The following is a 110,551-nucleotide window of genomic DNA, read 5'->3' on the forward strand; positions in this document are numbered from 1 at the left end:
AGGTATTATTGAGTTTCATGAGAAAAATTGCATTATGAGGCATTGTTTATAAAAGGCTTAGTTCCACACCACGTAGTAGAGAACTTGTTTTGCTAGGTACCTCAATAAACATAGCTCTGTATTTGGAAGTTCACTTATGAGGTCAACCCCTCCACAGAAATCCTTTGATGGAGCAATCTGAAACTTATTATTTTAGAAACTAGATTCCGTGATCATGGTGGGGCTTATGTCCAAGAAGGCATTATCAGATTTCACAGTTAATCATGTGTTGGGTTACATTCCTGTGAGCTGTACTTCTCAAACCTGTGTTCAAAGTTTTAAAAAAACACAGTAGTAAGGTAGTGGAGCTGAATCAGCTTCTTCATGCTTTCCTGTGCGAACAACATTTTCACATGACACAAAAAGTGAGAAACACTCAAATGTGCTTTTAAGGTCCCACATAAAAGCGTGAATTTTGACATTCTCTGTATGAACATATATCAGCACTGATCAATGTATGATGTTTTGGAGTTTGCAGCCTTAGTCCAGAATGTATTGTTGAAGGCTACCATGCAGCTGTGGACAAGTCTACATAGGGACCACCAAACGCAGCATTGCCCAAACACGAATCAAGGAACATGAAAGGCACTGCTGACTACTTCAGCCTGAGAAGTCAGCCATAGCAGAGCACCTGATGAACCAACCTAGGCACAGCAGTTATACTTATTTGAGAACACAGAAATGCTGGACCACTCTAACAACCACCATGTCAGACTACACAGAGAGGCCTTTGAAATCCATAAGCACATGAACAATTTCAACAGAAAGGAGGAAACCATGAAAATGAACAAAATCTGGCTACCAGTATTTTAAAACACTAAAATTACAAGAGCAAAATAACAGACAGGAAACAATCAGGGACAGCTAATCACCTCTCAACAAAAGATTCCCCCAAGCACTAACAAACCACACCAAAAACTGCCAGAACATCATATGCTAATCAAGGTGGTTAATTGAAATATTCACATCTAGCTCCACCAGACAAGAGTTCTTTGTTCCACCCTGGTCATTCCACAGATATATAAACCCAATTTTCCTAGTTCCAACAGACCTCACTACCTCTGAGGATGCTTGCCATAGATGCAGGTGAAATGTCAGGAGAGAATGCCTCTAGAACATGGCCATATAGCCCGAAAAAACCTACAACTTAGTACAGAATATTAAATTATTTCAGTGAGGTTTGAGTGGTTTAATGTTATGTCCCTGTTAAGATATGGTTCCATTATTTAAGCATTTAAAATCATAAGGCACATGACGTCCAACCTTACCATTGCTAAAATCAGTGTTCAAAACAACTTTATTAAGATACTATATTATCTATTTTAAAGGTGTTAAATAAAAATCCACGTCCAGTTTTACTGCTGTATATAAAAGGCAGTTGGAAAGGGAGGCCAGAGCTTTGCTTTGGGCAGCATAGTGTCTTGATCTTATTTTGTTAGTGAGGCTGCAGAACACAAGCTCTCCATCAAATCTTAATAAGTGCAGTTTACCTCAATTTCCATGGGGAATACATTCCTGGATTTCGCAAGGATACACGAAACCACAGATAATAGTAAATCCTACTATTTTCAATGGGACAATTATGGAGGTGCCAAGAAGAGGATTTGGCTGGTACATTAAGCCCTAAGTGAATAAGTAAAATTGTGATCAAGTGAAACCACGTATATTGCTTCTATGGACACAGGGGGGTCATATTCTACCAGCTCTTTGAATTATTATAGGAAGCAAATTAGCATCATAATTAATGCACAGGTCCACCCACCACATACAATTTACATGCACAGAGAGAAAACATATATGTGATAGTACATATGTGAGCCTTTGGTGATGGTCACTGTCACACAATATTCTCATTGCTGGTCAGACACTCCCTGTGATTCCTCTGTCCCTAGCTATTAAAGCAATAGCTCCCAATCCTTCAACATTTCCATCTCCCACCTTTGTGCAATGGGATCTTTCCACTTCTGTGCTAGCATGCCACCAATAAAGTAACTTTGGGAGCAATGATTCTCTTCTTCTCCCCTCTCTCCTTCCTTCCTCTCACTATTCACAAGCTAACCAGGCTTAGCACAGCAGGTTAAATCTCTAAGATGCAGAAAAACCTGCTGATCAAAAGGTTGGCAGTTCAAGCCCGGGTTGGGGTGAGCACCCCAGCTTCCTACACACCTAGCAGATCAAAAATAGAAATGTGGGTAAATAAATAGGTACTGCTTTAAGCGGGGAGGTAATAAAAGGTACCCATAAGGACATGCCAGCGATTTGATCAAGACGACATCGAAGGATGACAAAGCTCCTTTGCATGGAAGATGGAGTGACAGCACGCACACACGCAAACATGAACACCCCATGGCCGGAGTCAAGCACATCCTCCAGACACCAGAAATGGAAAAGTTGGGAAAAGACTTTATTTCTGTTTATGTGTTGTCTGTCCTTATTCATTGTATAATGGCATTGAATGTCGTATATGTGTTCCGTAATCTGCCATGAGTCCCCTCAAGGAGATACAGTGGAATATAAAAAAAGCATATTAGTATGTATTATCTGTCCGTATAGTATAGTATAGTATAGTATAGTATAGTATATTTGCCATTTTTGTTTTTGTTTTTCAATGCTGGAATTATGCAATTGCACTAAAAATTAAAATTAAGGAACAGCAGTAGTGCAAGAAGGCAGGGTTATGAGTGTGTGCAGAAATAAGATCATGGGACCACAGATTGGTAAATTGTCGTAACTGTAGTGATGAAGAAATATGCAATATTTAAGGTGCTCACCACAATATGTATCCACTATCAATGATCATGCAACAATAGTGGGATAGTGCGTACATGTGATAAAGTCTAAACTGATTTTATTGTGATCTGATCTATCAAGGTATGAGTCCTTCAAATTTCACTTCTCAAAATTATGAAATATAGGTTTTGGTTCAAAATGTACCAAAATATATAACAAAGTGTGTATTCTGGGATAAAATAGGTTTAGAAATTGTAGTTTGACAAATAAAGTGTGATTACAAATGCATATTTTCGTCATAAAATACATTACTTCTAAGGACTTTTTCTCTCAAATATGTTCTTATAAGGACATTTTCTCTTATGTCAAACAATATGACCAAATATGTCAAACAAAAATTCATGAAGGCCTTTAAAAACAGAAATCATATGTTAATGTAAAACCACAATAAACAGACTTCCTAATCATGAAAAAAAATATATGAAACAAACACTAGAAATATCCCTGATATTTCATGGCTGAACTACGATCCTATTAGATTTTGGATTTTGTGCAATCCTCTTTAATTTGATGGTTGATTGATTTTTGCAGTAATTCACCTTATTATCGTAACATCCTTCCAGAGCGATTGTCTTCAAAGGCCCTGGTTTCAAGGAGAAGGGGGTCCAGCAAAATATTTGACCAAGAAGCTCAGCTGATGGTTTAGCTATAATCTTCCTTTGACATTTCACATTCTACGTCAAGCGTGTCCAATTACTAATCATTTTTGTTCCAGCTGTCTGTGGACATACCATGATATGTGGGTAAATAATATATACAAAAGATGTGCCTATTATACTAAAGTGAACAGAGAACAGCTTATAGCTTTTCTGAATCTTGTCTGCATTTGCATCGGGTTTTCCTCCCACATTGAAAAGCACAAGAGATGTGTCATTATTTATGAATTAGATTAAGTTGTATGGAAACATTATATTTGCAAATAACTCTTTGTAGTAATTTTTTTCAAATATCTGTTCCCTTGTTCATGAGCTGGATTTTTTTCTCAATATGGTAGATCTTATTTCTAAGAGATAAGGGATTAATATTGTCTGTTGACATCATTCTGCTCTTTTCCTGTATTAAAGAAACTTTATATAGAAAAGGGAGGGGGAGGGGGGAAATCAAACCATTGGGCTATATAACACGGACATATATATACATCGAGCAACACATTGCCTCTCTCCTTCTTCCTGCAGAATTGTCCAGTAGACCAAGAAGGTAAGCTAAACACATCTTTGAAGGCAATAGTCTAATGCTCAGTTGCCTGATAGTAAGTCCCATGAAAAGCAATCAAAGTGATATTAATTGGATTGCATTCTAGACATGGACTTAAACTTGTTAAATTTACTCACTTTGTAGTGAGCATGCTGAACTCAGATATTTTTGTAGGTTTTATTTACTGCTTTATTATTATGTTTCATTAAGATTATTTCTTTTATTGAAAAGGAAGAAAAGAAATATAGAATATGTGGGACAAATGAAGCAATCAGTAATTTACTTCTGAATGGAATTGCATAAAGTTGAACTATTATATTCGTATCTTCATCCAACTGTTGTTTCTTGGTTTGGTTTGTTTTGTTTTTTTTTTTACTATTAATTCCAATAACATTTTATGGGGACACCATAATTTCCAAGCATATAAGAAATTTGTTCAGAAGGGGCAAATAACGGAGACCAGAAGAGTAAAATCATCTTTAAGGGGGGAAAATAAATGCAATTTTTGCTTACTTGCAATACCTATAAGGAGTGCCATCATCATACCTTCTTTAAAAGATGTATTAATTATGTTCAACTTAAAATAAAAGAAAGCAAGTGTCATATTTACTCAGACTAGTCAACTTTTCACTTGTTAAGGTGCTAGAGTTTTGGTCTTTTTCTCCCTCCATATGATCCTAAATATTGCATTCTGCCCTGAATTGGCAATACTTTAAGTGCATTTCTTCTTATTCCCCACTACCAACTAATGGTAGTAAATGGCTAATAGAGATGTCTTCTTAGAAGCCTCTAGAGCTACCTATGGTGTAATCACCTTTCAAAAAAAGGAAGAGGGGCAATGGTAGAAGTGACTACTATGATTTATTTATGTACCATTTGTACTTTCATTGGAAGTATATAACACTTTGGTAATATAGTACAACTCTCATATCCATAGGAAATGGGTTCCTGGGCCTCTCATGGATATGCAAATAATGGCAAACCTAATTGAATTACATGGTTTTCAGCACAAGATTAGCATAGAGTTGAATACATATTCCATGAATATGGGAGTCATACCATAATTCCATTTCCAATTTATTACACAGCCCAACAAAAAAATCTTGGCTTTTTGGCATATTCCTGGTATTGTTTGGGGCACTGATTCAAAAAATTGCCTTGGATAGACCACATCAGCTCTAGTTTCTTGGGTATTGTTATCATGATTTTCTATGGGTGAGAAGATGACAACTAGCAGATGGCATATGTTCTGTATCTCAAAAACTAGAGGTGATAGGGGGAAACAAGTGCCATTTTTTGAATCAGCAGGTCAAATATACCCAGAAACAAAGCTAACATTAGAGACACGAAAATGTGTGTTGGCCAATAATTTGCTGTGATCTTAAATTTATCTGACTGCTTTTTCTACCATAGGGGACTACTAACTCTACAATTATTTCATATGTTTTTAATTGTCTATTAATTGTATGGGAGCCTCCCTCGGTATATTGTATATTTATGAGGGAAAATGTGAAAAAAATACAATGAAATCATACAGATCTAATATAAATATATTTTTCTTTGTTCAGTTGATTGAAAACAATGCTGTCGTCACAGCTGGTTCATATCCTTGCAGTAGGAGTTGCCTTACTGGTCTCATGCCATGCTCTAGAACCCTGTCCAGGTAAGTTGGGGGTGAATCAACTAGGGCATCTACAAAAAGAGTTACCTTTTACCATTGCTAGTTTATGGGGAAAGGGGGTAACTTCATCCTGCCTACTGTTGATTGACCAACCTTTTCAATCCCAGGTAGCATGTGCATTTCCACAGTTGAATGTCACAGTAAAGCTTTTCAAAGAAAGTTATATCCAATTTTTATATTTGTTGGCAATTCAATAATGGAAAACTGAAAAGGTATGCAATAAAAATATGGGCAAAATATAGTAATAACAACATACTCGGGGTGGCTAAAATTGTACTAGATGGCTGCTGATAATGCACATGTGCATTAGGTCTACAACATATGAGATTATGGTGCCTTTTGTTGTATCTAAACAGGCACCAGGTTGGGAAAAGGGTCCTTTCTACCATTTCGACCAATTGCTTCCCTAGATTTAAAAAAAAATCAGTTTAACACAAACACGCACATATTTAAAATCATGATAAGAGCACATTACTACGCAGATCTAAATTCTCACTCACTTAAAATGATAGATTACAGATTGATAGATAGATATGTGGAGACACAAAATGTAGTCAAATATATGTACAGTACGTATATAAGGTCAGTTTTTTGTGTTTCCACATTATAGGGTCTGGCTGGTCAAAGGACAAGGGACAGGGAATTGTGGATGCATGGCCAGACCATACACTACAACATAGAAGTGAAGAAAGAAATTGTTTGCTTATAGTTTTGCAGAATTTCTCACAATCAGCAATTAATAACTAAACATTCTTTGGATAAATTGATGGTCTTGACTAAAAATCCAGAAAGACATTAGGTTCTAATGATTTTACACAATCTTTGAAGATCAGAATAAAGAGAGGGGCCATGAAGGCAGTTCCATCTTGCCTCCAGTATCATCAGTTGGGAGCCCCCCCCCCCTCGCCCTGCTTCCAGCACCAACCGCTGCTCTGAGATCAGCACTGTGCTTATAATATAATATAATATAATATAATATAATATAATATAATATAATATAATATAATATAATATATTGTATATACATATAATATTGATAATATCATAATGCAGTACAATATAATATTACTACGAGGCCATAAAAAAATCTCCAGCAAAAGCATGTGGGGAATGCGGAAAGTACTTCATCAGTGTAGCAGATGAATGGTGACAGCTCCCCTGGTGGTCAGAAAATTGGAATGTTAAATAGCCTCTGACTATCTGTCTATATGTGTTGTATGTCTATGGCACTGAATTTTTGCCATGTATGTGTACATTGTAATCCGCCCTGAGTCCCCTGCGGGGTGAGAAGGGTGGAATATAAATGCTGTAAATAATAATAAATAGTATATATATATATATATATATATATATATATATATATATATAATATTAATAATAATATTACAGTATAATGTTATAGTACAATGTAATATATAATATTAATATTGTGCTATGGTAATAATATAATATATTGTATTTACTTTTTACTTGTAAGCTGCTCTTAGTCCCCTTTGGGGTGAGAAGGGCAGCATATAAATGTCATAAATAAATAAATAAATAAAATTCTGCAGTGCACTTTTTAAGAAAATCAGAGGCATATTGCTTCTTTGCTGCATTTCTTAAAATTCTAATTTGTTGTTGTGTGCCTTCGAGACACTTTCAATTTATGTCAACCCCACGACCATCCTATCTTGGAGTTTTCATGTGTTTTCTTTATGTTTGTCCACAAATCACCAGACTGAAGGCACAAAGCATCATCCTCACTATGTCATTGTTTCAAATGTAATCAAATAACAAGACCTGCTGCCTGGCCTTGTCAGGGAAACTGAATCAGAATGAAGTAAAAAAAAATTGCTTGAGACTCTTACTTTCATCATATGGTTAAAGACATAACGGTAACAAACTGCATGAGAAACAGCAGCACTGTGGGGCCTTTTTTGCAAACCAGAAGCAAAACAAGTTAATTTTAGTAGGAAGGTTTCACCTTAGCTTTACCACTGTGTGCAACTTTTAGAAGAATTATGTCTACTCAAGAAATTTTGATTTAATTTTGATGAACATACACTTTTTTGAACTACAGCCCGGACACTAGGATAGCATTGGAGAAAAAGTGTTTCCTGAATTAAAGGGAAATACTTCTTTTGATAACATTTGAAAAAGGATTCTTATGACCCTTTGTTCAGGTTTTTTCATATGCATTTTGGTCAGTATGAAGTTTTCTTTTATGTGTGTTGCTGTCGTTATTGTTCACTCTCGCCCACATACTATTAAGAACCTCATAATATTAAGACCGGGATTTGCAACGGATTATGGTAAATCCAGCAGGGCCTGGAGGAGGGCATGAGGGACCCCATGCCCCACATCACCTGGCTTCCCCCCTCACCCCATCCCACAGGGGGAAGCATCTGCCACCCAGCTTCCCCCCGTTTTTGCCTATGCAACACAGGAAGCCTCACGTGTTTTCATCATGGTGGCTTATGATGCACCCTCATTTGCAACATGGCCAGAAGTAGATCTATGTCATGGAATGAGAGTCGGAGGGCTCCATGCCACAAGTAAAGAGGGAGCATCATACGATGGGCAATTCTGACTGTCTGCTGAAGTAATAAGTGACAAGGTGGTGCTCATAGCATTCCCTATTTTCTGAAGAAAATATTATTGCTGTCCCTCGAACAGCAGTATCACACCAGACTAAACAACCCTGGTGGCGCAGTGGGTTAAACCCCTGTGCCAGCAGGACTGAAGACTGACAGATCACAGGTTCGAATCCGGGGAGAGGCGGATGAGCTCCCTCTATCAGCTCCAGCTCCTCATGTGGGGACATGAGAGAAGCCTCCCACAAGGATGATAAAAAACATCAAATCATCCAGGCATCCCCTGGGCAACGTCCTTGCAGACGGCCAATTCTCTCATAACAGAAGTGACGCTCCTGACACGAGAAAAAAAAACCCAAACTAAACCATTCTGGAGCAAGATTTATTGGATATCATTCTATGTTTTCCCTGTGATAGACTTCAACCCAGGAGTTGATTGACTGATTATCTATTTATTGGATGTATATGCCTTTTTGAGGGGAAAAATGGAATGGGATTTTAAATAACCCTAAAAACATCATTTGAGTGGGGCAAGCATTAAAGTATCACTATTTGAGCTCATCAGTTAAGGATACTACTGGCAACAATACAAAAGTATGGGGCATTTGTGCCCTTCTAGATGCTCTTGAACTGCAACTTCCAAAAGTTCTAACCAGCATAGTCAATGAAAAAGGATGATGGAAGCTGCAGTTCAAAATTTGTAGGGACAAGAGTTCTTGCCAATGTATTGCATACCTTTGAGTCTCCTTTGGGAGAGATAAAGCAAGATATAAATAAATATAACAATAATAAATATAATAATAATACCTGTGATTATTCTTCTAATAGAAAATCCCCTTGAAATTTAAAAGCTCTTCTAGAATGTGTTTTCTAGTTTATCAAACGTGTGTTTCCCTTCAATAGACCCCAGAGGACCTCCTGGAAGAGACGGACATCCTGGTCCACAAGGTCCAAGGGGCAGACAAGGTGAGAAAGGAGATCCTGGAACACCGGGTAAGAGAACAATGTCTTGACCATTCTCTCTCTCTCTCTCTCTCTCTCTCTCTCTCATACACACACACACTCACAGAAAACATCTATCCATTTGGTGGAATGTTTCTGAAACATTTGTGCAGATACAGCTCTAATATGATTGGTAACTCAGATCATGTAGGTTTCCTGCTCATAGTAAGGTCTCTTTTCAAATGTTCAAAGGATGGAGGCAATGGAGCATATATAATTGGGGCAGTGCCCAGAGGTGTAGTGTTCACCACCCTACCATTTATGTAATATTTGCATATTTATAAATGTCAACAGAGTTTATTTATTTAGCTAATTTTGAAATACCTACTTCTTCCATTTCTAAAGAACACTGTGCATTTAGGTTTGTTATCCAACCCAATGGTGGGTGATTGGGTTCAGCTACAAAACTTGCACAAGCTACTATGGCATATACTAATTAGGTATGAGACTGCATATCAAAAACCAACATGGTGTCATTGTTTGGACTAGGACTCTAGAAGAGTAGAGTTGACATCACCACTTACTGCAAAAACCTACTGGTTGATCTTGAACATATATCCCCCAGCCTCTATGGAATTACTATTATTATTATTATTATTATTACACAACAAGATGAGTCCACAGCAGACACTCTGCTGGCTGTTGTATTGCATCACATGTCGGACACTTCCCAAGTGTCTAGGACTGTGTGATGTATCAGCGAATAATGTGTGCAGATCCCAGTAAGGTGGCATTATTATTATTATTATTATTATTATTATTATTATTATTACCTCGCTTTTTTCATTATAGTAATCTAAATAGGATGTAACTAAGGTGTGTACCAATGTGGCCAGATCTGGCATCTCAAGAAACAAGCGCAGTTGGCACACAAGTTTATAACGTGCATAGGCACTCCTAGCCGTCGTAGAAACCTGGGAGTCGAGGTTCAGTTCTGAGTTGAGGAGTGCCTCTAAACTGTGGGCCAGTGTCTTCCAGGAAGCATCACCCCATTCAGAACAGGCTGAACCCCTATTCCCCAATCTGCCTTCCGACTGACCAGGAGCACCCTGTCTTGTCTGGATTAAGTTTCAATTTGTTTGCTTTCATCCGGTCCATTACTGATTATGTACTCTGGTTTACGGTCAGGATAGTTTCCTTTGCATTAAGTGGAAAGAAGCAGTAGAGTGTCATCTGCATATGGATAACATCACACTCCAAAATTCCAGATAGCCTCTCCCAATGATGCAGCTCCTAACCCTCTCCTGAATAACTGCCTCATCACACTACAGCATGGATTCACTTTAAATCCGGTTCCTGCCTCCTGCAGAATTCTGGGGTTTGTAGTTGAGGCCCAATGAGGCCCAGAACCCAGGCCTGTAGCTGAGGGGGGTGTTAGGGGTTCAACCCCCCTCGACATCTTTCAGGTTTAAAAAACCCCTAGTTTACTCATGAATTTTAACTGGTTAACCAAATCCCCATGCTAAGTCTATGAGACGCAAAAAATTAAGAGTCCCTCCAGAACTGCAAGCACTATCTCAAGCAAATATTGACAATTTATTCACTGTCATTACTTGCAGCCAGGCCCATAGCCAGGATTTTGTTTGGGGGGGGGGGGTGAATTTTTTTCAGGGGGGTTGGGGGGAGCTGAGTTTCGAGGGGGGGGCTGAGTCTGAGTGAAAGAGGGTCTAGCCTAGCAAACCTTTTGTATCATTACCCCAATACCCCCATGCATATGGGATATATTGAGTATGGTGATCAGATCATGATATGAATAAACATAACAGTTTAAATAATGCACCAGTAAGGCCTTTTCGCGAACCACCATGAGAATTTGGGGGGGGGGGGGCTGAAGCCCCCTGAGCCCCCCCCCCCCCGGCTACATGCCTGCTTGCAGCAATAGCCGATGTAGTGAAGCAACCAAGTTTGGGGGGGGGGGGTTGAATGCTCTCATTAAGGAGGCCAGACTTGGTGGAGGTGGTTGACAGGGGCAGAGCTGAAGGCTATTGAAGGTTGCTCTGCCCCCTGCTGTGCTCTTTGCTTCAGTGTGAGCTAAGAGGCAGGTTTCAACCCCCACCCGCCCCACCCAAATTTCAACACCCACCCCCACCCCCCCCACCCCGGAATTTTCAACCCTTCCTGAATTTTTTTCTGGCTATGGCCCTGCCTTAACCTCTCTGTCTGAGGAGTTTAAAGCCCCCTTCCCTAAACTGGAGATCACCTGGAAGGCCGAAATTTACTCAGGTCTGCTCTAGTGTGATGAGGTCCTGAGTCTTGACAAGAACCGTCTCTAATACAGCAAAGTTGGTGCTGACTAGTAGGAACAGAGCAACAACAAATGAAGTGTCAAAGACAAAAAAAGAAAGCTGAGGAAGGTTTGTACTTTCCAAAATACCTTCTCAAAAGGAAAGTTAGACAATAGTATTTGTCTTTCTGGAGCACCAGGTATTATTAAAAAGGTGTAGCAAAAGTGTAATTAATAGGTCCTGTGCTGCTTTTACATTAATAAAGTTAATTTAATGACATGGAATTAGTGCCTGCAGGGAGTAGGATGCTGTCCCATATCTTTTCAGATGTACCTATAACTATCCTGCTTCTTTTCAGACCAACATTAATTGTCTGGTGAAACCATCCCATTTTCTTTCTTCTTGCACATTAAAGCCAATTATTTTCCCCTCAACTTTTAACACTCCATAATAAATACTTTAAATCTTTCAAAAGTCTTATTTTCTGGCCACACACATGAGTGGATGGAATCTGACTGAATATATAGTAATTGGTTCCCAAGTGAAGCATAAGGTGAACAAATACTCTATTTGCTTAGATCCTATACTTGTCACTCATGGGATTGGGCTGTAACACTGTTTCTTCTACAATAGCAGTTCAATGCTAGTAAACCCAGAAAGATTTTGTAGTAAAATTCCTAATGGGGTTTGCTTCCAGCTACTATGTTATGAAGACTTGTCTTTGGTACTTCCTCCAAGTCAATCGATTATGAAGCATTGAACTCTTTAGGCAGGCATGGCTTTTGAACACAGGGACCAGCCACTGGATACTCTCCTAGGTGTGGGTTCTGCTACTCTGGTGAATTGGGTGTGTAAAATTTCAGCCTTTCCTAAAATAGCTTCTGACAATTGCCTAGAGCACTGTCATATAGGAATGTTATATGAACGTATATGCTATCTTTCTCACATAAAATCCTCAAAAGTAGCTTCTCCTTCAAGTGAAACTGGGTCTTTTGTTTTTTTAAAACCGCAGCCGCAATTCTGTTTTGAAAGACCTTTCATAGCTGTGATAGCCTTCCAATTTTTTTTCCTTTTCCATCCACTCTGACTCACCCATTTTTTCTCTCAGCAACTGGCATCTACATGGTTTTCCAATGGTCCCCCAGAGGTCCCTGCAAATAACACTATGCAACAAAATTTGAAAAAAAAATGTTCCTGGTTTTAAAGTATTATTTCCTGTTTAATTGTATGGTACATATTTCGAAAGTAGTTGTTATACTCTAGAACAGGGGTCCTCAAACTTTTTACACAGAGGGCCAGGCCACAGTCCCTCAAACTGTTGGAGGGCCAGATTATAATTTGAAAAAGAAATTGAATGAATTCCTATGCACACTGCAGATATCTTATTTGTAGTGCAAAAAACACTTAAAACAATACAATAATTAAATGAGGAGCAATTTTAACAAATATAAACTTATTAGTATTTCAATGGGAAGTGTGGGCCTGCTTTTGGCTGATGAGATAGGATTGTTGTTGTTGTTGTGTGCTTTCAAGTCATTTCAGACTTAGGTTGACCCTGAACGAGAACCGGGTAAATTACCTTGGAGGACCGTATCTGGGCACCGGGTCTTAGTTTGAGGACCCCTGCTCTAGAAACTTCACTTTTGTCGCTGTCACAAACCATGTTGAATTGGTTGTGACTTGATGAGATTTTCATTGAATAACTATAGCAAAAAGTGCTGCAAGATGTCCCACAAAAAAACAAAGTTTTCACAGTTTAATTAACCTTTTCCATATTTTTTTGATAGAACCAATGAGGAAATTGCAGTTATATCCCAGGAACAAAAATGTGTTACATAGTGTAATATATTGTTGAAGGCTTTCATGGCCGGAATCACTGGATTGTTGTAGGTTTTTCCGGGTTATATGGCCATGTTCTAGAGGCATTTTTTCCTGACATTTCGCCTGCATCTATGGCAAGCATCCTCAGAGGTAGCGAGGTCTGTTAGAACTAGGAAAAAAAGGGTTTATATATCTGTGGAATGACCAGGGTGAGACAAAGGACTCTTGTCTGCTGGAGCTCGGTGTGAGTGTTTCAACTGACCACCTTAATTAGTATTTGATGGCATAGTGCAATGTAATTGCTCTACAACCAAGTATATTTATTTATTTTATTTATTTATTTTTTGCATTTATTGACCGCCCCTCTCAGCCCGAAGGCGACTCGGGGCGGTGAACAACAACAAAGAAGACAATGTACAATGATCCGAGACACACTAATCAGACAGATACAACATAACACACACCTATACTAAAAATCCGCTTCGTCAGGTCCTGGGGTCGTAAGCAAAATCGTAGTCCTGGTTCATTCCGTTTTCATTCACTACACTCAACTGAAGGCCTGTTCAAAGAGCCATGTTTTCAGGCTCCTACGAAAGGCCATCAAGGAGGGCGCCTGTCTAACTTCAGCAGGGAGGGCGTTCCATAGCCGAGGGGCCACCACCGAGAAGGCCCGGTCCCTCGTCCCCGCCAGACGTGCCTGTGAGGCAGGCGGGACCGAGAGAAGGGCCTCCCCGGATGATCTCAAGGCCCTCGTGGGCTCATAGGCCGAGATGCGGTCTGCAAGGTATTTTGGGCCGGAACCGTTTAGGGCTTTGTAGGAGAGCACCAGCACCTTGAATTGGGCCCGGTAGCAGATCGGCAGCCAGTGGAGCTGGGACAGCAGGGGCGTTGTATGCTCTCTGCGTCCAGCTCCCGTTAACAACATGGCTGCCGCGCGCTGGACTAGCTGGAGCTTCCGGACCATCTTCAAGGGCAGCCCCACGTAGAGAGCGTTGCAGTAGTCGAGGCGGGATGTGACCAAAGCATGTACCACCGTGGCCAAGTCAGACTTCCCAAGATACGGGCGCAGCTGGCGCACGAGCCGAAGCTGTGCAAATGCTCCCCTGGTCACCGCCGAAACCTGGGGCTCCAGGCTCAGCGATGAGTCCAGGGTCACACCCAAGCTGCGAACCTGCGCCTTCAAGGGGAGTGCGACCCCGTCCAGCACAGGCTGTAACCCTATACCCTGTTCGGCCTTGCGACTGACCAGGAGTACCTCTGTCTTGTCTGGATTTAATTTCAGTTTGTTCGCCCTCATCCAGACCATTACAGCGGCCAGGCACCGGTTCAGGACTTCGACGGCCTCCTTAGTAGCAGGTGGGAAGGAGTGACAGAGTTGGACGTCATCTGCGTACAGGTGACACCGTACCCCGAAACTCCGGATGATCTCACCCAGCGGCTTCATGTAGATGTTGAACAACAAGGGGGACAAGATGGAACCCTGAGGAACGCCACAGGTCAACGGCTGTGGCGCTGAACAGGAGTCCCCCAGTAACACCTTCTGAGTGCGACCCTCCAGAAATGACCGGAGCCACTGCAGGGCAGTGCCCCCGAGACCCATCTCTGCAAGGCGCCCCAGAAGAATACCGTGGTCGACGGTATCGAAGGCCGCTGAGAGGTCCAGGAGCACCAACAGGGACACACTCCCCCTGTCTAGCTCCCGGCGCAGATCATCCACTAAGGCGACCAAGACCGTCTCGGTACCATGTCCCGGTCTGAAACCAGACTGTGCCGGATCCAGATAATCCGTGTCTCTCAAGAATACCTGGAGTTGTGAGGCCACCACGCTTTCCATGACTTTGCCCAAGAAGGGAAGATTGGAAACAGGCCGAAAGTTGTCCAATTTAGTGGGGTCAAGTGATGGTTTCTTCAACAGCGGCTTTATCACAGCCTGTTTGAGGCTCGCTGGAATTTTGCCTTCCCGAAGGGAGGCGTTAACCACCACCGTTACCCACTCGGCCAATCCCCCTCTGGCCTCCTTAAGAAGCCAGGATGGGCAGGGGTCTAGGATGGACGTGGTGGGTCTCATTCCTCCAAGTACCTTGTCCACATCCTCGGGTTTCACAAACTGAAAGGAATCCAATAACATCTGACAAGCAGGTGCTTCTGTCACATCCACGGAGACTGCATCTAATGTGGCGTCCAGCCCAGAACGGATCAAAGCGACTTTGTCTGCAAAGAACCGAGCAAATGCTTCACAGCGCGTTGCCGAGTTGTCAGGGCTCCCACCGGAGGGGGGAGTTAAAAGACCTCTGACAACCCGGAACAACTCCGCCGGACGGTTCTTTGCGGACGCAATAGTGGCCGCAAAGAAAGTTTTCTTAGCGGCTTTTATTGCCACGGCGTATGCCCTCAGAAAGGACACAAACCGTGCTCGGTTTGACTCGCTTGGGTCCGATCGCCACACGCTCTCTAGAACCCTCTTCTTTCGCTTCATCGCTGCCAGCTCCTCGGTGAACCAAGGGGCTGGTTTAGCTCGGTTACTCGAGAGGGGACGTTCCGGAGCGATCATGTCAATAGCCCTGGTCATCTCCCCATTCCAGAGAGCGACCAAGGCCTCGACATTGTCGCCTACCGCGGTGGCGGGAAACTCCCCAAGAGCCGTCAGGAATCCATTCGGATCCATTAGCCTCCTGGGGCGGACCATCTTAATGGGTCCTCCACCCTTGCGGAGGTTAGGGGGCGCAGTGAGCCTAAATCTAATCAGGAAGTGGTCGGTCCACGGCAACGGAGAGATGGACAACTCCTCCACACCGCCACCCTGCTCCCATCCCTGGCAGAAAACCAAGTCCAATGTGTGTCCAGCACAGTGGGTGGGGCCAGTTATTTGTTGGGACAGCCCCATGGTTGCCATGGCGGACATGAAGTCCTGAGCCGCACCTGTGAGGGTTGCCTCGGCGTGGATGTTGAAGTCCCCCAGCACAAGAAGCCGTTGGGACTCCACCGCCAGGCCCGAGACCACCCCCGCTAGCTCAGGTAGGGAGACTGTAGTGCAGCGAGGTGGACGGTACACTAACAGAATCCCTATTCTGTCCCGGTCACCCACCCTCAGGTGGACGCATTCAAAATTTGTGGTCTGCGGGATGGGGCTCCTGGTTAGATGGATGGTATCTCTATAGACCACTGCGACCCCGCCTCCCCGTCCTCCGGCTCTTGGTTGGTGTTGCACGGAGAAACCTGGAGGACAAAGCTGGGAGAGATTTACGCCCCCCGCTTCATCCAGCCAGGTCTCCGTGATGCACGCCAGGTCTGCCCGCTCTTCCAGGATTAAGTCCTGGATCCAAGATGTTTTCCCGTTGACAGACCTGGCGTTCAACAACACCACCTTCAAGCCAGAGGGCCCGCTCACCTGGTTACACCAATTTACCTTAGGAGACCTATTGGGAATAATTAATTTAGAAAAGCGGTCCGAATCAGGCCGAATTCGTGGTCTCCTTCTCCCGCATCTCCTCCTTCCCACCACGACCTCTATGGGGGCCCCCCGGCTCATGGAACACCTCCCCCCCTCCATGCCGCAGTTCTGAGCCATAGGATAGCTACCTCCTATGTTTGGTGTTAAATTTATTGATTCTTGCCAGCATCCCTTCTCTCCCCCCTCCCCCCTCCCCACCACCCATCCATTTACAGGTTCCAACCCACCTTCTCCTCTGCCCCTTCCGCTACACAACAGCAATAGAGACAGAACAAAGAGAGGGGCGAGGGACCACATGGGTAGTAGCGGCGCAGATGGTAGTTGATGTTCCGGTTGCTCCAATGAGCTAGTTCTTAAAGTGCAAATATAGTTCTTGAAGTGCAAGATTTAAGCGCACCCCTCAAAATCGTATTCAATCAACAGCAACACATACTTAAGGCACAACATAAAGTGCTGGATCTAAAGTGCTCTATATAGGGATATTAAAGTGCGGCACAGAGGGGCGGGGGCGGGGCGAAAGTGCTGGTGCAATCTAGCAGCAAGAGGAAGGCGCCTAGTGCTCTATCTCGTTCTTATCCTATTGGCAACAATAACCACAAATGGCAGCCAGGAGTGAACTAGTTGTTAAAAACGATTGCTATGACCCCAGTAAGACTCTGGACGGTTGAGATACCAGCGGATGGGCTTCCGGAGGTGGTGACTCGGGGGTGGGGCAGCAAGATGGTTAGTTACCCTCTTGCTCAGTAGAAATCAATGTAACAAGCCAACTTAGGATATTTTACAGAATTTACAGGAGAGGCCAGAATAAGATCTATATGCAACGGTCTACACAAGGAAAGTCAGTTTCAGCTCTTTATACCCAAGAGGGTCGGTTACAGCTTTCCCCACCTCCGCGGCGAGCAACAGCAGCGGCGGGGGTTGACGACCGCGGTCCAATGGCGGCCGGCAGTTCCTTCAGTGGCCGCTGGTGTTGATGATCTGGCGGCGGCGGCGGCCCAATGGCGGCCCAGCGGCAGCCGGGCAGCACTCAGCTGCTCCCTTCGGCTGCGGCCTGGCGGCGGCAGCACTAGGCCTCTCCCCCCCAGCCGCCAGAGGTGAGGTGGTTCGACAGTGGCGATGGTCCGGCGGGGCCAGGCCGCGCTCGGTCTCTCCCTCAGCTGACGGCGATGGGGTGGTTCGGCAGCGCTGATGATGACTCAGCAGCCAGGCAGCGCTTGGCCCCTCCTTCTGGATGCCAGCGGCGGCAGTGGCCAGCGGCGGCGGCGGTTTGGCGGTGGTAGGCCGCGCCGGGCCTCTCCCCTCGGCTGCCGGCGGTGGGGGTTTCGGTGGTAGCGGCGATGATCCGGCGGCGTCCAAGTCGCGCCCAGCCGCGCCCGGCCTCCCCTCTCGGCTGCCGGCGGTGATTTGGCCGGCGATGCTTCGGCCGGCGATGATTTGGGAACGGTCCGGCGGGTCCGGTCGGGTCCGGCCTCCCCCCCCGGCTGCCGGTGATGAGTTGGCGGCGGCAGCGGTCCGGCGGGGCCAGGCCGCGCCCGGCCTCTCCCTCGGCTGCCGGTGGTGGGGGGTTTCGGTGGTAGCGGCGATGATCCGGCGGCGTCCAAGTCGCGCCCAGCCGCGCCCGGCCTCCCCTCTCGGCTGCCGGCGGTGATTTGGCCGGCGATGCTTCGGCCGGCGATGATTTGGGAGCGGTCCGGCGGGTCCGGTCGCGTCCGGCCTCCCCCCCCGACTGCCGGTGATGAGTTGGCGGCGGCAGCGGTCCGGCGGGGCCAGGCCGCGCCCGGCCTCTCCCTCGGCTGCCGGTGGTGGGGCGTTCGGCGGCGGCGACAATGATCCGGCGGCTCGGCGGCGGCCGAGCCGCGCCCAGCTGCGCCCGGCCTCCCCCCCCGGCTGCCGGCGGTGACTCGGCGGCTGCGGTCTGGTTTCAAGCAGCCCCTGCTCACCCTTCTGCGGCAACAGGACGGCAACGGGGACGGGGTTTGCGCCGGCGCCCGCGGCAGCGTCGGTCTATTTACCAGGCCCGGGAACCAAGCGGCGTCGGCGGTGCAAATTAAGCCGAGGTGCTGGGTAGGCCGCAGGTAGGCCGTGGAAGATGGTGGCGACGGCGGGAGTTACCCTCTCCCTTCCTCCTCTCCGCTTTTCCGGCTTTTCGAAGCTCTTTCTCAGCTTTCCTCCCCTCTGTCGGGGGGTCCAGGGCTTGGGATTCCTCTCCCCCACGATTTGTGGGTGGTGGGCGTGGGGGGGCTCAGGATTCCTCCAGATTAAGGAATTGGCTGAGCAGCACAGCGTTTTTGCTGCCAGCCACCAAGTATAGGAAGATAACTGATTATTTCTCGGCTGTTCTCCCTATTGTCACCAACTAGTAAATGATTGGATGCAAGAGGAAGGTAAAGTGAGAAAAGGTAGGCTTGGCAGGGGGAGTTTAGGCATTAGTGTGACTGGTAGAGAATTCCAATGTCCTCAATGACTAAAAGAAATGTGTCGCAATGGCAAGAATCTGACCAACAGAATGTGGGCCAAATTTTTGATTGAAATTTGATAGGAGAGCAGATATTTACGAGTTGTGTGGAAGCTCTGCAGCAGGGCAGAGAAATGTGGTGTGCTCCAGATGTTGGATAGACTATGGTTCCCATCCATCATTAAATAGCCAATCGTCAGGGAAATTATTGGCTCCCTTTTCTTGCTGTATGTCAGTCACATGAAGAGAGGTTCCTAGATGTTGAAAAAACAGGTGTTGAAGAACAACAGAAGTGGAGTTGTTGGCATGACACTAGTCAAACATTGACAGCATGTGTGTCAGTATTTTCCTAAACTGGGTAAGAGATTGTGGGTTCTTCTTAGGGTTTTGCCTGCGTGTTTGAAACAGAATTCAAAAAGTGGATTTTATGCATTGTCTGTTATTTGTTGTGCCTATAGGTCTCACCATTCCCTTCACCTCATTCCATTTTACACTTTCCAATAGATGCAGTTTTTAACTACCTTTCAATACCAATATGTTTAATGAAATAATCCCAAACAGGCTTTTATTACAAAATATCTAATTGTAGATATTTCCTCTCTATTGAAGTACATCATAACCAAGTTTAAGAAAAAAAATTCAATTCCCCTCGTTTTTTGTAACACATTATTAACATTTTATTGTCAATTTTATTTTTTAAAAATAAACACTACAATGGCCCAAATGCCCATCACCTGTTATCAGGCATGTAGCCGGGGGGGGGGGGGGCTTGGGGGGCTTGGGGGGCTTAACCCCCCCCCCCAAAATTCTCATGGTGGTCCATGAGAAGGTCTTACTGGTACATTATTTAAACTGTTATGTTTATTCATATCATGATCTGATCACCATACTCAATATATCCCATATGCATGGGGGTATTGGGGTAACGATACAAAAGGTCTGCTAGGCTAGACCCTCTTTTACTCAGACTCAGCCCCCCCCCCCCCCCCGAATCAAACTCAGCTCCCCCCGAAACAAAATCCTGGCTACAGGCCTGCCTGTTATGTAAAATGTTTGAAAGTTACATTGATGTTGATTAGCCAAAAAAGTAAGTGTTTTGAGTATTGATGGCACTCCCAACAAATTTTTCCAAGGTCCACTCTTTATTAATACTTTGCAAATATCACAAATGCTTGCAAAAAAGTAATCCCAAACAGCATATCCAAAAATGAGTTTGAAAAACGCCACACACCCCAAGCTGAATTATCTAACTCAAATTGGTAGTGGGCTGTAATTTTTAAAAGGAAGGTCTCTGTTACGAATGTGAAAATCCATATAATCCTGGACTGAACAAGGCCATAAATTTAAAACTATGAGCATGCTGTTAAATACATAGTCCTGATCCAGGAAACATCTACAGAATATTAATTACTTTTTTCATTACGCCTGAAGAAATGCTTGTGAGTTAAGAAGATAATTCTCACTCAGTTTTTTAGTCATGCATGAAATGTGTATTCTCAGCATCACACTCCACAGGCTTCTGTGATATAGTCAAACCACTAGAGGGGAGCATAGCCCTTTAAATTGCATTATGCTTGTTTCTTTCCAATACAGCCTTGAGAGTTTTGCTATTTATAACACTTAAGGAAAATGAAGTTTTCTGCCAAAATCAAATGAGCCCTGCAGGATCTACACACCAGAGTAATAGAGTGTCCTTTAATTTTAAAATCTTAGCACCCTATGGATGTCTCAACCAGTCTTCCCTCCAAGCAGGGAACTGATAAAACAGATATGAAGTTCTTGAACTTTCTCCTCTTACAAAAAAACTCCCCTTTTTTCTCTTTTCTACCATCAATTGTTCTCTCTTACCAAAGCCAATGAACATGTGCAGAATATTCCTTTGTGGTATTGAAACCAGTCAGTCAACTTGGCTTTCTTTTGAGATACCCCATTCCATTCCTTCCTGCTTGTCTTTCATTCTTTCTACTTCAACAGACATTCAGTATTATAGTACTAATCTTGCTCAGTTCTTGCTGGGCTGGTTGGGAGAGTTGTATCCTGTTCTCTAAACATTTCCCCCTTTGGAAAAGCTGTGTTTACCCAGCCACACCTTCACATGCATCTTGTTTCTCAGGGACCCTCTTTTGACTCTACAGATTTTCTAAATGGCACCTGAGTTCATTATTAGAAGATAAACTGGTTCTTGATAATATTGGTCTTGAGTTTATAATGTGCCTTCAACTTGATTCTGACTCACAGGAGTCCTGTCCTGGGTTTCACTTGGAAATATTTGTTTAGGGCATGATTCCCATTGCCTTTCTCTAATGACTTCATCACGTGGGCTTTCTTATCCATCGTAGGGTGCTTCCAGCACAGTTCAGGGATGGAGCCCACCAGATCTCATTAAAAAAACACATAGCTACTTCTGGTGGGACTTTCTACCTGAACTGTGCTGGAAGCCTTCTATGATGGAGCAAGGAGAACATAGTTGCCTTTTGTGTTCTTGTTGCAAGCAACAGGGACAATGCGGGGGGGGGGGGGGGGAGTTAGGCAGTGATGCTTTCCTCTGTGTGATGGAGAAGATAGCAATGTGGGGCACAGGGCAGCAGATTCCCCCACTGCCCCACAAAATTACTGCAATGCCTGGTGAATCCACTGTTGCCCGTGTTAGAGCACTTAATGTGATGAGGTCCTAAGTGTGTGACTTGCCCTCAAAATCACCCAATGGGTTTCCGTGGCTAACTGGGGCTTACTCTCAGCCTACTCCAACATATCATGCTGACCCTTTGGGAACATATTATTACATAGGGCACACATATTACATAGGAAGTAAACCATAGGTGAGAGACAAATGCCCCACAAAATGAATATGGTCTGATATCTAACCTAATTTGACACATCTCTATAGCAAGCTACATAATCTTTTATTCCATCTGTACAGTAATTCTCTTGAGATGTGTATTCAAGCTGTAGTGTTTGCAGCATGTATTTCCTCCAGACGCCTTGCTTTTCCACCAAAACAATGAGAGCATGGATAAAAATACATGATATATCTCGAGACAAGAGTAGGATTGCTATATCTCCCTGACAGTCAGGGAACAAACAATGATGAAGACAAGACAGGTGATTTGGAGTATAGTATGCATTACAACTATTTCTTTACTTCTTTATTTCTATGTTCTTCTAGTTGAGAGGAATGCCATATACTTCTAAAATGTAAACTCTTTCAGCAACTACAGGCATGAGGGTGTTGAAAGGATGATGTAAAGTGAATGGAACATAGCTGAAACATTGTATTAATAATTATTTTTATTTTATTTGTTACAACAAGGTATAGCTTTTAAAGTTTTGTGGAAGGGAGGTAGATTTTTGCAGGTTAATCAATAGAATCTATTAACTATCCTTGATACCTGAGAGTATCCAGCCTGGCAGATTGACATATTTTAGCTTAAGCTTTTCTGGACTGCAACTCACATCATCAGTTGGGAGATATGGTTAGGGTGGCAGGATGTAATGAAAGAGATGAGAAGGAATATGAATGTTAGAAATGCTAACATTTATCGTTACCTTAACTGTCATTAAGAAAGATAATGGGATGAGAGAACAGGCATCCTATCATAGATGAGCTGCACAGCATGTATAGCTTGGTGAGAAAAATAGATGGGACAGTTGACATAGCCTGCTTTTTAATTATAATAAAATATTTGTTCTGTACTTCTAAAAGAAAACAGACCGCATTTTCTTCCATCAGTTACTGCCGTTTTTCCTTATTTTATTCTGCAACTTACACTGTGACTCAATGGCAGTAACTCTTAATGCTTTCTGTGGTATTTTAATTACTCTACCCTTTTTTCATCATAAGTGAAAAATTAATGGTAGTGATGATGATGATCCAATGAAACATCACTGAAAGTGACTGTTCATGACAAAATGATAATATTTTTGTTCTTTTGTTTGTACTGCATTGGGAACATGCATATCCACTTTTCATGTTTTTGTTGTTGCCTGCCTTCTCATCATTTCTGACCTATGTAAACTCCAAGGACCTCATCACATTAAGGCTGGGATTCACCATGCATCGTGGCAAATTCAGCGGGGCCCAGCAGGGGGATGGAGAACCCCTCGCCCCACATCACACACCTTCCCCCTCACCCCAACCCCTGGAGGGAAGCGTCCATCACCCAGCTTGCCCCCGTTTTTTCCTATGCAACATGGGAAGCCTTCCGTTTTACCGCCGTGGCGGCTTACCACGCTTCCACTTCACTTGCGGCCAGAAGTAGACCGACATCATGGGATGGGAGCCAGCAGGCTCCATGCCACAAGTGAGTGGAAGTGTCATACAATGGGCAATTTTGCCTGTCTGATGAGGCTGTAAGGCAAATCTATCACAGAGCTTTTCTAGCAAGATTTGTTTGGGGGGGGGGGGGGTTGCCATTGTCTTCCTCTAAGATTGAGATAGAGAGACTTGTCAAAGGTATCCAATGGATTTCATGGTCATACAGGCATTCAAATCTGGTCACCCGAGTCATAGTCCAATGCTTAATGCTCAAACCACTACAGCTTGCAGGCTTCTCTTTCTTTATTAATCTCCACAGCACCATGGTAAGGCAGCTTTCCTGAGAAGTAGTGGTGGTCCAAAATCACATGGTGAATTCCAGGACTATGCAAACATTTAAAATCGAGACATTCCCCCCATTCCAGATCCACTACTTTAAACATTACTGTATACTGGCTCTCTATAAATATGATATGACGTTTGAAGCATAATGAAAAATATGAAAGCAAAAGTACAATGAATGGAAAAAAATGGAATGCAAGTCCAAGTAGTTTGCATAATCTGAATCATCTTCAGAACATCAGGAAATAATTGCCAGGTCCAGTAGAATATGACAGAAATCAGAACCCTTTTGCCATCTGGCCTTTTTGGAGGAATAGAGTGGAGTTTGTGGCTTGTGATTCTTTTAGGCACTGTAACCCAAAAGCACACTCAGCCATCTTTTGATGTCAAGACTGGTGAGGGACACTGATATCAGAAAGTCCTCTGAGTTACAACATCCAACACCAACATCACCCTACAGTCCAGAGAAAGAGGCAGAGAAAAGAAGAATGACAAAAAATTTATAGTCACTACACAGGATCATGCTTGGAAGAGTAGAGAAGAACTGTGGGGTCACTTAGGGAAACTGTAAACCTGATTCTATATTTTTTGGATCAACAACCTTGATAGAAAATAGTTCACCATACCTGATGCATTGTGAATTCCATCATGAAATGTGGAGTTGCAAAACACTTCTCCAGTCCTAGTTGTTCATATTGAAGTTTGAAATATCCAATAGTTTTTGGCCTGAAAGCAAGTCAGGAAGATGAAATGAGTTGCTACACAGAAAATATAGGAACACCAACTCCTGCAGTGCTAAACAACCACCACCACCACCAAACAGAATGCCACATGTTACATATGAAGATGTTTCAGCCATTCTAGCTATTATCAAATGTTGGAGGTCTTGCTGCCAAGTTTATTACACACATTACAGTGTCACCCAGAACTTTCTGCAATGGAGTAAAGTAATGGAGGAGAACATATCTTTCACAGAGGTTCAATAAAAATCAATCTCATACCACTAACTAAGAATAAAAATGAAACAAAACATTCATTCTTATTTTGTTATTAGGACGGTCTGCATCTCAGGATATTCTCGTAGATCTCATGGAATTCGATGAAAGGATCTCCAAAATTGAAAAAGGTACATTTTTAAAACTCTGCATAATTAAACAATAGTGGTTTGTTACTATTCTTTTTTAAAAAAATTAATGCACTTCGAAAGACTGTGAGCTCCAGTGTTTGCCAAGTTACAGCTCAATTCATTGAAATCAAATAATTCTGTAGAATTTTCTATACTTAAGATGCAGGTCTTTACATTTTGCATTCCTGTGTGTGTGAATGAAAATGGTTTTGTTTTCTCTAGGCACGTTTTTGGATTTTTCAATTGTCATTATACCTGGGAACTTTTTTTGGCAAAAATGTATTCTGACTATCAATTCTACAATTGCAAAAATCTGTTCTGTCAACAAATTCTAAACACAGTTGAGCATAGACTGGAGGCATATCAACACTGATCATCTAGGTCATATGTGCCTCAGGCAAAACCCAAACAAAATTGATTGCATATGTCCCCGCTGCTATTCTGCATTGACTTAGCTTCAATAGTCCAGGAAAATGGGATAGCAGTCCCCTTCCCACAGCCCTCCAGTGACCCTTTGTTAAAGCAATCTCTAGCTGCAACAAAGGTTTTATCTGTTCACTGTCATTTGCCATGACGTTGACTGAAGCAACAGGGAGTGCTGGGAAGGGAGGAGGAGAGGAGACGGTGTTCCTCCTCTCTCCTTTCCCTCAGTGCTGTGTTCTCTGGCCCAGCTTACTTGTCTGAACTGTCTCCCCTACGAACTATCAAGGACCTTAAGATCATCTGGGAGGGCCCTGCTCTCGGTCCCGCTACCATCGCAGTCACATTTGGTGGGGACGAGAGAGAGGGCATTCATGGTGGCCCCTTGGCTATGGAACTCTATCCCTAAGGAGGTTAGATCTGCTCCCTCCCTCCTGACTTTTCACAAGAAACTAAAATCCTGGCTGTGGGAGCAAGCCTTCGTAGAATAGACAGATTTTATTGAGGAAGATGAGACTTTATGGACCACAATTTGACCTGATTTGGAGAATGTTTTAAACCTGGCAAACTGTTTTTAAAGTATATTTATAATCATTTTATGTGATTGTGTATTTTATTGGTTGCTTTTATATTGTATTGGAATCGAATTGTTGCCTGCTGGAAGCCACCCTAAGTCTGTCTTCAGAGGTTGAGAATAGGACGGGATATAAATGTTCTAAATAAATAATAAATAAATGATGTCATGACAAGTGACCAAGAACAAATAAGAACCATGTCATGGCTGCCAGGACTCAGGAAGACAAATAGGGTGGCTGCCCAGTGGCAACAAACCATATTCAGCGATGCTGAATTATAGAGACTCCCTTCCCCTCCACAGTAGCTATAGAAATTCCTGTGGGTATACTATCTACCTAGGGCTAATCCAGCATCAGCCACCCCAGATCAGTCCCTCAGTATGTGTCAATATAGATCCATTCTGAAAGGGCACTGAGCTTCTCTAAATTTGTGAGGAAGACATAGTTCTTTCCCATATATCATTAATTTTATTAGACGAGAGCTGTCCTCCTCCTATTATTATAAAAAACAAAGGCACAAGAACATCTCATATGGTCTTAAAAGCATTCAGTCTGATGTGTCAACATTTCAAAGCACCACTTCTTCTCAAAGACCAGGAAATCAAATATAAATATTCTTTGCATTTCTAGTCTGAAGTGACTGACACCCTCTTCCATTTTGTTTTGCAGCCTTGACTTTGAATGGAAAGATTGTAATAACTGGTGATAAGCTGTTTGCCAGCACTGAGAAGACAGCGGATTTTGATGGCACAGTAAAAATATGCAAAGCAGCGCACGGCTCCATTGCAGCCCCTAAAAATGCAAAAGAGAATGCTGCTGTTATGCGCTTTGTGAAACAATTTAATACATATGCATATTTAGGCATTACTGAAGGGCATATTCCTGGGTATTTCAATTACCTGACTGGGAAACCCCTGAATTTTACAAATTGGTATGAAAATGAGCCCATGGGCAAAGGTACAGAAAAATGTGTGGAAATGTACACTGATGGCACCTGGAATGACAAAGTGTGTAGCTATTCCCGCCTCACTGTCTGTGAGTTTTGAACTAAACCTCATTGCAAATCTTAACAACATGAAAATAGTTTTGCTACAGTCCACTTAATGAAGTATTGCATCTATACCCCAGAACAACTGGATGTTTCTTGCAATGTAACTTGACATGTCTGTGATTATTCTGTTGTCAAAGGGGGATGGGGGGACAATTAAACATGAATGCATTTCACTTTGCTTTGCTCTTGTTTCTTGCAGACAAAGACTAAGTTCCTTCTAAACCAACAAGATCAACATCAATTTAATAAAATTACAGAAATGCAATTTTTGGAATGAAAATATAAAAACACAACAATATGTCATAATTGCCATAAAAATCTGCTTTCCTCTAATCTATCTATCTATCTATCTATCTATCTATCTATCTATCTATAAATGCTCTGTGCATAATGAGTACCTTAAAAACAAAAGAACCAATGAACGAAATCACATCAAATTTGGCAACAAAATGTCTCACAACACAAGGAGTGACCATCACTCAAAAAATTATGATTTTGTCACTTGGGAGTTGTAGTTGCTGGGATTTATAGTTCACCTATAATCAAAGAGAATTCTGAACTCCACCAGTGATGGAATTGAACTAAACTTGGCACACAGAACTCTATGACCAACAGAAAATACTGAAAGAGATTTGTGGGCATTGACCTTGAGTTTTGGAATTGTAGTTCACCTCCATCCAGAGAACATTGTGAACTCAAACAATGATGGATCTGGACCAAACTTGGCATGGATACTCAATATGCCCAAATGTGAACAGAGATGGAGTTTGGGGGAAATAGACCTTAACATTTAGGAGTTGTAGTAACTAGGATGTATAGTTCACCTACAATCAAAGAGCATTCCGAACCCCACCAACGACAGAATTGGGGCAAACTTCCCACACAGAACCCCCATGACCAATGGAAAATACTGTTTTCTGGTGGTCTTGGGTGACCCTTCTGACACATCCCTGGTGACCCCCCACCCCCGGGGTCTTGACTTTCCAGGTTCAGAAATGCTGCCTTAAGACCATCCAGTCCAACTCCCCTCGCCAGGTCAAGAAAATATAATCAAAGCCCTCCTGACAAAGAGCCATCCAGCCATTCACACACATACATATATGTATATGACAGATGCAGTATCAAAGATTTGAAAGGGACCCCTAAAGAAAGACAATTATATGTTGCATGTTCCAAAGTAGGCAAACCAGACAATCTCCACATCAACACTGGCAAAGAAACAGCAAGAAATACTGTTTACCCACAAGCATAAAGACATTACATATATTAGAAACCAACACTTTCTCATTACTTTATTTTCCAGGCCACCAGACTGGGCCACAGCAACACGTGGCAGGGGATGGCTAATATATATATATATATATATATATATATATATATATGGAAAGAGTGTCTTTACAGAAAGGGTGGAGATAGAAAGCTGTATGTCGCTTTGTGACAGATCAGAATTGGGGAAAACCTGAGAAGATCCATTGATAGGATCAAAATATTTTTGCCAGCTAACTTCAAATTTACGCCGGAGTACAATGGAAAGTGTGCTGAAAGCTGCTCTCTAGGCATTATGGGAAAGGTCAAATTAATTTTGGGGAAGGGCCAACAAGATTTTTCTCCCAGTGATATTTTCCTTCAGTACCTCAATTTCTAGTATTGTAGAGAGTGAGACATTGAAAATGGTTTGTACCTAGGTTCTTATACTCACTGTGTTTGCAGGTATCTTTGCCTGCCCTCTTTCTTGGGATGCCAAAACTCATTTTAGTTCAAATCTTGGGAAGGGGGCAAGAATCTGATTTCAAAGGAAGCAACGCCTTCTTTTCTCCCCTATCCCACACCTACACTTTAGGACAAATCCAAGACATTTTCTTGCCTTGGATGGTAGAATGAGTGTGTGCCTTCTTATTACATGCACAAAAACCAGTTGGACTACCAACTGATCTTTTCTTTGATAATGGCAATGGAACAGTGTAAATCAATGCACCTGAAGACAACAAGCTGACTTAATGTGTCCACATTGCATATAGATTTCTCCTCCATTGCATGTAGTTTTTTCCTTCTTTTTGACCTCATCGGATGGACCAAATTCAGTGGCATATGCCAGTTCCTCTCCAGTTTTGCCATGGAGTCCATCAGCTCCCATCCCATGATGTACATCTATTTCTGGCAGGTCTCTGTGGCAAAACTAGGGAGAAACCAGCAATGGAAACTTCCCCTCATAGGATACAGTAAGGGAGAAGCTGAATGATGCGGGGCATTGTGTGACGATTCCCCCCACCTCCCACCAGGCACTGGTGGATTTGACACTATCTGTGGTGATTCCAGAGGCAAATGTGATGAGGTCCTTTGCTTAAATGAGGACTGGTATTCGGTTGATTCTAAGATATTGGCAAAGTACAGTACATGGCCATATTCCTGTGCCTAACAATCTAAAATGTGTTTCTCTACTCCGATGCCCACTCCCCTACTTTGTATCTGGTAGCGTGGCGTCTGCTACAAAAATATACAAAATTGTTATATCCTTTAATCATACTTGAAGCAGAATAGCAAATGGTGTCCCTCATTCTGAATCCAGAAATTTAATGCCTAAGTTCGTTCAAGCTTGCTCCAAAACCAGAAAATACCCACAAATACCCTTGGGGTAAAAATACAACAATAATAACAATAATTGATGAAAAGCTTTTTGTTTTTTGGGGGTTTTTTTTGGGGGGGGGCTGCACTAAGGTTCTTCTGCCTATTGACAAATCCTAAGAGAAAGGGTGCTTCTACACAGACATTGTAATCCACTTTGGAAATGGATTAAAACAGACCACTTTTATTAAACACTGACTACACAAACATCCCAGAGACCATTTCAAGGTTAGGATGGTGGCCACGGTATCCACTGATTGTGGGTCAGAACGGAACCCAAAAATATTTTTTCCTACTGAGATGTGCTAATGTACATCTCCGTGTCCATTTGTGACCAGCGCTGGACTGTGGCAGGGCAGAGGAATGGGAACAAAAGGGCGGAAAGCAAGAGTTGCCTTGAAGATTATGTGGTTTCCCTCCTGGGGGAGTAATTATTTACTTTCCGACCAGCTATATTTTGACTGATGTCCCCTTAGCCTATATTCTATGCTTGCCAAGATTGTTTTTCTTTCTCACATAAACATTTAAAAGCCCATTTTTGTCAGAGATAAGTCCTGCATAGCACTTATGATGCTGCTACGAAACTGTAATAATCTGCTAGTGATGAGGGATGATGGGAATTGTATTCCAACAACATGTAGAGCCCACTTGATTCTAACAGTAGGAGGATGGAAACCCTACTTTGGAAATATTCACAGCACCATAATTTAAAATTAGGCTTGCCTCTTTTTATTAGTCATGCTTTCCCCCATTAGCTCTGCATGTTGAATTTTAGCCTCCCATGCAGCTATTAAAATATGGAATCAGTTTTAATGTTCCTGCAATAAAGCTGAACTGCACTGATTGTTATTTCCAAACAAGGCTGAAATATTTTACTAGCTTTTTCAGCTATGCCTTTAATAAGAGCCTAATCTGCAACAGTGAGGGAAATGATATGGCCATATAAGTGTTGATATGGAGATCATCCCATCAGCTAAAACCAACATAGCCAATGGTGAGGAATGTTTGGAGGCTCATCAAGGGAGGCATATACCATTCTTTCCCTAATGTACAGACTAGAGTTGGATAGGTTCAGTTCAGAAAAACCTAAAAGTCATAGAAACGTACCAAATTTGGGCTTCCGAAACAGTTTTGAACCATGCAGGAAAAGTGGGAGGGGCAAATCCAAATTTGAACCACTTTTTTTTTCCGGAAATATTCCATAATGTTTGGATTTCTCCCAAGGTTATTTTATTCCTTTCTTCTCCGGTTTTGCCCTTCTTCTTGTTCTTTTCTCCACCAATTTAACACAGTTTGTGCCACACAAAGTTTCTGGAGTGGAACAACTACTTTCAAGGTAAAGGCCACCCAATGAAACAGGAAATAACATTTTCAAACCATTAACGAAACAACTTGGAAGTCTCAGAAGTTTCAAAAAGTTTTGAATTCTTTTTCTGTGAAGATTGGAATTGACTTTAGAATCGAACCACTAGTGCCCCCTACACCTGAAATGAGTTTTGAACTTTTTTTTTTTTTTTTGCTTTGTGGTATGTAAAAGCCTCACTTGCTGATTTCTGCAGCTCAGAAAACATGGTAGCAGACTGGGATATTATTTTGTTCCATTGGCAACACTTCCTTTTTGACCCTTCTCAGTGTCCATTACTCAAATTGAAGAAACACTATTGCAGACTACAAACACAATTCAAACACCTCCCAACCACAGATAAATCAAGATGAGATGAAATGGAACAGAATGGAAACCACCGTGAATAAGCTATCTTAATACCATCTGGTTCTTTTGCAAACCCACTGGCAGATGTTTTCTACCTGTTCAGCCTGTTGCTGCTCGGGCATTGCATTTCTGCTAAGAGTCAATCAATATTACAGCCATTTAATGACACATAAATCACCAGTTTGTTTGAACCTGATCTGTTTACTTGAACTGGGATTTTTGACTGTTTGTTCATGTTAGTTGCTAAATATTGAAAAAGACAATTTCCTGTTTGGACAAACTGGCATCTGTGTTGGCATTTGCACAGCTTTTCAGATGATTAACATTGATACTATTGTGCTTACATATCATTTTTGTGTGTCTGTACATTATGTTTTATATCATGCATGATCTAATTGGTGTTTAATATAACTCATATTGCTTCATTTATCAGAGCACTTCATTGGCATGACTGGTCATGCTCACACTAGTGGCCCACTGCATGTAGAAAATGCTGGATTAATTGCTCTTCTTATGGTAGCAGCTCAAGACATTTTGTTAGCTCAATAAGCAGAAAATCTTTCCCATAAGTCAAGAAACAAAGGATACTTAGGCCCAATCCACACAGCTGAATAAAATTCCACATTGTCTGCTTTGAACTGGAATATATGGCAGTGTGGACTCAGATAACCCAATTCAAAGCAGATATTATGGGATTATCTGCCTTGATATTCTGGGTTATATGACTGTGTGGAAGGACCCAAAGACATTATAGAAGGACTGAAGTTTGACACACTTTAATTGCTATGGATCAAGCTATGGAATCACGGCACTGCAATTTTATATGGTTTCTCCTTCTCTACCAAAGTGTGTGCCTCAGCAAACTAGAAATTCCAGGGTTCTATAGCATCAAATTGTGCTGCTTTGAACTGGAATATATGGCAGCTAAAGTGGTGTCAAGCTACATTCATTGTACAGTAGGTATACACCCATAGTAACCAAGGCCTTTCAGGTTATTTTTGCACCACCCCCCTACAAAAATATATATTTACTAGGCCTGTTTGATTTAAAAATGGTTCAAAACTCATTTTGGGCGCTGGTGTTCAATTCTAAAGTCAATTCGGATTTTCACAGAAAAAAATGTTCAAAACTTTTTGAAACTTCCGAGATTTCCAAATCCTTTCATTAATGGTTCGAAAGTATTACTTCCTGTTTCATTGAATGATCTTTACTTTGAAAGTAGTTGTTTTACAGGAGTGGGGAAAAGCAAGTGGAGGAAATTCACCCTTCTCTGGTTTAAAACTGGCTTCTCTGGCTTGAACCAGAAGCGTGGGGAAAGCAAACAGGATCTCTGGTTTATAGCTCACTTCTCTGGCTTGAGCCAGAAGCAGAAAAAGCAAATGGGAGGAAATTTAATTCACCCGTCTCTGGTTTATAACTGGCTTCTCTGGCTTGAGCTGAGGCCAGGGACCAGAAGCGAGGGAAAAGCTGAACCATTTTTGACTCACATCCTGAGTCAGAAAAAAAATGGTGAGACTAGCTTCAGAAGAGCAAGGGGACTTTCATTTTCCAAAATGAAATCACTTCAAAAAGGTAATCTTCCCGACTTTATTCCAAATAACAAAGATTCCAACTGAACCTAACCATGGCTAATATTTACAATACATTAAAGAACAATTTGTTTCTATTTCTTTACTCTTTCATCTCATGTAAAGTCGTAACACCTTCACATCATCTGTGTAGTTCAGGGGTCCTTAAAGTTTTTAAACTCCAGCAATATATCCCAGAAGCATTTTATCGGAGTTTTAAGATGGTCTGCACATTGCACTTACCCTAAAATCCTACATCCACCTGTCACACCCAGCACTTTTTAAATCTGTACCAACTACATTTGGCCCGGCCCTAGTTTTACTGTGTTATGGTGTATTGTTTTATTGTTTACTGCTATTGTTTTAATGTTTGATTTGCTTTAAGTTACGTGTTTTGTTATGCTGTTGTTTTATTGAGGCCTTGGCCTGTGTAAGCCGCATCGAGCCCTTCGGGAGATGCTAGCGGGGTACAAATAAAGATAATAATAATAATAATAATAATAATAATAATAATAATAATAAACAGAGAGCCAGGTCACTGTCTCTCAAACTGTTGGAAGGCTGGATTATAATTTGAAAAAAACTTGAATTAATTCCTATGCACACTGCACATATCTTATTTGTAGTGCAAAAAACTACTTTAAAACAATACAATAATTAAAATGAAAAATAATTTTAACAAATATAAACGTATTAGTATTTCAATGGGAAGTGTGGACCTGCTTTTGTCTGATGATATAGGATTGTTGTTGTGTGTTTTCAAATCATTTCAGACAGGTTGACCCTGAGTGAGGGCTGGGTAAATGACCGTATCCGGCCCCTGTGCCTTAGTTTGAGGACCCCTGGTCTAGTTGGTTTTGCATGTACAAGAGTTCACATTTCAAAAGCAGGTACCTTGAAGATTGTGGCTTTCAACTTTGTTTCTAACAATCTATCTTTGGCTTTCAGGATGTTTCAGTTACATTTCTCCATGTCATTGGTTCCAACATGCATTTTACCTAGAACTCAATGTGCAATATCTAAAACCTTTCACACAGACAGACCGTTCTTCATACAGTTCACCTACATCAGTCTCATCTACCTAAATCTCGAACCTGTGATGCAGCACTACCACAGTCCTACCCTGTCCCCAGAATCATAAATCAAAGGCCCCTTCTACACTACCATATACAATCCTGATTATCAGCTTTGAACTGGATTACATGGCAGCATAGATACATATAATCCAGTTCAAAGCAAATAATGTGGATTATCTGCTTTGATAATCTGGATTACTTGGCAGCGTAGAGCCATACAATCCAATTCAAAACAGATGTGGCTTATCTGCTTTGATAACCTGGATTGCATGGCATTTTAGAGCCATATAATCCAGTTCAAAGCAAATAATGTGCGTTATCTGCTTTGATAATCTGGATTATATGACAGTGTAAAAGGAATTTAAGAGGGCTTTTTACTCTTTCTTCAAATGACACTCATCTTCTCCAAGACCCTCCTTCTTCTTGATTGTGGAAGAATTTTCTGCCTAGGCCTGAGTTATCAATATCATATTCCCCATTATTCTCTCTGCCTCTCTCAGTTTCTCTGGGTCAACAACCTTGACTTCAAGGAAACCTATTCCCTTAGGCTCATCAGGATCATTTTCCTGCGCATACATTCACAACTTCAGTCCAGTATGTGACTCTCAGTGCAATAAACTAGATGGTTTCCATAGCCATACAGGTGTTCAACCTGTTAAGCTGGTTTTTCGCATTTGTATTTGGTTTTCTTGTTCGAAAACTAAGTTGCATACTAGCAGAAGACAGGAGCTAATTAATCACTATATGGTACATAGATTTTTAACCTATGCATGATATTTCCTTTTCTTTTATTGCCTGATGCTTTTATCACTGAGGCAGAGATACTTCTTCAATGGGCACTCAGTCAACTGGATTAGCTCCCAAGCCTGTTCTAGTTTTAAACCCTGCCTACCTTTTTTTTAATAAACTGCTATAGAAGCGAATTACATCTGAAGGCCCATTTAAAAAAATAAGGTTATCATTCAGCTGCTGGTTTGTACTAAACTCTAGTATGGAAATGGTCAGCTGAGTCCTTAGGGAGCATCTGTTTATTAGGGAGGAAGACAATAGATAATGGATATGTGAAAAATTGTTCTTGCTACTGCTCTTGTGTCCAATCAAATCATATCCAGCTGATGATGAACCTAAGGTGAACTTATCATTGAGTCTTCTTGAAATGAGGTGGACAGAGGGGGTTTTCATTTGCCTTCCTCTGAGGCTGAGACTTTCTCAAGATCATAAAGTGGATTTTCATGACCAAATGGGAATTCAAACCCTGGTTTACAGAGTCATGGTCCAATACCTAAACTTATTCTATCATGCTGGCTATCATATGGAAGTAAACCCCATCAAAATTGAAGGGACTTCATTTTGAATGTAAGTTTATACATTTGTATTGATCCTCTATTATCCAACTTCAAACAATGGCCACAAGATGATACTGTGAAAGTAGGATATGATAACAATATATTTTTTCTATTCTGTTGGTTCTTCAGCAACTGATATTTTGATGAATTTAAGAGATTTTGATTAATTTAAGGGGTAGACTGCCTGGAGGTTCCCGTTATCCATAATTACACAGAATAGCAGAGTTATTCTCCATATAAATGTGATAGACACTTTGATAACTAAGACCATTCTAGAAGATTGTGTTTTCTATTCTAATTTACCTTACTACCTCTGTGAATTCTAAAAAATTCTGTTAATGTTGTGAATGCATTTATTTGTTACAGCCAATTTGAGAGGCTGAGTTGGGCTTGTACTCAAGGAGACCAGGGTTTACAAAGGCTCAATCTACACTGCCCTATATCCCAGGATCTGATTCTGGTTATCTGCTTTGAAATGAGTTATATGAGTCTCCACTGATCTTGAGCAAATCAGCTTTTCTCGATGTCGCCAGAAGGAAATATCAGACTTCCTCTAAAAACATTTTGGTCAGAAAACCATAGAACAGCCTCACCATAAGTCAATGTTGACTAACAGCAAAGAAGAAGAAGAAGAAGAAGAAGAAGAAGAAGAAGAGGATATATAGACAAGTTACATCTACATTCTTTAAGAGTGGATACCTTATGGCTCCCCATAAGTAATTGGACTACAGCTGCCATAATTATTGGCCTTGCCAGATAGAGCTGATGAAAGCTAAAATGTAATATTATCTAGAACAGTGGTTCTCAACCTGGGGTCCCCAGATTTTTTGGCCTACAATTCCCAGAAATCCCAGCCAGTTTACCAGCTGTTAGGATTTCTGGGAGTTGAAGGCCAAAAACATCTGGGGACCCCAAGCTGAGAACCATGGATCTAGGAGGAAATGGGTGTCTCATTTTACTGTACAGAAATCAGTAACATGCTTTTCTACATTCTATTTTGATATAAATCAGAAGTTAAAACATGCATTGATCCAAAGAATTCTATGACTGTCATTTGTAGCCCTTTTACATGTCTCTTGATAGTACACAGGGGCAGCTCAACCATTATGCAAAGTAAGCATTCGCGGTATAGTTGATTTTACCCAGGGGGTGCTCTTGAGGCCCTCTTGGGGGAAAATAGACCTTGACATATGCAAGTTGTAGTTACTGGGATGTATAGTTCACCTACAATCAAAGAGCATTCTGAACTCCACCAATGGTGGAATTGAACCAAATATGAACACAGAACTCCCAAGACGAACAGAAAATATATATCAGTGATTGGTTGGGGGGGCGAGCGCCAAAATACTGTTTGCTTACTGTTGAAAATTACCTAGGGCCGCCTCTGATAGTACAACATTAATTATAACAATAATGATTTTGAAAACAACAACAGCAACACCTAAACCATTCATAGAATAAATCAGTGTTAATGGCGAATGTACAAATGACTGTTTTGTCTCTCTTGTAAAACCTCTGAGAGATGCTAAAGCCAGTGTGAGCACTATTCCATACAAGCAAACTGAACAAAACTATATTTGCATGGCAATTTCCTGAAAAGGATAATGTTGCTTTAAGAACAACCAGATGGGAGGCAGTGCAGGCACTTACCTGTTTGTACTGTTATGTCAACTATTTCCCCAGTCTCGGTGTGCTAGAAATGATTAGTTTCCCTTGCTTTTTGACAGCTGTATTAAACAAGTGGGACAGCTCCTTTTAAAGAAAGTGAGCAGGTGGAGGAACGTCTTTACTCCTGGCTGACAGCCCTGAATGGAAACCTATGAGGAATAATTCGAGTTCACTTTGATAGAATTTGGAAGAAAAGAGGTTTTATAGAAAGCAGGTAAGTCCTGAAAAACCAGACTTGTAAATTATATTTTGTCTGCCATGCCCTGTAAATTGTCTCTTTTTGCTACCAGTGTGAGAACCAAAATCAGACATGAGGGGAAGAAGAGCTTTAACTTTTCCAAAGTAACAGCTTTAGAAGAAACATATGACCAGATGTGACCAAGAATAAGATACCTGTGCCCTTAGTAATGGCAGAGAGAGTAGAAATGTTGTTGTTGTTTGTTTTGTTTTTTTTGTCATGTCAGGAGTGACTCCTGGTGTGAGAGAATTGGCCATCTGCAAGGACGTTGCCCAGGGGACTCCCAGATGATTTGATGTTTTTATCATCCTTGTGGGAGTCTTCTCTCATGTCCCCGCATGAGGAGCTGGAGCTGATAGAGGGAGCTCATCCGCCTCTCCCCGGATTCGAACCTGCGACCTGTCGGTCTTCAGTCCTGTCGGTCTTCAGTCCTACTGGGGGCTCCCAGTAGAAATGGGTACATGTAACTAAGGCTTAGTAAATATGCTCCTACTGAAAATCTATCAGTTAAAAAACAGTTACAAAAAGAAAGAGAACTTTCTCTTGCTCTGCATCTCAACTCTCAACCCCCTTAATGGAGTGTGAATATTTCACTTTTTAAAAAGAGCAGCTTATGTCAAACCTATCACATTAGCTTTCTATTTTCCACCCTTATTCTTAAAAGATGAGCACATTTCCTAATGTAGCATTGTAAAGTTATTAATTTAGATGGTGTTGGTGGTGCACATAGTGACCACAAATGTGAGAAGTGAGCTGGAAAGATCCTGAGAAGCAATTTTTCATCTTCAGCTGTGCTGTAGATGTCCATTGGCAAGTAACTAATTCTTCCAGGTTCTGTTTCATCTACAAGATGGAAACAAAAAGATATGCCTTTCTCAAAGAATTATCTTCCATTATAAGGACAGTGTGTCCAATGCTTTGTGTGGAGTGAAGTAACAGACATGAAATGCTCTGAACACATGGAGTGTGCCATCATTATAAAAGTTATCAAAGTAGTTGGAAGTTCTCTTTCTTACATTACAGTTAACAACAACTGGGTTATACTTCTGGCTAAGAATGTTATGGGAAAGAATAATCCATCAAACCCATATAATTTGGGGGGGGGGGGGATAATATGCAGCAGTACAGTGGCCAAGGCAGAGAAAGCTATTAGCTTCCTAACAGCTCTCTCTGATTAAAATACATTCTGTGAATGGTTTTCAAAAACTGCCTTCTTATAACATCTTTAGCTTTGAGGACCCACCTAGAGTCCAGGCAATAAGAGTTTCTTGCTTTGCCTCATCATTCCCATTTTTTTTTTACTCCTGCCAACCTTCATGACCACCACCTATTCTGACTCAATCATGCCAGACAACAAGGTCTTCACTCCCACATTTACAATATTTCAATGTGTTTGAAAGTAATAATAATAATAATAATAATAATAATAATAATAATACTTTATTTGTACCCCGCTACCATCTCCCAAAGGACTCGGTGTGGCTTACAAGAGGCCGAGCCCAAATGCAACAATAAAACAACAACAATAATAATACAGCAAAACAAATCAAAAACAAAGCAATAACATTAACAACACACAATGACGCGATTTAAAACTATGGCAGGGCCAAATGTAATAATTAAAATTAAAATTAAAAAGTGCTGCATGAACAGGAGAAAGGGTGGGTGTTTGGAGAGGGATGGGTATTCAGATATCCTAAATCTCTGATAAAGTGTGTTGGGGACAAAATGCTTGGCGTTTCCTTATTCTGGGAAAGCACACTGGAACAACCACATTTTCAAGCTCCTCCTAAAAATTGCCAGCGTTGGGGCATGCCTGATGTCCTTAGGGAGAGAGTTGCAGAGTCGAGGAGCCACCACTGAGAAAGCCCTATCCCTTGTCCCCACCAATCACACTTGCGATGCAGGTGGGATCGTGAGTAGGGATTCTCCAGATGAACGAAGAGATCGTGTGGGTTCGTACACCGAGATGCGATCACACAGGTAGGCAGGTCCCAAACCGTTTAGGGCTTTGTAGGTAAACACCTGCACCTTGAATTGGGACCGGAAAATGAATGGCAGCCAGTTGAGCTCCTTCAAAAGGAGGGTTGACCTCTCTCTGTAAGGAGCACCAGTTAACAACCTGGCCGCCGCCCATTGGACCAATTGAAATTTCCGAGCCATTTTCAAGGGCTGCCCCACATAGAGCGCATTACAGTAGTCCAATCTGGAGGTGACTAAGGCATGGTCCTTCCTGAAGCTCTTTAAGGTAAGCACAAAGAACAGTTTTGTGCAAAGAGTTGTCTGGCGTTGTCTATGGGAAAAAATTAAAGGGTTCCTCCTCAAATGAAATTTTCTTTCACTCTAAATTTTAAATTAATTCTTAAGTAATTGTTTTATTTTGCATGGACAATTTAATTTACAATCAAAATAATAATAAAAAAGAAGACCTCCCACAAAAAGAAGAGAACACAAAACAAATAGAGTTTCAACCTTCCATACTGACTGCAATGAAAATAAGAACAATGAAAAATATTATTCTATAATTACAGATTCAACTAAATAAGCCTATTAAAATTACTAATAACCATAGCTATGAATTATTATTTCACTAAATTTCTGATTGCCCATAAACAGTTTCCAAACTTTAAAAAAAGTTATCAATTGGTATATCCTTTAATTTGGCTACTTGGGCCAACCTAAGATCTCAAAGGCTGGATTTCAGTAGCATGCACCAGCTCCGCCCTACTTCACCCACAGAGCCTGCCAGCTCCCTTCAAACGATGCTGGTGGGGTGCTCCATAGGTGATGTGGGGTGGAGTTGGCACATGCCACCATCGCAGCAAGATGGGAGGCTTCCCATTTTGCCATTAGAAGCACACTCCATGCTTCCCCCCACCAATGGGATCACCGAAAAAGGGATCTGGGTGCTGCAGGGTATGGGGCGCTGGGTTTCCCATTCCCCCAATGATGCAGGGTGATTCCGGCAGCTGTTTGACAAAGTAGTAAACTATCTTAAAAATCCACTTCTACATTTGAGCAAATAGCATTCTTGCTTTTGTCATATATTGAGGAAGTACTTCATAGTTTACTATCTACTATAATACCCAACAGAAACATTTCTGGTAACATTACAAATATTGTTTTATATACACAAATCTTAGACCAGTAACTTTTCATTTTCATACAAGTCAATTACATATCTTGACATCTCCACATTGGTTTGAAAAAAAATCTGGGAATTACAAATTACAAAACTGTATCATAGAGCAATCATCTCCTATTTTTAACATATTCCTGAAAAACACCTTTCAGCACTGAGGTAGCTAATATTATCTTAAGGGGGAGGAATCTGTTTATATTTGAACTAAACTGAAAGGCTTTGTAATACAATAATTTCTAAATTCAGCATATGTCTTAACTTTATTTTCCAAAGAAAACCATTGCAACCAAACTTTCAGTTATGTCTTTCAAGTTCCAAGAATCTCACATCTCTAAATAACATCAAATTTATTATTATTATTATTATTATTATTATTATTATTATTATTTATTAACTTTATTTGTACTCCGCTACCATCTCCCCAAGGGACTTGGTGCGGCTTACATGAGGCCGAGCCCAAACACAACAATACAAGCAATAAAACATCAATACAGGCAATTAAAAAACATAGACAATAAAATACACATTATAAAAAAGAATACATAATTAAAACAGTGGGAGGCCAAATGTAGAGTTAAAATTGGAAATAATGCTGGGCCATGAACGCAAGGTGATACTGGTGTTTGTGGAGGGCATACAAGCAGACTCAGGGAAATGTAAAGTGCTTTGGAGGACAAAGTGCTATGGGATCATTATTCTGGGAAGGCACATTGGAAGAGCCACGTCTTCAAGCTCCTCCTGAAGACTGCTAGAGTTGGAGCCTGTCTGATATCTTTAGGGAGTGAGTTCTAGAGTCTAGGGGCCACCACCGAAAAGGCCCTCTCTCTCGTCCCCACCAAATTTTTGAATAAAAATGTATACAATTTTTCTTCAATTGTATAAAAAAGCAATACAATTTGAAATTAGGAACACTCATACTGTTCTTTGCCTTAGCATAATAATAATAATAATAATAATAATAATAATAATAATAATAACAATAATAACAACAACAACAACAACAACACTTTATTTGTACCCTGCTACCATCTCCCCAAGGGACTCGGTGCGGCTTACATTGAGGCCGAGCCCAAACACAACAATACAAGCAATAATAAAAACAATACAAGCAATTAAAAAACATAAACAATAAAATACACAAGATTATCAATAAGACAACACACAATTAAAAACAGTGGGAAGGCCAAATGTAGAGTTAAAATTGGAAATAATGCTGGGGTATGGACGAAAGGTGATACTGGTGTTTGTGGAAGGGCATATGAGCAGACCTAAAGAAATGTAAAGTGCTTTGGAGGACAGGTGCTATGGGATCATGCAGTATTTTACATATTATTCTATATTTCTTAGCCTGTCAGACAAAACTAGAAATCTCTTTTTGCTATTGCACACAATGTCTTCCATTTCATATAATAGGGTTATTTGAAAGAGGAATACAAGCCTTGATAAAACATTTGCGTTATCATGTTATTTCTGTCCCAGAGGAATAAATGTAACTTTTCTAAATCAATTTTCATTTATTTTCAGACTTTGTCATAGTTGTTTGAAAAATAATAACTGGTACTTTGCAACTCATAAATATTTAATGCTTTAAAACTTGAAAGCGCCGTTATTTCTCTGCCCTCTTTTAAAGTCATATTTTAGAGAGCAATTTTGTGATGTCACAGTTCACCTTAAATCCAAACTACTTATTTATTTTTTTCTGAAAGAACCTGCCTCACCAATTTAGAAAAGAGTTCTGACCCTATATAGCTATACCAATAAGCAAAGGAAAGTATTCAGTTAAGGTACCTTTTGTAAAATCAAAGATCACTTTATGCTTCAGGAGACTATAATAAATAATTATAGGGTGTTTTTTTAATAATCATCAAGTGTGCATTTTTGTTTGATATATTTTTAAAAGGGAAGAAAAGCATACAAATGTACATTTACCACAAGCACAGCTGTTTCCACAAGCACGGGTTCTCACTGTTTGCTTTTTCCTGATAAAATCCCAGTCTTTTGTGGAAGAGAAACATCTGTGATTACTCAAGAAGGAAGCAAAAGGCAATGCTTTATACTTCAAGATCATCATTGTTCAAACGTGGAGATGAAATATGAAATGCATAGGTTTAATGTGTTTCAAAAGTAGAAAACAAAAATTTGGGCATCTGTAGCTTTTCTCCAGGGAATTGTCAAGTTCTCAACCAGCTAAATCTGTAGGTTTAAGCATCCAGCCAAATTTGCTAGTTAAACCTATATTCATTGGTAGGATTTCTCTCCATTCCATGCCGTGACTCAGGATGTCATCACTTACCAATGTAAGTGTCCTAAGATGCTTCCTCATCAACACAGGAAGGCTCCAATGTTGTGCTGGCTCCATTGGAGCCTGCACACTTCTGCTTTGGTTGAATTATGCTTCCCCCATGTGATGGTGAAGCATTGCCATACCAGCCATTTTACCACACTTGCTTGTTATAAAGTCCTAACACTATGTTTTATTTCCAGACTTCAATGAAGCTATCAGAGGTGCCGAATGAGGTCATTTCCATCAGCTGCCACTGATACAAAGAGCCTACTCATTGCTTTTTATTTTCAGCCTAAACTGCACTGGAGGAAGATCAGAAATTCTCCTTCTGACCCATTGCTCCAGATATGGCTGTTTTAGAGCTTTGCTTTTTGTCCGACTCTTCCTCTCACTACCTCATCACATTGATGAGGGAAGGCATGGGTGACCATCCCCTTAAGACACTGTTTCTTAAAGGGAAGGCATGGGTGACCATCCCTTTAAGACCTTTAAAGTGGTGTCAAAGGGGTCGCCAAAGACCATAAGAGAAAACTGTGTTTTCTGTTGGTCATGGGGGTTCTATATGGGAAGTTTGGCCCAATTCTATCGTTGGTGGGGTTCAGATTGCTCTTTGATTGTAGGTGAACTATAAATCCCAGTAACTACAACTCCCAAATGTCAAGGTCTATTTTCCCCAAACAACACCAGTGTTCGCATTTGGGCATGTTGAGTATTTGTGCCAGGTTTGGCCCATATCCATCACCGTTTGAGTCCACAGTGCTCTCTGGATGTAGATGAACTACAACTCCAAAACTCAAGGTCAATGCCCACCAAACCTTTCCAGTATTTTCTGTTAGTAATGGGAATTCTGTGTGTCAAGTTTGGTTCAATTCCATCATTGGTGGAGTTGAGAATGCTCTTTGATTGAAGGTGAACTATAAATCCCAACTCCCAAATGACAAAATAAATCCCAACTCCCAAATGACAAAATCAACCCCCCTCAACCCCATTTGGGTGTATTGGGTATTTGTGCCAAATTTGGTCCATTGAATGAAAATAAATCCTTCATATCAGATATTTATAATACGATTCATAACAACAGTAAAATTACAGTTATGAATTAGCAATTAAAATAATTTTATGGTTGGGGGTCACCACAACATGAGGAACTGTATTAAGGGGTTGCAGCATTAGGAAGGTTGAGAAACACTGCTTTACAAGTATAGAATCACCCCTTTTATATCATCATCAGTCCCATTTTGAGTTCTGCCTTTCCATCACACTCACACTCACACATGGAGACTTAAGAGCTGGCAATAAATTCACCTTTTACATTCATCACATGCTCAGTATTACTTTTTGAAAAATTAGGAGAAACAACAATATCCAAAAACCAAGAGATCTATTGCCCTGTCCAAAGCCCCTTACATAAAAGGAGACTATAATAAATAATAATAACAAAAAACCTTTATTTATACCCCGCTACCATCTCCGGAAGGACTCGGTGTGGCTTACAAGAGGCCGAGCCCAAGTACATCAGTAAAACAACAACAACAGCAATACAGACAATAAATAAACTCATAAACAAAGCAATAAACAGTAACAATAACACCACGACGCATTAAAAACCTATGGCAGGGCCAATGTAATAATTAAAATTTAAAAAAATACTGGGCATGACCAGGTGACATATAACTAGGATAGGTATTTGGAGAGAGATGAAGCGAGCAGACAATCCTAGATCATTAGTAAAGTGTGATTAGGGACATGTTGCTTAGGGTTTCCTTATTCTGGGAAGGCACAGTGGAACAACCACGTTTTCAGGCTCCTCTTAAAGACTGCCAGAGTTGGGGCATGCCTAATGTCTTTAGGGAGTGAGTTCCAGAGTCAAAGGGCCACCACCGAGAAGGCCCTGACATCAGTTTAAAACCACTTGCTTTTCACAAATGCTTTACCTAAGGATATTTCCTTTTTTACATCACCCTGACCCTTTAGAATCTGACTGCTACACAAGTATTAACTCCAAATCTAAGGCATAATTATTGCAGCCAAATAATGTTAACTATGGATTTTTTTGTTTTGTTTTGATTTTTTTAAAAGGTTGCCCGGTGAAATAAGGGATGGGACTACTTTAATAGTTCTGTAGAAATTTCAGCAGATGTTGTTTGAGTGACAAGCAACACATACAACTATGAAATGGACACAACCCTAGTTAAACACCAGGACACCTGAAATTCAGTGTATATTTCTATTTGCCAGTACCTCTTTTGTACCATTTTATCTTATCAGCTACAAGGGGTTTCTCCCACACACACCTCCAACCCTTTCTTCCTTGGAAAGATGAATGGCCATTCAAAGAAATATATTTGTACCAAATACAATAACTTATCACTGTAGTGACAGAGGCTAGATAACATTATCCAGCTAGGCATATTATGGAAACAGTGAATTAATACTTTCTTTCAGATATCCTTTGCTGGCCAGACTCTCTATTAGGATGATGCATTAGTGTGGGGTTTTTTTTCAGACACTCATAAAACTATCTGACTGTGAGAGCCGTTCAGCAGTGGAACTCTCTGCCCCGGAGTTTGGTGGAGGCTCCTTCTTTGGAAGCTTTTAAACAGAGGCTGGATGGCCATCTGTCAGGAGTTATTTGAATGCAATATTCCTGCTTCTTGGCAGGAGGTTAGACTGGATGGCCCATGAGGTCTCTTCCAACTCTATGATTCTATGATTCTATGATTCTATCTGCATATGTAACTGGCAGGCTTTGTTCCTGTGCAAATTATTGGCAATGTTTCCAACTGGCATGATCTAAAAAAAAATCAACATCCATAGCTTGTTTACTTGATCTGTTTGCTCTGAAGCTTGCAACGGACAAGTCACAAGTTGTCAGTAAGATGTCACTATTCCTTCTCCTAATCAGAATAAAAAAAGTTATCTTTTTTAAGAAGTCACTATCTAAAAACAATATAAGGGAAAATGAAGTTACTTTATTGGATAATGAGCAATATTTTCCAATTAATTTAAACATTACTTCTTATAATAGATTTTTAACAAGAAGTATTTTACAATACTTATTTCATGTTTTATATTATTATTTTCTTCTTGGAGGTTAATTAATAAAAAGAATTAAAGAGTGAAGAGTAACAACAAATCACTGTGTTGTGTGGATTTCTGAAGACAATAACTAATGAAACCAAATTGTTTTAATATACGTTGAATAAAGAGCATATTAAAAGTACTTGGTCTAATTAGTTTAGATTCAGAGTTTTGATTTGGGATTACACCCACAACTATTAGGACGAGGCATCTATTTGGCTGTTCAGAGGCAGCCATACCATCACTATCAACCCATTCCACCTAAGTCCATTTAATTCTCTTGGATGCCATACAATAGTTCCACATTTACTTTGGTCGGATCTACATTGTCATATAATCCAGTCTCTGATCCCAGATTATCTGCTTTGAACTGGCCTTTCATGATACCCAAGATCTGATTGGAGTTTTTTTGTTTTTTTGTTTTTGTTTTTTTTGTCGTGTCAGGAGCTCAAGTCGCTTCTGTTGTGAGAGAATTGGCCGTCTGCAAAGGACGTTACCCAGGGGATGCCCGGATGTTTTGATGTTTTATCATCCTTATGGGAGGCTTCTCTCATGTCCTCACATGAGGAGCTGGAGCTGATAGGGGGAGCTCATCCGCCTCTCCCCAGATTCAAACCTGCGACCTGTCGGTCTTCAGTCCTGCCGGCACAGGGGTTTAACCCACTGCGCCACCAGGGGCTCCTGATATTGGAGATGACTCATGATAGCCATATATAAATATGTGAGGGGAAGTCATAGAGAGTAGGAGCAAACTATTTTTCTACTGCCCTAGAGGCTAGGATGTCGAGCAATGGCTTCAAATCACAGGAAAGGAGATTCCACCTGAACATTAAGAACTTCCTAACTGTGAGAGCTGACCAGCAGTGGAACTCTCTGCCCCAGAGTGTGGTGGAGGCTCCTTCTTTTAAAGAGAGACTGGATGGCCATCTGTCAGGGATGTTTTGAATGTGATTTTCCTGCTTCTTGACAGGGGTTTGGACTGGATGGCCCACGAGGTCTCTTCCAACTCTATGATTCCATGATTCTATGAATTCCTTGACAATTGTAGAGCTGCCCTTGGCACTCCTCTTCCAAATTATTGTGTACAAGCAGGGCTGGAAAATCCCATTTTTGGTCAGAATTATTGCTTGAGATTTCTTGGCCAGTTGCTGAGACCTTAACAGTACCTCATCCATACAGGAATATAGCTACCCCTTCCACTGTGTCTAATTTTTTTTTAGTCTAGTGATTAATTTCATGCATGACATCTCTAATTCTTAAGTGAAAATGTATTGAGAATAAGGACAATTTGGGTTGGTGGGTTGTCCATTTACCATCCACCACATAAGCATTTTTTTTTCTGGAATTAGTTACAGGTAATGTCATTATGCAACAGCAAAAAAAAATAGTAACATTATATGAGCACTTGTATCAATAGTAACAATAACCTTAACAACAAATGCAAATTCAAGGTCAAACCTTTAGTTTGTCCTTGAATTTGTGAAAATTTGTGAAAATGAACACAAGTGTACCTTATGTCATCTTTTAGACAGGTCATGCTGCAGTTTTCAGATGATTGGTTTCCAGATTGGTCGTAAGTGATGCTTAAGACTGGATATTGGATGTGCTCATAAGAAGGAGTGCTTCTACAAGGCTCATTTGCTAAATCCAATTCTGTGAGTCATGGTCCTTTAAGGTTATATTTAATGCATACAGCAAGTTATCATCCTGTCATTAAAGTAAGACTCAGTAAGGTGGTCCATTCCTGTCCTCCTACTTGAAATACATTAGTCAGTAACAAAGCAACCATATAACCTTTAAAGCCCTCAAAATAGCCCTTTAGAGTTTAAAAGTAGACAAACACAAGAGACATAGAACATTGCAGGTCGAGTATCTCTTATCCAAAGTGCTTGGGAACCAGAAGTATTTTGTATTTTGAATATTTATTTATGTATTTGTTTGGATTTTAAAATGCCTCTTGTTACATATAGGTAAATAATGAGATATCTTGGAGATGAGACCCAAGTCTAAACGCAAAATTAATTTAAGTTTCATATACATCTTTATACACCAAACCTAAAGTCAGGAGCGGTTCAACCCATTACGCAAAATAAGCATTTGCAGTATAGTTGATTTTGCCCAGGGGCACTCTTGAGGCGCTCTTGGGGGAAAATAGACCTTGACATATGCGAGTTGTAGTTACTGGGATGTATAGTTCACCTACAATCAAAGAGCATTCTGAACTCCACCAATGATGGGATTGAACCAAATATGGCACACAGAACTCCCATGATGAACAGAAAATATATATCAGTGATTGGGTTGGGGGGGGGGGGGCAAAATACTGTTTGCTTACTGTTGAAAATTACCTAGGGACGCCTCTGCCTAAAGTTATTTGGTTTTGTTGAAATGAATGAAACAAAGTTTGTGTTCACTGTGTACAAAGTCTATGTTCAAAGTTTGTGTTCACTGAACCATCAAAAAGCAAAAGTGTTATGATCTTGGACACCAATGTCATATTTTTGGATATTTCAGATTTCTTGATAAGGAATGCTCAACCTGTATGGCCTTTTAAAAAGAAAAGCTATACATGGGGAAAATTTAAGTAGAGGAAATGAAGAAAGAATTCAGTTTTTTTATGTAAAATTCAGGGAGATTTGCATGAACAATGCCTTCTGGACACAATGGTGTTTGGGTAGTTAAGTCCAACTAGCCAAAGGGGTTCAAATGCCATCTCCAATATTTGTTCTTACCTTTTCCCCCGTTTTGTTACTCTTGATTCAGCTCTGTTGGAGGAAGGTCTCGCAGAACCATGCTGAGTGAGAAATTGTGTGCCTTTCACTCATAAGTTCATCATGATGTGTTTGTTCCCTCTGGCAATTTCTGAGCACTTTGTGTCAAATGAAGATGCTTATCATGAACAGTGAGGACAAGAAAAACACAAAATGGTGACATATGATGAGTTAGCTCTGTTTGTATTTCTTAGAGATCACTATGACAGCAAGAGTCAGTTAGCTCTGGCCAGCCTGGCATTGTGACATCATCCCATCCAGTGAATGACTAGACTCCTCTATATAAAAATAATAAAGATGTAGAAAGAAGAAATAAACATTTCCAGACACTCCTTGCTTTCTCAACACTATTACCCCCCCCCCGCTCCCCAGCCACATTGGTAGAATTGGTCACCATGGTATCTTGTGTATTATTATTATTATTATTATTATTATTATTATTATTATTACTTTATTTGTACCCCGCTAGCATCTCCCGAAGGACTCGATGCGGCTTACAAAGGCCAAGGCCTCAACACACAACATAACAATACAAAACCTAAAGCAAATTAAAAACAATTAAAGCAATATTAGACAACAAAACAACAAGCAATAACAATACACCAAAACACAATAAAACTGGGCCGTGCCAAAGTAATGGGTACAGAATTAAAAGTGCTGATGTGACAGGTGGTATATAAGGATTATAGGGTAAGTGCAGTGTGCAGTGTGCGGCAATCTTGGTTCTAATAAAGTGCTTCTGGAACTTGGTATTGGAGATTTCCTAATCTGAGAAGGCACATTGGAACAGCCAGGTCTTCTTTCTAAAGTTCTTTCTAAAGACTGCCAGTGTAGGGGCCTGTCTAAGATCTTTGGGGAGGGTGTTCCAGAGTTGAGGGGCCACCACAGAAAAGGCCCTGTCTTGTGTCCCCACCAAACGCGCTTGCGACGCAGGTGGGATCACGAGCAGGGCCTCTCCAGATGAACGCAGTGAACGCGTGGGTTCGTAAACGGAGATGCGGTCACGCAGGTAGGCTGGTCCCAAACCGTTCAGGGCTTTGTAGGTAAGCACCTGCACCTTAAATTGGGCTCGGAAAATAAACGGCAGCCAGTGGAGCTCCTTGAACAGGAGGGTTGACCTCTCTCTGTAAGGGGCCCCAGTGAACATCCTGGCTGCTGCCCGTTGGACCAGTTGGAACTTCCGAGCCATTTTCAAGGGCAGCCCCATGTAGAGCGCATTACAGTAGTCCAATCTAGAGGTGACCAAGGCATGGACTACCCCGGCCAGATCAGCCTTCGCGAGGTACGGTCGCAGTTGGCGCACGAGTCTCAATTGTGCAAAAGCCCTACCGGACACCGCCGACGCCTGAGCCTCAAGTGTAAGCGATGAATCCAGGAGTACTCCCAAACTGTGGACCTGTGGCTTCAGGGGGAGTGTAACCCCATCCAACATAGGTTGCCACCCTATACCCCGATCCGGTTTGCGATCGACAAGGAAGACCTCTGTCTTGTCAGGAGCTTGTTCCTCCTCATCCAGATAGACACAGTGGCCAGGCACTCGTCCAGCACCCGAGAGGCCTCCTTGGAATTAGGTGGAAAAGAGTAGTAGAGTTGTGTGTCATCTGCGTAGAGATGGCACCTAACTCCAAAACTCCGGATGACCTCTCCTAGCGGTTTCATGTAGATGTTAAAAAGCATGGGAGACAGAATAGAGCCTTGTGTATCAATGGAAAAGCTGGGGAAACCTATTTGTTCAGACAACAGCTTTCAAAATGTTCCAGCCACTGAGAATAACAGTCTTAAAAGGCAATTTTCTTTGTTCTGACCTACAAAATGCCTATGGCTCATGTATTACTGATAGAATGAAGCCTTGAAAAATTAGAACCCAATGCTTCCCTAGGCAGAACGGAAAACAACACTGAACATGATGAGTATGGAATTCATCATCCTGAAATTCTCAACTGTTGAACCACAGGAAGACAACTCAGTGGTTAAAATGTTATAAAATTAATGGTGTGAGTTAGAAAAAGGAAACTAGTTTGCTTGGCAGTATTCCAAAGCAAGCAAATGTGTGCCTACCAACTTGCCAATATACTATTTGTATTTATGCCCCAGGATTTAAACTAATCACCAGTAAGGAAATTCTACTTCCTTAAAAATGTTGTTACACAATCTGATACTACAGTTAACTCAACAGGTAAACTCAGCAATTGAGAAAGTTCCCTTCCTTCCCTTCAGTCCCTGCCCACAAAGACTGGTTAGCTCTTCCAGTGAACTAATGTAACAGTGAACAGGATCTGTGACCATGCACTGCAGGAACACAGTGGTTCAGAGATAGGACCGAATTAGTTAAAAGTAATCACTTTAATGTTACATTGGAAATTAATATATTAGTTACATTTATTTTTAAAACCAATTCACATGGGTTGCATTTTCTCATTAAATTAATTGCATTATTAAGACATTAACTATGTTAATGATTAACGAAGAGAGGAACAATGCTTGGGAGACAACAAATTTTACACCCCCCCCCCCTCCCCTGAAAACCCAGTTGTTTTGCACTTTGCTAAATTGCTTAGTTTTTTGTGAGTATTTCAGGTTCCAGGAATTACAACTGTAAGGATTCAAGATGCAAATCAAATATTCTTATTGTTGATAAGAATATGTTCTCATAATTCACTCCAAGACTAAAATATTTTAACCAAACATTAGGAAAAACCCTGCTACTGGTAAGAGCTGTCTGGCCATCAAATGTGCTGACTTGGAGTTTGATGGAGTCTGCTTTTTTGGAGTTTTTTTTGAACAGATGCTTGCTAAGCCATATGTTGAGAGTGATATGATTGTGTATTTCTGCATGGAAGAATGGGGTGACTCATGTGATACTATAAAATTTTACAGAAAAGTAGGAAAGAGATGTATTTTTTTTGTTTTGTTTTGTTTCTAGCATCCCAATGATTTTCCTGTGATCTACACAAGACATTGCATAAAGTTGCCTCATTCAATCCAGCAAACTGAATTCTGAACCCTTTATCACTGGGAGCCTTTCTAAGGTGCATTCAGGAATCTGAAGATAAATGCCTCCTCATCAGTAGAGCCATCCTCCGTCTTTCTCTCTGTCAAACATTCAGACATCCAGAGATAAAACAACACTAGTTATTCACAATGCAAACTTGCATGATACTGAACCACCCTCTCTCTTCTCCTTCCAAAGTATCTGCCTGTCTAAAGACCTCATCACATGGACGTTTCCCACCATTTGCCTACCAACCCCCAAAATAACAAGACCACACACCAGTATTTGGGTTTAAATATGGGCAACTTTTATTAATTGTTACCTATTAAATTTTTACTGGATCTAAACCTATGGATCCTGAACTTGGTGGCAAAACTGAGGTAGTGTCCCCGCCCGGCCTACCCTCAGCTAGTTAGGGCGAAACACCCGGGTCCCCGGGGAAGCTAATCCGGGCAACCTCGAAGGGAAATGTGTCGGAGAAGTCCCTCCCAGGGTATTTGTGACCCGACTCTCCCTATTCCTAGGCCATTAGAATTCCCCTCACCTCATCAAATTGAACCTTAGGTGAGTGTTTTTTAGTCAATGGCCTTCCCCCCTGAAGGGGATGTCTTGGGCATATACCAATTTTTAGCTTTTCCTGTTTACCGTGATCACCTATTTAATGACACACCATCCCAATTTGCCCTGCAACAGTATAGGGTAGGCGAAAAAACCCTCCTATAGTATAAGAGGGGAAATAATTCCTACCTGGCCCCTTAACGGCAACCCTAATATATTGTTTAATGGGCGGGAGTGGTGGGTCGATGCTTGGTTCCAGAATGAGGAAAGGGGGCGGGCCAGGCAGAGGGCAAGGCTCCGCCCCATTCCAAATAGTTCTACCGGAACTCAAATGTTCTCTCCTCGGGGGAGTGAGGCAAACTTCTCTCCCTTCGCTAGCTTCGCCAGCGTGGGAAAGGTTTTTATCCTCCATTTTCGCACACTGGCAAACCAGAGTCCCACAAGGCCATCTTATGATGCACAGCCACTACCGGTGGCCACCCATGGAAATCTATCTTGCCAGCATGCTGCAAGGGAGAGAAGACTCTGCTTTCAGGAGACAGGTAATACCTGACTCAAGAAAATGGAGTCTTATCTCCTTGATTCCAAAAACAGGGGGAAATGAGGGAAAGTAGGAAGAAGACAGAGAAAGATTGTGAGATGGCTGGCCATCCCTGAAGATGAGTCTTCCCAGGAGATAAAAGGATAAGGTGGTTTCTCCACTCTACCCAACACTTTACTAAGAAATCATGTCACAGATTAAGTGAAAATTTGAAGGCGGTTTCCATTTCAAATCTTGTGGCAGAGGGGGAATTTCTCATTTATTGAGTATTTGTATGTTTTCAATGAGTGTTTCTCCCATTTGTTCTTTTTCTTAATCTTTTTATAGATTCGGTTAAAAGACAGGAAGATCACAAAGCAAGAAGGCCATGATGCAAACAGTCCTAGCTGTGTGGGCAATTGTCTTGGTGATTTTTGCTGCAGTACTGATAATGAGCTTTTTCATGTTTCTCCCTCCTGCTGTTGTGTTGATCTGGAGAATGAAGGCAGTGTCGCAGATTTCTTTGGATGGAGCTGTGTAACCTCCAGTATTGCAAGGGACTATCTGAATTTCAAGATCTATGTGACTGCTGCTTGAGTGATCCCAGTTTGACTGCAGAGGCCTAAGGTGTACATATATGAGAGAAACAATGGATGCCAATATTGAAGAGCCTGGATATAAAACCCTGGATAGCCAGCATTTATCCATCCATCCCCTTTGCTCTATTTTTTGCTTGGGATAATTCAAGATTATGAATGGAAAGGAGACCAAAGAAAAGAAATGGGTTCTTTGATTCAATTTAAGCAGCTACCCCACCAAAATTCCTAGAAGAGCGCTGTGTAAAATGATGTCCCATGGATTGCTGTCATCATATAAATCTTCAGCTGCCAAGATATGACACGTTTCTGGGCATAACATTGCCTCCATGACCCACCACAGTTGAAGACTCCAATGATTTTCAATTTACTGATGTCGGAGAAAACCCTACAGAGTGCAATGGTGTTATTTTCTAAGTGGATGTGAATAGGTTGAGCTGTCTTGATTATTGCCCAGTGAAGTCTTCTGTGTTTTCAGTGTTTGATTTTATATTGCCGTGTCCTTTATTATGTTGGTTTTGCATTTTATGGATTTTTTTGTTGCTACTATGTTTTTGCGTTATATTGTGTATACTGTATTGATGGGCTTGGCCTCATGTAAGCCGCACCGAGTCCCACTGGGGGAGATGGAGCGGGGTATAAATAAAGTTTTATTATTATTATTATTTCGCTTACATGCAGTATTAAGAAGAAATAATGCAAGCAAATGGAATGTGTCAGATGTAAGTTTGTATCTTTGTGCCAATCATGCCTCCATGTATTGCTTTGACCTCTACTACATTGACACTACATGCAGCTTGGAGCTAGTGTGAGAGGAACTGGTTTTGCTATGTGGGCAATCATCTTGCCATGCTTGGAACCAGTTTGAAGACAAGGAAGATGGCAACAATTTCCACAGAACCTGATCTCAAACCAGTTTCAGTTTTTTTTAAAAAAAAAATTTATTTCTAGGAGAGATGTGCAACAGCTCAACGGAGGCATACTGGGTGGGGGGAAAAGGAGAATGACAGCTACCAGCAGAGGAAATCAATTACCCCTTCTCAAAATATTGATTCATCCCCTGAGTTTCAGCGGGGGCTTTTTGCTGAACAGATTTTGCCCTGGATATACTAGGATCCTCTGCAGCGCATTATATGACTTGCATTGGACCTTCTTGTAACTTTTTTTAATTCATTGCTTCTCGTTTGATTCATTGAGGCAGCACACATTAAATACTGTGGTCTTGAATCTTCTTGGAGATGTATTATATGGTCAGTATAGATAGGTCCTTTATGCTAGCACAGGGCCCATTGGGCTTGTGGTTGTGTTATTTTGGAGCTGGCATATGGTATTTACAGTTTTTATGGTGCAAATTGTTGATGCATCATTAGGCAACAGATTGCAAAATTTCTTGTGCTAGTCCTTCCCATAGTTTCTTCATACACAAACATGGAATCTAACGCAATTGCCCCAGCATGGATTTTTGCCTATTTTAAGTTAAATTTAGACCAGTATGTCTGTGTTCATAATGAAACTCAATCAAATATTGTATTCATTTAATGCAAGTTCATATCTACACTATATATAGGATGATGAAGGTCCTTAAACAATAGTCAAACTTGCTTTGTTTATTCAGTATATTTCAGTTTTCTCTTGAATAGGTTTTACAATAATGAGTCATTTGCTGTTAATGTCTGGCCACATTATGCACTTTATTAAAAAAATAAAATTATTTTTCCTATTTTGTTATCTGAACTTTGGAAGATAATTTGATAGAAATCTTGGTTGGTGTCACTATGGTTTAGTTTTACAGAGAATTGTTTTGGTGGTGGGTTGAGAATGGAGAACAGCTATCAATATTCATCAACTAATTCTGGGGCAATGCTTAGTGCTAGCAGATAGAAAACCATAATGTCGGTGATATGGTCAACCCACTCTGGCTTTTAGTCTGAACCTTAAAGTATTGTTTCAAAATTCTGAGCTTACTTAAGAGATAGATAACTCCTTTATCGTTTGGACTAAAACTCAGAGCCAGGCATGTAGCCGGGGGGGGGGGGGGGGGGGGCTTGAGGCAGCCCCCCCCCCTTGAAATTCTCATGATGGTTCGTGAAACGCCCTTACTGGTACATTATTTAAACTGTTATGTTTATTCATATCATGATCTGATCACCATACTCAATATATCCCATATGCATGGGGGTATTGGGATAACGATACAAAAGGTTTGCTAGGGTAGACCTTCTTTCACTCAGACTCGCCCCCCCCCCCCCCGAAACAAACTCACCCCCCCCCCCCCCGAATTGAAATCCTGGCTACGGGCCTGCTCAGAGCACATTCTTTCTCCCATGGATGTGGAAGCCAGTACTGGCTACATTATGAATGGGGCAAGATCTGATTGGGTCCACAACATTTACTTTTCCCATTGACTCCTTTCCGCAATCACAGACAACATGCTATGTAGATCTTGCCTACTTGAATGAACAACAGTGGAGATTTGAGATTTTCCCTTCCCTTTGGTGTCTCCACTGCTCAATGCCATGTCACTATCTCTTCCTTGGCTCCTGTGAAGTGTGAGTGGCTATTGCTCTTAACTGAAGAATAATTCAATCTTCCTTCTTCTGGATACTCACCAGGCAAAGGGGAATAATTCAAGAATGTGGCCAGGATATATAATATCATGCATGGGTGATTGGGAATGAAGTTATATTAAGCTTTAAAAAAGTTCTTTGGAACCTAAAATTGGTCTCAAAAGCTGGCATTCTGTTGGGGATTTATGCATATTAATATATATATATATATAATAAAATAAAACTTTATTTATTTTTCACCCTATCTCCCTGAGGGGACTAGTATGTGAATGTGCATTGCATCTTTGGATTTATATTACACATTGCAATTGCTTAACAGGTTTTTGCCTTGACCGTTGATCCATATACATTGCACTACATTGGTATTCAGTACAGGGGTTGCAGAATGCATATGTAATATAACTCCACCAGTTGGAATTTATTACATTACACAAGCAATGTAGAGACTTGATGATAGTTTCTAATTTGTTGGGGAGTTCGAAATGGCAGAAAACCATTCTATTTTGTTTTGAATTTTGGGTGTCTCCCACATTTGGTTTTTGAGAAGATTCTGGGAGATTAGGACAGGATGCATTCGGATTCATACTTCAAAATCCCAATTTTGGGAACCAATCACTTTTACGGCTATCAGGATGAAACTTAGCATAAAGGCACCTCCTTCCATGTTTGGGGACTTGTAAGGAGGTTTAAAAAATGGGAAAATGTGACCAAAAAATTAATAAAATTATTTCTAAAAGGGTTAAGAAAAACCCAGAAATATGCCTACTGGGCTTGTTTCAAGAGAGAAACAGTAAAGAAGATATAGAAATTTACCAATATAGTTTTGTTTCTGTGAGAATAACAATAACAAAGTCTTGGAAGGGGAAAATGAACTATACATTAAGGATTGGAGAAGAAAATTAGTCGAAAATATTCAGACAGCCAAGCTCTCAAATGGCATAAGGGCTGGAAACAATGACGAGTTTGTTAGAAAATGGAGACTTGCCTTTGGGTATTTAAAAAAGAAGATAAAAATAGATATTGAAATAGCTGCACAAGGAATTTATTAATATAATGACGGGAATAGACTGTAAGTTTGTAGAAATTTTAAGATTTCTTTTCAATTACAATCTTTTTATTTGGGGTGGACTAGATGGCTTCTGAGGGTTCCTTTGGGAAACTTGACAGGCTTGTTTTTCTGTCACTTTTAGGGCTACCAGGATGAAACTTGGGACACTTGTATGACACATTTATGCCTGTAAGTCTGCCAAGTTACTCATCCACTGATTTTTTTGGATTTTCTTTTACAAGTAACTTTTTTTAAAAAAAATCAAAAGGGTTGTCTTTCAAAACTTTGCCCATAGTGACAGCAAATGAAAAAGGCATAATTATTGCACAATTTTAGAATGTTTTGCTCATACACTGATTTTTGGGAACGTTTTGATTTTCTCTCTTTCCTACTGAAAGGAGACAACTGTGATGGCGCAAGTGGCACCACCTATGTGTAAAACTGTTAGTTGCAAGATTTAAGCTGTTGTATCATGCTTAATCCTGCCCCTTTTACCCTGCTTATGTATAGTTGTATGGATTGGTTACTTATAACTGTCAATCAGTACTGTTTGGCTCCACCCCTTCCTGCAGGAGAGGAGAGCTTCCTTTTCTTTCTCATTCTGCCATCAGAGTTCCTACCATATGGACGTGAGTAAGAGACTTGACTCTAAAAGACCCTGATTTAAGTTACCTCTTAGCATCAACTCTGAGGTTTTTTACCCTTGGGGCTCATGCTTTATGTCCAGATCGTCCTGGACAACATTGAGGAGCCTTCAAAGCGCCTTCAAACTGTTTCTTTTGGCACCAAAGGAAGATCCTGAGTGTTCAAAACATAGGCCATCTGAACTGGGGTTGTGGTTTGCTCTGGCATTCACAGCCATTGAGGAAAGAGGAAACTTGGTGAGGCTTCTCAGCTTCAAACCCCTTGGACCCAGGACTAATTAAGACTGCAACATATATTTTTCTTCACCCCTCTGAAGTTTTCCAGCTCATTGCTTTAAAGAAATGACTTTGTGATAAATAAAACTTATTTTGAGTTATTTACAGTGTTTTGGGTTCTTAAAAGTTCCAGTTTTCTATAGGAGGGTAAGAAGCAATCCCCTGGGGAAAAGATGCCACGTCCATCCCTCCTTTATTGAGAATAATATCCCCCAGGCGCGACGGCACAACAACAATGTGTGGGGGGAAAAACTAGGCTTTGGCTAGCTACCCAGTGGAGCTGGTGGAAGCTATCTTCTAGTTTCTGCCACTGACCAAAGGACCACTGAGAAGATAATTCCCTGGAAGGGTATTGTGGTATGGGAAGACCAGCCTGGCTTTAGCTGTCCATTGGACGCAACACAGCTGCTGCATGATTGTTTTCCCTTTCCCATCCATTTTTCTTTTGTGTTGTGTCTATTAGATGATAAAACTGAAGACTCACACGATCTCTTCTTTTAATCTCTTAGAAATTAAACAGGACACTGATTTATATGTGTTTAAATTATAATAAAGTCCAAATTCTGTCCAGGATTTAATCTTTTTGCTGTGTATCCTTAACGGTGACTTTCCTCCCAGGACTGTTCAGAATGCAAACAGGGCAAGTTGAAAGTATTACAGAAGCAGAATATTTGTTACTCAATGGGCAATTGCTTTCACATTATTTTCTCTAAGAGCAGCAAGATACAAGAGTACCTACTATTGCTTCCTTCAACCCGCCCATGTCCGAGTCAGCAGTGTGATGCAACAGCTAATGACATAAGTCAGCAATGTGATGGGACAGCTTAGAATGCTGTTGATGCATTTCTAGCCTGCATCAACAGGAACATAGTGTCTACGTCAAGGGAACTGATATTATACTCTATTTTCCTTTGGCCAGACTTAACCTGTGTGCAGTTCTGGGCACCACAGTTCAAGAAAAATATATACTGGTTGGAACAAGTCCAGAAGAGGGTGAGCAAGATGATCAAAGAGCTGGAACATGTACTCTATGAGGAATAGTTTGGGAGTTGGGTATGTTTAGCCTGGAGAAGATAGTCATGTTTATATATTTGAAAGTATTTCATATTGAAGATAGGCTTATTTTCTGCTCCTCCAAAAAACAGGACACTTAGCAACACATTCAAACTACAGGAAAAGAGATTCCTTCTAAATATTAGGAAGAATTTCCTGACTGTTAGATCTGTTTGCCAGTGGAATATGCTGCATCAGAGTGTGATGGAGTTTCCTTCTCTGTAGGTTTTAAAACAAGAGATTGGTTGGACAATGCCTTCAATTGCAGATTACTGCATTGCAGGGAGTTGGGTTGGTTATATTTGTGGTCTCTTCCAACTCTATGAAATAAAACATGCATTTAAAATATATCTTGCTTTTCTCTCCATAGTGGAAATGCAGTGGGGGAAAGACACCATGAGTATATTTGACATTTCTATGACATGTCAAAGTCTTCTCTAGTTCAATGTTGAGAATGACACACAACAGTCTTATTGATTTTACTGTTCTTAGCCTGATGATAATATAAGCATAAAGTAAGACAAAGCAACCACGGCACACAGTAGACCTTTCATTGAACATATGGCCTGACAAACACACTGTGTTTGATCTCAGACATGCTCTGTGGCTTCCAAAGAAAAAGACAACACAAATAAGCAAGAGAGAATTTATTTGACAAAAGAAGGGCTTGTCCAGGCTTGTGGTCAGCCTCATGTATCAGTTGGCACTGCTGCAACATTCCAACAAAACACACACAGAAAAATTGATTTGTCATATATTTTATTGACCTTTGAAACTGCATAGGTGGGAGAGTTTGCAAATTTTAACCAGAGTATGAAGTACAAAATTATTTCCTTCAATTCCCTTGGAGGAAAAAAAAATGAGGCAGAAGATGTCTGGCACAATTTCTGGTGACTCATGGTAGCCACTGTCAGGTAACATTATGTATACATACCCTAAAATGTACAAAACCTGAGAAAAAAACTAATTGTCGTTTCACTTTTGCACAATAGAACAGTACAGCCAGCCCTCTCCAACCATTCACCAGATTCAACTATTCTCCAAAAAGATTTCCTCCAAATACACAAAACCTTGATGTTTCCATTTTATGTAAGGAACACCATTGTTATATAAGGAACACAATGTTGAGGCTCTGCACAGTATTCTCTTCCCTTCCCACTGTCTGGCTGCTTCCATCCCCCAAATGGACATACAAAAGCTACCAACATTGCCTATGATACTCCTGCTGTCGAAACAACTTGTGTGCTAATTATTCAGAGCATGCATCTCAGATTCGTTCAAGAGCTGCTCTGCTTTTCTCCTAAAGAAAGAACTGTGAAGCCTGTTCTGTTAGCAGTTTAAAAGATATTTAATTTAGGAGACAAGAGTTCCTAATTTGGGGGGGGGGGCATGTAATGCTCTCATCTGTGTCCCACTTCCCCCTAACTATACTCCTACAGCCAACCTTGCTTGTCTCACTTTAGCAGAATACTCTGCTTCCAGCAACCAAGTTGGAGGCTGGATGGCCATCTGTCAGGGGTGCTTTGAATGTGATTTTCCTGCTTCTTGGCAGGGGGTTGGACGACATGGCCCATGAGATCTCCTCCAACTCTATGATTCTATTATTCTAAGTGTTTCGGGGAAGCATAAAGAAGTCATGAGGGAAACAGTTCTCATCTTTTGTTTGTTCCCAGCAGTTAGCATTCAAGGCTATACTACCATTGAATGTGGGCGTTTCAACAAGTTAGTATGGCTGAGAGCAGGCACGGATTATCATGGGAGGAGATATGATAAGGTTTGGGTGAGTGGAGCCAAGGGAAGAAATAATGAAGATGACTTGTGGGGGACACACACCCCTTATTGAAGGCACCAGGCACCTCTGCCTTTTGGACAAAGAGGTGCAGGTATATGAGGTGGAATATACAGTTTCTTATGGCCCATCTTATTGTATAGGGCTCAACTCTGCTGCTGGGCCGGCCCCGGTGGTTGGCTACACTCTCCACCTCCATCCTACTGAAGAACCAGGATAGAGTTCAGGCCATCCAGGATGGTCATCCTTATCTAGATTGTCATTTGACATCACGGCAGTTGGTCCTGGAACTCTAAAGAGCTTGTGACTGTTGCTAGGTGCCTTTGTTGACATCAGCAAAGATGCCACCATAATCTCAGGGGAAGGGAGGCTGATGCTTTGTTTAAGACAGCAAATGTGCCCTGTGATGGCCACATGCTCTCAGGACTTTCACAGCTGGCTGCTGAAGCAACAAAAGAAAACAAAAGTAAGTGCCATCTCCCTTTCCTTGTGCCACAGAGTTCAGGGAAGAGAGGATGGTGGTAATGGCCAGTGTAGGTAGTGGACTGGTTTAAATTACAACTGATCCAGCTATACACACCAACCTCGAAGTACAGAACAAAAAAGATTTGGCAAAAGACCAAAACATTCCCCAAATTCTACTAAAGTAGGTAAATGCAGGTTAACCGGTTTTATTCCCATGTTGGCAGCCTGAAGTCCCTGAACAACATGTGGATGTCCAGGAGCAACATCTCACTTGAGTCTCCATTTGTGGCCTGTGTAGATGAGCCCTTGGATAATTAAAAAAATTCATTTAAATCCCATTGTTAGCAAGATTCTGCTGTTCAATTTTCCCAATGCATCTGCTTGGCAAGCTGATGCCTCTTCACCAATTTCATCCTTGTCTAGCTGAAAGGAATCTTTCTCCCTTAATTTTAAGAAGCTAGGAAGAGTCTCAGAATGACTTAAGTACCATCCACAGCATAATTGTATCCAACATAAAACCTACTTGAAAAAATCATGAGTACATACAGCTGTGCAAACTTCAGCACTTACTAACAGAAGAAATCCCCGGTACGTGGTTACTAGGGGAGAGATTGCAGTTTGACCACATGCCAAGAAAGCCAGGATTGTCTGTCCTGTTAAATACAGAAGGGATTTAAGTGGATGCAGCTTTTTATGGAGGATATAAAAAAGCTGCACCTGCTGAAATTCCAACTTAGTTTTTGTCAAAATGTTATTAACATTTGCCTTCCCATGAAGGGACTCTCATGGTCATGAAAGATATTACTTAAGATCAGCCAGTGACTAAAAATCAGGTAAACATCTAACTTGCATCTAATATGTTGATATGGATGCAATCTGTTGGTGGTGAAGGATTGTGTTCGCATTCATCCATATTATACATTTATAGGCATATTTACATTTTTTATAACTTGTTTTTCTTTGAATTGCTCTTATGATCTATCACAATTTCTCCTTAAAGGTGCCTGGAAAATCTTAAGAGTGTTAAACATTCATTTAAAAAACCTTAGCTTCCTTTACAGACTAAACTAGAATTCCACAACGAAAAGGCACTATTGAGCCAAATGAAAATCCAAAGTCTAAACAGATGTCAGAACCTTCTTCCTTTTCCCTGCCAAAAATAGGCTGCCCTAGGAAATATCACATCAATAACTCTCCCAAATTGTGCTATTGGATAGGAAAAACAAGACATCCCTTTTTATAAGAAAAATTGTTCAAACAGGGAGGTACATCGTGATGAATTCACCTCAATTGGCAAACCTGATTTAAAAAATAAAATTTCTATTCACTTTCACTTAGCATCACTAATTAATGAATATTGTCATTTTCAGTTGTAATGTTAGCTGCTTAGTTTTTTTATTGCTTGTGCTTTGTGAAAGGAGTAGCAATAGAAAACAGAACACAATTTCGCCTAATTAATTACTTAATGTTTTGGAGGTTTTCACTACATGAACAAGTCAAGCGTGGGTTATGCCACCATCTAGTGGATGGTTGAGCTACATACAAAGAAATAGAAGAATTCTTAAATCTCTTCTGGAGGTTGTGGTTGAACTCTCCTTGTCTGTTTTGTATCCCAGTGATGATGTCCCAGTGCCTATTTTAAAATCCAAATGGTTTTGAAACTAATAATAACCAGGGTCAAATCAAATTGGTACATTTTGACACACCAATGCCTATTTAAAATCCCGTGTGTGTGCACGCGCACGTGTATGTATGTATGTATGTCTGGCAGTGGTTCTCAACCTGGGTTCCCCAGATGTTTTTGGCCTACAACTCCCAGAAATCCCAGCTAGTTTACCAGCTATTAGGATTTCTTGAAGGCCAAAAACATCTGGGGACCCCAGGTTGAGAACCAGTGATGTATGGGTATATAGGTAAAGGTAAAGGTTTTCCCCTGACATTAAGTCCAGTGATGTCTGGGGTGTGGTGCTCATCTCTATTTCTAAGCCAAAGAGCCAGCGTTGTCCGTAGACACCTCCAAGGTCATGTGGTGAGCATGATTGCATGGAGCACCGTTACCTTCCCGCCGGAGCGGTACCTATTGATCTACTCACATTTGCATGTTTCGAACTGCTAGGTTGGCAGAAGCTGGGGCTGACAGCGGAAGCTTATGCCTGCTGCACCCCCGGGGGCTCCCTATGTGTGTGTATGTGTATATGTGTGTGTGTGTGTGTGTGTGTGTACACATAGACACATACACACATTTCCACTCTTGATGCAAAAAGATGAATTCACAAAGGCACTGAGTGGGCCGGCAATTTTCCACAACTGAAAAACAGCACTGCTAGCAAATTATGCTCAAGATACTGTGACTAGATTTAGGCTAGAACATGTATCAGCCAACGATGATCAATAATAAAAAATTATATAGCACCATCCTATGCATGTAATGCTTTTCATAGCAACGTAAACTACTGAGTTAAGAATATTGTGATACACAAACATGTCACATCCCATTCCAAACAGGGCTTCAGTTCCTTTTGAATTTCAAGCAGAATGAGAATCCTTTAAGTTCATATTGACTAGGGTTATCATGTAAAATAAAGGACAGGCCTCCTTTTCCTTTAACATCTAGGCAGAAATGTATGAGCAACATGATTCACAATCAACACCTGATGAAATTTCCTCTTCTACACAACTATTAAAAGGACAAGATCTTTGATCCATATGTCATCTGGCAAACCTGAGCCCATTTTTTTTAATGCAGTTGTGGCAAGGGAAACTTTGCTTGCCAAGCCTCTGTCCTTGCAATGGTTCTGTTAAAAGGAAAATGTTGTAAGCTGGCTGATTACTACAAAGTGATATGAAATCCAGCTCTCCATCACTTCCTTTCTTTCACCTCCCCGACCCAGTCACTTATTCAAAGTTCCTCTCATGAGACCTTATATGTGTTCTTTTCCTCCCAGCATCCATTTGATGTTGACACAAGACAGTTCTGCCACCTAAAGCAGAACCCAAATACCCCTAGTAAAGGTAAAGGTTTTCCCCTGACATTAAGTCCAGTCGTGTCCGACTCTGGGGGTTGGTGCTCATCTCCATTTCTAAGTTGAAGAGCCAGAGTTATTCGTAGACACCTCCAAGGTCATGTGACTGACATGACTGCATGGAGCGCCGTTACCTTCCCATCAGAGCAGAAATACCCCTAACTCTCCCTAATACTTGATTTTAATGCTTCCTTCAGACCATAGTATCTGCCTTCATCTGTCCCAGGAGTATGAATCCTGCAGCACCTAAATGCTGGCAAACTGTAACTTCCAGATTTCCTCACCTATAATCTCCAACTGTCCCAAAATTAGGTAAGGGCAGTCCCTATTAACCCTATCATTTCACTTTTTCAGCTGCTTCTAAAATGTCCCAGTTTCTTTCTTCTTTGTTCTCTGGTTCCTTCAAATGCTGCAAACCTCAATCTGCAAAAATAATTTGCACTCAATTAAGGAAAGGAAGAGGAGAGAAGGGAGTACAATTTTGCCCTCCTCAGACAAAAGCAAACTCCTGCATCCTCTTCTTGCTTGGGTCTTTTTGCTGATTAATAACTTTTGCCATCTTGACCACATCCTGATGTTCCTTGACCACATGTGTCTTGATTTTCCTCTGTGCAACTTTGGAACGTATGCTTCCCAGCTACAGCTGCTGTGACTTGCAGTTCAATAACATCGAAATGGCAGTAGAACTGCAAACGCTGAACAATCTCCTCCCTATCATGATGACACCAAAAACAGGTCTTTTCACCCTGTTGCAAGGCGGTTTGTTCCTTTTTCTTGGTGGCCTAGTGCAGTGCAGCTCAAAGTGGTGGTCCATGTACTTATACTAATCCACCAGTTGACTGCTGATGTTCTGTGTGTTTTCAGTTGTAGTCAAGGGATCTAAATATGACACCGGTCTGCGGCACATTGAGGGGGGAAACCCTACTTTGCATTCTGCCTAGCGGAAAGATTAAAATGCAGTGGTGTAGGGTACCATCAAGTATTTGCCCCTCACTTTCTTTTTCATGTTCTTTTTTTCAAAGTTTATTGCCTAGCTTGCATCATTTTCTTCAACCATCTTGTCTGCAGAGACCTTGTTTCCACTCTACTTTCTAGGCTTTCACCTGCTTGCTTATTTGTATTACGCCTTTTTTGGCTAACATCACACAGCCCTTCTATTCCAAGGTTATGTGTAATTTCTCTCCCAGCTCCACAATTAACTTTTCACTTCCTTCACAAAAGGCACACTATTTCAATATTTCTATTGCCAACATCCTTGCACTCTGATGTTGGAATGCCATGCACAAGTATGAAATCTCACAGCTCAGCCAATAGTGGGGATACGTGGTTTGCAAGCAACCATTTTCCTTTGCTCCCCTGTCCCTTTTTATAGGAAAAAGTAGCCCTGCTGGGATGAGGCTCTAACAATTTGACCAATCATGTAAGCATATATACAGAAGGCACCAGGCATGCACCACTCTGAATGTTTCTGCCACAATTCCATTACAAAAGAGAAAGCTACACTCTTCTAATTAAAAAAAATACTATAATAGCAGACAGCTGGCAAAGCATATTTGAAGCCTGATAAAATCCTTTGGATAAGATAAGACTCGGTTATAGATCAATACTCTTTCTCCACATCAAGAGCCTACCAGGTCCTTGCCGTACCAACATCAGAACAAAAAACGGTGCATGGAATTGATAACTGTCCAGGAACAATGAACAAGTTTCTTGAACCTGTGGGAATCTGGTTTCTCATTTGATTATAAGAAAGGAGACGAGCTTGTTTGTAGTCCAGTGTTGTATGGTTTGATAGTGGAGTCAAGTTCTCAATCATCTTTCTAAGTGGAACTGAAAAATTTAGCAGCAACAGGAGAGAGAAAAAAATATCCACCTGCATTTTCATTTTTTTGTAGATTGTGATGCTGAGAATACAAATCGTGATAGTTTCCTTTTTTCCCCAATTTTCTAAACTTAGATGATGGTCAATGGAAGCACCCTTTTTAGTGAAATCCATTCCTTTTGAGCTTGAGCTCAAGATAGTTAAAAAGCCAGTTTCTTGGGTACTTCCCAAGAAAATTCACTTCTTCCAAAGTGACCGTAACAGGCAGTCTTCTGATAGATTGGCTTCTTCAAATCCAGATCTCTAATTCAATGTAAAAGAAAGAAAGAGTCAGTAACAGCTAGACTATAAAATTATGACATGTCAGTTTATTTTTTTTCCTTCATGGTATGCAGGGATATTTTATAGCAGTTGCAAGCAGCTGCTTTGAAAGCCAAAGATGCCTGCTTTGTGAGTTAGTTGCCACATATGTGTCAGAGAAAACAGCTGCCATGCACAAGGCAACGGGCCTGGATATTTATGGGGAAATCTATAGAGTGAATTTGTACCAGTTTATTTCTGGGAATAATGCTATCATTATATTGGTCATTCATGGGGGTTTGCTGGAAAGTACGGGTGACATTAAAGAAGAACAACTTTTCCTGCAAATGCAGTGTTTTCTTATGTGGACTTGGAACGCCCCAGCTTCCAGTTTTCATCCAAAAAGGAAGGCCTGCCTTATGGTTGGTCCGCTGTAGCCCCTCATATATATTTCCCTAGCTCAGAGCTTATATTTCAACATTAGGATTATCTACCCTTTGAATCAGGACTCACTATCTTGCTGGCATACTTCCATGAGCTATAAAAGAACGGCCAGATCAATTCTGGAGCTCTTAGAGAAAGCAAAATTCTGCACCTATATAAGCAGCACAAAATCTTCCTGGGTGAGGAAGAGAAAGAATTTTTTTGTCTTTAACCAGATCACTGGCTAGGATGTTTTAATTGATCAACGTTAATATAATCATTGTTCATTTGCACTTCATGAAGGATAGTTTCTGTTAATTTGATATGTTGCTACTCTTGTATTGATTAGTTGTTTTTATTGATGAGTGTTGTTTGTTGATTTAATTTGTTTCAGTTGTAATGTTACGATTTTGCTTTTTGTTTGCACTGGTATTGTGTGTAAGCTGCTCTGAGTCCCTTAGGAGAGATGGTAGTGGGATACAAAAATATTATTATTATTATTATTATTATTATTATTATTATTATTATTTGAAACAAAACAAGATGAGTCCACAGCAAACAAGAGCACTCTGCTGGTTGTCGTATTGGATCACACGTCGGACACCAAGTGTAGAGGACTGTGTGATGTATCGGCAAATAATGCGTGCAGATCCCAATAGGGTGGCCTTTTGCAGCTGGCAGATGGTAATAATCTTGTCAGTGCTGATTGTGTTTAAGTGCAGGTCAAGGTCTTTAGGGACTGTGCCCTAAAGTGTGCCGATCACCACTGGGACCACCTTTACTGGTTTGTGCCAGAGTCTTTGCAGTTAGATCTTTAAATCCTCAAATTCCCCATAAATCCTCATAAAGCACTGTTCAAAATAGCCACATCCCAACTGGATGAGGAATAGTTTGCTATCCATTCTCCTCAACCAAATAATATTATTATTATTATTATTATTATTATTATTATTATTATTCTGAACAGTGCTTTATGCTTCTGAAGGCAACCAGAATGGAAGACATCAATAGCCAATCTGATGAAGTGTTCAAAGTGCCAGACTGAGAAATCCAAGTTCCAGTCCTGACTAAGCCACAAAACCTACTTCACAGTATGATTGTGAAGATAAACATAGGGAGGAGCTATGTATGCCAGTCTGACATCACTGTAGGAGGTAGACTCTCTCTCTCTGTCTCTCTCTCTGTCTCTCTCTCTCTCTATCTATCTATCTATCTATATATACACACACGTCCACTGTTTTAGCTTCTCGGTATTAGAGATCCCCAGTAATAGATACTTTTGGGCATTTGCAGAAAAACAGATGGCATTTATCACACAGGTAAGAGTCTCTATGACATACTTACTTGACAATAGCTCCAGGGCGAAGGTCAAAATTCTGGTGTACAATGTTCAGCAGCTCTTGCTCAGTTCTTGTGGATGTACCATAAGTGAATAGTGAGACGGAAAGTGGCTCAGCCACACCAATGGCATAGGCAACCTACAGATCAAAAGACACTGTGTTTAGACCCAGTTTGCATTTATGCTGTATATATGTCTCACCATGTATACAATGGAAGTATTTTGATGTGTTGAAATGCAAAGTGGTGGTGAAATTGGGAAATAAGGATCCAATATTAAAAATTAAAATGAATAGAGAAAGTTAAACTGCTTTGAGTCTCCTTGTGGAGAAAAAAAGCAAGGTATTAATAAGCATAATAAACATAATAATAATAATAATAATAATAATAATAATAATCTTTAAAGTATTATTGGCAAGACTCACTGAGACAGTAAAATTCAAAAAGCTCTGAAGACTCCCAAAAATGCTAAGTAAGTGTTAAGAATAATTATCCCAGGTAAAAAAGGCCACTGTCTCAGACACTGAAGAGCTACTATTCAACAACAGAAGACACCATGCTATTATATAGTGACTTGATCCAATATAGCTTTGCATATTTTAACCTATTAGATATGGCTGTTTAAAAGTCCCCTTTACTGTGACCTCTCCAAAGCAGAACTACTTTTTAGAAATACAGGGCTTACACAGGAAAAGGCAATCCCAACTTTGGTTTTAATTCTATCAAAAGTAACACTTCTCCATCTCTTTCTCCTGACTATCTACTTTTCTTTCTTGTTTGAGACCCAAAGTAACCATAGTCTGGAAAAAAATTGCCCACCCAGATGTGTTTACTCACAACTTCTACCAGCCGAACATAGAATATTTGTGGGAATTATATAGTACAGAATACGCATTGGCCGAAAGATTCTTACTCCAGATAATAGCATAGGAAAATGTGTGGCATATTATGCTGTAAGTTTCCAATGAAGTTATGCAAGGCTACTTCCAGTGAACAGATACTATTTGATGCCCCTCACTAGACATTCAGGGCGAGGAGATGTGGATTTTGTTTTAGCCACATATATCACCATTTACGACGTTCCATGCAGTCATGCCGGCCACATGACCTTGGAGATGTCTACGGACAACGCTGGCTCTTTGGCTTAGAAATGGAGATGAGCACCACACCCCAGAGTTGGACACAACTGGACTTAATGTCAGGGGACAACCTTTACCTTTACCTTATCACCATTTACAGCTCGAAAATCAATAAAGAGCGAGAAGGATACAATGGAACTTACTTGGACCAGCACACGACGGCAGAGTCCTGCTTTCACTAAGGATTTGGCGACCCAGCGGGCTGCATATGCTGCCGACCGATCAACCTTTGTGTAATCTTTCCCTGAAAATGCTCCTCCTCCATGAGCTCCCCATCCACCATAAGTATCCACAATGATCTTCCGACCAGTAACTCCAGCATCGCCCTACAATAGAAAACACAACTTCAACTTTTTTTTGTATAATAGCCATTTGGGAAATTTTGTTGTATAGAAGCTCTTTGTCAAAAAACTGCAAACAAAATTAATCTGGAATGGTGAATGGGATTCTTTCTTTAGTTCTCAACCTGTTGCCTCCCATGTATTTGGGGCTGCTACTCCTATCATGTCTGACCACCAGTCAAGATGGCTGAAAATGATGGGAATTGAAAAAAACAAAATAATTGATTGGTCTGCACTGGGGTATTAATAATTAATAATTATGACAATGATTCCTTATAAAGGACAAGTATGTATGATTCTGAGCAGATTTCTTTCTAAATAATCTCAGTGAGAAACTTGAGTTACTGGTCAGTTTGTTCATGCATAATACACTGCTCCTCTGTACAATCACCAAACAATAAAATCCACTATAAATACACAACTTTTTTAGAAAAGCAATAAAATATTAAGACCCATAATAGCTATCTTAAAAAAGGCGACAAAAGAAGCCTGGCAAAAAGGGGCTGAGATAGAATATATTTTAACAAGTCTTCTAAAGCTGATGACAAAAGTTTTCCAATCAGCATCGGAAATGAAATACTTAATATTCCCAGAGAAGTCAAAAGTGTTTTGCCATTACTGAAGAAGGCCAAACTGAGGATAGTATCCAGGTATCCAGTAGACTTCCTAAGAGATAAGCTTCTTCATGTGACCATTAGGCTATCAAACAGTAATGGCAGGAGTCCTGGAATTCTACAGAAGCTCATCTGGAGTTCATGGATGAGATTATCAGTAATGGTGGAAGAGATTCCCAATGATACCCATTCAAAGGTGGAAAGCAAGCCTGATATGTTCTATGGGGAGTTCTAGATCCATATTGAACAGCAATAAAACCCAGCCACGCTAGCCAGCATTTTCTTTATGTACCCAGAAGAAGATGTCTACTGAAAACATATAAGGTGAAGAAACATAATAAATACAGATCCAAAGATCTTGCGATAGTCCAGCCTGTGATGGTCCAGCCAATAAGATAAGTTATGGCAACTACATTGTCAACTTCATGCAACTACATCCTGGTCCTCTTAAGGCATATGAAACTATTACTGAGTAAGATGTACTAATGTCAATGCAATGCCTATGGAGGATTTTGATACTGAGGCATTGTATACAACACCCAGCTTGATAAAACTGACAAAATAAAATTACCACCTTTTGATCTCTATGGTTTACAAAGAGAGGACACTCAAAAGTTGTATATTCCAAAATGCAATAATGTTTGTTCGTGGTGAACAATTTGCCCAAAGGCAATGGCTAATAATGACAATCAGACTAGTCCTTTTGTTGAAAAATCAATGTATGAATTTCATTTAAGAAAAATGTATTGATCATGATATGATTTTATATAGGTGACATACTGAGGACATTCTAATGATAATATATTCAGAATCCACGACATGCGAGTGGGGAGAAGAGCAAACCACTGACCACCTGCTGCAATGCAACCTGAGCCCTGCCACATGCACAATGGAGGACCTACTTGCAGCAACACCAGAGGCACTCCAAATGGCCAGATACTGGACAAAGGACATTTAATCAACTACCAAGCTTGCAAACTTTGTGTTTTGTCTGTCTGTCTGTGTGTCTGTCTGTTTGTTTGTTTTGTTAAAAATGTAATACAACTGTCTGGTTGCTCCTGACACGATAAATAAATAAATAAATTCAGAAGTGACAACAAATTAAATGTTTAAGGCTTTGAACAGCAAAAGGAGTATAAAATGAATTCAGGAATAATGTACATGGTTGGTTTCTGATTCTGGATTAGGGGAGAACTGGGAAAGGAAGTCACTGGAAAGAAACATATAGCTGAAAAATAGATCAGCACACATAATCAAATGGCAGGCGTGATATAGGATAATAGGATACTTCCTGATGAAAACTAAAATCAAATCAGGGAGGAATAGAATGAGTAGAAGTCAACAGTTATAAAATGACAAATCCAGTTGATGTGAATAAATCATATTCAAAAAAAGAGCTTTCCGCTCTCAAAATTCTTTTCAGAACTGACAGCATTTCTGCAACATTATGACAACAGCTAGCAGAATCTCACTGATATGATAGCAAATGCTGGGCCTGAGAATGTCTGATTTATATTGGAGGTAAACAGGACAGAGTGGGTTTAACGGTATATACTATCAAATAAAGCAGATGAGCCATAAGGTACATATAGGAGCCATCCAGCACAACAAAATATTAGCGAGACTATGCGCAGTCATGCCGGCCACATGACCTTGGAGGTGTCTACGGACAACGCTGGCTCTTTGGCTTAAAAATGGAGATGAGCACCACACCCCAGAGTCAGACATGACTGGACTTAATGTCAGGGGACTACCTTTACCTTTACCTTTATGGTCAGTTAATACAAGACATAAGAACACTAGCGGTAGAATGCCAATGAAAGCCTCTATTCTGGCAACTAAATCAAATTTGCATAAGATGAAAATCAGAAAGTGGAAAAGTGGATTGAGTGCCTGAAGCTAAACATTTTCATATCCAGATGTGTCTTAGCTTCTTAAATTTTTGTGCACATTGGCTTGTTGTGGTTTGTGTTGAGCCTAGAATACTGCATCGCCAATGTATCAGTTCAGTTCCCAGATTCCTTTATAGCACACAATGGGAATACTGAAAACCTATATAGTTGAACTTCATCTTGTTTACATTTTAGCATGTAACCTTGTGAGTGGGGTGCTCTCAAATTTAACTAGGTCCAGATGTGTCTTAAGTAATACTATGTAAATAAATCAGAAACACTGTCCTATCCTGTAAGGAAGGTAGTCATGGCATAAATGTGTGATTCCTTTCATTCAGGAATGAGAAGGTCAATGGCAGTCATCCTACTATCTAATCCTAGATTCAAATAAATAGATACAAACCTGGGGGCCACCAATAACAAACCGCCCACTGGGCTGAAGGTGGTAAACTGTTTTGTCATCCAAGTATCTGGGTGGAACAACGGCCTTGATAATGTGCTCTCTCAGGGCCTTGCGCATTTCATCCAGAGAAATGGTTTCATCGTGCTGCGCCGAGATAACAATGGTGTGAACACGCAGTGGGATAGCAACGCCATCTTTTTTGACATACTGAACTGTGATCTGGAAGTGAATGGAGAAGTGGCATAAAGAAGAAAAGTGAAAGAAAGAAAAGATGAGACAACTATCCACTAATATCCATCTGATATAAATAATGCCATATTCCTGAATTCATACAACAATTTTAAAGTAATCCTGTATTTTGTCTGTGAGCCAAAAGACAACAGGTCTTCCATAGCCTAGAAGCAGCCACCAAGAGAACCTTCTTCCATGTTCTCACCAGTAAAGCTGGGGAAGGTAATGTGATGGAGAGAAAGCCTTCCCCAGAAGACTATAAGAGTGAGCTCATATGGAAAGACATAGGCTTTTGAATAACATGGAACATATAATCTAGAGATGATCAGAGATTAATTAAGTCCTTAAAAGTTCTCTTTATGCATTGGCTGCCTTGCTTTAGAGTTAGCCTTCTCTTAGAAGAATTCTCCAAGATGCACAGGAGCTAGGATACCAAACTTCTTTAATGTTCAGAATACATGAGTCATGCTCTACATATGAGGCTTTACCTACGAAGTCAAAAATCACATAAATTATCTGATGCTTGTCCTTTCCCACACATCAGAGAAATAGATCTTTATGGCCAGCTAATGTCACCTTCCAGTTTTCTGCCTCGATTGTCCCTGCCCCCCCCCCCCCTTTTGTCCATATGCTATGTGACTGTACCAGGGATGTCATAGTTGAATGACATGAGTGATTTTGACATTAGCAATTTCTGGAGACCTATATATAGCAATCAAGTCACCTTGAAGACTACTGTTATCACAAATAACACAAAGCAACTTTTCCAATCTTGAGAGCATCTACTAGGATAGGGATGAGATGACTATAGCCTTTGAACTCCCTTTTCATGAATCTCTAGGATTAGAGCTGTTGTAATTGAGGCAACCATAAATCTGTCTGGTTGCTCCTGACATGATAAATAAATAAATAAATAACCATAAATCAAACAAAAGCTCTCCTTCCCTTCAACCAGAGTGGAAGACAAGAAAGACGTTTCGACTGGACACTTGTGGTGATTTTGGCCCCTTCTACACTGCCCCTATATCCCAGGATCTAATGCCAGATTATTTTTTTATCCCAGATTATCTGGCAGTGGAGACTCATATAATCCATTTTAAAGCAGATAATATGGGATCAGATCCTAGGATATAGGGCAGTATAGAGGGGGCCTAAGTGTCTACCAGGAGCAACAGCTATGACTTGTAGCCTAACTGGCAGGGATGGTAAACACTAGCTGCAGGGAATTGTAGGGAAAAGGGTGTTATTTTTTTAATGAGGGGTGTGCAATGTTGACTTCCTATAGATCTAAAGAAAACAGCCTTTGCTGCTGTCAGAGGACCGCATTAGCCTGCCAAGTCTTCTCTGACTAATCAGTAATCGAATCTCTCAACTCTAGTGAGGAAACAGATTTCTGTCTTGCTCTGTGGCATCCAAAATGGTCACATGTCTTAGTTCAATTACAAAGAAAGGAAGAAACTGGCAAAAACCCTAAGCCATACCTGGGTTTTGGAATCGGGTCTAAGCCAAGGAAGGACCCCATTGCGCCTCAGCTCAGCCATTTTGGCATTCAGTTTGTGAGCAAGCATAATGGTCAGAGGCATGCATTCTTCTGTCTCATCCGTCGCATAGCCAAACATCAGGCCCTACATCAGAAAACAGATTTTCAGCAACCACAATAGGAGGACAATTTAATACTTCATTATTTCATTTGCTTCAGAAGATTTTTCCTATTCTATAATGTGAAGCCATTTGTACCCTTTAAAACAAATTTCAGCTTCTTCCCTGCCCCCACTTTTTAAGATATATATATATATATATATATATATATATATATATTCATAAAAAACAATTAAGCAAATCTTTATAGATGTATATATACACGAACCAGTACAATACTACCTAACATCTATAAAATAATTGTATTTGACTATGCCTTTCTCTCCTCCCACCCCTCCTGGAGTAGACTTCCTGTCCTTTGGGTTGGAGACATTCATAATAGTTCTGTTCTTCCTTCCTATTACATTTTTTCTATTCTTCCTTCTGGCCTAATATGTATTTATAGATTCCCTACAAATATTCTAACAGAATACATTATGAAGCCTTCTAAAAACTTTCCCCTCTTTCTTTTTCTCTCCCCCCCCCCCCCCAAAGTTTAGGAATGACTCCCAGTCTTTGATAAAGTTTTTTGTGTGCATTTTTTCTGTGTTAATCATTACTAATTTGTCCATTTTTGCTATTTTAAAAACTTCAACTATCTATTCTTTTATTGTTGGAAGATCAGCATTCTTCCAGTGTTGTGGATATAATATTTATTTATTTATTTATTTATTTACGACATTTATATGTCACCCTTCTCACTCTGAAGGGGACTCAAAATGGTTTACAAGATATATATACATACAATATATTATATTATTAGCATAGTACAATATCAGTATTATATATTACTATATTGTACTATACCATTATATTGTAATATTATTAATAATATTACAAGTAATATAAAATATATAATTATAATATTGTGTTATTATTAGTAGTATTATATTGTATTACAATATTATAAATATTATATGTATATACAATATATTATATAATATTATATTATATTACATTACATTATTAGTAATGCACAGGAGACAAGATAGAACTGTCTTCTGGCCCCCTCTCTTCACTCTGGACCAGAAGCAGTTGGTGCCGTGGGGAGGGGGGAAGCAGTTGGTGCCGTGGGGGGGGGCTCCCAACCAATGACATAGGCAGGAGACAAGATGGAACTGTCTTCTTCCCCCCCCCCCCTGTTTTCACTCTGGACCAGAGAAGCAATTGGTGCCTTGGGGGGGGGGGCTCCCAACTGATGACATAGGCAGGAGACAAGAACTGCCTTCTCCCCCTTCCCTTCACTCTGGACCAGAGAAGCAGTTGGTGCCGGGAGGGGGTTCCCAACCGATGACATGGGATGGGGGGGGGGCTCCCAACTGATGACATAGGCAGGATACAAGATGGAACTGATCTTCTGCCCCCCTCTCTCTTCATTCTGGACCAGAGAAGCAGTTGGTGCCGGGGGGGGGATGACTCCCAACCGATGACATAGGCAGGATACAAGATGGAACTGATCTTCTGCCCCCCTCTCTTTTCACTCTGGACCAGAGAAGCAGTTGGTACCAGGGGGAGCTCCCAACTGATGACATAGGCAGTAGACATGATGGAACTGATCTTCTGTCCCCCTCTCTTTTCACTCTGGACCAGAGAAGCAGTTGGTACCAGGGGGAGCTCCCAACTGATGACATAAGCAGTAGACATGATGGAACTGATCTTCTGCCCCCCTCTCTCTTCACTCTGGACCAGAGAAGCAGTTGGTACCGGGGGGGGGGGGGCTCCCAACTGATGACATAGGCAGTAGACATGATGGAACTGATCTTCTGCCCCCCTCTCTTTTCACTCTGGACCAGAGAAGCAGTTGGTACCAGGGGGAGCTCCCAACTGATGACATAGACAGTAGACATGATGGAACTGATCTTCTGCCCCCCTCTCTCTTCACTCTGGACCAGAGAAGCAGTTGGTACCAGGGGGGGGGGCTCCCAACCAAAGACATAGGCAGGAGACAAGATGGAACTGATCTTCTGCTCCCTCTTTCTTCATGTTAGTATCCATGCTGCTATTATCATGCAGTACAGTACTTCATAGTTCAGTGATTTTGTTTATTTGACATTTCTAATAAAAATAATTCAGGTTCCAATTATATCTTTGATTGAAAGAATTCTTTGTACCTTGTCCCAGAATTCTCTTGCTTTTTTTACAGAACCACCATATGTGAAAGAAAGTCCCCCTTTGATGGTAAACCAGGTTCCATCCCGCAAACTGCACTGCTAAGTATGGACAGAATATATTTTTTTAAGTATGTGGAAAATTGTCAAAAATAAGGTTCTTTTTAATGTTAATAACCCTGATGAGAATCTTTGCACTTTGGGATTGATTCTGAGTAAAATTTCTGCATGGTTATTTTGCAGAGAAAGGAGCATTTTCTGCTTAAAGAACATAACATTCCAGTGCAGAAATATTGTTTCCTACACAGAAAATATTATAATGTGCAAAATTTGCACATGATTAGTTTACATAGAAAAGAGCATTTCTGTCCAGGAGTTAGTATTTCTACAGTGAAAAAGCTGGGTTTTGCACAAAATAAGTCCCAAATTCAAAACAGCCCTCAAAAATGGTGTGATTTTAAAAGATTTTCTCACAGTGGGAAGAAGACTGCTGACATCACTCATTGCTACCTTAAAGAAGAAACTTAGTGAAGAACGACGTCCCTAAATGCCAGGATGTCATCATAGCCTGCTACATCTAAGTGAACGATTAGGAAATGATTACCTGGTCCCCAGCACCAACTTCTTCTTCACTCCGGTGCAGATGAACACCCTGAGCAATATCTGGTGACTGTTGCTCCAAAGCCACGAGAACATTGCAAGTTTTGTAGTCAAAGCCTGTGGAGCAGAATAAACACAATAATTTATTATTTATTTACTTCATTTCTACCTCACCTTTCTCGACCTGGGAGGATACTCAAGGTGGCTTACAAATCTTCCAAAAATTCGATGCCGCACAGGTAAACAATATAACACGTCTCATAAAAATATAAACAATCTGAGCATATAAACAATTAAAACACATAACAATCTATCAAACAGATTAAAACTGTTATAGTAGTTTGCTACTATAAAACGATGAGTCATGATCTCATGTCCAAATCATTTTCCAAAATCCATAGTCAAGCTATTGAAGTCTTGAACACAGGTTTTCCCCCATCAAAACTTTCAGGAAGGAGGAGGAGGAGCCACAAGATAGTAAGCAGAATGAGAGAGAGAGAGAAAGCAAGAAAAAAAAGCATCTCATACTGCTTTCCTTGCCTTCCTTCCCTTCCTTCCTGCTCAATCTCTGCCTGTCTGTCTCTGGGTCAGCCATGTGCAAGAGGGGCTTTTTCCTTGCCTGGCCATCCAACCAGGCATCCCTCCCTCCTGCCTGCCCACCCCGGGCCTCCCTTGCCACCCCCTTTGGGGCTTCTCCATCAATTCCAGGTCTTGTCATCTTCCTCGGAGCTCTTTGGGGAAACCAAACACAACCCTTTTTGGGAAAAAGCGGCACCCACGACAGAGGCCTGGAGCCACTTATGAGACTTAAATAACTCTTCCAAAAAGCATAGGTGAGTGTTTTCAATCTAAATTTTTTGTATGGGTGCCACTTGCAGTTGAAAATCGTGTTGTATGTACAGATCTTATGAAATAGATCACACAAACTACTTTTTGCAAACTACTATAATGCATTCTAAATTCTGCAAAGCTGATTTCAGCCCTGGGATCTGGGATATATTGGGATTTGCTACAGCACATTAGAAGGTTTAACCTAGACTTCCTTGCAGCTTTCTTTAATGTACTCTATATCCTTCAGTGTTGCAAAGCACATTGATGGTGTGTATTTTGAGGCTACCACAGTTTGGAGTAAGCCTAAATTTACGAAGGAAGGAAGGAAGGAAGGAAGGAAGGAAGGAAGGAAGGAAGGAAGGAAGGAGATCTATGTTTGTGGCTTGTTACATTATTTGTGGCTTATTTTTGTTTTTTGTTATATGTTAAGTGATGTTTATGTTCTACTTTGTAATCAAAAAGAGTAACTGCCTTTTATACGAGGTTTTACTTTTCAGTTTCAGTTACCCATGTTCAACCGCTGCCTGAAAATATTACGAAATCTCCCCTTACCCATGGTCCAAAAATATTACTCGTATAGGTTTCAGTCCTATCCATGGCTTCAGGCATCCATCGTGTGTGTGTGTGTGTGTGTGTGTATGTATGTGTGTGTGTGTTGGAACATATCTCCATATGCAAGGCAGGAAGGACTGCTGTAATTTTAATGTCTATTCGTCTGAACCATAATGACAACTGTATGTTATAAATAAATACATATTCATTCCCAATAGAGAGAATGCTTAGTAAGGTCACTGATCGGCTGAGATTCTTTCCAGGAAGGAAAAATATCCATGTCTTAAGCTGCTTCAAAGTGAGCTGGACAAAAGCTTCAGAAACATTTCTGCAGGACAAAGCATAGACAAACATGCATTTCTGAGTGAGAAGACAGTAAAGAGGAAGCCAAGACGGCTTGGCTGTGCCAAAATTAGGTGTTTTTGTTATTACAATTAGAGCTCCCCTATTCATTTTTATGGGAACAGGTCAAAACTATGAACAAAAAATCTGACCCCTTCACATCGAATTAGGATGATACAACTGCAAACGAAGTGGAAAGTCCACAATTTGACTTTTTAAAAAAATGAAACGTAATCTCAATTTATTCTGAGTGGCAGCATGTATGAGGTTGAGCACGCAATTCATTTTCCTATATTAGTTTTATGCCCCAAATTGTGCATATTACGAAACTGCTGTGTGTCCTGTGATGAGGAGAGAGGGTCCAGGAATTGCAGTTGAAGGGAAATACCAATTTAGAAAGGGAAAACCAGTTTCCTCTCCAGGAGTGCTCCAAACAAAGTGGAATTCATCTCTGGGGAGCTATCATTTTTTAAAAAATCTGAGAAATAAGCTCTCCTACATAACATGTAGTTAGTCTTTGAGCAAGATGGCCATGGGTCCTACTTTGCAGAAGGCAAAGTTCTCCATGTATGAAGGGACGTTCTCTGAAGGTTTCTTCTATTTCAAATGCTGACTGATAAAAAAAGATAAAGTGTCCAAATATGTTTGAAAAGCCTTTACGTTGTTTGAAGTCAATACCTGGATAGTATACAAAGTGTGCATACCTCAGTGCTCTTCATTCTGTTGAGATGTATGGTATTTTGATTTACGAGGGTTGAATGAAAAGTAATGCCTCCACCTTCGTTACTTGGGTTTGGATGGGAATATTTTAATAAATCAAACGCAGAATGTGCTTTTTAACTACCACTATTTACTTTTCTACATAATCGCCAGACAATTGGATACAATTTGCGACCGTACATCGTAAATGCTGATCTGGCCGGGGTGGTCCATGCCTTGGTCACCTCTAGATTGGATTACTGTAATGCGCTGTACGTGGGGCTGCCCTTGAAAACGGTTCGGAAACTCCAACCGGTCCAACGGTTGGCGGCCAGGATGTTAACTGGCGTTCCTTACAGAGAGAGGTCAACCCTCCTGTTTAAGGAGCTCCATTGGCTGCCATTCATCTTCCAGTCCCAATTCAAGGAGCAGGTGCTTACCTGCAAAGCCCTAAACGGTTTGGGACCTGCCTACCTGCATGACCGCATCTCCATATATGAACCCACGCGTTCCCTTCGATCATCTAGAGAGGCCCTGCTCACGATCCAACCTGCGTCACAGGTGCGTCTGGTGGGGACGAGGGACAGGGCCTTCTCTGTGGTGGCCCCCCGACTCTGGAACTCTCTCCCCAAGGACATCAGACAAGCCCCAACACTGGCTGTCTTTAGGAAGAGCCTGAAGACCTGGCTGTTCCGGTGTGCCTTTCCAGACTAGGAAACTCCTGGCATCAAGTCTCAAATGCACTTTGTTAGAGATTCAGGATTATTTGCACATTGCACCTATTTCCAAATACCGCTACATATCACTTGTCAAGTCTAGCACTTTTAAATTTTGTCTATTACACTTGGCCCGGCCCTTGGTTTTAAATGCGTCACTGTGTCATTGTTTTTTATTGTTCTAATGCTTTGCTTGATGTTTTATTTGCTTATGATTTTTATTGTGTATGTGTATGTTATTGTTGGCGGCCTTGGCCTTTGTAAGCCGCATCGAGTCCTTCGGGAGATTTTGTGAGGTATAAATAAAGTTAATAATAATAATAATAATAATAATAATAATAATACATTTCTGCCAACAATGAACAACTTTTCTGAAGCCGTCACAGAAGTCGGCACTCTGTTTCCACAACCCATCATGCACAGATCTTCCAATAGCCAAGCAAAGCAATAATGTGACCCACATGTTCTTGTGAAATTGCGATTATGCTTGAAATTTCTCTCTGCACAGGGTTTTATACTTATTTATTTATTTATTTATTTATTTACTTCGCTTGTATACCGCTCCTCTCAGCCCTTAGGCAACTCGGAGCGGTTTACAACAATTCAACAGTATATATAGTACAGTTAATAAGCATTTAAAACAACAGTATCACAATAAAAAAAAACCAAAGCATCAATACAAAATTACATCAGTATCGCAAATCCATCAGGTCTCATCACTAGAATCAGTATCCAATCTCGTTATCCATTATTCCGTGTTCCAATAATCAATCCGTCACACTGCTTAGCCAAATGCCTGTTCGAACATCCAGGTCTTCAATTTCCTCCGGAATACCAGCAAGGAGGGGGCTGATCTAATATCTGCAGGGAGAGCATTCCACAGCCGGGGGGCCACCGCTAAGAAGGCCCTATCTCTCGTCCCCGCCAGGCGCACTTGTGCGCTTTAACAACACAACTGTTCAATGCTAAGGCTTCCCACCAAAATGGAACTGTAGAGGAGAGTCTACTGAACAAACCAGTACCTGCCGCATACTAGTACTGCCATCTGTTGAGGAGTTACGAAGGTGGAGGCATTACTTTTCATTCAACCCTCGTAAATTAGAGGAGTTACTTCTGAATTTATATCTTGACATACAGTTAGCACATGGAAAGCATATGCAAATGCTTATCCTATTTTTGGCTATGCACAGTGTTGTAAAAATGTAAACGCTCACTGCCCATGCATTTGTATAACTCAAAGGTGGGAATGAATATCTGGGTGGTCACACAATTCTCAACTCCAGATATTACTGTAACCAGGAGCTCTTGAAGACGTATTTAGCTGGAAATTGTGTTAGTCCCCACTTGTTGCTTACAGTTGCTTTAGTCTTTTTAAGAAATCAGCTATCCAAAGTGTGTCTGAATATGTCTATTATTTTCCAGAATGAGACGAAAAGCCATTTCTTTCTGTGATTGCATAAAGTAACAGAAGGACTACTGGCAAAGAAGTAGACTAGTGTACCAAATAAAGGCTGCATTCTTTTACTCGTACATTCAACTGGCTGTGACAGCTTCTCTCTGCCACTTGAAACTCAGTACTCCAGGGTTTAATTCTCATTGTGGGGAGGGCACTCCAACCACCTGCTTGGGATATGGAGCTCCTTCCTTTGAAGAACCTGTGATGCTTGTTCATAAGCGGATCTGCTGGCAGACAACTTGAATATGCCCCTATGACAGATCTTTCTATTTGTTCAGAATTAATATGACATCCTACAGCAGTGAGCCCTTTTTTGTCAGTGAAGACTTTGCTTAACTGTGCCAAAGACCTGGAAAAGAAGCAATATTGGACGCTTTTGCTCATTATGCTGAGCTATGCTTTGTGTTTGCCACCATTTGTTGCTTCAGTTATGTATCAATTAGCCGAAAATGTTGAGGGGGTGTAAAATATCATGCTGTGCACCTACTCGCCAAAGGCACAGCGGAAAAGCTAGGAGGTGTACCAGGAATCATATTATATTGTTCCTCGCATAATAGTCGCATCTTTTACTCACTTGCCTGTGCGTCTGCCCCATTTGCAGCTTTGAGGCTTCACTCAGCTGCCAGTGAAGCCTTGCATTATAGTCGCACTCTACTTTTTTAGCCAAAAAGAGGGGATGTGATTATTACATGATGAAATGCAATAGATAGATAGATATTCTCTAATGCATTTAGTCCCAGTCAACATTATTGAAGCAGTGAAGTATGACTTAAAAGTCTGACATAAATAGTAGGGGCACGCCTAAGATAACCTTTGTCCACCTAATAAATAGTTTTCTCTCTACCTTGTGAAATCTATTTCATAGCAATGTTTGAATATGATTGCATCAGCCTCTTTCTTCTTTTACCAACAGTGACTTGTTCTACAGCTTTTGGGTTAGTAGGCTAGCTTTGCTATACTGTAATATGCATTCTTCTCTTTTCCACCAACCTTTTGATGAATCATCATAACCTATGTTCATAATTGTGTCTCGGACGATCTGCTGGTAATCCACCACAGCTGAGGATGTGATCTCTCCACAGAGCAGCACCATCCCAGTTTTGCACACTGTCTCTAAAAGAAAAGGAAGGCAAGTTGAAATCCCTATGAGACTGGCTGGAGGATTCATTGGCAACAAGAGCACTCTCCAAGCATTCAAGGTTGCAAGTATTCATTAGCCTTTCTCTTCATAAACCTTTTGTGTATCCCACATATACACTTCAATGTACATATCGTACATTTGGGGGAAAGGATGACCATTGACATCGTTACCTTTTGAAAAACCAGAATCTCCAAACCTTTTGGAAGCGTGACCTTTTGGAGATTAATTGGCATTCACTACCATTTGGAAAAATCATAACCCTTTTGTAAAGTATGATCTTCTTGAGAAGAGCTAAAAACTCGTTTGAGTTAATCTTCTCTTCAGTGGTATATATCCACTAGTATTCATGCAAGGCAAATTAGATTTGTCTGTTGTTAGACTGATATACCTGGATACCTCTTTGAACTGTTAGGAAAAAAGATTATGCCAATGCACAAAATATATAGCAGATCTGCAGAAGTGTTATTTGAGTTGCCCAAAAATACATCTACTCTACCATAAAATATATTTGGTTTTAAAACATGCTCTTAAGAGACAAAAATATGAAGTTTTTGTTGAAGGTAACATAGTTGGTTTACTTACAAAATTCATGTATTCAGCGTATAAGTACATTGCTTATCAGTCCAAGTACATATAGGTTTGAAGTGTTTTCTCTGTACAGATAACCCAGAGCACCTTTCTTAGAATCGACAGCAACATCTTTACATTCTGAGAGTCTAATGGCATCTGCACAGTCTGAAAGTCTAATAGTATCTGTCTCCTCTAAAATGGTGTCTGAGGACTGAATAGTCCCAGATCTGATCACATGTTCTGCAGTCCCTCCCATAACATAGAGTTAAGAGAAAACCAAATAGGAACACACACATATACAATATAGTAAGCAAAGCAAAAGTATAAAGAAACAAATTACTAGTGGAGGATTGAAGAAGGTTACTATTTCCAACAACCCTTCTCAACCGATCAAACTGACTACTAGTCCCATCTATAACTGGCACCTATCCATCCATTCATATCCCTTCTTTCCCCGAGAGTGAAGCTTCAGCTTTGTGGTTCCATTTTCAAAAGGTTAAGTATCACAAAAGAATGGTAAACAAGGTACATCATTTGAATTTTAGTAGTTCCAGTTAAGTTATGTGGCAGAAAGGACATGAAAATACAGTCTGAGATGTAGTAGGAAGGGAATGAAACTTCTCCTTGTTTTTTTAATTACTTCTCTTGCTGGAATTAGGAGAAATCAGGGATGTAGTGGAGGCCTAGTTTTGCATGCCCAATGTGGAACACATCTCACCACGCTAAAACAGTCGATGTGGCTTTTAATGAGACATACCGCACAGGCATGTAGCCGGGGGGGGGGCTTGGGGGGCTTCAACCCCCCCAAAATTTTCATGGTGGTCCGTGAGAAGGCCTTACTGGTAATTTAAACTGTTATGTTTATTCATATCATCATCTGATCACCATGCTCAATATATCCCATATGCATGAGGGTATTGGGGTAACAATACAAAAGGTTTGCTAGGGTAGACCCTCTTTCACTCAGACTCAGCCGCCCACCCCACCCCCCCCCCCCCCGGGAACCAAAATCCTGGCTACGGGCCTGATACCGCATTATCACGGGGTGTCTGCGCCCTACACCACTGGAGAAATTACACTGTTTAGCTGGTATTGCACCACCTGACATCCGACGGGAAGTAGCAGCCAATAGTGAAAGGACCAAGGCAGTGACATCTCCAGCCAGGCCCATAGCAAGGATTTTGATTCGGGAGGGGAGGGCTGAGTTTGATTCCGGGGGGGGGGGGGGGGGCTGAGTCTGAGTCAAAGAGGGTCTACCTTAGCAAACCTTTTGTATCGTTACCCCAATACCCCCATGCATATGGGATATATTGAGTATGGTGATCAGATCATGATATGAATAAACGTAACAGTTTAAATAATGCACCAGTAAGGCCTTCTCGTGGACCACCATGAGAATTTCGGGAGAGGGGCTGAAGCCCTTTGAGCCCCCCCCCCTCCCCGACTACATGCCTGTCTCCAGCTCATCCCTTGTCAACGACTTAAATCAAGAAATAGTTTTCTAAGATCTACAGAGACACTCGCTGGAACACCTCAGCAAGCGAGAGTCTAAAAGTAGCAGGCCCAAACCCAGAACCTCAATCAATGGCTGATACCAAATGAGAGACTCCCCCTGGGCACACAGAAAACTGGGCAACTTGGAAAGCACTGAACAGACTGCACTCTGGCACCACAAGATGCAGAGCCAACCTCAAGAAATGGGGCTACAAAGTGGAATCCACAACATGCGAGTGAAGAGAAGAGCAAACCACTGACCACCAGCTGCAATGCACCCTGAGCCCTGCCACATGCACAATGGAGGACCTTCTTGCGGCAACACCAGAGGCACTCCAAGTGGCCAGCTATTGGTCAAAGGACATTTAATCAACTACCAAGCTTGTAAATTTTGTGTTTTGTCTGTTTGTTTGTTTGTTTGTTTTGTTCTGTTAGAAATGTAATACAATTGTCTGGTTGCCCCTGACATGATAAATAAATAAATAGTTTTTATTCCCACATAGCCTAAATTATATGGGTCTTCTACTTCTCCACCACCCAACTCCTATAATGATGGTCATTTTTCTAGGAAATGAAAAAGAGGCAACATTTGAGGGGGCAAATATTCTCTTACCACAAGCAACCTTTGCATTTGGATCTTGCTTCAAATGAGCATCAAGCACAGCATCGCTAATCTGGTCGCAGATCTTGTCTGGAAAAAAAAAGAACAGAGTACAGTGTTGGTTGCATGAAAAAAGAAAATATGGACTACATATGTCACACTGAACTGAGAAACATAAAGGTATACTGGTTTTCATTTTCTAGCACATATTGAATGCAAACTTTCCTAATAGAAGAAAAGACAAATCAAAAGAAGCCAGCCACTAAGCTTCTGTTCATCAAACAAAATATAAACAGAGAGTGAGATGGGAATGTATTCTAAGGTTTGTTGGATCTTCAGGAAAATATACCCCTGTAGCAAACTAAGGCCCTAACACACTTACATAGTGAACATGCTATGATCGTCCTGGTATCAAATGAGATTAATTCAAGGTCAGGTCTTGGAAGAAACAAAGGCACATGGGAATACAACTCACTGTAGCTTAGTCCAAAAGAAACATGGAGTGGAAATGCACAAATCAGGCACTTTAAGGTCACAATTACTGTCTAGGAACAAGAGATTTAACCAGGAATGGGATTATCTACCCCTTCTAACACATATTGGGTAGAAGAGGGGAGTGTAAACTGGACCCTTTGAATATTGCAAAAGAGATAGCAATTTACTAATCATTTACTTTGGGTTTTTTAAAAAATAAACTAAGAAGAAAGGGAAAGGTTCTTCCGGGATTTTCTGCTTCAGAGGTCACTATGAATTTTGCTGTTTACTGTGAACTCTTGACTTGTATGACTGTATGAAGGGGTACATTTGCTACTTGGCTTAAGGCAGCAAAATGTCTTAGCCCTACCCGGATAAACTGTATAACACATCAGAGAATGCACTGTTGAAGTCTACAGCCCAGCTAACCAAAAGAAAGCATGGATTGAGGAAATAATAATAATAAACTTTATTTATACCCTGCCACTATCTCCTGGGGGGATTTTGGATGTCTCACAAAGCACTTAAAGGTACAAGCACGCAAAATACAAACATTGTAGAAACAATAACATAACAAAAAGAATCTGCGAACCCCACCTCCTTCAAGATGAATTGAACCACCTCAACTGGGCTCTACAGACCAATGGATACTCCACCTCAGACATCAGAAGAGCTGCAAGACTGAGAACAAGCCACGAGAGTAAAGACAAAGATCCATCCAGAGGAAAAGTGTTCTTGCCATACATCAAGGGAACCACTGACCGCATAGGGAAGCTGATGAGGAAACACAACATACAAACTATCTACAAACCCACCAAGAAAATCCAACAAATGCTACGCTCAGCAAAGGACAAGAGGGATCCTCTCACTTCTGTAGGAGTCTACCGTGTACCATGCAGCTGTGGACAAGTCTACATAGGGACCACCAAACGCAGCATTGCCCAAACACAAATCAAGGAACATGAAAGGCACTGCAGACTACTTCAACCAAAGAAATCAGCCATAGCAGAGCACCTGATGAACCAACCTGGACACAGCATATTATTTGAGAACACAGAAATGCTGGACCACTCTCACAACCACCATGTCAGACTACACAGAGAAGCCATTGAAATACACAGGCATGTGGACAATTTCAACAGAAAGGAGGAAACCATGAAAATGAACAAAATCTGGCTACCAGTCTTAAAAAAACTCTAAAATTGCAACAGCACAACAACAGAGAGGAAGCAGGCAGGGACATCTAATTACCTCTCAACAAAAGTTTGTTCCAGCACAGTCAGCCCATTGTATGCTAATCAAGGTGGTTAGTTGAAACATTCACACCTAGCTCCAGCAGACAAGAATCCTTTGTCTCACCCTGGTCATTCCACAGATATATAAACCCATTTTCCTAGTTCCAACAGACCTCACAACCTCTGAGGATGCTTGCCATAGATGCAGGCAAAACGTCAGGAGAGAATGCCTCTAGACCATGGCCATACAGCCCGAAAAAACCTACAACAACCCAATAACATAACAATAACGGCCTACATAAATATCTCACTTCACAAAAACCCTGGTAAAATCAATAAAATACAGCAATCGCTGCAGGTATAAACAACAGTAATCAATCAGCAGCAAAAGTAATTCCTCTATTTCAAGCACAGGGATTCTTTTTGGAAGCTCTTCAAATTCTCTTGCTGCTGAAGCAAATTGTGAAAAAAGTAATATTCCTTTAATATTTTTCCCAAAAAAAAGTTTTCTTTTACTTTATCACCTTCCCCACCAAAAATCCTACAAGAGGTTTTACTAAACCAAATTGAGATCTTGGTCACTTTCACTGTATTAGTTGTGAGTCTTTCTGGGTTTTGTGCAGAATACATTGGATGTTGATCTGAAAACTGGCACTTGATCTCTGATCTTGCCTACTACTGCTGTAAACCATTTCTTCAACCTCTTGAACCTTTAGTCAACATCACAGAGCCAAGCTAGGAGCTAGCTCTTAAGGCTCTAATTTCACCATTTGGCTTTTGAGTCCCCATTGCCGCTTTTGCTCTGGATTTGTTTTCTTTCATGCATAAAAACACACTCTTAACTTCAATATCCTGATCTGACAGCTGGGGTGGGGGTGGGGAGGTTGCAAAATCTCCAGCCTGTAATCCTATACCCACTTGCCTAGGAGTAAATGTCAGTGAACTCAATGAGACCCTAATAGATGCATGCAGGACTGAATGGTTAAAGAGGCAGTCATTCCCAGAGCAAGGCAAATGTTTAAGGAGGAATGCCATTTTTGGCCCAGATTCAGATCTGAGACATGAGATAGTTCTACACCTTGTAGATGGTGTTATATGAGTAGGTTGGCCCAGATTAACTCACTGATTAGACACTTCTAAGAAATCTGGCTGTGCAGTCAGAAACAGAGAGTACTTGCCGAATGTGATAACTTTAGTTGGATCATTACACTAACGTGCCATTTGTTACTGAAAGCAATTTGATAATATCAACAGCAGCACTGTTTATCTTCAGTTGATTTGATGCTGCTTAAAACCCTTTTGCAGATGCATTTGGAACAATTTTATACTTGGAAGAGAAGGACCATAATTCTATCTGTGCCTAGCCAGAAATATGCTCCACTGAATCCAGTGAAGCTTATGGCCAGGGAAAAGGGTGAAGAGAAATGCATCAGGACATTATATTCTTGGTGGATAACCTCCTACTGTCTCCTCATTTTAGCAGCAGAAAATACTATATATTTATTTCCTGTTGCACTTTTTGAAAATTAAAGTATTACTGGATAATTAAGGGGCTCCTTGTGAGGATGGAGTTTCTCAACCTGGGGGTCGGGACCCCTGGGGGAGTTGCGAGGGGGGTGTCAGAGGGGTCACCAATGACCACCAGAAAACAGTATTTTCTGTTGGTCATGAGGGTTCTGTGTGGAAGTTTGTCCCAATTCTATCGTTGGCGGGGTTCAGAATTCTCTTTGATTGTAGGTGAACTATAAATCCCAGCAACTACAACTCCCAAATGTCAAGGTTTATTTTCCCGAACTTCACCAGTGTTCACATTTGGGCATATTGAGTGTTTGTGCGAGGTTTGGTCCAGATCTATCTTTGTTTCAGTCCACAGTGTTCTCTGGATGTAGGTGAACTACAACTCCAAAACTCAAGGTCAATGGCCACCAAACCCTTCCAGTATTTTCTGTTGGTTATGAGAGTTCTGTGTGCCAAGTTTGATTTAATTTCATCATTGGGGGAGTTCAAAATGCCCTTTGATTGTAGGTGAACTATAAATCCCAGCAACTACAACTCCCAAATGACAAAATCAATTCCCCTCCCGACCCCACCTGTATTCAAATTTGGGCGTATTAAGTATTTGTGCCAAATTTGTTCCAGTGAATGAAAATACATCCTGCATATCAGATATTTACATTACAATTCATAACAGTAGCAAAATTACAGCTACGAAGTAGCAACAAAAATAATTTTATAGTTGGGGGGGTCACCACAACATGAGGAACTGTATTAAGGGGTTGCGTCATGAAGAAGGTTGAGAAACACTGGAGTAGAGTGTTCTGATGAGTTTGGGGTAGTTTTCTGCATGGTTTGAGGAAACTATTTTTAATAAAATTTCTTTGAGAAAGTTTAGATAGTTTGGGGGACTGGTAGAGAGCTTCAAGAGCCAGAAAAGTTGAGTCAAGGAGCCACCCACAGGCTCACACTTTAGCCATCTGTAGTCTAGTAAAAGCTAGAGACTGCCTTCCCTGAACTAATTTTAAAGGAACAAGTTATGTCAGTGTTTCTCAACCTGGGGGTCGGGACCCCTGTGGGGGTCGCGAGGGGGTGTCAGAGGGGTCGCCAAAGACCATCAGGAAACACAGTATTTTCTGTGGTCATAAGGGTTCTGTGTGGGAATTTTGGTCCAATTCTATCATTGGTGGGGTTCAGAATGTTATTTCATTGTAGGTGAACTATAAATCCCAGCAACTACAACTCCCAAATGACAAAATCAATCCCCTCCCAAACTCACCAGTATTCAAATTTGGGCATATTGGGTATTTGGGATTTGAAAATACATCCTCCATATCAGATATTTACATTACAATTCATAACAGTAGCAATATTCCAGTTATGAAGTAGCAATGAAAATAATGTTATGGTTGGGGGTCACTACAACATGAGGAACTGTACTAAGGGGTCACGGCATTAGAAAGGTTGAGAAACACTGAGTTATGTGAATGAAGCCTTGTGATAGCACAGGCAAAGACAGGGGATTTACACTTGTGTCTTCACAAACATACAAGACAAACAGACAAAAGTATTTCAAAAGACCACTGGGACACGTGATGTCCAAAGCATTACAATTCACCCTAAGGGCATGCAGGAATTAGACTTCCTGTTTGAATCTGGAATCATTAAGGCCAAAGTGTATACCACTTTTTATTGCCCAACCAAAGTGGAGTGACTCTGGGACAACAAACTACCCTAGGACCTTATCCCACACACACACACACACATACACACACCCCTGTTTTAAAGCATTGAGAAAATGAAAAGTGACAGAGACCATACCAAGACACAGGGGACTTTTTTAAAAAGGAGGGGTGGAGTGCAGATAAGCCACTTGCTTAAGGGATAAGGATGAAAATGGTTAGTAACAGAAAAACCAGCAAATTCAGGAGACATGTGATAAATAATGAATGTAACATAATGATTTGCAGTACTACAGGACTAAATTGACACGATTACATGATGCTACCAACCCATGGGATAAGGTCCATCGTTGCCATGCCTAAACTGAACATGTGCTTTTCTCACATATCAGGAAACTAGAATGTATATATCCCAAATCCCTGGTTAATTATTATCACATTTCTCCATTCTAGATAGTTGATATAATGACATTAGAAGCCTGGTGCTAAGCATGGGGAAAGCATATCTGACCTTTGGCATTTGTTTTTCACAAGCAGTTAAACAGGAGGCCTTGACACAAAAGCCTATGTGATTCTATCAAGATCTGGACCACAATGAATTTAATGAGGTTTAGACTCCATCTACACTGCCATATAAAATCCTAGTTATCTGCTTTGAACTGAATTATATGGCAGCATAGACTCATATAATCCAGTTCCAAACAGATAATGTTGATTATCTTCTTTGACAATCTGGAAAATCTGGCAGTGAGAAGTAAATGGGGACTGCATAGAGCAGGGGTCCTCAAACTAAGGCCCAAGGGCCGGATATGGCCCTCCAAGGTCATTTACCCGGCCCTTGCTCAGGGTCAACCTAAGTCTGAAACAACTTGAAAGCACACAACAACAACAATCCTATCTCATCAGCCAAAAGCAGGACCACACTTCTCATTGAAATACTAATAAGTTTATATACTTGTTAATATTACTCTTCATTTTCATTATTGTATTGTTTTTAAGTGTTTTTTGCACTCCAAATAAGATATGTGCAGTGTGCATAGGAATTCATTCATGCTTTTTTCAAATTATAAACCGGCCCTCCCACAGTTTAGGGGACTGTGACCTGTCCCTTGGTTTAAAATGTTTGAGGACCCTTGGCATAGAGGGCTGGCCCGACATTAGGTATAATGGGCAACACCAGCTCCTTAAAGCTCTTAACGGAACACAATTGGCCATTTCACTGTATTGGCTGGGAACTCACTTATCTTAGCCTTGTGCAATTGGTGAAGAAAGGACCACTGTGCATCCTGGAAACTTTAGGGACCAATTTTTGAAAACTTTTGAAACATGTTTCGTGACCAGCAATCTTCCAGTGACCTACAGAGGTTAATGTTCTCCCTCTTAATTCCTGTTCATTGCCTACCAAAGGTAGAGTGATGCAGTCACCTCAGATCATATATGCTGAGGGGCAGAGAGATGACAAGTCACCCATACCATGTACACTCCTAAACTCCCCGATCCACTTCCCAAAAAATACTCAGCCATTTTTTATCCCCAGTGCTGAGATAAAGCTCAATTATCAATTTGGTTGTCATTTGTACACAAGTAGGTAGGTAGGTAGGAAGGAAGGAAGGAAGCAACATCTTTTCAATCACTTCAACTTTCTTCTTCATTTGTATTTATGAAACCTCAAGTTCTTTCTATAATGAAATGTATTTTGGAAAATTCTTCAAAACCAAGTTGAAACTAAATCCTTTCCCATTGGTACCAGCCAAATTCAGTAAATACAAGAATCCCCCATATGTCAAGGACCAGAGGCGGCCCTAGGTAATTTTCAACGGTAAGCAAACAGTATTTTGGCAACCCCCCCCCCCCCAACCAATCACTGATATATATTTTCTGTTCGTCATGGGAGTTCTGTGTGCCATATTTGGTTCAATTCCATCATTGGTGGAGTTCAGAATGCTCCTTGATTGTCGGTGAACTATACATCCCAGTAACTACAACTCGCATATGTCAAGGTCTATTTTCCCCCAAGAGCGCCTCAAGAGCGCCCCTGGGCAAAATCAACTATACTGCAAATGCTTACTTTGCGTAATGGGTTGAGCCGCCCCTGCCACAAAGATGTTGAAAATAAAGGGCAATAGAAAAGTCAAATCTCACTAAGCACTATTATATTTAAAGATTATACTATTTCCAATAGAATCCAGAAATAATAATAATAATAATAATAATAATAATAATAATAATATAAACACAACAAGATTAGTTCACAGCAAACAAGATCACTCTGCTGGTTGTATTATTATTATTATTTCGCTTTGTCTTACCCATCTTAAGCTGCACATAGGGTGAACGTGTACATATTCAAATGTTTGTTGAGAGAGAAACAAAATGTACTTCATATCATCCCATCATTGCAATGGTATAGTAATGGTCAGACCACGAACCATATTTTAGTTCTTGCGGAACACAGCTTGGGAACCACTGCTATACATGAATTGTTGTTTTGTGCCTTCAAGTCATCTCCAACTTCTGGCAACTCTAAGACAAAACTATCATGGGGGTTTCTTCGCAAGATTTCTTCAAAGGCTCTTCTCTCACTCCCACCATTGTCTCAAGCACAGTTGATGGGGACGAGGGAGAGAGCCTTCTATGTGTTGGCCCCTCAGCTTTTGAACTCTCTTCCTAGGGAGATGAGACAGGCCCCTACTCTCTCCATTTTCTGCAAGGAATTAAAAACTTGGTTGTTCCATTGTGCCTTTGACTAGGTGGTTCACTTGAGAAGTATCTAAGCTCTGGCACTTTAGCCCTTTCCTGTACTTATGACAGTTAATGGTCAAAGGCACTACCTTGGCAACCCAGCCCTCTGACTGTTGTACTTTCCTTCAGCTCTCCCAAGGAATCAGAACCCAATTTCAAATTGGTCAGCCAGGGTATTGTTTTTATTATGTTAATTGATTTTAATGTTTTTATTATTTGTTGTTATTGTTTTTACTGTGTCTGTTTTATCTGTAATCCTCGGGCTTGCCCAGAGTCCCTTTGGGGAGATGGAAGCAGAGTATAAAAATAAAGTTGTTGTTGTTGTTGTTGTTGTTGTTGTTGTTGTTGTTATTATTATTATTATTACCGTATTTGTTTTCACCTTCACCTACATTTATATTAATCACTCAATGATTTCCCTATGTGACTACACCACTGTAGAGGTAACATTACAGATTTTTGTGTGCCTTCAAGTTATTTCTAAACTATGGCAACCCTAAGATGAATCCATCACTGCCTTTTATGTATAAGACGTTTTTCCAAAAGATATCTGGAACTGTGTTCCTCTGAGATTGAGAGAGTGTCACCCAATTGGCTTTACGGCTGAGCGAGGATTTGAACCCCTGTCTTTGGATTAATAGTCCAATGCTCAAACAATACACCTTGCTAGCTCCAAATATCATAGTTGCTGATAAGCAAATCAGACTTAAGTAACAAGCATTTTAGGAAATTGTAACAAGGAACAAAAACTATATGACAAAAGTTTAAATAGTTTGGTGTGGAAGAGCTCAAAAGTGATTCCTGGTGTTTATAAAAATAAAGTGAGACCCAGGACCAAATCAGCACCTTGGCATCAAGGCCACTGGAGGGGGAAAAAACAGATGAAAATACCTTAGACTTGCATCATTACCTCTGTCATTATCATGAAAGCCTCTTCTGTATTGTGGGGAGGGATTGCGCTTTTGTACTTACCAAAGGTTGTTTGCCATCATAAGAGGAGCTGACGCAGAATCCTCAGTTAATACATTGCAAAGGGGGAGTGAAAGTTAAAATGTGGACAAACTCTGCAGTGACCTCTTCTAGAGAGCTCAATGCTGTCTAATAACCTAAAGTGAAGTCCTACTGGGTCGAGGAAGAAGAAAGAAAAGACAGAGAAACCCCAACATGTAAAACCCTATCACGTTCCCACCAGCAGGGAAGCTCAGTGTGATTTCTCTTTCCTTTTCGAGGGGAACCTTTTGATAGCCTTCTAAAATTGTTATCTAAAGGCTTTCCAAACCCAGGGCTGGAAGGCTGGTGGTGCAAAGCCTTCCCCAGAATCCCCCTTGTTGTGGTCAGATTACAGGCAGCAGAAGAATAACAGAAGTTCATGACAAGTAGGAGACTTCAAAGGAACTTCAGCCAGATTCTATCACCCCCAGAAGCTATAGGATTGCATTCCAAAGTAGTCCTTTCTTTTTAACTTGTTCATTGCTAGACAATGAGGGAAAGACCTGAATCTTACTTCAAGTTCTAGGGTGCCAAAATGCACATCTGAGGACCTTATCAGATCCATATTTCTTAAGGATTAGATGCATGCATACTGTGGGAGCCCCCGGTAGTGCAGTGGGTTAAACCACTGAGCTGCTGAGCTTGTTGACAGAAAGCTCGCAGGTTCAAATCTAGGGAGCGGCATGAGCTTCCGCTGTCAGCCCCAGCTTCTGCCAACCTAGCAGTTTGAAAACATGCAAATGTGAGTACATCAATAGGTACCACTCCGGTGGAAAGGTAACGGCGCTCCATGCAGTCATGCCAGCCACATGACCTTGGAGGCGTCTACGGACAACACCAGCCCTTCAGCTTAGAAATGGAAATGAGCCCCAACCCACAGAGTCAGACAAGACTGGACCTAATATCAGGGGAAGACCTTTAAGTTTACCTTATGCATACTGTATTTTAGGGGTCCTCAAACTAAGGCCCGGGGGCGGGATACGGCCCTCCAAGGTCATTTACCCGGCCCTCGGTCAGGGTCAACCTAAGTCTGAAACAACTTGAAAGCACACAACAACAACAACAACAACAACAATAACAATTCTATCTCATCAGTTAAAAGCAGGCACACACTTCCCATTGAAATACTAATAAGTTTATATTTCTTAAAATTGTTCTTCATTTTAATTATTGTATTGTTTTTAAGTGTTTTTTTGCACTACAAATAAGATATGTGCGGTGTGCATAGGAATTCATTCACGTTTTTTCAAATTATAATCCGGCCCTCCAACAGTTTGAGGAACTGTGACCTGGCCCTCTGTTTGTGGACCCCTGCTGTATTGTGACGGGATGCATACTCTCTTCATCACACCTGAGTATTATGATTCTTATGATTTGAAAATACTGCACTTTGACTCATCACACTACTGAAGGTTGGCTCCCTCCAATCCATCAAAACACCTCTTACATCACTTCTATGACCTTTTAAAAAGTATCACTGCTGATGTGATACTTACAGATTTTCCAATCACACACAAAAACAGTGCTTCAGCAATGGAAGAATCTGTACTATTTTTTTTAAAAAATAAAACCTGATTAGACTTACTTACTTAGGCGATCCCTCGTTGGACGAGTAAGATGGTCTTCCATTATGGATTTCCTTGTGGGTCCGTATGTGGCTGTGGAGCCCTATTCTTGCTCTGCATCTTCTTCCGCAGTGAGGGCATTGGTTTCCAGGTGGAAGGCGGTCCCGGTCGGTGTTGGCTAGACGCGCCTTCCTCCTGGCACGTTTCTCTCTTTCACCCTCCACTCGTGCCTCCTCAAATTCTGCAGCACTGCTGGTCACAGCTGTCCTCCAGCTGGAGCGCTCAAGGGCCAGGGCTTCCCAGTTCTCAGTGTCTATGCCAGAGTTTTTAAGGTTGGCTTTGAGCCCATCTTTAAATCTCTTTTCCTGTCCACCAACGTTCCGTTTTCCGTTCTTAAGTTCGGAGTAGAGCAACTGCTTTGGGAGACGGTGGTCAGGCATCCGGACAACGTGGCCGGCCCAGCGGAGTTGATGTTGGAGGACCATCACTTCAATGCTGGTGGTCTTTGCTTCTTCCAGCACACTGACGTTTGTCCGCTTGTCTTCCCAGGAGATTTGCAGGATTTTCCGGAGGCAGCGCTGATGGAAACGTTCCAGGAGCTGCTTGTGACGTCTGTAGATAGTCCACGTCTCACAGGCATATAGCAGGGTTGGGAGGACAATAGCTTTATAAAAAAGCACCTTGGTATCCCTACGGATGTCCCGGTCCTCAAACAGTCTCTGCTTCATTCTGGAAAATGCTGCACTTGCAGAGCTCAGGCGGTGTTGTATTTCGGCGTCGATGTTGACTTTGGTGGAGAGGTGGCTGCCAAGGTAGCGGAAATGGTCCACATTTTCTAATGTGACACCATTAAGCTGTATTACTGGCATTGGAGAGGGATTGGTTTTCTCAATGTTCAGTGACAGGCCGAGCTTCTCATATGCTTCTGCGAAGGTGTTTAGAGTGGCTTGTAGATCCTGATTAGAATGCCATCTACTCCTGGTCAGTCGCAAGGCCGAACAGGGTATAGGGTTACAGCCTGTGTTGGATGGGGTCGCACTCCCCCTGAAGACGCAGGTTCGCAGTTTGGGTGTGATCCTGGACTCATCGCTGAGCCTGGAGCCCCAGGTTTCGGCGGTGACCAGGGGAGCATTCGCACAGTTAAAACTTGTGCGCCAACTGCGCCCGTACCTTGGGAAGTCTGACTTGGCCACGGTAGTCCACGCTCTGGTTACATCCCGTTTGGACTACTGCAACGCTCTCTACGTGGGGTTGCCTTTGAAGACGGCCCGGAAGCTCCAACTAGTCCAACGTTCGGCAGCCATGATACTAACGGGAGCGGAGCGCAGGGATCATACAACTCCTCTGCTGCACCAGCTCCACTGGCTGCCGATCTGCTACCGGGCTCAATTCAAAGTGCTGGCGTTGGCCTTTAAAGCCCTAAACGGTTCTGGCCCAACTTACCTATCCAAACGTATCTCGGCCTATCAGCCCGCCAGGACCCTAAGATCTTCTGGGGAGGCCCTGCTCTCTATCCCGCCTGCTTCACAGGTGCGGCTGGCGGGTACGAGAGACAGGGCCTTTTCTGTGGTGGCCCCGCGGCTATGGAACGCCCTGCCCTTGGAGGTAAGATCAGCCCCTTCATTGATGATATTCCGAAGAAGATTGAAGACCTGGATGTTTAAGCAGGCATTTGGTTAACCCAATGCAACGAATGGTAACTGACTAAAGGACTGGCAACATGGATGATGAACTGGATCACGTTTTTTAGTTAAGAGTCGAACTGGATTGGTATTGATGCATGAATTGTGTTTTTATGTTTTTATGTTTTTTATGCTTTTAACTGTATACTGTTGATTGTTATATTATGTTGTAAACCGCGTTGAGTCGCCGGCTAGGCTGAGAAACGGCGGTATATAAATATAGCAAATAAATAAATAAATAAAAAATACAAATAATCTGTTTCTGAGATGCTTTGCAGATGGATTCCGATGGAATACTGTTGAGATGGGGCAAGTGTCATGTGATGGGACCCCTTCAAAATAATTCTCAAACAGTCTCAGAAACTGAGTATTTCCTACTCTGATAAAGTCCTACGTGTATCAAAGATTACCTCCACCCTCCTAAGCTGGCCTTGTGCAAAGGAACATTTGTTTATTTGCATCTAATGTTAGCAGGTACCTTGTGTTCTCATATTTCCCAGATAAAATAAACTCCTGTTGTGATGTCAGCATTTGAAATTTGGCAGATTATTACCTGCAGCATGCCTAAGCAATTCCATGATTTAAAAATCAATCATTTGTTTTCCTTTCAGGAAATGGCCTGAACAGCCAGTACCTCAGTCCTCTCATCCAGAGCCACTCATGCTGTTAGGGGAAAGGGAGGTGGGAAGAGGTTTCCTATACTTCTCCTATCAAGCACAGCTACTGTAGGGAATGATTTATAGTTTCATGATATAAGAAGCATTCGGGACAACTCTATAAGGGACAGCAAGCATACAGTCCAAGACGAAATTAGTGTGCATGCATACATGCACACGTCTGTAAACCAGAGTTGGGAAAGCTCCTTTTTTGGACAACAACTCCCAGAATTCCCCAGCCTCTACAACCAGAGCTCATGGAAGATTTAAGGAGTTAGAGCTTGTAGGCCAAGCTCTCTAAACAAAATTCAAAAGTTTAAAGAGGAAAAAAGGTGTGTGTCAGATTTTAAGACATGCTCAGCTCTATTGGTCTAAGGTGCACATTTTATTACTGACACCTCCGTTTTCTTCAGGAAACTAACGTAACTTTGGCTGACAGACAGAGAATACATGTGATATCTTCACACCATATCTAGAGAATCTATTCACTAGTCAAAGGGCTTTTTAATAAAACAATTGTATGGAGATACAAAAGACTCACCCAATATTTCCAAAACCCACTAACTTTTAGGCCCCTTCCACACTGCCACTATATTCCAGGATTCGATCCCAGATTATCATCTTATCCCAGATTATCTGGCATTGGAGACTCATATAATCCAGTTTAAAGCAGATCTGGGATCAGAGCCATGTGGAAGGGGCCTCAGTGGAGCCTTGGGCTGAAATCTTTAGACACGTGTGCATAGAGGTAAGGCTGCCAATCTCAGCCAGACTTCCTTGGAGAGGGTGTGTCTCTCCCATCTATCCTAGCTCTCCAGAAAGCATGCTGTATTCCTGAAAGGACCGTTTACTGCAAAAGTGGGTGCAAAGGTAACCCACAATCATTGTATCCGTCCTTTATGGTCTGTGATTCTCTGGTCTTGAAATAAGCTACAAGCAGTTCCTAAGTTATTAACAAGATAGTTTCTGTAGGTTTGTTCTTAAGTATGCAAGTCAGAACAGGTACATTTTTAAGTGCAACTCCAGTCAAACAAAATACAGTAGAGTCTCGCTTATCCAACATTAATGGGCTGGCAGAATGTTGGATAAGTAAAAAAATGTTGGATAACAAGGAAAGATTAAGGAAAATCCTATTAAATATCAAATTACATTACGATTTTATGAATTCAGCACCAAAAACATGTTTTACAACAAATTGACAGAAAAAGCAGTTCAATAAACAGTAACATTATGTAGTAATTACTATATTTATGAATTTAGCGCCAAAACATTGCAATGCATTGAAACAACAGTGGTTCCGGGTGGGAGGCAGACTGCATTGGATAATACAGAATGTTGGATGAACAAAGGTTGGATAAGCGAGAATCTACTGTATATCTTTTAGTTTTGGATAGCATAGGGAAGGGTGAACACCTCTGTGGTGTTTGTTTTGCTGTCTGTGCCTCTGTTCAGAACATTTCAGCTCACTTTCTGCCCCAGTGATAATTGGATTTTGAAAAATTTGGCTTGCTGTGGAAACAAGGATTGGTGATAAAGCTACAGTGGAGACACCTTTTCCCATGAAAACTCTTTCAGGAGTGAATTCCCCTTCCGAGAGGTAGATTTCTCACACTTCCTGTTGTCTCACCCCCATTCTTAACTGTGAGTTGTTTGTAATGATTTTTGTAACTCGGGGACTGCCTGTAGTTGGAGTTCCTTGGCTGAGAAGCAGCATGTCACAACAAAACAATGAGGGCAACAACGTGGCTGCTGAGGAATGATACAACTTATCAGGGTGGGCGTGAATGTGAGGTGGAGCTCTCTCTATTCATCTGTAAGGCCTGGCTTCTGTTATCTAGAGCAGGAAGTGAAGGGGTGGGGGGTGGTCCCTTCTACACTACCATATAAAATCTAGATTATCTGCTTTGAACTGGATTACATGGCAGTGTAGACTCATATAATCCAGGTCAAAGCAGATAATGTGGATTATCTGCTTTGATAATCTTGATTATATGGCAGTGTAGAAGCGGCCTGTGTGCGTGTGAGAGAGAGATGATTAATAGGTAGGTAGATTAGCAGATAGATAGATAATTGGAACATGTCTGCACAAAAAGCTAGCTGCTAAAATAAACATTTATGATAGATAGATAGATAGATAGATAGATGGATACAGGCATGTAGCTGGGGAGGGGGAGGGGGGGCCTTTGGGGGTTTCAACCCCCCCCACCCCAAAATTTTCATGGTGGTCTGCGAAAAGGCCTTACTGGTACATTATTTAAACTGTTCTGTTTATTCATATCATGATCTGATTGCCATGCTCAATATATCTCATATGCATGGGGGTATTGGGGTAACGATACAAAAGGTTTGCTAGGCTAGACCCTCTTTCACTCAGACTCAGCCTACCCCAAATCAAACTAAGCCCCCCACCCCACCCCCGAATCAAAATCCTGGATATGGGCCTGGATAGATAGATAGATAGACGGATTGATCAATAGTTCAATCAAAAGATAGATAATTGGCACATATTTGCACAAAAAAGCTAGCCACAAGAAATAAAGCCTTATGATAGATAAAGAGACAGATAATTAGCACATGTCTGACCAGGGTGTTAGCAGCAAGAAATAAAGGTTTGTGATAGATAGATAGATAGATAATAGATAGAGAGATTGACAGATCTATCAAGAGACAGATAATTCTCACATGTCTACACAAAAAGGTAACTGCAGAAAGTAAAGGTTTGTAATAGATAGGTAGATAATTATTAGCACATGTCTACACAAGGTGTAAGCAGCAGTAAGTAAAAGTTTGTGATAGATAGATGGACAGACAGATCAATCGATAGATCAGTCAAGAGATAGATAATTCTCACATGTCTGCACAAAAAGTTAGCTGCAGTAAGTAAAGCTTTATGATAGATAGATAATTAGCACATGTCTGCACAAGGTGTTAGCTGCAGGAAGTAAAGATTTGTAATAGATAGATGGATTGATTGATAGATTGATCAAGAGATAGATAATTCTCACATACCTGCACAAAAAGCTAGCCACAAGAAGCAAAGCTTTATGATAGACTAGCTGTCTCCTGGATTATACGGTAGTGTAAAGGTAAAGCTTTTCCTCTGACATTAAGTCTAGTCAAGTTGGTTCTCATCTCCATTTCAAAGCCAAAGAGCCGGCATTGTTCATAGAAACCTCCAAGGTCATGTGGTCGGCATGACTACATGAAGCGCCATTACTTTCTCATCTGAATGGTACCTATTGCTCTACTCACATTCACATGTTTTCAAACTGCTAGGTTGACAGAAGCTGGGACTAACAGCGGGCGCTTACACCGCTCTCTGGATTCGAACTGTCAACCTTTCAGTCAGCAAGTTCAGCAGCTCAGCGGTTTAACTCACTGCGCCACCGCAGATATCTAAGGCCCCATCTAGGGCCATATAAAATCTGGATTATCTGCCTTGAACGGGATTATACGGTAGTGTAAAGGTAAAGCTTTTCCTCTGACATTGTCAAGTCTGACTCTGGGGATTGTTTCTCATCTCCATTTTGAAGCCAAAGAGCCGGCGTTGTCCATAGAAACCTCCAAGGTCATGTGGTCGTCATGACTGCATGGAGCGCCATTCCTTTCCCGTCTGAACGGGGGATTTTTTGGGAGTTTTGTGTGTGTGTGTGTGTGTCAGGAGCAACTTGAGAAACTGCAAGTTGCTTCCTGTGTGAGAGAACTGGCCGTCTGCAAGGACGTTGCCCAGGGGACGCCCAGATGTTTTTTGATGTTTTGTCATCCTTGTGGGAGGCTTCTCTCATGTCCCTGCAAGAGGAGCTGGAGCTGATAGAGGGAGCTCGTCCGCATACTCCCCGGATTCGAACCTACGACCTGTCGATCTTCAGTCCTGCCGGCACAGGGGTTTAACCCAGTGCACCACCAGGGATATTGCACTACCTGACATCTGCCGGGAAGTAGCAGCCAATAGTGAAAGGATCAAGGCAGAGACATCTCCAGCTCATCCTCTGTTTGGGTATCAGCCAGCATGTCAACGACTTAAATCAAGAAATAGTTTCCTAAGATCTACAGAGACACTCACTGGAACACCTCAGCAAGTGAGAGTCCAAAAGTGGCAGTCTCAGACCCAGAACCTCAACCAATGGCTGATACCAAATGAGAGACTCCCCCCTGGGCACACAGAGGACTGGGCAACTTGGAAGGCGCTGAACAGACTGTGCTCTGGCAGAGCCAACCTTCGGAATGCAGAGCCAACCTTCGGAAATGGGGCTACAAAGTGGAATCCTCGACATGTGAGTGTGGAGAAGAGCAAACCACTGACCCCCTGCTGCAATGCAACCTGAGCCCAGCCACATGCACAATGGAGGAAGTTCTTGCAGCAACACCAGAAGCACTCCAAGTGCCCAGATACTGGTCAAAGGACATTTAACGAACTCCCAAATGTTGTATTTTATCTGTTTGTTTGCTTTGTTCTGTTAGAAATGTAATATAATTGACTGGTTAATCTGACACGACAAATAAATGCCAGGGGGCTTCGATACCTATTGCTCTACTCACATTCACATGCTTTCAAACTGCTAGGTTGGCAGAAGCTGGGACGAACAGCGCTCCCTGGATTTGAACTGTCAACCTTTTAGTCAGCAAGTTCAGCAGCTCAGCGGTTTAACCCACTGTGCCACCGCAGATATCTCAAGTCATTATAAAATCCAGATCATCTACTTTAATCTGGATTATATGGCAATGTAGACTCATATAATCAGGATCAAAGCTGATCTGCTTGGAACATCTGGATTATATGGCAGTATAGATCCAGACAGATAGAAGAGTGCTGTTTGGCCCATGACTATTGCCCTGTCCCTCCCTGCAGCAGGGCAGCAGCCTGGCCATCTGTCTGCTCACCTGGATGCCCTTCTCCCACCGACTCCGAGGTGAACATGAACGCCCCGGCTTCCTCGTTGAGCGTGTAGTCCTCCAGGCTGTCCAGCGTCCCGTTCATGGCGGGGGTGGTCCTGTCCTCCTCTCCTGATTTCGGGAACCCTCCTCTGGAGACAAAAAGGAGGAGAAGGAGCAGAGCCCTCTTCCCAGGAGCAGCTCCTCCTCTCGCCTTCCCTCCTGCCTCCTCCTCCTCCTCCTCCTTGTAAGGCACAAAAGGCCGGGCTTCTTCTTTTTTTAAACCGGGGGCTTCGGGTTCCCCTTGGGCGCGAGTGGCTGAGCTGTCACTCCTCCGCCGGGCCTTTATAGAAAAGTGAAAGTGCCTCCTCCACGAGTAGCCACCATCACCAGGAGAGGAGGGCCCTGGAAGAGCCCATTCCCACGCAGGGAGGGAAAGGGGAGGGGAGCAGGGAGGAGGAGGCCAGGGGGCGTGTTTCCTTTCCTTCGTGGGGGTAGGTCAGTTCAACCCATGCTCTCCCTCCCTTCCTCCCTTTCTCCCTCCCTAGGATTGGCGCCCAACTAAAGCCAAGGTCGGCTTTAGCAAAAGGCTTCTCACCCCCCAAAAGAGGGTCGACTTGGGGGAAAGAAAAGGAGGGGGGGATACTAAATCCAGGCAGCCCCACGTTGGTCCTGAGGTTGTATAAGAGAGCTGGGCAGGCCGGTTTGGCTTCTTTTTTTTCGGATTGTTCTGAGCTGATGCAATTTCCAAGGAGATTGTGCCAAGTTATGTAACTTTGCCTCCCTCCCTCTGGTGTCGGTTGCATCCCATCCTCTGAAAGCCAAGACCCTGGACCCTTCTAGGCTGCCATGCAATCCAGATGATCAAAACAGATCTCCACATTGCCTGCTTTGAACTGGATTATATGAGTCTATACTCTTGGATAATTCAGATGATCAAAACAGATCATCCACATTATCTGCTTTGAAGTGGATCAGATGAATCTACACTGCCAGATAATCCAAATGATCAGAACAGATTATTCACATTATCTGCTTTAAACTGGATTATATTAATCTACACTACCAGATAATCCAGATGATCAAAAAAGATCATTCTCACTATCTGCTTTGAACTGGATTATATGAGTCTATACTGTTGGATAATCCAAATGATCAAAACAGATCATCCATATTATCTGCTTTTAACTGGATTATATGAATCTACACTGCCACATAATCCAGATTATCAAAATAGATAACCCACATTATCTGCTTTGAGCTGGATTATATGGGTCTACAACTCCCAGATAATCCAGTTCAAAAATAATCTGGATTTTATATGGCCCCCATCAACAGTGCCATATAATCAGATTATCAAATCAGGTAATCCATATTATCTGTTTTGAACTGGATTATATGAGTCTACACTGCCAGATAATCCAGATTATCAAAACAGAGAATACACATTATATGCTTTGAACTGGATTATATGAGTCTACACTGCCAGATAATCCAGATTATCAAAACAGAGAATACACATTATATGCTTTGAACTGGATTATGTGAGTCTACACTGCCAGATAATCCAGATTCTCAAAATAGATAATCCACATTATCTGCTTTGAACTGGATTATATGAGTCTACACTGCCAGATAATCCAGATTATCAAAACAGATTATCCACATTATCTGAACTGGATTATATGAGTCTACACTCCCATATAATCCAGATTATCAAAATAGATAATACACATTATATGCTTTGAACTGGATTATATGAGTCTACACTGCCAGGTTATCAAAATAATCCACATTATCTGCTTTGGATGGGATGATATGAGTCTACACTGCCAGATAATCCAGATGATCAAAACAGTTAATCCACATTATCTGCTTTGAACTGGATTATATGAGTCTACACTGCCAGATAATCTAGATGATCAAAACAGACCATCTGCATTATCTGAACTGAATTATATGAGTCTACACTCCCATATAATCCAGATGATCAAAACAGATAATCCTCATTATCTGCTTTGGATTATATAAATCTACACTGCCGGATAATCCAGATTATTAAAACAGATAATCCACATTATCTGCTTTGAACTGGATTATATGAGTCTACACTTTCAGATAATCCAGTTCAAAAATAATTTGGATTTTATATGACAGTGTAGGGCCCCTTCTACACTGCCATATAATCCAGATTATCAAATCAGATAATCCACATTATCTGCTTTGAACTGGATTATATGAGTCTACACTGCCAGATAATCCAGATGATCAAAACAGATCATCCACATTATCTGCTTTGAACTGGATTATATGAGTCTACACTCACAGATAATCCAATTCAAAGATAATCTAGATTTTATATGGCAGTGTAGGGCCCCTTCTACATTGCCATATAATCAGATTGTCAAAGAACATAATCCAGATTATCTGCTTTGAACTGGATTATATGAGTCTACACTGGCACGTAATCCAGTTCAAAGTAGATAATCTAGAATTTATATAATAAATAAATATATAAATATATAATAAATAAATAAATAAATATGGCAGAGTAGAAGGGACCCTTTTTGCCAAGGTCTCCTTCCCTGAACCAGAGATCTCATTCAGTCTATCAATTATTATTGTTATTTATCACATGTATATAACATCACAACACACATACACATTAGGTCCAAGTGTCTGGGATCCATCTCTGAATATCGGGCTCTTCTCAAGGGCCTACGATATTTGAGGTGATTTCGTAGAATGAGCGTAGTTCCGAGAAGTGCTGCCTTCTGCAGCATGTGGATTTGTGTTCTGTCTAGACTAAGACCTTTCAAGTGCTTATTATTATTATTTCCATTATTGTTATTTTTATCATCCTGCTTACAGCTGTTAAAAGAGATTCAAAGCGACTATTATTAATAATAATATTTATCTCCCACCTCCCAGGTTGATTCTACAAATACCATATAGGCTGGCAAAATCCAGTTCAAAGCAGATAATGTGGAATATCTGTTTTGGATTATGAATGGATGTACACTGCCCTATACACCAGGATCTGATCCCAGATTATCTGCTTTGAGCTGGATTATATGAGTCTACACTGCCATATACCAACAACAGCAGCAGCAGCAATAGTGTAGATGGGGCCTTGGTGAGAAGCAGATTAGGCTTAATGGAGTTTTTTACAGGTTATCAGTGGTGGAATCGCAAGTCTGTGCTTGAGGCTTAAAATCCAAGTGACATATGATGGAAACTTCCATCTTCAGTGCCTAAGGAAGTGTGTGTGTGTTTTAATCACAAAGGCATGTACAGGTAGGTGTGCCACAACCTCTCCCTGGTTCCATCTTCCCATTGATCTCAGTTCTTGGGTTGCATCATATCTATGAAGAAAATGCCTGGAAAGTGGAACTGCGGTAGCTATATTTGCTTGTGTGTTTGATGGCAAATGTTAGTAGATCAACTGGTACTGCTCCGGCAGAAAAGTTACAGCACTCCATGCAGTCATGCCAGCCACATGTCCTTGGAGGTGTCTACGGACAATGCTGGCTCTTTGGTTTAGAAATGGAGATGAGCACCAACCCCCAGAGTTTTACACGACTGGACTTAATATCAGGGGGAAACTTTTACCTAAACCTTGATGACTTCTTCTGCATCCTACAGCATTTTAGATTTGAGTGGGGCAGACTAACTGCAAGTGGGATTAGTCTTCCATTTTCCCAAGCATCATTTGATTAAATATTATATGAATTTGAAAATCCTTCCTATTCTATTATCTCTTCTGGTTTGAAAAAAAAACATGAATGCAGTTGATGGGAGTCTCTTCACATACAAGGGGCTGCTGATAAGTCTTTGGCTTTGTGTTCTTGTTTTGTTTCTGTGGTAACGAATGTTACATCACATGGAAGCCTTATGTGTCTAATATATGTTTTCAAAATTTAGTATTTGTAGCTTGTGGCAACAGTGATCTAGGCATGCAGGAAAACAAAATGGCAGAGTCTAAGGCAATATTCACAGCAAATGAGAAGAGAGAAATGATAAAATTCTTGTTTCTGCAAGGAAAGTCCGTGAAGGATATTCATGGTGATATATCACAGACATTGAGGATCAATGCCCTTCATATTCTACTGTTAAGAACTTGGTTGCCAAATTTAAATCGGGCCACTTCAGCACCAATGATAAGGAACATCCTGGACGACTGAGAGTGGTTGTTGTTACGGAGATCGTTGATGCTGTGCACAACCTCATACTGTAGAATCGGCGAATTTCAGCTAAAGAAATAGCAGGCATCATGCAGATTTCTCATGAATGTGTATGTGTCATCATTCACCTAGAGCTTTCCGAAGCTCTAGGTGCTCTTACTGCCAGCTGATCCCTAATCCATCTAAAACACAGACATGTGCCTTTCATCTCAAGAACAGAGAAGCATCCCGAGCTCTGAAGATCACCTGGGAAGGAATCCCACTGGAGCATTGCAGCGCACCCAAATACCTGGGAGTCACTCTGGACCGTGCTCTTACCTACAAGAAACACTGCCTGAACATCAAGCAAAAAGTGGGTACTAGAAACAATATCATACGAAAGCTGACTGGCACAACCTGGGGATCACAACCAGATACAGTGAAGACATCTGCCCTTGCGCTGTGCTACTCTGCTGCTGAGTATGCAGGCCGAGTATGGAACACATCTCACCACACTAAAACAGTGGATGTGGCTCTTAATGAGACATGCCGCATTATCACGGGGTGTCTGCGCCCTACACCACTGGAGAAATTACACTGCTTAGCCGGCATTGCACCACCTGACATCCGCCGGGAAGTAGCAGCCAATAGTGAAAGGACCAAGGCAGAGACATCTCCAGCTCATCCCCTGTTTGGATATCAGCCAGCACGTCAACACTTAAATCTAGAAATAGGTTTCTAAGATCTAAAGAGACACTCGCTGGAACACCTCAGCAAGTGAGAGTCCAAAAGTGGCAGGCTCAAACCCAGAACCCCAACCAATGGCTGATACCAAATGAGAGACTCCCCCCTGGGCACACAGAAGACTGGGCAACTTGGAAGGCGCTGACAGACTGTGCTCTGGCACCACAAGATGCAGAGCCAACCTTAAGAAATGGGGCTACAAAGTGGAATCCACGACATGCGAGTGTGGAGAAGAGCAAACCACTGACCACCTGCTGCAATGCAACCTGAGCCCTGCCACATGCACCATAGAGGACCTTCTTGCAGCAACACCAGAAGCACCCCAAGTGGCCAGATACTGGTCAAAGGACATTTAATGAACTACCAAACTTGTATTTTGTCTGTCTGTTTGCTTTGTTCTGTTAGAAATGCAATGTAATTGACTGGTTGCCCTGACATGACAAATAAATAAATTATTCATGAACATTTGAACATGAAGAAGCTCTCTGCAAAGTGGGTCCCCAAATGTTTGACAACAGATCAAAAAAGCATGTTGAGTGAAAACTTCCCGGTCCATTTATCAGCATTTCTGGACTGATAGGAACTGAACTTCCTGGATCAACTGGTCTCTATGGATGAGACCTGGATTTATTTGTATGACCCTGAAACCAAGGAGCAGTCAAAAGAGTGGAGGCACAGTGGTTCTCCTCATCCAAAGAAGTTCGGGGTGCAAAAATCAGCCACTAAGATGATGGCGTCTGTGTTCTGGGATAAAGAGTGTGTGCTGGTAGTGGACTACCTTCAAAATGGCTCGACCATCAATGCAAAGTATTACACTGAATTTTTGGACCAATTGAAGGCAGTTCTGAAGGCCAAAAGGCATGGCAAGTCATCCAAAGGAATCTTGTTCCTGCAAGACAACGCCTCTGCTCACACTGCACAAGTGACCATGGCAAAACTGGTGGAGCTAGGCTTCCAGCTGGTTGACCACCCACCTTATTCACCGGAGCTATCTCCCTCCAACTATCATCTGTTTCCAAACCTAAAGAAACACCTCAAGGGTACCAAATTTCACACCATTTCAGATGCCATGGCTGCTGCAGATGACAGGTTTGAGGCACAACTAAAATCCTTCTTTTTGCAAGGCTTACAGAATTTGGAATACTGATGAAAGAAGTGTGTTGATATCAGTGGAGAGTATGTGGAATAAATGTAATGTTTCATCTTCCTATCTCATTTCTTTCTGGGTAAAGCCAAAGACCTATCAGCAGCCTTCGTATTTTCATTCTTTTGAGTTTGATTTCCATTTTCCACTGCTCAAGTTTTACTTACAGTATGACCCTCATATCTGTAGGGGTTTATATTCCAGGACTTTGTGTGGATACATGAAACTGTGGTTTTGAGGGCTTGGAGATTCTGTAAACTGTAGTCTAAAAAAAAAGTCACTTTTATGAACTTTAGAAGTTGTTATGGAATGTATCAAAATAGATAAATCTCTCTTCAAGATCTAGATGGAGCTGCTAAATTGTGTCTATCTGAACACATTCTTCTACATTATCCTAATTTTTTTGTCTCTCATGGATGTGAGATAGTCAAATACATCTGGAATAGTATATGAATTAATTCTGGTTTTTTGTTAGCATGCCATTCAGCTCAGCCCTTAGGCCTACATTCAAACTTACATAAGAATGCAGTCAAGATTAATTAAACATAATTGCACCCTGCTTTTTCAGGTTCCCCAAGTTTGTCTTTTCTTTTTGATGATGAAAGAAGATCCCAGATTTCTATACCTTCTATTAGTCCAAACAAGCATGATTAGATACAATTTTCCTCTCAGATGATAATGATGATGATGGATGGTGATAATTTAAGATATGAATAAGAGAAATGCAGTATTTCTTCTAAATGAAACTTGGCTGGCTAAGAGAACATTTGTGGATAAATCTTGGACTATTGTAGGATGCAGACTGAACTTGTAAAAGAATTGTATAAAAACAAGATATGGATGTGCCACTCAGATCAAGTGGAAAAATTAATGGAAAAAAGAAGGTGAATTGTGTCATTGGGTTGTTGTAGATTTTTTCAGACTATATGGCCATGTTCTAGTGGCATTCTCTCCTGACGTTTCGTCTGCATCTATGACAAGCATCCTCACCTCACTACCTCTGAGGATGCTTGCCATAGATGCAGGCAAAACGTCAGGAGAGAATGCCTCTAGAACATCGCCATATAGACCGAAAAAACCTACAACAACCCAGTGATTCTGACCTTGAAAGCCTTCGACAATACAATTGTGTCATTATTAACACTCAGTTGGATTCAGGAGATTTTATTTGCCTGGCAATGATGTTTTGCTTTGTGCATCCAGATTTTAACCTAATTTTATGGCAAATGGCAATTACCTTCTATTTGCATGGATCCCACCCTGTATCATACTGTTTGCTGAGAATGAATGCCTACCTGGAAAGGAGAGGGCCTTTTCCCACTGTTTTTCTATGCATAGTATCTGAAGAAACCCCAGTGGCACAGTGTGTTAAACCGCTGAGCTGCTGAACTTGCTGGTTGAAAGGTCGCAGGTTCGAATCCAGGGAGCAGTGTGAGCTTCGAGCTCCTGCTATTAGCCCCAGCTTCTGTCAACCTAGCAGTTTAAAAACATTCAACTGTGAGTAGCTCAATAGGCACTACTCTGGTGGAAAGGTAATGGCACTCCATGCAGTCATACCAGCCACATGACCTTGGAGGTGTCTATGGACAACACCGGCTGTTTGGCTTAAAAATGGAGATGAGCACCAATCCCCAGAGTCAGACACAACTGGACTTAATGTCAGAGGAAAACCTTTACCTTAGTATCGGAAAAAGAAAGTCATGGCTAGAACTGGTTTTGCTTGAACGAGCACCAATGGAAGACGGATAGCATTTTCTGGGGGAAGATGGAGGGTATTTTCTGAGTTGTGCCTTCCGGTTGTTTCTGTCTTATGACA

General features: G+C 41.2%; 2 protein-coding genes across 2 annotated transcripts; one reads left to right on the forward strand and one right to left on the reverse strand.

Annotated features, from left to right (window-relative positions):
* The first annotated feature begins 3,950 nt into the window (after positions 1-3,950).
* On the forward strand, positions 3,951-27,161 carry LOC132769935 (pulmonary surfactant-associated protein A2-like). Its single transcript, XM_060766851.2, has 5 exons — positions 3,951-4,026; positions 5,592-5,686; positions 9,184-9,273; positions 24,886-24,957; positions 26,622-27,161. The coding sequence occupies exons 2-5, from the start codon at positions 5,605-5,607 to the stop codon at positions 26,996-26,998; spliced, it is 621 nt and encodes a 206-aa protein (XP_060622834.2). The 5' UTR covers positions 3,951-4,026; positions 5,592-5,604; the 3' UTR covers positions 26,999-27,161.
* Positions 27,162-59,506: 32,345 nt separating this feature from the next.
* Positions 59,507-103,123, reverse strand: MAT1A (methionine adenosyltransferase 1A). The gene is made up of 9 exons (XM_060769019.2): positions 102,694-103,123; positions 85,305-85,382; positions 82,477-82,599; positions 76,895-77,007; positions 74,026-74,169; positions 72,314-72,532; positions 69,207-69,389; positions 67,931-68,064; positions 59,507-66,166 (listed from the first exon to the last, which is right to left on the reverse strand). Exons 1-9 carry the CDS (start codon positions 102,788-102,790, stop codon positions 66,064-66,066), a joined length of 1,194 nt encoding a protein of 397 aa, XP_060625002.1. The 5' UTR covers positions 102,791-103,123; the 3' UTR covers positions 59,507-66,063.
* Between the last annotated feature and the right edge of the window lie 7,428 nt (positions 103,124-110,551).

This window comes from Anolis sagrei, chromosome 3 (genome assembly GCF_037176765.1).
Source record: "Anolis sagrei isolate rAnoSag1 chromosome 3, rAnoSag1.mat, whole genome shotgun sequence".
Classification (NCBI taxonomy): Eukaryota; Metazoa; Chordata; class Lepidosauria; order Squamata; family Dactyloidae; genus Anolis; species Anolis sagrei.

Coding starts and splice junctions, on each gene's coding strand:
- LOC132769935 (XM_060766851.2), top strand. CDS start 5,605: ATGCTGTCGTCACAGCTGGTTCATATCCTTGCAGTAGGAGTTGCCTTA. Junction 9,274..24,885: donor AGGAGATCCTGGAACACCGG/GTAAGAGAACAA, acceptor TTTTGTTATTAG/GACGGTCTGCATCTCAGGAT. Junction 24,958..26,621: donor GATCTCCAAAATTGAAAAAG/GTACATTTTTAA, acceptor TTTGTTTTGCAG/CCTTGACTTTGAATGGAAAG.
- MAT1A (XM_060769019.2), bottom strand. CDS start 102,790: ATGAACGGGACGCTGGACAGCCTGGAGGACTACACGCTCAACGAGGAA. Junction 74,170..76,894: donor AAGTTGGTGCTGGGGACCAG/GTAATCATTTCC, acceptor TTTCTGATGTAG/GGCCTGATGTTTGGCTATGC. Junction 72,533..74,025: donor GACCCGATTCCAAAACCCAG/GTATGGCTTAGG, acceptor ATTCACTTCCAG/ATCACAGTTCAGTATGTCAA.